The following is a 144,179-nucleotide window of genomic DNA, read 5'->3' on the forward strand; positions in this document are numbered from 1 at the left end:
TTTGACAGCATAGCCATCACATCGCTTCACTGACAGACAGCTTTTAATAATATTACATATATTCCTTTCTTCTGGACGTTGAGATTTACACTTTTCTGTTATCATTTGTGGCAGTTTGTTTAGGAGACCTTGTGTGGGTATGTATATGATTATGTAACATGTGAATATATGCATATTTCTCCTTTTAATGTTATGATTATTTAGCCATTGTAACCATATCATAAACAGTAGTTTCACAGCATCTCTGAACTGGGGGAGATGGAGTCATAACAATTAACTATGGGTATGAAAAGAGTGCCCACACAAAAGGTGGTGATTGTCCCTCAAACCCTTTTATGCCAGAAGTGTCCTACTGAGGGGGTATGATAGTATGTCTTCTTATTCTGATGTCTTTTCTGATGTTGTAAACTCAGAAGTTTACAACATCAATAATTGCTAAAGAGTTTCCTCTTGAATTACTGAAGGACATACCTCATCACAGCAAGCATTACTTTGCAAGCAATCAGCGTTTAGTCTCACAAGAAAACTATATTCCCTTTATTAATATGGTCTTAATCTTCTAGGGAAAGGAAAACCCTGGAATTACTGTTAAAGGACAATTTGCTTCCTTTCTGTTTTTATTTAAAAATTACCAAATTTAATTAAATTCTATCTTAAAAGAAGTATGCATGGGTGTGTTCATATTTTTAATTCGTTCCCCCCACACTGAAAACCTTTGAATGGCTTACCATTATATTTTAAATAAAATTCAGTCCTAGAATCTTTTTTTTTTTTTTTTGTCTTAAAACAACAATCATTTATTTATCTCACACCATTCATATGGGTCAGGAATTCAGGAGTGGCTTGGCTGGGTAGTTCTGGCTCAGGATCTCATAATGTGACAATCTCTCCATGGCTGGAGTTACCTGAAGGCTTGTCTAGGGCTATCAGATCTGCTTCTTAGATGGAAGTTGATACTCACTGTTGGCAGGTGGGCTCCGTTCTTCACTGTATGGATCTCTCCATAGGGCTGTTTGTGTGTCCTCACATGACTAAGTGATCCAATGCTAAAGCTGCAACGTCTTTTATGTTCACATCATCACTCCTGCAATATCTTATTGGAATTGGCAGTCAAAATACAATGTGGGAAGAGATATGCCTACCAGGAGGTGAGGAACATTAGGGACCATCTTGGGAGCCAACTTACTACAGTCAAGTTATGAGATCTAAAGACCTATCATGTTAACATCTGAAGATGTTGTAAATAATAAGAGAATAACCTTCATTATTATTTTTTTTTTTGAGACAGTTTCAAGCTGTTGCCCTGGGTAGAGTGCTGTGGCGTCACAGCTTACAGCAACCTCCAACTCTTGGGCTTAAGCAATTCTCTTGCCTCAGCCTCCCAAGTAGCTTGCCTGCCACAACACCCAGCTATTTGTTTTTATTGTAGTTATCATTGTTGTTTGGCGCAGTCCTAGAATCATAACATGAACTTTTTTGCCTCTAACTTGACCTACAGCCATTCCCTCCCACTCTCAACTCAACAGCCTCCCACCTCTCTGGCCTTCTTTAAGATCTTCTTTACCTCAGGAACATCCCACAACCTGTTATGTGTGCTAGAAGGTTCTAGTCCCTACTTCGCTTCACTTGGCTAACTTCTGCTCCTTTGTTCACTTTTCTTAACCACTTAAACATCATATTCTTAGAGAAGCCATGCTTGAGCCTTTATAGTCTAAATTGCTATAATATTTCATATTTCCCTTTTTATCATACTTATCATTATTTTTCTTTCACAATATTTGTCATAATTATAATTTTTTCTCTATGTGATTATTTAATGTCCCCTTCCCCACTAGGCTATAAGCTTCATAAGGCTGATACCATGCTTTTTTGGTTCACCACTGTGTTCTCAGTACATCTGAAACACAGCAGAGAAATCTCCAATAAACATCTATCGAAAAAATGAATTACAAACACTCAGCAGAATGCAATATTTAAAAATAAGAAGTAAACGAAGGCGGCGTCTGTGGCTCAAGGAGTAGGGCGCCGGTCCCATATGCCAGAGGTGGCGGGTTCAAACCCAGCCCTGCCCAAAAACCACAAAAGAAAAAAAAAATAGTAAAGTAAGTAATTGATGTAACAAGGTACTCAAAGAGGCCAGAGGACATTACATTCAAAGCACTAGATGGAAGATAAAATGCATGTACATTTAAAAAGTAAAAAGACAGATTGCTAAATCAATGATGGCCATAGAAAGTCAAAGACACATGTCTTCAGAGAAATCATATTTAATTAAGATGGCCAGAGATGATTTCAAAGAAATATTTTGGAGAGAATGGACGGTTAGATTTTATTAACTATAATCTCTTAAAAATTTATAAAAATAGGACTGAAGCCAGCTTTCCACAGAGGCTCCCATCCAGAAGGAGAGTTAAAGGACAGAAATTTAGCAAGTAACCTGGTGGATTAGAGCTGCGCCAAGGGAGAAGGTTGAAGAATGCACATCAACCCTGCTGAGGTGAGCTGCGACCGCAAGGATATAAACAAAAGGTACAAAATCCATCACTAAGTGGACAAGAGTCCCCTCCCTCATGAGAACGACTCGGAGTGCCCCACAAACAAATGAGCAGAGTTCAAAGGTCCTCCCCCTACACTCCACAGGAAAGACCCTCTAAAAACTGGACCTACCTCCTCTACTAGGGTGCCACAGTGTTCTCCTGCCAGGAATAAAACTGTATATATTCTCTACCTGCAACTCTGAGCTCCCAGCACTCCCCTCCACTTTCACTCTGAGCTCTAGAGGCCTGTGCCCCAGGAGTCCAGATTCTTGGGTGATTTCTCAAGGGGTGTGGACAGGGCCTGAACTGTAGCTGGTCAGTGCTGACTCTGGGGCATGGGAGTGAGGACAGGATGGTCGGCTTAAAGGGAACCACACCGGAGCGGTGGTGCCCCAAGGCACAGAGCAGCAGCCATCTTTTAGCAACAATAGGTCTACTCCCGGCTACTCTGAAGCCACACCCCCTGTCTCCCTGGGCAACCAGAGGAGGCCGGGCATCTACTCAGGTGGTAACCACCACAGAACAGATCTGGGACAAAAATGCAGGCCCCCTGAGACTTCAACCCAGAGTAACTTTTTCACTAGGGTCAAACAGAGACCAGCCTAAAACAAGACAGAACCACTTAGCCCCACCACACCAAACAGGTCCCCAGTTTCTCAGCCATAGCACTGTACAGGTCCTTGAAAAAGCTCCAGGGGAAAAATCAAATGGTGTAAAACAATCATGGGGTGGAATCAGAGGAAAAACTCTGGTAACATGAATAACCAGAATAGATCAACCCCCCCCAAGGAAAGACATGGCAGATGTAATTGAAGATCCCATTCATAAACAGCTGGCCAAGATGTCAGAAATCAAATTCAGAATTTGGATTGCAAACAAGATTAATAAAATGGAAGAAAATTTGGAATTAGAAATTCGAGCAGCAATTCAAAAGTCGGAATTAGAAATTCAAGGAGAAATTCAAAAGTTGTCTCAAGAATTTGACAAATTTAAAGACAAAACCACCAAAGATTTTGATGCACTGAAGAAAGAATTTGCAGCCCTCAAAGATCTAAAAATACAATAGAATCCCTCAGTAACAGAGTGGAGCAAGCAGAAGAAAGGATTTTTGACATTGAAGACAAAGCCTTTGAATGCTCCCAAACTCTCAAAGAGGAAGAGAAATGGAGAGCAAAAATGGATCATTCTCTCAGAGAGCTCTGGGATAATTCGAAGAAGGCTAATATCCGCCTCCTTGGAATCCCTGAAAGTGATGACGTGGACTTGCAAGGCACAGAGGCCCTTCTCCATGACATTATGAAACAGATTTTCCAGACATGCCAAGAGATTCTGAAATTCAGATATCAGACAGTTTCAGAACCCCAGCACGACTCAATCCCAATAAGACATCCCCCAGGCATATCATAATTAACATCACTAAAGTTAATATGAAGGAGAAAATTCTGAAAGCAGCCAGACGTAAGAAATCCATTACCTACAAAGGGAAAAATATTAGAATGATTGCAGATCTCTCTGCTGAAACTTTTCAAGCCACAAGAGGGTGGTCATCGACTTTTAATCTCCTAACGCAAAATAACTTTCAACCCTGGCTCCTGTATCCAGCTAAACTGAGTTTCATTTATGATGGAGAAATTAAATACTTTAATGACATTCATATGGTGAAGAAATTTGCCATAACCAAACCAGCTCTTCAGAATATTCTCAGACCTATCCTCCATAATGACAAGCCCAATCCTCTACCACAAAAGTAAACTCACTCAGAAACTTCTGATCAAACTCCAACTTCCACAGTGGTGAAAGGATTAAAAATGTCCACTGGACTTTCGAAAAATTCGATACCCAAAATTTTACCAGACTAATCAATATTCTCCTTTAATGCGAACAGCTTAAACTGTCCTCTAAAGAAGCACAGGTTAGTTGACTGGATACAAAAACTGAGGCCAGATATTTGCTGCATACAAGAGTCACATCTTACCTTAAAAGATAAACATAGACTCAAGGTGAAAGGATGGTCATCCATATTTCAGGCAAATGGTAATCAGAAAAAAAGCAGGTATTGCAATTCTATTTGCAGATACAATAGGCTTTAACCCAACAAAAGTAAGGAAGGATAAGAATGGTCACTTTATATTTGTTAAGGGTAATACTCAATATGATGAGATTTCAATTATTAATATTTATGCACCCAACTAGAGTGTACCTCAATTTATAAGAGAAACTCTAACAGACATGAGCAACTTGATTTCCTCCAGCTCCTTAATAGTTGGAGATTTCAACACTCCTTTGGCAGTGTTGGATAGATCCTCCAAGAAGAAGCTGAGCAAAGAAATTTTAGATTTAAACCTAACCATCAGACATTTGGATTTACCAGACATCTACAGAACATTTCATCCCCAAAAAACTGAATACACATACTTCTCATCAGCCCATGGAACATACTCCAAAATCAATCACAACTTAGGTCACAAGTCTAACCTCAGTAAATTTAAAGGAATAGAAATTATTCCTTGCATCTTCTCGGACCACCATGGAATAAAAGTTGAACTCAGTAATAAAAGGAATCTGAGAACTCATACAAAAACATGGAAGTTAAATAACCTTATCCTGAATGATAGCTGGGTCAGAGATGAGATTAAGAAAGAAATTGCCAAATTTTTGGAACAAAATGACAATGAAGACACAAATTATCAGAACCTCTGGGATTCAGCCAAGGCAGTCCTAAGAGGGAAATTTATAGCACTGCAAGCCTTCCTCAAGAGAATAGAAAGAAAGGAAGTTAAAAACTTAATGGGACATCTCATGCAACTGGAAAAGGAAGAACATTCCAACCCTTAACCCAGAGGAAAAAAAGAAATAACCAAAATTAGAGCAGAATTAAATGAAATTGAAAACAAAAGAATTACACAACAGATCAATAAATCAAAAAGTTGTTTTTTTGGAAAGGTCAATAAAATAGATAAACCTCTGGCTAACCTAACCGGGAAAAAAAGAGTAAAATCTCTAATCTCATCAGTCAGAAATGACAAAGACGAAATAACAACAGACTCCTCAGAAATTAAAACAATCCTTAATGAATATTACAAGAAACTTTATTCTCAGAAATATGAAAATCTGAAGGAAATTGACCAACACTTGGAAGCACGTCACCTTCCAAGACTTAGCCAGACTCAAGTGCAAATGTTGAACAGGCCAATATCAAGTTCTGAAATAGCATCAACCATACGAAACCTCCCTAAAAAGAAAAGCCCGCGACGAGATGGCTTCAGGTCAGAATTCTACCAAACCTTTAAAGAGGAATTAGTACCTATATTCCTCAACTTGTTCCAAAATGTAAAAGAAGAAGGAAGACTACCCAATGTTTGTTCTATGAAACAAACATCACCCTGGTCCCCAAACCAGGAAAAGACCCAACAAGAAAAGAAAATTATAGACCAATATCACTAATGAATATAGATGCAAAAATATTCAACAAGATCCAAACAAACAGAATCCAGCAAACAAATTATATACCATGACCAAGTTGGTTTTATCCCAGGGTGTCAAGGCTGGTTCAATATACGTAAATCTATAAGTATGATTTAGCACATAAACAAATTAAAAAACAAAGACCATATGATTCTCTCAATTGATGCAGAAAAAGCTTTTGATAATATCCAGCATCCGTTCATGATCAGAACACTTACGAAAATTGGTATAGAAGGGACATTTCTTAAACTGATAGAGGCCATCTTACAGGAAACCTACAGCCATATTGTATTGAATGAAGTTAAATTGAAATCATTTCCACTTAGATCAGGAACCAGACAAGGCTGCCCATTGTCTCTACTGCTCTTTAACATTGTAATGGAAGTTTTAGCCACCGCAATTAGGGAAGAAAAGGCGATCAAGGGTATCCATATAGGGTCAGAAGAGATCAAACTTTCGCTCTTTGCAGATGATATGATTGTATATCTGGAAAAGACCAGGCATTCTACTACAAAACTCTTAGAAGTGATCAAGGAATACAGCAGCGTCTCAGGTTACAAAATCAACATTCTTAAATCAGTAGCCTTTATATATACCAACAATAGTCAAGCTGAAAAAACAGTTAAGGACTCTATTCCATTCACAGTAGTGCCAAAGAAGATGAAATATTTGGGAGTTTATCTACAAAGAATGTGAAAGATCTCTATAAAGAGAACTATGAAACTCTTAAGAAATAGCTGAAAATGTTAACAAACAGAAAAACATACCATGGTCATGGCTGGGAACAATCAACATTGTTAAAATGTTCATACTACCCAAAGCAATATACAATTTTAATGCAATCCCTATTAAAACTCCACTGTCATACCTTAAAGATCTTTAAAAAATAGTACTTCCTTTTATATGGAATCAGAAAAAACCTCGAATAGCCAAGACATTACTCAGAAATAAAAACAAAGCAGGAGGAATCACGCTACCTGACCTCAGATTATACTATAAATCGAGAGTGATCAAAACAGCATGGTACTGGCACAAAAACAGAGAAGTAGATGTCTGGAACAGAATAGAGAACCAAGAGATGAACCGAGCTACTTACCGTTATTTAATCTTTGACAGGCCAATTAAAAACATTCAGTGGGGAAAAGATTCCCTATTTAACAAATGGTGCTGGGCGAACTGGCTGGCAACCTGTAGAAGACTAAAACTGGACCCACACCTTTCACCATTAACTAAGATAGACTCTCACTGGATCAAAGATTTGAACTTAAGACATGAGACTATAAAAATAGTAGGAGAAAGTGCAGGGAAAATACTTGAAGAAATCATACTGTGCAAATATTTTATGAGGAATACCCCCCCCCAGGCAATTAAAGCCACACCAAAATACACTACTGGGACCTGATAAAACTAAAAAGCTTCTGCACAGCCAAGAACACAGTAAGCAAGCAGACAGCTCTCAGAATGAGAAAAGATATTTGCAGGTTATGTCTCCAACAAAGGTTTAATAACCAGAATCCACAGAGAACTCAAACATATAAGCAAGAAAAGAACAAGTGATCCCATCACAGGCTGGCAAGGGACTTGAAGAGAAACTTCTCTGAAGAAGACAGGCACACGGCCTACAGACATATGAAAAAATGCTCATCATCTTTAATCATCAGAAAAATGCAAATCAAAACTACTTTGAGATATCATCTAACTCCTGTAAGATTAGCCCATTTCACAAAATCCCAAGACCAGAGATGTTGGCGTGGATGTGGAGAAAAGGGAACACTTCTACACTGCTGGTGGGAATGCAAATTAATACGTTCCTTTTGAAAAGATGTTTGGAGAACACTTAGAGATCTAAAAATAGATCTGCCATTCAATTCTATGATTCCTCTACTAGGCATATACCCAGAAGACCAAAAATCACATCATAACAAAGATATTTGTACCAGAATGTTTATTGCAGCCCAATTCATAATTGCTAAGTCACAGAAAAAGCCCAAGTGCCCGTTGATCCATGAATGGATTAATAAATTGTGGTCTATGTACACCATGGAATATTATGCAGCCTTAAAGAAAGATGGAGACTTTACCTCTTTCATGTTTACATGGATGGAGCTGGAACATATTCTTCTTAGTAAAGTATCTCAAGAATGGAAGAAAAAGTATCCAATGTACTCAGCCCTACTATGAAACTAATTTATGGCTTTCACAGGAAAGCTATAATCCAGTTATTACCTAAGAATAGGGGGAAGGGGGAAAGGGAGGGGAGGAAGGAGGGAGTTGGGTGGAGGGAGGGTGATTGGTACGATTACACCTGCGGTGCATCTTACAAGGGTATATGTGAAACTTAGTAAATGTAGAATGTAAATGTCTTTTTTTTTTTTTTTTTTTTTTTTTTGTAGAGACAGAGTCTCACTGTACCGCCCTCGGGTAGAGTGCTATGGCATCACAGCTCACAGCAACCTCCAACTCTTGGGCTTAAGCGATTCTCTTGCCTCAGCCTCCCGAGCAGCTGGGACTACAGGCGCCCGCCATAACGCCCGGCTATTTTTTTGTTGCAGTTTGGCCGGGGCTGGGTTTGAACCCGCCACCCTCGGCATATGGGGCCGGCGCCCTACTCACTGAGCCACAGGCGCCGCCCAGAATGTAAATGTCTTAACACAATAACTAAGAAAATGCCAGGAAGGCTATGTTAACCAGTGTGATGAAAATGTGTCAAACGGTCTATAAAACCAGTGTATAGTGCCCCATGATCGCATTAATGTACACAGCTATGATTTAATAAAACAAAAAAAATTATAAAAATAGAAGGAACTGCCCTCATTAAATTTGTGTTGTAGATTGGATTCTCTAAGGAGTAGATATTGAGATGGCATTAGAAGTGCAAAAGGTTGCTGGACAGTAGCACCTGTGAAAGGGAAAGGGAGGAAGCAGGATCTGGTGAGGAAGCCATTAGATCAGCAGTTCTCAACCTGTGGGTTGTGACCCCTTTGTAACAATGAACATACATCCTGCATATCAGATATTTACATTACAATTCATAACAGTAGCAAAATTACAGTTATGAAGTAGCAACAAAAATAATTTTATGGTTGGGGGTCACTACAACATGAGGAACTGTATTAAAGGTCCCGGCATTAGGAACGTTGAGAACCACTGCATTAGATTATCACGTAGGTCTGAACATATTTCTGTCATTCCAACATCAAGAAGGTCCTTATATTAGGTCTCATTTAGTCTGTGGCTGTGATTGTGCAAGGGGGAGAGGAATTACCTTGAAAATATTGTAACCTGAGCTTGAAAGCTGAAGTTAACCTAGAAAGAGTTAACAACCGGGGACTAACTATAGCCTGGCAGTGGGCCAGTAAGTCCTTACTTCTAGGTTTTATAGAAGGGTGTCTAAGTTGCACACCTCTGTGACTGATGTACATTGTAGGATATCAATTCACTATAAATTAAACTATCATGTAAATGAAGATTATTTTTGACAAGGTAAACAACAAACTGATGAAAGGATTTGGAAAACCAAAGGTTCACTTTTAGCTGAGTTAAATTTGAAAAACGAGCAAAGTTGAGGGATTTCCCCTATTGTGCATTAAAATATTCAATAATACAATAGTAAATAAAAAAAACATGGTACTGGTGCGGTCACAGACAAATTGTCCAAATGAAAACGAGGCCAGAACCAGAACAATGCATAAATGAAAACACAAAGATATGATGAGGCATCAAAAACCTATGGGAAGGGATAGACTGAGTATAATAGGAAAAAAATAGGTTTATACCATATACAGGGATCTATCCAAGAAATAATGAAGACAGTAGCACCTGTGAAAGGGAAAGGGAGGAAGCAGGATCTGGTGGGGAAGCCATTAGATCAGCAGTTCTCAACCTGGGGGTCGTGACTCCTTTGTAACAATGAAAATATATCCTGCATATCAGATACCCTGTTTCCCCCAAAATAAGACAGTGTCTTATTTTAAGATGTGCTCCCAAATATGCACTAGGTCTTATTTTCAGGGGACGTCTTATCTTTCCTGTAAGTAGGTCTTATTTTCGGGGAAACAGGGTATTTACATTACAATTCGTAGCAGTAGCAAAATTACAGTTATGAAGTAGCAACAAAAATAATTTTAGGATTGGGGGTCACTACAACATGAGGAACTGTATTAAATGTGATTTTATGTAGAGAGTAATAATCTATAAAAGAAATGAAAGAAAATATACTTTTGTGATATTAAGATGCAGACTTGAGTTTTTGTTTTTTGAGACAGAATCTCACTATGTCACCCTCAGTAGAGTGCGATGACATCACAGCTCACAGCAACTTCAAACTCTTAGGCTTAAGTGATTCTCTGGCCTCAGTCCAAGTAGCTGGGACTACAGGTGCCCGCCACAACACCCGTCTATTTTTGTTGTTGTTAATTGTTTAGCAGGCCCAGGGTGGGTTTGAACCCGCCAGCCCTTGTGTATGTGGCCGGTGCCCTAATTACTGAGCTATGAGCACCGAGCCCAGACTGAGTTTTTAAACAAGACCTCAACACTGAAAGCAATTAATACTGTATTCACCACCTAGGAGAAAGAGCTGAAGAATCGGAGGAGTTAAGCACACTATAGAAAATGAATACTCCTGGGATCAGGGCAGCTAAAAGATGAAGGCAACTAACAGTAATAAACTATAAAGAGATTTTGTATAGGTAGGGATCTATACCCCAGTTATCATTGAGGAACTGGCATTTGCGCAATGAGGAAAACAATTCAGGAGCAAGAAACAGCACTTACAAAGTAACAGGGCCTTGAAGGAACTGGCTGTGTTGGAATTTATTAAGAATATAGCTTAACACTGGACATTCCAAAACGTTGTTACTACATAAAGTAGTCTACAGCAGTTTAGTCTTCTGTTACTAACACTGATCGTCACATTAGCTGTTACCTTTGAAGGCACGCCAAACAAGATGAAGCCATGAGGTGACAAGGAATAAATGTCAAAGGTTAAGGAGAAGCATGCTAGGAAGTAACAATGACTACCTCTGGAGTGATAACAAGCTCTGTACCATGCATTTAGTGGTGAAAGAGATTGCTACCAGCTACAGTGGCTAGGAAAGATTTCTTTTAAGTGGTAGGGCTTCATTGGTCATTCAAAAATTATGGTATATCCTTATTATTCGCAGACTGCATTTGTGAGTCTGCCTGCTCACTAAAGTTCATTTGTAACCCTAGAATCGACACTTTGGTGCTTTTGTAATCATTTGTAGACATACAGGCAACACATTTGACTCACCTGATGCACATGCTTCCAGTTGTGAGGTTGAATACCTCTTCCTTCTTGTTGCAGCTCAAACACCGAAACAAGTATCTTTTTGATGGTCTGTTTAATACCATATTTCTTGCATTTTTAAGCTTTCTGTTGCCTCCAAGTGTAGTACTGAAGTGCTGTCTAGATCCCTAAGTACAAGAAGGATCCTCTTTTGCAATGGCAGTTTTAATGAGGGAACACACTTCTTTCAAGGAACTCTAAATAGCTCAGGATGGCTAGCGAAGACTGAAAGGCACTGAAATGAGTTTTCAGGCAAATAGGAAGGTGTTTAAGAAAAGCTTTTGGTAGAATGTTAAAGAATATGTTTTTTAACCTAAACATGATGAAGCTGATGAAGATTTTTTGAAAGTGACGTGATTAGATCCCAGTTTTAGAATTATTGCTATGAAAGGCAATGGTGATGAATACAACTGAAGATGAACTGATATGGGGGCAGTGTAGATGGCAAGGAGATTAAAAGGCTTTTGCTATTGTTAGAAAGAGTAGGGAAATCAACAGACTGACAATGGCAAAACACAATACCATGAAACAGAAAAACAAAATGTTTGTTCAAGAGTGCAGCAATGCAGATAGCATGTCAGGAGCATGGCTCACTGGTAGGCACAGCTGTTAGCATTTCTTTCTGCTTCAAGTTCAGAAGCAAGCTGTATAAAGGGGAGGGAGGGAAGTGATGAGGAGGAGCCAGGTGTCTGTGACTGAATTTTCCTGGTGTGGAATCCCACAAGTCTTGCAGTCTCCTTGGTTTGTTCTCAAGGTCTTCATTATCAGATGCCTAAAAAAATCACCTCATATTGGTCCAGCTGCTTCACTAATTAGACTTCTGCGGATTTGGTCTCATATTCTCCCCAAAGTTAACAGAGCTCCTCTCTGAGTTCCTCTGGTAAGTGCTGGGTTATCTGTTTCATAGGTTCCAGTCTTTGTTAAGATGGGCACTTTGGGTCACCATGTTTTTTTTTTTTATTATTATTGGGGATTCATTGAGGGTACAATAAGCCAGGTTACACCAATTGCAATTGTTAGGTAAAGTCCCTCTTGCAAACATGTCTTGCCCCCATAAAGTGTGACACACACCAAGGCCCCACCCCCCTCCCTCCGTCCCTCTTTCTGCTTCCCCCCCATAACTTTAATTGTCATTAATTGTCACCATGGTTTTAACTGTCATCTAGTACATGTTTTGATCTGATACACTCTCTAGCCTTTCCACATTTCCGCATGCCCAGCCAGTCTGTGGGACCCTGTTGCGCTGCCATACAAGTTATGGAAACTTTATAGCAGGGACTCTGCCCTAGGGCCCAAAGCCATCCCCACTCTATTTTCTGTCTCTAGGAATTAGCTATTCTAGATACCTCATAAAAAATGAAATCATAGTATTTGTCCTTTCCTGTCTAGCTTAATAAAAGTAGCTAAATCACTTTAATCAACATTGAGTTATTCAGTACCTAGATCGTGATTTGCATCTTACTGGGTATGATATGTTTTAAAACAAATGCCTTTGTACTTGATAATCTTTCCACTTAATGCTTAAGGACACTTCACTCTAGCAAATTATGAACTCAGTTTATACGGACAATTTAGTCTCCCACTGTCCCTAATAAATATCTTTTATTAATCTACTTATGTGTTTTTAAATTGTGAATCATTTTCATTCCTTTATAGGCTACAGGTCCTAAGATCCTTTGCAAAATTCTATCTAGTATCTAAATAGAACTCAGACGGGAATTAAACTTCTTTCATCACCCAAGAGAAAGGAATTTATTGGGGTACTCTTGTCTTTAATACTACGTAATCTGAGATAGGGCTGAATCTGCTCCATATTTAAAAAAACTAAAAAACAGCACAACTTTTCTTATCTTTACCTGGGGAAGAGTTCGATAGTTTCATAGGATTGCAAACTACTTGAGAGATGTCAAGTTTATTTCACCTTTCTTGGGGCATCCCTAATCCTCTGGAGGTCTCAGTGGGTTCGATAACACCGCACCACAGCACAAACAATATGGGACTGATGGGGCACGAAGGTAAACTAAGGAGGCAGCACAGTGCAGGCCACCTCGAGTCCACCAGCCACCCCGTGTCCGGCGTACCAGTGTGGACGCTCTCAAAGGAGCTCGCTGTACCACCGACACGCCATGGCCGTCTTCCCCACAACTAGTTGGGGCGCCTGCTGTGTCTCAAGTTAGCAGTCTTTCTCTCCTCGTAGAAAAGAAAGTCTTTATTCATTAACAGAGACAAAGCCGAAAAAGGCAGCGAGCAACGTACATACGTAAAAACCAAACTACTGCACTTAACCACCGCGCTCTCCGCGAATCTTGCGGATCTTACGTCTCTTCCCAGCAGGCTCCGGGAGTCACCGCGAGACTTCATCAATTCTCGCGAGTTTTTTGGCAGCCATCTTCTTGGGGGTGCTGGGAGCCGGGAAGACCCCCTCAATCTTTCCCATTGAGGTGCCCTTCTTTTTCGTTTTCTTTACTTTTGCTGCTTCTGTGTTTCCAACAAGCACCTAGTCCCGAGGCTGAGGGAAAGCTCGGGTGTAAGCGCGTGTCGCGCTTCCGGTCCGGGTAGATTTGCTGAAGAAGAGAGAAGGGGGAGGGCCCGAGCAAACCGTTGCTGTCTCAGTCCGGGACGGGGGCCAGGGAGGGGAAGATCCTGGCACCCCGTGGACTCGCGGCCTGCGGCGGTCCCTGTAGAGCTGTTCGCTGATCCGGGCTCGCTGGAACCTGCCACCTGCGCCTCCCACCGCGGCCCACGCGGGCGGCGCGCGGAGGAGGGGGCGGGGGCAGCGGCGGCCGTAGCGGCCGCGACCAGGGCGGGCGCAGTGTGAAGGGCCTCGGGGCCGCTGTGGATGGTTTCTAAAATGATCATTGAAAACTTCGAGGCACTCAAGTCCTGGCTCAGCAAGACTCTCGAGCCCATGTGAGTATTTGGGGGATACCTGGTTGCAGGGCTGGCAGTGGGAGCTAGGCGGGCCCGCCGATGTGTGCACTTTCCCCAAGTGTGTGCGGTGGAGGCCAAAACGGTGAGAGTCCTGGGCTCTTTTTTCCTCTTCCACCCTCGCTTCTAGGTTCAAGATAGCCCTGAGAGTCTGAAGCGAGCTTTATTTGATTGCTAAACTGTTCTTTGAATCAGTGCCTCCAGTTCTTGTTTTCCCGTTATATGTAGTCTAACCCTGCCTCCCTGCGCACACCTTTATTTTGTGAGGGCCTCAAAATCGATTTCTTTTAGTGAATCCGAGAAGATCCTCCTGCCTAAAGACTCTTTTTACCTCCCCCCCCTTTTTTAAATGAAGTGAACGTCATTTATTAGGGACTAGGGCACTTGTAATTTAAATCACTCGCGTTTCACCTGAATACAGTCCCTGAGAGAAAGGCCACGTCTCCCTTGTTCTGTCTGGCTCATTGGCACCTGTCTTAACTGATTCAAGATGTAACAGGTGCTTAAGTGCTCAGTAAAATTCCCTTTTCCCGCCTACACGTTTGTTCCCTTGGAGAGGAGGAGGAAAATTCAGTCTTCGTCCATATGGAATATTTAGCAGTTTCAAAGTGGGATGCTATAGATGGATGGGAGTGGGGGGGTGGTGGTGGTTCAGAGTGCTGAAATGTCTTAGATCGGAAAATTTAAGAAGAGTTTTAAGGAATTATTAGTACAAAATATGGCCCAAGTGCTTTATTGGAATGGGTGGATTTACATTAAACAACTTAAAATGCAATGGGGAAAATTCATGCATTTAATAAACTTATTAAGTGCCTACTATGTATTGTGGGAGGATTTGGGGTTAGAACTTTTAACTTCTAAAGATGACAAGACATAACTAACTAAGATCATTTCAGATATTAGTAGAGCTATGATCATTGTAAAAATAGGGAATCTTGTAAAAGAGTGATAGGAGTGAGGGGCTGCTTCACATCAGATGATCAAGGAAGGCCTCTTAGAGAAGGTGACATTTGAGCAACACCAAAGGAGGAGAAGAAACCATGTATATTAAAGTTAGGAAAAAGAATGTTTCTTGTAGAAGGAAGAGCAAGTGCAAAGGCCCTGTAGGAGAAATGATCATGGTGTGTTCCAGGAAGAGAAACAAGGAAGGACATTGTGGCTTGAAAGAGCTTTGGGATGGGGGAGAGAGAATGGAAAGACATGAAGTAGACAAGTAGGGAGGAGCCAAATCACCTATGGGAAGACGTTAGATGACTTAAAGCAGATAGGGACAGTTTTTTGGGGGGGGGGTGGGGAGGGCAGTTTTGATGGCAGTTTTGATTTTGTGTAACTGTTTTGTGGAGACTAAGAGAGCAAGAGTGAATGCAAGGAGTCTATTCTGAAGTAGGTATTGTAGGAAGAGATTTAGGTAGTTTGTAGTAGAGTGATGGTGAAGACAGAAAGAACCAAACATTTTGTAAGTAGATCTCATAGAACTTGCTGGATTGGATGTGGGAGATGAAGAAAAGAGAAATCAAGGACGATGCCTGTAGAAGTTAGCCTAAGGAATTGATAGGTGATGGTAGAGAAGAGGTGGGGAGAAGGGAAAGATGGTTGGTTTTGATTGTAAGTATGGAGTTTGTTATACATGTGAGATGTCAGCTAGGTAGAGAAATTTGTAGTAAAGAAAATAATATTTGAAATTTTGGAAGAATGTGTGCAGAGGAAAGAGAAGAATGCCTAGGACGGAGGTAGCAGGAAAACTGGGCTATATGTCATTAAAATGAGGAAAAAATATATAACACAGGAGAGAAGTTACTAACTTTATGGGATGCTGCGGGATGGATGAAACAAAGGCTAATAAACAGCTCTTAGATTTGGCATGGTGAAGGTGGTTCTTAGAGTACTTTCACTGGAAGTGGGGATGGTTCATATGTAAGCTCTTTTACCGTGTGTTGGGTAGTGGGCAGCATGGTACAGGTGTTGAGAACTACAGAGCAGAGTAGCTACCTTTCAATTCTGCCTCTGCCACTTAGCAACTGTATAAGTTGCTTACTGTTTCAATGGTAAAATGGGGGAAAATAATATAAATGGTATATAATTAGCATTTATTGAAATTAGGTGAACAGGAAACCTTTAAAAATGTTTTGGGTTGAAATAGCTTTTCTTTTTTTTAAGTGTTCAGTTTATAAATTCAAAAGATTAAGCATTCAGTTTCATATCACATTTACTGTTATTCCCCCCTCCCCACTAACCAAAAAAAATACTAGATCTACTTAGAATACATGCTTGTAATTTTTATTTTTTTAGTTTTAATAAATCGTATTCCCCTATTAGAGAGCCTAGTCTCATGGCTGTAGCACTATAGTTATTACTATTGTGATAAATAAGGCACTGCTAGTAGAGCCTAGGCAGCTGTAGAAATTGTGATTGGTCCTTTTCTAATGTTCATAGCTATGGTAACACTTGGAAGTTCCTGTTTCTTTAATTACATTTCAGGTGGATTCTTTTAGATGAAGATTATAAAAGCTGATCGTAATTACTGAGGACCAATGATTTCTAACCTTGGTTTTGTGAAACTAAATTTATTATCTGGAGGGGAGGATTGTTTGTTTTACTTAATACTGTAATTGAGAGAGGATCATATGAAGGACCAGGGTGAGATTTAACTTGAAACTTACATGGAACTTTTAGGTACTTGTACTGGTAAAATACTGCCTGGTTTTGGACTTACCCCTACATTTTGAATATATTCAGCAAACTTTTATTGGGTACTTGATCTACTCTGTGCTAAGCAATATGCTAGCTAGAATATTGGGGAAATAGTGGGAAACATGAAATGAAATGACTATCTTCATTTTGTTTACCATTTAGCAAGAGAGACAGCTGTTGAACAGGTCATTATAAGACTAATGAGTATTGTGAAAAAGTCCAGAAAGCTGTCAAAATACTGTGTCTAGCGGGCGCCTGTAGTCCCAGCTACTCGGAGGCTGAGGCAAGAGAATCGCTTAAGCCCAGGAGTTGGAGGTTGCTGTGAGCTGTGTGAGGCCACGGCACTCTACCGAGGGCCAAAAAGTGAAGACTCTGTCTCTACAAAAAAAAAAAATACAGTGTCTGGAGAGGTCAGGAAAGACCTGGTGTGGTAACATTTATCTCAGCGTGGAAGGATGAACAGTTGAATTGAGACCTGTGAAATCATTCTATGTTAAGAGAACAGATTGTATGAAGGTTCTAAAAATGAATCTTGGAGGAATTGAAAGAAATTGAAAAAAGAACAAGTAGAAGAATTGCAGTGAGAAGTTCTGGAGAGAGACAGATTATGTAGGACTTTGTTGACTTATGTTTCAGATTTTAGGTATTATTGAAGAGTAGTGGAAAACCAGTGAAGAGTTTTAGGGCAGAAGGGTTCTCAGATGTATTATTTTTTAAATAGCCTGATTGCATTTTCAGGGTAAAATAAAAAAATCTGTATTACACTTTACTTGATTATAAGTTCGGTATGTGTGTCAGGGTTCTTAGTTTCCTTTGTCATAAATTATTGAAAATGTAGGTATTAAAATTGTTACCTTGAAGTACTTAGGATTGATGTTTTGTTATTGCAAACATTTGCTGAGTCATACTTACTAAAATAATTGTAAACTAGATGTTGGTCTTCTAGCATTCATTTCTTTTTGGTAAATGTGAAATCCTAGGAAATATTTAAGCTCTTTTATTGTTACTGTATTTTATTTTTTTAAACAGAAAGTTTTATAGTGTATCTATTAAAACTTATTTTATGAGCATACACATCACTTAATGTGGTGATTTTATAGTTATGGACTTTTTTAATCTGAAGAGGTTCCTCAAGATCTAATCAGAAAATACAATCAAGAGGCAGGAAGATCTAATGAATTGCCCAGATTTTGTGCTTCTGCTACTATGTAGTGCTGCAGAGGTAGTATTGTGAGTGGAGAGGAAATAAGTTTTGCGTTGACATAGATCAGTATTCATGTCTTAGTTCTGCCATGTGTTGGGTGAGTGTTACAGGCCAATGAACCTCCCCTTTCAACATTGTTATGATAGGCAGAATTATACTGTTTCCATATGTAATTGAAAGATTTGAATGAGACACATACGTAAGAGCCTTACCCTTCTTTCCTTCCCTAAATACTGGTTAATTAAACACAAATAGATTACTAGTGTTGCTTCTGTTACTATTGTGACCACTGCTGCTGCTACCACTACCACCTAGTGTTTGTATTCATTGCTGTTAAACATTTTGTATTACTGTACTTCCAAGTTTTATGAGTTAAGCATAATTTTTCCATTTTGCAGGTGATGGCATTGAGCCACTGATGCATGGAGTTAAAGATACTTGCCACAGTGATTTAAACTCAAGCTTTTTGACTCTTGATTCATTTTCTCAATTTACTACTATACTATACAAGTCTTTTCTTTCCCATGACCATATACACTTTTTATGATTACATTTTCATGGTAGTAGCTACTGTTGTTGTAAAGGAACAATGCTGTAAAGAATTGTGGTTATCTGTGCTTTAAATAGTTTAAGAAAGAAGTTTCTTTGGAGTTTTTGTATGTTTTCCTCTTCCTGCACACCTGTTACTACACCTTTCTCACCAAATTAAAATTTATTTTTGTTCCTGTCTTACAGGGAGAGTTCTTTTGGGTTTTCCGAATGATCTTTTATTTCTAAACTTTTGATTCTGTTTGCCTCCCTTGATCTTTCCCTTTCCATCAGCTTTTTTCCACATAGTTAATTCCCCCCACCCCTTTTTTTTTTTTTTTAGAGACAGAGTCTTACTTTCTCCTCCTCGGTAGAGTGTTGTGGCATCACAGCTCACAGCAACCTCCAACTCTTAGGCTTAGGCGATTCTCTTGCCTCAGCCTCCCGAGGTGGTGGGACTACGGGTGCCCGCCACAACGCCTGGCTATTTTTTGTTGCAGTTTGACTGGGGCCGGGTTTGAACCCACCACCTTCCGTATATGGGGCAGGCGCCCTACTCACTGAACCACAGGCACTGCCCAATTCCCCATTTCTTTAAGGAAGAAAAACTCAGCAGCAATAGCAGCAAAAAACAAAACAAAAATTAACACAGTACATCTAGCCACTTTCTTGCTAGCTTTTCCTTTTATGGGTAAAATTTGAAATTGTAGTTAGCCTTTAAGGTGTTTTTTTTTTTTTTTTTTTTTTTTTTTTTTGAGACAGTCTCACTTTGTCACTTTCAGTAGAGTACAGTGGCATAGTTCACAGCAACCTCAACTTCTTGGGCACAAGCGATCCTCTTGCCTCAGCCTCCTATGTAGCTAGGACTACAGGTGCCCACCACATGCCCCGCTGTTTTTAGAGATGGGGGTCTCAACTCTTGCTCAGGTTGGTCTCTGAACTCCTGAGATTAGGGGATCTACCTGCCTCTGCCTCCCAGAGTGCTACGATTATAGGTGTGAGCTACCATGTCCCTGGCTCTGCCTTTAATTTTTCACACATTTGTCCCCAACCAGTTGCTTCTTACTGCTTTGTAATATAATTATAATTATTAATATAATTATATATAATATAATCCTATTCATATTCAACCAAAATTACTTACCTCGGTGATAACAATGAAATCATGTTTGTTAAATATAAAGGCTTTATATAAATTTTATATTCTTTGACCTCGTTGTATAACATCAAATGCTGATACTGCCTTTTAAATTTTCTTATTTTCCTTGACTACCATGCCTTTTTTTTCCTTCACCCATTTCTACTTCGGACATTTCATTCATTCCTACTATGGTTGGAAACTTTGTCTCCTCCAAAAATCAAGTTGAAATTTAGTTGTCATTGTAACAGTAGTAAGAGGTGATTAGGCCATAAAGGCTCTGCCCTTATTGGTGAAATTAATGCCATTGTAAAAGGGCAAGTTTGGTCTCTTTTTTCTTATTTGCCCTCCTCCCCTCTGGAGAATGTAGTGTTCAAGGTGGCATCTTGGAATGAGAATCACTAAACCTGCTCTGCCAAACCTGCTGGTGCCTTGATATCTGACATCCCAGTCTCCAGGACTGTGAGCCAATAAATTTCTGGTCATTATAAATTACTCTGTGGTATTCTGTTATAATAGCACTGATGGACTGAGATAATTCTCATGGATGGCTTCTCTTATAATCCATGCCAGAGGTTCTTAAAAGCATTTTTTGGGGAGAGATGTGTTATAGATCCTTTGAAAGTCTAAAGACTCTCTTCTCTAGGATGTTGCATGTTCATACACATGTGCCTTGAATTTCAGAGCTTTTCAACTTGAGCTTGTTAATGGACTCCAGGCTAGAACCGCTACCTCTATATACTTATTTTTCACGTAAGTGTGTTTAGACTTAACCATTCCTCAGAGTCTTAAGTTATTATTGTTAGCTGTAAATCTGTCTGGATAACTCATCTGGATTTCAAACTACATTTTTTGAAAAGGAATGTCCTGTGGATTTACTTCCATTTCATTTTTTCAAATTATCCACTGAAATTTTATTTTTGGGGGTTTTCCTCCCTCTACTACTTGTATCCCATTCACTTAATCATCAGGTTCTGACTCCTTCTTTTAATAATCCTTACTGACATTGCTTAATAGGGGGCATACCTTATCTAAACGACTGCAGTTGTTTCTTAACCAATCTCTATTTCCAGTCCTTTCTCCCTTCTTCGAATATGGATATCCAGCCTTGTTTATATCCCATTGCTTGATCAAAACCTTCACCTTACCTATATAAATCGTATGCTTTCAGAATGTTAACGATTTGCTTCAATTTATCTTTCTACTTATATCTTCCTACTTTTTATGAGTCTTATTTTCAGCTTTAATGTGTCGCTATCATGTTGTTTTTACTGTCTCTTTCCCCCCAATTTTTAAGTAGTACGTAGCATTCATTAGGTGCTTATTATGTGTTAATCATTGTGCATTCATTGTAGGTGAGCTAGATTCTTTTATCCCAGTTTTAAAGATGAGGAAATTGAGTCTTAGGAAGATTAAATATCATGTTCTAGTCATAGCTAGTGAGTGGTGCATACGAGGTCCAAAATAAGACATTTTGATTCCAGAGCCTTGTACATTATAGCGTACTGTCTTTCTCCATATCTATTATATATATTGAAAGCAACCATCAGGTGTGATTCCAATTCTTCCAGAAAGCCATCTGTGATCTATCTGGCTTATAGCAATGACCATTCCCATCATACCTCTCCCAGCACTGGCTTGCATCGTTTGACACCACTTGCATTTAATTTTGTCGTTAATTGCTACTTGTTTTGACTTTATTAGAGTATCAGGCCTTTGAAAGCAGACTCCAACTCATTTAACTTCTTTCTGTTCTGTATAGCACCTAGCACAATGTCTTATGTATTACATACCCAAGTATTAAAATATTAGTTGAGGGTAGTGCCTGTGGCTCAAAGGAGTAGGGCGCTGGCCCCATATGCTGGAGGTGGCGGGTTCAAACCCAGCCCTGGCCAAAAAGTGCAAAAAAAAAAAAAAAAAAAAAAGTTGAAATTTCTAGTTTGTGTAAATAGAAGAGGCAGTAGTTTGGGTAAAACTATAAAATCCACCCTACTTTATCCTGAAATTTATTTCAGAGAAGCAGATGTGAGCAGTTTGAAAATTGAGTAATCTTTGGGTCTATTTCTCTTTCTTTCTTTCTGTCTGTCATAGTACCTTCAGTAAATTTAGGTAATTTAGTGATTTTTTTTTTTTTTTTTTTTTTTAAGAGGACTAGTGCACATAAGGAAATACCACTCATCAGAAATCAAGCAGATGGGAGGTGGGAAGGAGAGGATGGGTAAATTCATACCTGTTGGGTACAGTGTACTTTATCTGGGTGGTGGACACACTTACAACTTTGACTTGAACTGTATGAAAGCAATGTATATAACCAAAACATTTGTATCCCTGTAATATTCTGAAATAAAAAACATTTACTTGTTAAAATATTGTTAAATTTTGGTGTGTGCAAGATTGTCACCTTCATGGGGCTGCATAAAAAAGAATTATATATATAATAATTCTAATTGGATGAATTTTATAGCTGTATAAGAGTTAAAATTTTGTAATTATTGGCTAAAATATTTTTTATTCCCTTCATCCTTTAACTTTGATGAATTGCCTCTCATTGCTGCATTTTACTGCTGCAGTTATATTTGGGCTTTCCATCAGAGTGCTCCGTAGTTAAAATGAACTTAGTGATTTCTTTCTGTATGTTTTAGCACTTCTTTATCTTTGGCATACAGTGCTTCTCAAAATTATTTTAAATGCTTACAATGAGAGACAAAGTATTACAAGCAAAATGGAAAATAAGATATCCCTATGTTAGGTATGTACATGTTTATATTCAATATAACCAACTCAGGATTGAGCTAAATGGCTGCTTAAATTCTTTTTTTCCCCTTCTGTTTCCTTTGTCCCCTCTCAGAGAAAAGAGAGTGAGAGAAATGAGCGGATGGATGGTAAACTATTCCTCCTCTTACCTTCTTTTCTGTGGAATAAATCCTTTTCACTTTTCAAGTAATGACTTTAAAATAGGTAAAAGTTTATTCTTAGGGTTATATTTAGTACCTTTGTATAAAATAACAGGAAGTTCAAGATTTGTACACAGTTGTTTCCATTCAATTTCGTATATACACAAACGTTATTTTATAGTTCATAGAGAACATGTTTTGTTAGATTTTTTTCCCCTGGTGTGTGATGTTTTATAAGTTGTGTTTCAAAATTTTATTTTCCTATTTTTATTGTTAGTGTATAGAAGTATAATTGATACTTTTATATTGACTTTGAGTTCTGAAACTTCATTAAGTATACTTTTTAGTTCTAGTAGCTATGTTATAGATTTCATAGAATTTTCTTGCACCAATCTTGTCATCTGTAAACAATGACAGTTTTATATTTGTGGTTTTTATGCCTTTGTTTCTTGTTGCACTAGCTAGAAGCCACAGTATGATGTTGAATTTGAATGATCAGAGTGCACATCCTTGTCTTGTTCTCCATCTAAGGGGAAAGAGATTTAATGTTTCTGTATTATCCAGGTTTTTGGTAAATGCTTTTACTAGATGGAGACAATTATTTTTTCTTAATATGCTGCGTATCTTTGTTATGAAAGGGTGTTGGTTTTGTTAAATTCTTTTTCTGCATCTGTTGAGATGAGCATAAGGATTTTTCTTCCTTTTTCTGTTAATGTGGTATATTACATGGTTTGATTTCCAAATGTTAAGCCAACCCTGCATTTCTGCGATAAACCCTGCTCGATCAAGATATTTTTTAAAATACATATTGCTAGCTTTGATTTGCTGATATTAAAACAAGTGGGTAAGTATTCTGTACTTTTTTTCTGAAAAACTTTAGAATTAGTATTTTTTTTTCTTGAAATGTTTGGGATTCTTCACCAGTGAAGCGATTTGGTACTAAAGTTTTTGTGGGATTTTTGATTACAAAATCAATGTCTTTAATAAGTATATAGCTGTGTAGGTACTCTGTTTCTTCATGTGTCTCTTTTGACTATTTTATTTTTTAAACTTTATTCAAATTAACCTGAGGATATGATATTTAGGTTACATTGTTCCCATTTCCAAGGTAAAGGTCCATTTATAGAAAAGCCCCTCACCCACGGGGCATATTATACACCCTCACAATGTACACATTACGTGAGCTCCCTCTTTTGACAATTTATGATTTTCTTTTTTTTTTTTTTTTTTTTGAGGTAGAGTCTCACTTTATTACCTTCAGTAGAGCGCTATGGTGTCATGCAATGTCAAACTCTTGGGTTCAAGCGAGCCTCTTGCCCCAGCCTTGGGAGTAGATGGAACTATAGGTACCACCACAATACCCACCTATTTCAGACATGATGTCTGGCTCTGGCTCTGGCTCTGGCTCTGGATCTAGCTCAGGTTGGTCTTGAACTCCTTGAGCTCAAGCAGTCCATCTGCCTTGGCTTCCCATATTACTGGCATGAGACAATTTATGATTTTCAAGGATTTTTCTCTAATTTGCCAGATTTATTGACATAAAGCTACATAATGTAGCTTTATTATTTGTATAACCGTAGGATTTATTGTGATGCTCCTTCCCACTTTTTAATCGCACCTTTTTTTTGTAATTTTGCTTTCATTTTCTTGATCAGTGTTGCTATATAACAGTTGTCAGTTTTAGTCTTTTCAAATGTCAATGTTAGCTTTTTTCTCCTGTTTTCTATTTCAATGGTTTTATTATTTTAACACATTAGTATTAATTTAGTTTTCTCCTTGTTCTTAAGGTAGTGCCTGGGTCATTGGTTTTACATCTTTGTTTCAGCCATTTTATGATACTGTTCCTTTGCTGGTGTTGCTCGTGAGAAATCTGTCATTTGAGTGTTTGTTCTTTATGTAATGTTGTCTATTTTTTCCCCTGTGACTCCTTTAAGATTCAGTTCTTTATATTTGGTAAGCAGTTTGTGATTGTGTGTGTGTATGTCTGTTGGTGTTTTATCTTTCTTGGGTTTGTCAGTTTGGATCTGTGTTTTGATGTCATGCATCATCAGTTTTGGACAATTCTTGGTCATTATGTCTTCATACTTCTTTCTGCCTCGTTCTTTCCTCTTTTTCTGTTACTTGTATGTTAGATTGTTTGATATTATCTTACGGATCTCAGAGATGATGTAAAAAATTACTTTTGTTCCTTTGCTTTCGGTTTGTATATTTTCTATTCCCTATCTTCAAGTTCATTGATTTTTTTTTTCTTTATCGTTTCCAGTCTGCTACAAAGCACAGTTTTTTACTTATGATGTCATATTTTTTATTTCTAGGTTTTTTCCTTTGAGCTCTTTTTTTTCCTTTGAGCTCTATTCTCCATCTCTTCATGCATGTTGTCCACATTTTCCAGGAAATAATTTAGCATTTTAATCATAGTTATTATAAAGTCTCTAATATCTGGATACACTTCCATTGACTGTTTCTTTTCATGTAGATCACATTTTCATACTATTTTGTGTTTGTTATTATTTGGCCTTATGCTGGACCTTTTGTATAAAAGAATAGTAGAGACCTAAGTAAATTTTATTTTCAGTTCTTGTGTCAGGCCAGTAGAGAAGCTGAGTCAGTTGCTCTGTTATTGAACTGGTAATGGGCTTTACGACATCTTCAATTTGATTTAGTTCACCATTGGTTTCAAATATTTTGAGGGAAGGTTTGGAATTTTCCTTTTGGTGTGGCCTGGCATCAGAGAACTAGTGATATGTGGATTATCTGCTTTTACCTCCAACTCCCTAGCTTTTAGAACCGTGGCCAATCTTGTTCTTGCTGGACAGCCCTGCTGGCAGGTGTTTAAGTTGCTAAAGACATCTTTGTTCTTTGATCTGCTTTCATGACTTTAGGAACTATTTTTCACCTTAGTGAAAGATACCCCATCCAGTTCTTTGTGACACTTAAAATGAATGCCTCAGAGTAGTTTTGCTCAGCCTTCTTACTCCACTCTCAGTCTTTGTTAGCAAAAAGCTAGTAAAGCATTTGCAATCTGTTACAGTTCTCCCCTGCTCCCGGAATTACTACTCAATTTTTGGTTGGTAAGTGCTGATGAGTGGTTGTAGACTTACTTTGTGGCTTATGGTCCTTGGGATTTTTTTTTTTTTTTAACTTCCCTGAGATCCAAAGTTAGGTGCACTGTTGTTGACAGAAATTATTGCCATCATTGTAGTGGTCCTTGGGATTCAAATCTGGATTGATAGCCTATATGTGACTTTTAAAAGATGTTTGGCTGGTTTTTCTTTACCCCCATCTATGGCAGATGTTTTCTTCTTGGCTTTCTGCTAGGGATGGGAATACCCTATGTTTCTTTTCTGAAGAGCTTGTCACTTCCTAGAATTTATTTAGTTAGTTCACTCAGCTCTTTGGGCTTTAAAAAGTACTGTACTTTTATAGCTTAAGCAACTTATGTTTTGTTGTTGGGCTGAGAGCAGTGGTGTCGTTTGATTTTTCCATTTTTAAGCAGAAGGAACTGCTAATGTAGTTTTAGCGTGTATTTGTTTTCTAAGTTAGATTGAGATATTTTTCTTGTTTTTAAGAGCCTTATTTTTTCTTTTGGTTGACCATACTCTTCCTAGTTTTTCTAATGCATTGTCGGTTTCTTAAAACATTGATTTTTTTAGGAGCTTTTCAGAAATTAGAGAAATTATGATAGGGGCTGAAACTTTCTCTTTTCCATACTGACATTTCTGTTTTGATTCTGCTTATTGGAATTTTTCTAGTATGTATAGCAATGTTTTGTTGTATGTACTTGAATTTATTTCATGGAGTCAATTTTAGTTTGGAGTCAGAAAAATTTACCCTATTCTGAAATGAAGACATTGATAACAATAATATAGCAATAACTATCATTAATAGTGCTTGCTTTATGCCAGCCTATTAATTGTCTTAATAACAGTCAGTTAATGAACTCTAATTAATGATAGCCATGCTACAAATCATACTGTTACTTACCACAGGAAGTCAGTGACTCAAGAGTTGAAACCAGTCACTGTATGTCTTTCAGAGTTCTCTAGTAATATTATCATGCCCTTTATGATCTTATTCCTAGTACTTAAAAGTATGAAGATGGACATAGCCTTACCGATTTATTTTTATCTGGATGCATGCAAAGTTTACACCTATACAGTTGGCTTCATGTTTTCTCCTAGTGATTTGAGATGCCACTTTAATTATATACTTAAAATTCCTATATGTATATGGGTTTATTCTAGACTTTCTAAAAATACTGTATTGATCTATGTCTACACTTAATTTTTGGTGATATCTAATTTCTGATAAGCCTAGTTCCCTGTCAGTAATGTTCATTTTAAGAATTTTGCCGGCTATTTTGCTTGACTGCCTTTACCAACATCTTAGTATTATGAAGAATTTTGAATATACAGAAAAATTAGAATTTTATACTGAGGTACCATCACTTGATTCTGCTATTGAGATTTTAGTATACTTGTAACTATCTACTTTTTATTGATTCATTTCCAAGTGAATTGCAGACATCAATGCATCTAACCCCTAAACCATGTATATCATAGTTCAATTCAGCATTTGTATAGGTTTTTAAATTTGTTTTAATTTTGGGATTTACATATAGTCAGATGCACACATCTTTAAGTGTACCATTTGATGAGTTTTGACAAATGTATTCATTTTTTAACCTAATCCTCTATCAAGATAACATTACTATGTCTTGGAAAGATTTCTCATTCCCTTTCTCATGCTCCCACCTACTGCTAGAAGGAAGCACTGTTCTAATTTTTTCTCACCATATATTAGCAGTATTTGTTCTAGAACATCATATACATAGGATTATGGAATTTATATTCTTTTGAGTAGGCATCTTTTTAACTTCTTATTTTCCTGAGATTTAGTCACATTGTTGCATGTATCTTTAGGTTTTTTTTGTTACGTAATTTTTTACTATTTAGAATCATGCTGTCTACAGTAGTTAAAATAATGCTTATATTAATTTTAATCTAGATTAGTTAAATTAACACAATTTTATGTGTTTTTAATTGAAAACAAAACATGGTTATTTTAACAAAAATTTAAACAGTATAGGAATGGAAACCAAAAACGAGTTTTCTGACCCATACCTGATTAACATGTGTAAACATACATGTTAAATATGACAAGTATCAGCTATTTTTGAAGATATATATTTTTTTTATATAGATGTATCATGTTACTCCTACAACTAATATTTCAGGTACATCCTCCCGTAAAATTTCTTTCCAGTGGCTCCATAGTATTCTGTTATGAGAATATCTTGCGATTTGTTCTAATAGTGCTTTATTTATGTTGTGACCATTTCTTTTGAGGAAAAAATATAGCTTGTTTTCCTAAATTATTAATTTTAACATAATTCACATGCATTGTTAAAGAAAACTTACCAGAAGGCTTTGAAGTGAGAAGTAAAATCCTCTTTATACTTCTCATTCTCTTGCATATTCATTATTAAAGTCATTTTTATACTTTTAAAATGGCTGAAATACAGTGTTACTGGGTGAATAGAACTATATATGGTTATAGTCTATACCACTCTGAATGCATCTGTTCTTGTTTGATCTTGGAAGCTAAGCAGGGTTGGTCTGATTAATACTTGGATAGGAGACTATAGTTTATGTATTTTGTTTTTAGTTGTCATTTAGATGGTTTTCTGTGTTTCGATTTTCTAAATAACTATTTTTTCCTGTTTTGGACTTTCAGACCGTAATGAATATCTTCCTCTATGTGTATGTGTGCTCGCTTCTCATTAGTAGGTATTATTTTCCAGGAGTCAGACAGTGCTGCTGGTGGGACTTTCTTCAAGTGTAATGTTTGAAAGCTGGGCAGGTACTTTTTTGGTTGTTTAAATTCAGTACTTCTGATAAACTTGTTTTATGATGCCATATGTCGCATTGTGATGAGTAAATCTCCTTGTTTTCTTGCTTTGGAGAGCCGTTTAAAAAGACGTTATAGGAGATAGTGAGTCAATGTAAATTCTAGTTTGCTTTTGAGTTTTGTTTGTTTGTTTTAGGCAAGCATGAAGCAGAGTTTACTGAGGAAGAGAAAGATAGGCTTGCACAGTAAGAAAACTTACAAAGCAGGATATATTCACCATAGACAGTGAAGAGGCTTCCATTGCCAGGGCAAGTAGGTCTCAACTCCTGGCTGGAGATTGGTATGGTGCATGGCCTGTTGGGAACAGGGCACACAGGAGGAGGTGAACAGCAATAAATGAGGGAGGAAGCTTCCTCTGTATTTACAGCTGCTCCCGTCACTTGTATCAACACTGGAGCTCTGTTATGGAAAAATTGTCGTAGATGAAACTGGTTCCTGGTGCCAAAAAGGTTGGAGACCACTGCTCTATAACATCTGCTGCATACATTCTTCATTTATTTATTTTCCATTTCTTATTGGCAATTTAGAAGCTGTTAGGAAAAATATTTAGTCACTTAAAAGTGAAAAACATTTGAATGATTACAAATCCAACATAAGCATTAATATACAGTTTGGATCATTTATTTGCTGTTGTAATAGTTTTAGATGCAGTAGTAGATACTTTAAGGCCTATAACTTATTACCTTTTTGGGGCCTCTGTTACAAGAAATTGTCAATGTGATCCTTTTATGTTCATTTTTTCTTAAGTACTTATTTTTTTATTTTTATTTAATTTTTTCAAGTACTAATTTTACCTTTTTATAAACTTTTTATTGTTGGGGATTCACTGAGGGTACAATAAGCCAGTTACACTGATTGCAATTGTTAGGTAAAGTCCCTCTTGCAATCATGTCTTGCCCCCATAAAGTGTGACACACACTAAAGCCCCACCCTCCTCCCTCCATCCCTCTTTCTGCTTCCCCCCCCCATAACCTTAATTGTCATTAATTGTCCTCATATCAAGATTGAGTACATAGGATTCATGCTTCTCCATTCTTGTGATGCTTTACTAAGAATAATGTCTTCCACTTCCATCCAGGTTAATACGAAGGATGTAAAGTCTCCATTTTTTTTAATGGCTGAATAGTATTCCATGGTATACATATACCACAGCTTGTGAATCCATTCCTGGGTTGGTGGGCATTTAGGCTCTTTCCACATTTTGGCGATTGTAAATTGAGCTGCAATAAACAGTCTAGTACAAGTGTCCTTATGATAAAAGGATTTTTTTCCTTCTGGGTAGATGCCCAGTAATGGGATTGCAGGATCAAATGGGAGGTCTAGCTTGAGTGCTTTGAGGTTTCTCCATACTTCCTTCCAGAAAGGTTGTACTAGTTTGCAGTCCCACCAGCACTGTAAAAGTGTTCCCTTCTCTCCACATCCACGCCAGCATCTGCAGTTTTGAGATTTTGTGATGTGGGCCATTCTCACTGGGGTTAGATGATATCTCAGGGTTGTTTTGATTTGCATTTCTCTAATATATAGAGATGATGAACATTGTTTCATGTGTTTGTTAGCCATTCGTCTGTCGTCTTTAGAGAAAGTTCTATTCATGTCTCTTGCCCATTGATATAAGGGATTGTTGGCTTTTTTCATGTGGATTACTTTGAGTTCTCTATAGATCCTGGTTATCAAGCTTTTCTCTGATTGAAAATATGCAAATATCCTTTCCCATTGTGTAGGTTGTCTCTTTGCTTTGGTTATTGTGTCCTTAGCTGTACAGAAGCTTTTCAGTTTAATGAAGTCCCATTTGTTTACTTTTGTTGTTGTTGTGATTGCCATGGCAGTCTTCTTCATGAAGTCTTCCCCCAGGCCAATATCTTCCAGTGTTTTTCCTATGCTTTCTTTGAGGATTTTTATTGTTTCATGCCTTAAATTTAAGTCCTTTATCCATCTTGAATCAATTTTTGTGAGTGGGGAAAGGTGTGGGTCCAGTTTCAGTCTTTTACATGTAGACATCCAGTTCTCCCAACACCATTTATTGAATACGGAGTCTTTCCCCCAAGGTAAGTTCTTGTTTGGTTTATCAAAGATTAGGTGGTTGTAAGATTTTAGTTTCATTTCCTGGTGTTCAATTCGATTCCAAGTGTCTATGTCTCCGTTTTTGTGCCAGTACCATGCTGTCTTGAGCACTATGGCTTTGTAGTACAGACTAAAATCTGGTACGCTGATGCCCCCAGCTTTATTTTTATTACAAAGAACTGCCTTAGCTATACGGGTTTTTCTCCGGTTCCATACAAAACGCAGAATCATTTTTTCCAAATCTTGAAAGTACGATGTAGGTACTTTGATAGGAATGGCATTGAATAGGTAGATTGCTTTGGGAAGTATAGACATTTTAACAATGTTGATTCTTCCCATCCATGAGCACGGTATGTTCTTCCATTTGTTAATATCCTCTGCTATTTCCTTTCTGAGGAGTTCATAGTTTTCTTTATAGAGGTCCTTCACCTCCTTCGTTAGGTATATTCCTAGGTATTTCATTTTCTTTGAAACTATGGTGAAGGGAGTTGTGTCCTTAATTAGCTTCTCATCTTGACTGTTATTGGTGTATACAAAGGCTACTGACTTGTGGACATTGATTTTATATCCTGAAACATTACTGTATTTTTTGATGACTTCTAGGAGTCTTGTGGTTGAGTCTTTGGGGTTCGCTAAGTATAAGATCATGTCATCAGCAAAGAGGGAGAGTTTGACCTCCTCTACTCCCATTTGGATTCCCTTTATTTCCTTGTCTTGCCTAATTGTATTGGCCAGAACTTCCAGCACTATGTTGAATAGTAAAGGTGACAGAGGACAACCTTGTCTGGTTCCAGTTCTAAGAGGAAAAGCTTTGAGTTTTACTCCATTCAGTAAAATATTGGCTGTGGGTTTGTCATACATAGCTTCAATCAGTTTTAGAAATGTGCCACCTATGCCTATACTCTTCAGTGTTCTAATTAGAAAAGGATGCTGGATTTTATCAAATGCTTTTTCTGCATCTATTGAGAGGATCATGTGATCTTTATTTTTGCCTCTGTTAATATGGTGGATAACGTTTATGGACTTGCGTATGTTAAACCAGCCTTGTATCCCTACCTTTTTATAAACTTTTATTCATAATAGCAGACAGATTGTGAAAGAGATTTCCCATTTTGAAAACTGCTTCATGTAGTGCAGTTACCAGTGTGTCAAGTTTTTTTAATGTTCTTTACATAATTGTGGTAAAGTTTGGATCCTTCTGATGATACTAAATGTCCTAAATTGGAAGAAAGTTAAATTCTGTAAGAATACCTGGGGGTTTGAGGAATCACGAATACTCACTGTGATTAGGAAAAGGCATTCGAGTCCACCTTTTGGTTTCACATTAAGAGAAGGTTTTGTTGTACTTTTCATTGGACATTTTTGGGGCTACATTATGAGATGTTGGGGAGGTGTACTTAAAATGGGAGTAAATTTATCAGATCTCTTTTTAAGAATGTTGCTATGGCACGTAAGAGGTTTGATTAGATTTTAGCATTTTGGAGACAGCACTTTTTGATTTTAATTTAAGAGTGAGTTGTGATACGAGTTATAGGAATTCCAGAAGGTGAAGAAGAATGCCCCAGAGGAATGGAAGCCATACTGGAGAATATTATAAAAGAAAATTTCCCAAACATCACTAAAGATTCTGACACACTGCTTTCAGAGGGATATCTGACCCCAGGTCGCCTCAACTCTAACCGAGCTTCTCCAAGACACATTGTGATGAACCTGTCCAAAGTCAAGACAAAAGAAAAGATTCTGCAAGCTGCCAGGAGTAAGCGCCAGTTGACCTACAGGGGCAAATCCATCAGAGTGACCGCAGACTTCTCTAATGAAACTTTCCAAGCAAGAAGACAATGGTCATCTACCTTTAATCTACTTAAACAGAACAATTTCCAGCCCAGAATTCTGTACCCTGCTAAGCTAAGCTTCAAAATTGACGGAGAAATCAAATCATTTACGGATATACAAACATTGAGGAAATTCGCCACAACAAGACCAGCTCTACAGGAAATACTTCAACCTGTTCTGCACACTGACCACCACAATGGATCAGCAGCAAAGTAAGAACTCAGAAATCAAAGGACAGAACCTAACCTCCACACTGATGCAAAAGATAAAACTAAGCAATGGACTCTCACCAAATAAGACGAATAGAATACTACCACACTTATCAATTATCTCCATAAATGTTAATGGCTTGAAATCCCCACTGAAGAGACATAGATTGGCTGACTGGATTAGAAAACACAAGCCATCCATTTGCTGTCTGCAAGAAACACACCTGGCTTCAAAAGACAAATTAAAGATCCGAGTCAACAAAAAAAAATAAAGATCCGAGTCAAGGGTTGGAAGACAATTTTTCAGGCAAATGGAATTCAGAAGAAAAGAGGAGTTTCAATCTTATTTTCAGATACATGTGGATTTAAAGCAACTAAAGTCAAAAAAGACAAAGATGGTCACTTTATATTGGTCAAGGGAAAACTACAACAAGAAGACATTTCAATTCTAAATATTTATGCACCCAATTTAAATGCTCCCAGATTCTTGAAACAGACCTTACTCAGTCTGAGCAATATGATATCTGATAATGCCATCATAACAGGGGACTTTAACACACCTCTTACAGAGCTGGACAGATCCTCTAAACAGAAATTAAACAAAGATATAAGAGATTTAAATGAGACCTTAGACCAACTATGCTTGATAGACGCATATAGAACACTCCACCACAAAGACAAAGAATATACATTCTTCTCATCACCCCATGGAACATTCTCCAAAATTGATCATATCCTGGGACACAAAACAAATATCAACAGAATCAAAAGAATTGAAATTTTACCTTGTATCTTCTCAGACCATAAGGCACTAAAGGTGCAACTCAACTCTAACAAAAATGCTCGACCCCACCCAAAGGCATGGAAATTAAACAATCTTCTGTTGAATAGCAGATGGGTGCAGGAAGAAATAAAACAGGAAATCATTAACTTCCTTGAGCATAACAACAACGAAGACACAAGCTACCAAAACCTGTGGGATACTGCAAAAGCAGTTTTGAGAGGAAAATTCATCGCTTTAGATGCCTACATTCGAAAAACAGAAAGAGAGCACATCAACAATCTCACAAGAGATCTTATGGAATTGGAAAAAGAAGAACAATCTAAGCCTAAACTCAGTAGAAGAAAAGAAATATCCAAAATCAAATCAGAGATCAATGAAATTGAAAACAAAAGAATCATTCAGAAAATTAATGAAACAAGGAGTTGATTTCTTGAAAAAATAAATAAAATAGATAAACCATTGGCCAGACTAACTAGAAATAAAAAAGTAAAATCTCTAGTAACCTCAATCTGAAACGATAAAGGGGAAATAACAACTGATCCCACAGAGATACAAGAGATCATCTCTGAATACTACCAGAAACTCTATGCCCAGAAATTTGACAATGCAAAGGAAATGGATCAATATTTGGAATCACACCCTCTCCCTAGACTCAGCCAGGAAGAAATAGACCTCCTGAACAGACCAATTTCAAGCACTGAGATCAAAGAAACAATAAAAAAGCTTCCAACTAAAAAATGCCCTGGTCCAGATGGCTTCACTCCAGAATTCTATCAAACCTTCAAGGAAGAGCTTATTCCTGTACTGCAGAAATTATTCCAAAAAACTGAGGAAGAAGGAATCTTCCCCAACACATTCTATGAAGCAAACATCACCCTGATACCAAAACCAGGAAAAGACCCAAACAAAAAGGAGAATTTCAGACCAATCTCACTCATGAATATAGATGCAAAAATTCTCAACAAAATCCTAGCCAATAGATTACAGCTTATCACCAAAAAAGTCATTCATCATGATCAAGTAGGCTTCATCCCAGGGATGCAAGGGTGGTTTAACATACGCAAGTCCATAAACGTTATCCACCATATTAACAGAGGCAAAAATAAAGATCACATGATCCTCTCAATAGATGCAGAAAAAGCATTTGATAAAATCCAGCATCCTTTTCTAATTAGAACACTGAAGAGTATAGGCATAGGTGGCACATTTCTAAAACTGATTGAAGCTATGTATGACAAACCCACAGCCAATATTTTACTGAATGGAGTAAAACTCAAAGCTTTTCCTCTTAGAACTGGAACCAGACAAGGTTGTCCTCTGTCACCTTTACTATTCAACATAGTGCTGGAAGTTCTAGCCAATACAATTAGGCAAGACAAGGAAATAAAGGGAATCCAAATGGGAGCAGAGGAGGTCAAACTCTCCCTCTTTGCTGACGACATGATCTTATACTTAGAGAACCCCAAAGACTCAACCACAAGACTCCTAGAAGTCATCAAAAAATACAGTAATGTTTCAGGATATAAAATCAATGTCCACAAGTCAGTAGCCTTTGTATACACCAATAACAGTCAAGATGAGAAGCTAATTAAGGACACAACTCCCTTCACCATAGTTTCAAAGAAAATGAAATACCTAGGAATATACCTAACGAAGGAGGTGAAGGACCTCTATAAAGAAAACTATGAACTCCTCAGAAAGGAAATAGCAGAGGATATTAACAAATGGAAGAACATACCTTGCTCATGGATGGGAAGAATCAACATTGTTAAAATGTCTATACTTCCCAAAGCAATCTACCTATTCAATGCCATTCCTATCAAAGTACCTACATCGTACTTTCAAGATTTGGAAAAAATGATTCTGCGTTTTGTATGGAATCGGAAAAAACCCCGTATAGCTAAGGCAGTTCTTAGTAACAAAAATAAAGCTGGGGGCATCAGCATACCAGATTTTAGTCTGTACTACAAAGCCATAGTGCTCAAGACAGCATGGTACTGGCACAAAAACGGAGACATAGACACTTGGAATCGAATTGAACACCAAGAAATGAAACTAACATCTTACAACCACCTAATCTTTGATAAACCAAACAAGAACTTACCTTGGGGGAAAGACTCCGTATTCAATAAATGGTGTTGGGAGAACTGGATGTCTACATGTAAAAGACTGAAACTGGACCCACACCTTTCCCCACTCACAAAAATTGATTCAAGATGGATAAAGGACTTAAACTTAAGGCATGAAACAATAAAAATCCTCAAAGAAAGCATAGGAAAAACACTGGAAGATATTGGCCTGGGGGAAGACTTCATGAAGAAGACTGCCATGGCAATCGCAACAACAACAAAAGTAAACAAATGGGACTTCATTAAACTGAAAAGCTTCTGTACAGCTGAGGAGACAATAACCAAAGCACAGAGACAACCCACACAATGGGAAAGGATATTTGCGTGTTTTCAATCAGACAAAATCTTGATAACGAGGCTCTATAGAGAACTCAAATTAATCCACATGAAAAAAGCAACAATCCCGTATATCAATGGGCAAGAGACATGAATAGAACTTTCTCTAAAGACGACAGACGAATGGCTAACAAACACATGAAAAAATGTTCATCATCTCTATATATTAGAGAAATGCAAATCAAAACAACCCTGAGATATCATCTAACCCCAGTGAGAATGGCCCACATCACAAAATCTCAAAACTGCAGATGCTGGCGTGGATGTGGAGAGAAGGGAACACTTTTACAGTGCTGGTGGGACTGCAAACTAGTACAACCTTTCTGGAAGGAAGTATGGAGAAACCTCAAAGCACTCAAGCTAGACCTCCCATTTGATCCTGCAATCCCATTACTGGGCATCTACCCAGAAGGAAAAAAATCCTTTTATCATAAGGACACTTGTACTAGACTGTTTATTGCAGCTCAATTTACAATCGCCAAAATGTGGAAAGAGCCTAAATGCCCACCAACCCAGGAATGGATTCACAAGCTGTGGTATATGTATACCATGGAATACTATTCAGCCATTAAAAAAAATGGAGACTTTACATCCTTCGTATTAACCTGGATGGAAGTGGAAGACATTATTCTTAGTAAAGCATCACAAGAATGGAGAATCATGAATCCTATGTACTCAATCTTGATATGAGGACAATTAATGACAATTAAGGTTATGGGGGGGAAGCAGAAAGAGGGATGGAGGGAGGGGCGTGGGGCCTTAGTGTGTGTCACGCTTTATGGGGGCAAGACATGATTGCAAAAGGGACTTTACCTAACAATTGCAATCAGTGTAACTGGCTTATTGTACCCTCAGTGAATCCCCAACATTAAAAAAAAGTAAATAAAAAAAAGAAAAAAAAAAAAAGAGTGAGTTGTGAAATGCCTGTGCTTGGACTTTGGCAGGTGGTGCTCCCTACCATAGTCTAGGAGGTAGGAAGAGAGATAACTGGGAAATGTGTACTAAATATATCAGGGTAGTCTAATATACATTCTGCAGAAGCCAGGGTTATGGGAAGAAAAGGCAACTAGGAAGGACTTGTCAATGTATTGGAGATTTTTTTTGACCTTTTTTGTTATGTTTTTAATACATTTTTATATATTGGGTTTGGCATAAAGTGAAAGTTCTTTTTCTGAGTATTATTTGCTATGACCCTGATGTGTATGTCCTTGTGTAATGTTGGTAATTAGTAGCTACTTCTTAATACATTGTTTGGTTTTGGGGAAAAGGCAGGCATAGTTACATAGAATTTTTGTGGGGGAAGAAAACACACCAGTAAATAATTTAACAGTGATAGAATGTATAAATCTTTAGGTTAGGAGAGAAACACACAGTGTTGCTCTTTAGTAGAATTTAGTTATTTATCACTCCAGAAGGTTCAAAATTTTTTTCGTGAGTGTTGAGAAATTTGGGATTCTTTGGTTCTTCAAAAAGGTGTAAAGGAAAAAAAATTCCTGATGATTCCAACATTACCTACTGAATTATTTTGAAGTGCTGGCAACTAAAAGTTACTGCGAATGGGAAGGGGGGAAGGGTAAAGAGATGGTAAAAGCTTAACATTTTATAATCCCAAATGACCCACTTTTTCAGATCATATGGTTCAATGTCTTTTTTTTTTTGTAAGTAAACTGAAACCTAAAGAAAACAAAGTACTAACCCAGGATTATATAATTAGTGAATAAAGTAGAAATAACACCAGATAAGAAATAGGAAAACCCCAGCCTTTTTTAGTTTTTTTCAGTGCTTTTTATAATACTAAGCCACTTAAAGGAAGGGCTACCAATTTGGCTCAGAACAAAGTGAGTTTGAAAGGGTATGTAGAAGTACTTAAAATGTAGCAATTGGATCAGTGTAACTGGCTTATTGTACCCTCAATGAATCCCCAACAATAAAAAAAAAAAAAAAAATGTAGCAATTGGGTTTTAACTAAAGTATATTCTTAAGGGTGAGTAGAGGCATTTTATAACTTTAAAATTTTATCATAGTTCATTATTTAGTAATCCCTCAACATTTATTATGGTGTTTGGCAGATTAATAAAATGCTTTTTTTATTTGTAATCTCATATTTATTTGTAATTATTTTTAGTTTGGCAGAGCAGCTGTTAAGAAACTGAAGCTTGGTTTCCTTAGAGTTGAGATTTGTGAGGTGAAAAGTGTTACCTATTAATTTATTAATGAGAATTTTCAGCATGATTTTGGTAGCAATCTTAGAAAATTTTGGTGGCAATATAAGAGAAAGATTTAGAAGTGATTTTTATGTCATGTAATCCCACACATTAGCCATACCTATAAGAAAAAATATGAGAAATGGGCTTAAGGCTCTATAAATTCAGCAAAGTTTATAGAGCAGAATGACAGAATTAGGTTTTTTATATTTCTAGTCTTAGTAATATTTCTTTCGGATAATCTTGCCCTGGCTGTAAAAGAAATATTGACTAGCTCTCTCCTTTATCGTAACTGAGGGGGATGAATTACTTGGATCTGTTCTGTAACTGGGTAGAATGTGTGTAATTGAAGATGTGGCCTCTAGATCCCATCCCTTTCTCAGAGAATGCAGTTTTTCCTCATCTATACATTGGAATTAAAAAAAAAAAAAAAAGAAAAAACCTAAATGTGGAGTTTTTCATGAGCCACCATCTTGCAGTTCCTCTTTTAACAGAGTTCTGTGGCACGGTGTAATCACAGCCGTGCTTAGTTTGTTGTTTGGTCTATACCTCTCACTGAGCATTACAAACTTTCACTTACCTTGGTTTTAGGATCTGACTGTTGGGTTCTATTTTTGGAAGTGTGAAGATAGACTTGTTTTTGAATTAGACACTTATAAAGTACTGCCTCAATCACTTAAAACTTCAGTGGTTATCAAGTGTGGTGTACAGACTCCTGGAATTTCCAGAGACCCTTTCATGGCATCTGTGAGGTCTCCATTGTTTCAGTTATGTATCTGGGTAGGGCCAGATTTTCTTTATGTACTTCAACCATAATAACAAATCACAACAGATTAAACATAAAAGCAGATAAAAGAATTGGTCTTTCTTAAGTCAGATGAAGGTATTTGCCAAAAATGTAAAACATTGCCACTCTCTCACAAATCTTTATTTTGGAAAATATAATTTTTTCATTGAAATATATGATATTTAATGTCAGATGAGGCTGTTAAACATCAATTGTGGGGAATTCTGCCCATCCCTGGTCTGCAGTGGGAATATAACCTAAGCTGGGGAAGGTGAGTCAGTTTCAGAGGCCAGTATGGATGCTGGGGGAGAGAAGAATAGGCTCCTTTTTCTGGCTTTTCTAGGTCTGAAAATAACATAAACCTGGAACTGCTTGGGGCCTTCATGGTTGCCATAAGGCCTGTGTGAATAGGAAGTGAAAGCATAGTAAAGGGAGAGGGTCCTGGTGACATCATTTGAACTTCTGGTTCCAGCTAGCTATATCTAGAGCAAGGTACACATTTGAACTTAATCATTTATTTGCACCAGTAAATTCTTCCTTAGACGACTTAAAAAAAATTAGAGTATTTATGCTAAGTTGTAATGCATTTATTGTTATTTCAGGCTAAACTAAGTTAAATTTACTGATTTAATTCTTAATATAGTAAATTTGATATAACCCAAATTTAAAATAAAAAAGCTCTTTGGAGTTGTCTCTTAATTTTTAAAGCATAGAAAGAGAAACTTTTTGGTGTAAAGTTAGAAGGAATCACAGCTATTTCTAGGGGGTAATACAGGATCAAAGAACTGCTGAATAGTTTTTAGTATTATAATTACATATATTTGATGCGTTTTTACAGTGATTAAGAAGAGTTGTGTGATGTTCAAGGATAGATCATGTTTAAATATGCTTATATTGTGGTAGGATGAACTGGGTGTATAATCTTAATGGGTAACCTTTAATGGGTAATTCTTAATGGGTAACCTTTTACTTTAATATCTATATACAAATCTATTTTTTTTGTAGTTGAATTAAATGGAGCAGTATAATAAGCAATAATTAATTTCAATTAATATTTTTGTTGGGATGAAATTGGAATTTTTAAAGGAGTAATTCTGAGTACAGAAGATAGAATCAAGACTGATGCAAATTAGGTATTTTTCTCGACTAAAATGAAAATTTAGAAGGAACAGACGTGGGTGCATATCCGTGTTCTAAAGTTACTCAGTTAACATATTTAAATTTAATTTTTAATTCCCACTACCACCTCCAGCTCTTTTTCAAGATTACTGAAAATGGAAACTTGGGTTAAATTCCATCACTTTCCTTCCACTGAATTTCTAAAGTCTCCAAGAAACTTGAGCACAACAAACTTCTTTTTGAAATATTGTAGTAGATTGTTACAACTTTCTTTACTGCTATCCCATTACTATTTTGAAAATCCTAAATTAAAAGCTAAAAGCTAAAACACCAATATGGTAAATGTGTTAGGAATAATTACAACTCTCATTTCTGGGGGTGATTTGATTCGTGTTATTTAAACTGTTAAGAAAATTCAGGATTTGGGGAGGAGATTTTTCTTGTAACATTTTATTTTCTGCATTATTTTGGTTCCTTTTATTTAGTCTGTTTACTTTCCCTTTCCCAGATATAGTTGGAAGAGAGAAAATGACCTTATTATATGGTCAGTGCTATGCTTTTGAAGGGTATGCGTGAAGCTAGAACTTTACAAATGAACTCTTTTTAAAAATAAAAGTGCTTTCTTATTAGTTGTTTTGTTAACACAGACTATTCAGTTTTAATGCCCTTAAAATCATTGATTTGAATGACTATAGTGATCTGGATATTTAATTTGCCAAAGTTCACTGTAGTAACAAATTTGAAATCCTTGAAGAGGGGTAAAATTGGAAATGCAGATGTTCATGAATGCTCAGTTTGCTCCATTTCACAGGACTGTGTTCTTCGTGTCAAGTAGGCTCCCCCTTTAGACCCTTTCTTATGTTTTTTTTTTTTTTTTTTTTTTTGTCCTGTCTGGGTTGTCTTTTTTCCGGATAGCCACAAATCATGCTTCTATTCTATTTTCATTCCTGTCTAAATTCAGATCCTTTCTTAAATGTCACTTCCTCAGAGTTCTCTCATGATCTTATCTAAGATGGTATTCCTTCATTCCCTTTTTTTTTCCGTTTCATTTCTTCTTCCCTCTCTTCTGTGTTCTTCCTTTATCCCTTTACCCTGAATTGCTTTTCTTCGGAGTATGTTATCTATAATACGTGACAATATATTGTATATATGTACATCTGTATACTATGCATATTGTCTCTCTCCCCCAACCCCCAATGTAAATTCTGTGGGGACAGGAACTTTTTTCTTTGTTTTTTTGCAGTTTTTTTGGCCAGGGCTGAGTTTGAACCCACCACCTCTGGCATATGGGGCCCTACTCCTTTGAGCCACAGGCGCCGCCCCAGGACAGGAACTTTTAAAAAGTTTTATTTTGGGGATCTCTAGATCTGTGTCTGAAATAGTAGGTGCTTATTAAATATTTTTGAACAATGTGATATTTGGGAGATAATCTTCAAACACATAATCAATGAATTTTCTTATGTATCAAACTTTATGAAGATGAAAAAGAAAGGATCCCTACCAGAAGTGAGCCAGTGATCTAGTGAGAATGGTACATATATTCTCTTTTCTTGCTCTGGCTTGCTATACTCTATCTTTGGTACCATTAGGCCCAGAGGCTATACATATGGATAACAAGTTCAGTTTTTGAATATTTTCAATAAAATTATCTTTGGTAGTGTGTATTTTACCTATAGTATAGATTTTTTTTTTAAATTACCCTTTTCTTTTTCTTTTTTCTTTTTTTTTTTTTTTTGCAGTTTTTGGCCAGGGCTGGGTTTGAATCCACCACCTCCAGCATATGGGGCTGACGTCCTACTCCTTTGAGCCACAGGAGCCACCCCTAAAATGACTCTTTTATTAAGAGGAACTCTACCTAACATATGCAAATATTATAACCTAGTTGTTCCCTCACATTAACCTGAAATAAAAAAAAAATTACTTTTATTACTAATGTTTGTAGATCAGTAATTGATGGGAATACTGTCTTATAGTTCCTGTATTTGCAAAATATCTCATGAACAAAATTAAACCTAAGAATTTTTCTAGGATTGTGAGGGATTTACTGTCTAATTCAGTGCATATCTGGCTAGGCACTGGTATCTCAGTGATTAGAGTGCTGCCCCTGTGCACTAGGGGTGGTGGGTTCAAACCTGGCCTGAGCCTTCTTTAAAAAAAAGCCAATCCAGTGTGCATTTGCTAAGTAGTTTTTAGCCTATGGTAGAAACCATTTTAATGATGAAGAATTCTCCCCCCACCCAGCAGTTATTTTGCCTTTGGGAGGTCTCTGATTATTAAAAAAGTTCATCTCTATTTTAAGCCAAGTGATTGCTTCCACTTGGTTTTAATTATTTCCCATGGAGTCAATATATTGAATAAATGTAATAAGTTTTCCTTGGCATAGCCTTTAAATTATTTGAAGACTGACCAGGTTCTCTCCAATATTTCAGTTCATTAGGCTGAGAATCCCTGAACTACCTGGTAATGCATCCATTTACTGTCTCAGTCATTTTCTAAGAATCTGTTTGAGTTTGTTTATAAATTTATGAAGGTGGCTGGCACCTGGAACTGAAAGCAGTAGCACACTCGGTTGCATAGAAGAGCAGCACTGTTTATTCCCTAGTTCTCAATTTTCTGTTTTATTGTGTCTTTATGATTTGTGTTTTTCCCCAAGTACTTGCATCTCATTTAACTTACTGTTTCCTAAAATACTTAAGTTGCCTCCCTTCTACCCTGCTTTATGGCAGTGCTATTGGTAAGTCAGGTCTCATGTTTTCCATATGTAGTTTTTACCTTGTGCTTGTTTGTATTCTCCTTGGTCCCCTGCCAGCCCCACCACACACACAGAAGAGTAACTGGGGTTGGAGCACCCTGTGTCAGAATTGTACTTTATTTCAGTTCTTTAGGGGCTAAGAAGTATTTCTAGAACATAGAATCAGTTACAATTTGGACTGGTTTGTAAGTAGACAGTCTGTCATTCTTTCAGTATTATTTCTTAATCCTTAAACATTTTAAAAACTTGATTCTTTTTTTTCTTTCTCCCTAATTAGTCCCACTTTTCTTTAACATTTCCAAGTTTCTAGCAGAATAGCAGAGGGAAAAGTATAGACCTGACAAGATAGGTGTTATGCAAATCACAAACATCAGCAGTGGTGACTGGTATAAGAAAGTACTCATGAACAGTTTTGCTTGCCATGAAGACAGTTTTTTAAGTACTACCTAAATATAATTTTCTCCCGATTAGTGAATTTGTTTTGTTTAATTGATTGCATGTCAGTTTACCATTGGTGGATAGTCACGTAATGTAGTATTGGTGCTTCTGATTGAGACAAATAGAAAAGAGAACATACGTTTTGCCTTTGTGTTCCTAGTAAATAACATTATTGTATAATCTTATATGGTTCATATTTTTTACTCAACTGTAATTTGTAAGTCCTTATGTCCTTTTGTTTTAAAAAATATTGAACTAAAAGTGGGCTGGCAAAATTATAGGAATGAAGAAAAATTGGCTCCTAAATGAAATTTAGTAGTTTTGTTATCAAATGCGAAACTATAAGCCTTGTTTCTACCTTAATTTGAAACTATAATTTGAATTATACAAAATTTTAAAAAGTAATCTAATCTGCCTTTTAGACTATTTCAAGCATTTAGAATTTCTGTATATGGTTGTTTGCTGTGTGGTTGTTGTGGCTACTGGTTTCTGGTCTAGTTCAAATTGCTTCCTATAGAAGATGTTGAACAAAGATTGTTCAGGAATTGTCTTGTTATTTTATAAGAATTATAGTGTATAGGCTCCAATACTTAGAAAAATCACAGAAGTCTTAATTCTTTCTTTTTTTTTTTTTAAGAGACAGAGTCTCACTTTATCATCCTCGGTAGAGTGCTGTGGCGTCACAGGTCATGGCAACCTCCAGCTCTTCGGCTTAGGCGATTCTCTTGCCTCAGCCTCCCGGGTAGCTGGGACTACAAGCACCTGCCACAACGCCTGCCTGTATTTTTGTTGCAGTTTGGCCAGGGCTGGGTTCGAACCCGCCACCCTCGGTACATGGGGCCCGGCGCCCTACTCACTGAGCCACAGGTGCCGCCCTCTTCCTTCAGTTTTTTAGCTGCCAACATTTTAATTAATTTTTAAAGTGTCCTATTTAAAAAATGGTGATATGAGAATGGAATAGATTTGATAGTTAACGAAATGAAAAATAAGGTGTAAGTCATTAGAAAAGCCATTATTGAAAATTCAGCACAACAAAATATTAAACTGAATTATAGCATTTGGATTCAATGTAGCCTCTGAATTTATTCACAGCAGCTACAATATAACACGGAAAATATAGTAATAGTATCATATCGTATTGATTTCCAATAAACTGAAGTGTGTTTACTTGATAGCTAGTTTGGTTGTTGTCTAGTTGGTTGTGCTTATTTAGATTATCTAACATGGATAAGTGTTGTTTCATGATCTCTCATGAGGTGTTACCAGATGGCAAGAAGTTAGTTCTGGGTGCATCATAAGACAATTTTCCCAATACTTCATGATATTTCATCAATATCTGAGGATTTTCATGTTCATTGTAATAAAACATGAAAAATTTATTTTATCAAATCATTTTGTCTATATTTTAAAAGAAAACGTTGGTTATAAGAATATTGAATTAAATTTTTGGAAAAAAAACAAAAGTCTTTAAAAAATCTCTCATGTGCAATTGAAATGGATTTTTTTTCTTGTTTGCTATTATTTACGTTCTTTGTAAATAAATGGAAATAGGTGTATGAGAAAAGTTGATTTATAATTACTGGGTAAAAAATTACCTTGAAACCTAGTGGCATATTTATGATTTCACTGGCTTCTGTGGTTTAGGAATTTGGGGGCAGGTTAGATGGGTGTTTCTGACTTGGTGTTTCTCATGTGATTTACAGTCGAAGCTGTTGGTCCAGGCCGCAGTCTTCTCAGAGTTGTCCTGGGATTATAGAATGTTCTTCCAAGCTCACCCAGCATATAGCTATTGTCAAGAGACCTCAGTTCCTTGCCATTCATTGCCTGGAGGTCACATTTCATTACCATATAGTGTTCATAAGGATGTTTGAGCAGCTGATTTCTGTAGAGGAGAGAGAGTGTATGCAAGAGTGAGCGTGCACGTGAGCACTACCAGACACAAGAGCAAGAAGGATGCCACCTATCTTTATGACTTGGTCTCACAGGTCAGATACACCATCATTTCTGTCATATTCTATTTGTTAGAAGCAAATCACTAGATTCCATTCTGAAGGGATGGGGAAGTAGGCTCTCTCTTTTTGGGATGAATGAATAATTTAAAGATGTACTTTAAAATCACAATAATGTAGACTAAGGGAGTCTTACAGCATACTTGATAAATGCTATATTAGTTCTTTAACAGAGTAGTTGTGTATATCACAGTATGTCACTTAACTGTGTAACCTTTATAAAACAACAAAACAAAATAAAAGTGGGTGAATTAGGCCTGTTATTAGACTTGTAGTCAAGTTTTTTTCATAGGGATTCTGCTGTGTAACCAAAGCTATTCACTGTCTCTGAGATGTACTTTTTGATTGACATGTTACTGCCATATTTTTATAAAACCATCTTACATGTATATATAGTAATTGAGGTGTTTTAACATGTTTGATAGAATATTGTAACTTTTAAAAACTTTAATTTTTTTCTTTCTCTCTCTCTCTCTCTTTTTTTAAAGAGAAAAGGTCTTTCTCTGCTGTTCAGACTATAGTACAGTCACACAATCATCCTTGAACTCCTGGGTTACAGGATCCTCCTCCTCTAGCCTTCCAAGTAACTAGGACTTCAGGTGTGCACCATGTGCCTGCTAATTTCTTTCTTTCTTTCTTTCTTTTTTTGTAGAGATGGGGGTCTTGCTGTGTTTCCCAGGCTGGTCTTAAACTCCTGGCCTCAGGTGACCCTCATGCCTTGGCCTTCCAAGGTGCTAGGATTATAAGTGTGAGCCACCACACTAGCTCTGCTTTTAGGTGTATAGGTTATTTTATTAATATCCTAACATTTCAGCTTTACCTAGAACATGTGGAATCTGTTTTGTGTTTTTATTAGTTAGCATTTTTAACAGTTACTACTATAAGGAGAAATAAAAATGAATGTATCATGTATACGTTTTTCCTCAAATGAACTATTTTATTCTTTTCTCTACTGGTCATTTGTAGTCTTCTGTCCCCACTGAGATTCCCTAATGCCTTTTCATAATATCTTTTTAAAAAGCTATTATTATTAAACCCTTTAGTGTCATCTAAATCTGTTGGAATGATCCTTAGAAAATCTGTTTTACTGACCCTTGTGTTATAGGTGTGAAATTAAGCCCTTGTTTTCATATTTACAAAGCTATGAAACTAAATCTAAGCTGGAGGGTTAGAGCTCATAAAAGCACAGGTAGAAATGAAAATGAAGCTGGAAAGGGAAGAGTAACTGGGGAGGTACTCTTGGACTGCAAGCAGCTCAGGATATAGGGAGATGGAGGCATTGTGGAGGACTTTTAAAAGGAATAGTACTCAGGTGGATAGGGAGTTGATGGCTGTAACGTTAGGTGTTTAAGGCAATAAGTAAATTGGAGGTCTGGTTTCAGGTTATGTCCTTGTAAGAGGCAATCTAGTGTAGTGTTAAGAGTCTGGACCAGGGAGTGTGAGATTTAGTTTTAAACCTTGGTTCTTTAACTTCCTTGCTTACATAGTCTTTGAAAGTCTACTTAGTTTTTCTCTGAGTCTCACTTTCTTCATCAGTTAAAACGAGAGCTTAATATATTATGAAAAGTTAGGATTGTATTTCACAGCACATACTCCGTGTTCAGTAAATGTTACTTTACTATTGCTATCATTACTCTTACTTTGTAAAATTATCTTTAATTAAATACATAACAATTTTAGCTTAGTTTCAAACAATAAATCTGGTGTTTTGAATTGGGTGAACATAGTTTAGACACCAGAAACTTTCCTTCCTGGGCTGGGTATGATGACTCACCTGTAATCCCAGAACATTGAGCTGCCAAGGCAGGAAGATCACCTGAGGCCAAGGGATCAAGACCATCCTGGGGTAACAGATCAAGATCCCATCTGTACAAAAACAAACAAAAAGACAACTTTCCTTTATGACATTTTGTTAAATGCAATAAGCCAGGCACAGAAAGATAAATACTACATGTTCTCACTCGTATTTGGAAGCTAAATAAGTTGATCTCATAAAAATACAGGTAGAATAGTGGTTACTAAAGGCCAGGACAGGTAGGTAGGGAGTTTGAGGATTGGAAGAGGTTGGCTGACAGATACAAAATTATGGCTTGATAGGAATAAATTCTAGCCAGGCACAGAAAGATAAATACTACATGTTCTCATTCGTATTCGGAAGGTAAATAAGTTGATCTCATAAAAATACAGGTAGAAAGGCTGAGGCAGGAGAATCGCCTAAGCCCAGGAGTTGGAGGTTGCTGTGAGCTGTGTGACGCCACGGCACTCTACCAAGGGCAATAAAGTGAAACTCTGTCTCTATAAAAAAAATAAAAAAAATACAGGTAGAATAGTGGTCACTAAAGGCCAGGACAGGTAGGTAGGGAGTTTGGGGATTGGAAGAGGTTGGCTAACAGATACAAAATTATGGCTTGATAGGAATAAATTCTAGTGTTCTTTAGCATTGTGGAGTGGCTGTAGTTAATTATTTATATTTTCAAGTGGGTAGAAGAGAGGAGTTTGAATCTTTCTAAGAGAAAGAAATGATAAATGTTTGAGTTGATAGCTATGCTAATTACCCTGACTTGATTATTACACATTGTGTACCAGTACTGTCATATCACCCTGTCCATCGTTCACTTAATTTTCACTGTCATCCCTTCATACAAGTAACAATTGTTACTAGTTGTTTATCTTTCCTCCTATGTATTTCAAACATAACACTTCTCCCCCAACACCAAGGGTACATGCTATGCAAACCTTTCTAGACCTTGCTTTTTAAATTTAATAAATTTAAAATTAAATTTAAATTTAATTTTAATTTAATAATTTTAAATTTAAAATGAAGATTTTCCTAATAAATGAAAAATTCATTACTCTTTTTGTGTCCTTTTGCTGCACATGTCATTACTTTGTGTGGATTTAATCTATTTTTCTAGTCCTCTGTACCTGGATGGACATTTATACATTTTTGATTTTACAATCAGTACGACAGTGAATAACTTCTATGTATGTCATTTTGAACATGTAAGTGTATCTGTAGAATAGGTATGTAGAAGTAGAATTGCTGAATCAGAGTGCATCTGTGAACTCGATGCAGGCGGAACATTTTTCCATTGGGCTACCAGCACACTCAGACCGGATTAAAGTATGAAAGTTGCTTGTCTCTTTAATCTTGTCAGTGGAATATATTTTTCATATTTTTGGATTTTTCCATCTCAATAAACTGGAAATGATATTTCATTGTAACTTAAGCTTGCATTTCTCTTGTGGATGAGGTTGAATTTTTACCCTTCTGTTTCCTTTTTAGTATCTGTTCATATCCTTTGTCTTTTTCTCCTCTAAAGTTGTTGATCTTGATCAATAGAAACTGTACCGATTAGAAGAATTTACCTTTTTGTGATGAATTAAACCATTTGAGCTATTTTCTCATTTTGTCAACTCTTTTCATTCTGAAGTTTCTAATTTTTTTTTATAAAATCATATTATTCTTTTGTGATATATGGATTTTTGGTCTTCATTAGCTCTCCAGGGTTGTAAAATAACTCACGTTGTCTTCTAATACTGTGATGGTTTCTTGTTATATTTATTATGGTATATGGAATAAATTATGAATTCAAGTTAGGTTTTTAAAAAGTAACTGCCATATTTGTTTCATTACTATTTGTTACATGATTCATCTTTTCTTTGTTTGTTTGTTTTTTTGAGACAGAGTCTCACTTTATCACCCTCGTGATAGAGTGCCATGGCGTCACATAGCAACCTCCAACTCCTTAGGCTATTCTCTCGCCTCAGCCTCCCAAGTAGCTGGGACTACAGGTGCCGGCCACAAGGCCCGGTTACTTTTCTTTGTTGATTTGGATGCCACCTTTATAAAATTTAAATTCCTAATGCGTAGAGTATTTGAGTCTACTTTTAGACTGTCTTTTTTGCTGTTTAATTACTATACTGTGTGGTATGCTTTTAAATAATAATGGCTTTTAAAAATACATAAAGCATATAAGGTGTACTAATGTAAGAAGAACTTACGTTTCTTTAGTACCCTACACGAGCCAGGTGCTTTATATGTTTATTAAGTCATTTAACAATCATATCTACTAATTTAGTTTACAACTGGAATTTGTAGAGTGTGAAGTTGCTTGTGGCTAAATTTCCTTCAACATCGCTTTTTTTTTTTTTTTTTTTAGCTGTGATGCGGATCCATCAGCCCTAGCAAAATATGTTCTGGCTTTGGTAAAGAAAGACAAAAGTGAAAAAGAGTTAAAGGCATTATGTATTGATCAGCTGGATGTATTTCTTCAGAAAGGTAAGATGTTTGGTATTAAAATACTACTTTATTTTAATAAGTTATTTAAAATAAGGCTTTCTACAGAGTATTGAAGGAACTCAATAAAAGGCTCCATTTATAACAAAGTCGAACAAATAATATTATTACTGGTTATATCCCTAGATTATTTAAAATGGAAGCCTCTGTTATCAACATCCTCATGCTTATTCTTAAAGCATATTTATGCTGATATTTTTTATTACTTACGTAGGCTAAAAGATTAGGAAAAGGACTAAATTCTTCTTTATTTAAAGATAATGCTGCTTAGGAAACTGCTTTGAATATTGACTAGCATATTGCTTTTCAATTTTTTGCAAGTTGCCCACATCTAGATAATGATAGACACATTTTGGCCCGGTGACCTGGGCTCCACAGAGAAGACTAGTTACTGCTGGAAGTGATTGGCCTACAAGTTCTGGCCATTCTAGTCCTTACTACCCTAAAAATTGAATGAATCAGTATTACCTTGGGAGTTGTGCCATGGCACACTGGTGGGAAGCTTATTTATATTGGTATAATTCCTAGATTTATAATAGTCAAGGAATATTTCATCATATTAGAGTTGTGATGTATGAAAGTAATAAATTAATATCTTAGCAAATGTCTTGCAATATGTCTTTCAATCTTTGATTTTATTTATAGAGACACAGATATTTGTGGAAAAACTTTTTGATGCTGTGAATACAAAGAGTTATCTACCTCCTCCTGAGCAGCCATCATCAGGAAGCCTGAAGGTAGAATTTTTTCAGCACCAAGAAAAAGATATAAAGAAAGAGGAGGTAAGGATTTGTGTTATATCTTACAGGCTATTTAAACATTAAAGGAATAATTGAACTAAGTTTTATCTTATGTATCTGTATGTTGAGAATCCTCAACACAATTCTCAGATTTGATAATTTCACTATGAGGAAGTGATAGGACTCAGCATATAATCATACTCATGGCTGTGACTTACTACAGCAAAAGGATTCAAGGCAAGGTCAGCAGGTGGAAAAGGTATATGAGGGAAAATTCAGTGCAAAACAGGTATAAGCTTCCAAAGTCCTCAGAATCACACAGGATGAACTTAATTCCCCTAGCAATGAGTTGTGACAACACATGTGAATTGGGGAAGCTCATTGGGGAATACTCAGGGTTTTTATTTGGTACTGATCATATAGGTACCCTCTACCTCTTATTCACCCAAATTCCAGATTCCTGGGAGGAAAGCCAGTATTTATCATAAACCATATATTTACAAACGGTTCAGGCTTAGTAATGAATTTCAGGGAATAGTAGGAATCTTCCAGAAATCAAGGTTCCCAGGAGCCAGCCAAAGGCTAGCCTAAAAGCAGGCCTTTCTAAGGATAGTAGTCTTCGGTCTGCTTTTAACTCTTTTCTCATGGTATCTTATAGACATGGAATCTGTGTTCTATGAAAGTAAGTCAGCAATAGATCACTGCTTCTGTCTTATGTGCCTTTAGAAGGGAATTATTTTGAAGGTAGTTAAACACAAAGACCTTCACAGAGCAATTGAACAGTCTTCTCTATTCACTCTTATCTAATGGTCATAAAATAATCCAGATTTTCTCAACTTAATGTTAAAAGATTATAATTTCAGTGAAAATAATTATTAGCAATTAAGCTATTTACATTTCTGGGCTCAGCCTTGCTTTAGGTCAAACAAATCTTGGTTAAGATTTTGGTCCTATAAGTCACTGGTTTGTGACTTTTTGGTTACTTTTCTGAGCCTCAGTTTACTCATCTGTGAAATGGAAATATCATAGTTGTTATGAGTAATAAGGAAAATAATGTAAATAAAGTATTTGGCATAGTGCATAGCATATGATAGATTCTCAGTAAATGGTGGCTGGTGTCATTGTTGAGCGATTGTTGGATGACGAGAGATGTAGTTGTGACCTTTGTTTTTTCTCCTTTTATATTCTTTTTTTTTTGCAGTTTTTGGCCGGGGCTGGGTTTGAACCCGCCACCTCCGTCATATGGGGCTGGCGCTCTACTCCTTTGAGCCACAGGTGCCACCACTCCTTTTATATTCTTTCCCCAGATCATATAAGCAATGCAGTTTAATACATATTTATAGATATATAATATTATGTGATAATTCACCGATGTTTTTTTTTTTTTTTTTTTTGAGATAGAGTCTCACTATGTTGCCCTTGGTAGAGTGCTATGGCATCACAGCTCACAGCAACCTCTAACTCTTGGGCTTAAGTGATTCTCTTACCTCAGCCTCCCAAGTAGCTGGGACCACAGGTACCCACCATAACACCTGGCTATTTTTTTTTTTTTGTAGTTGTCATTGTTGTTCGGCAGGCCCTGGGCTGGGTTCGAACCCTCCAGCTCTGGTGTATGTGGCCGGTGCCCTAGCTGCTGAACTACAGGCCCAAGCCTCCAAAGTATTTTTATATCTGTATCTGAATACATTTCCACACATGTATATGTATAGTGTATATTTTAATACACATGTTCATGTTTCACACTCAACACATACCTACATATATATAACATCCCAGTTTTATCTGCAGAGGATGACCAGAATATAATTTTATAAATGGGCATAATTCTACCTAACAGTACAGGGGTTCTGTTAGTAAGGAAGAAAGGGACAATGGATATTGTATTGGCAGTTGCTTATGCCACATGGAGATACACAGTAATTTATTTAAGCTTTGCCCACTGGCAGAAGTTTGGATTGGTTTCATATTTTTGTTACTAATTATATTTTAATTTTCAAAAAATCTGTAGTAAATCACATGCACTTGGTTTGAGAAGCAGTCTCTCCCCAAATTAAGTTAGTGGCAAAGCTTTATCCTTATATGTGTATGTATTGATACAATAGTACTTTATCACAATTGTTTTGAAATTGTGGAGGATATTTATCCCTTTTCTTTCAGAATTGTCTAAATGCCAGATGGCAGTCTGACTTTAAAATGCTATGGGTGTATTTTCTAAGATGGGCATGTACTGTGGAGGATGGTAATATGCCAACATAAATTACTCAGAAAGAGTGCATTGAGGTAACTAGAAGAGAAAGGTCATATCAGGAGGGTTGGTATTAGTACCAAATTTTTTGTCTGGATTGAGAAGAAAGCTAGAGTAGGTGGAAAGAGAGCTGGAATAGAGAAGAGAAAAGAGAAACTGTTAAAAAAGAAGGCTTTAACAAATAATTTCCTCTAGTTTGGTATGTTAATAGAGTCCATGGATTTGATTTCTCATCTATGATAATGGGAATAGTGGCGTAAACTAGAAGATGTGTACCTTATCTGTAGTGCATAAGAACATCTTTAAAAATGTCAAATCTTGAGCCCTGTTTCAGAAGCTACTGATTCAATATTCCTAAATTTGTTTAACCTCTAATCCTTTTCTTTGATTAACATTTAATGCCCTATGCAACTAGTGTTCTCAGCAGTACAATCTAGAGATTGTACCACTGATCAAGGGAATGTTTCCTAGGGTTGCTTTTTAGTAGTTATACAATGTGAATGAAGGTACCTTATACGAAACAGGAATGTGTAGAGAAACTGGAGAACTATTTCATCTTATATATTCTTTCCCATATTTTGTTTTAATAACTTGGTAGGTTCTAATGTATTCTCTTATATTCTTTGATGTGTTTGGTCCCAGACCAAATCTATAAAAGCAAAACATGAATAAATGTTTTGTAAGACATTTGAAACAAGGAATAAGCATTCCACTGTTTGTTTTAAAATGAGAGCTTCTTAAAATGTCTTCTCACCACTATTATCTAAGGTAAGCATTTCAGAATTTCTTCATCATTCACTTTAACTTTTAATATACTGTCTTTTATGGCTAAATTAAATGATTGTACTTAGTAAAGAAATTTGTTTGAATACTTTTAGAAGATAACAGTTTAAGCATTAAGGGATAACTGTTGCTAAACATGTACACATTTTCTTTTTGTATATCAGATCACTAAAGAAGAAGAGCGTGAGAAGAAGTTTTCTAGAAGGCTAAATCACAGTCCTTCCCAGTCAAGCTCCCGATACAGAGAAAATAGGTGAGTGGTTCATTAAACTATATAAAAAATGTTTATACTTTAGTTATCTTTTAGAAAAGGTTAGATTTTGGCTGTCTTTTATATAGGGACAAATAATATCTACTCTTTTATTGGTCTAGGAAAGTGTGACTAGCATCTTTTTTTTTCTTTTTTTGGTAGAGACAGTGTCTCACTGTACTGCCCTTGGGTAGAGTGCCGTGGTGTCACAGGGCTTACAGCAACCTCTAACTCTTGGGCTTATGCGATACTCTTGCCTCAGCCTCCCGAGCAGCTGGGACTACAGGCGCCTGCCACAACGCCCGGCTATTTTTTTGTTGTTGTTGCAGTTTGGCCAGGGCTGGGTTTGAACCCGCCACCCGCGGCATATGGGGCCGGCGCCCTACTCACTGAGATACAGGCGCCGCCCCTAGCATCGTTTCTACCAGGAAAATCTAGGTTGGATTTGTAGTTTTTGAGAGTAACATTTAGAATAATACTTAACATGTTGTTAATATTATTTTCATGCCTAACTTCAAATTCCAGTGTAATCTTAATGTGTAACTCTTCTTTTTCTTGATTTCTCTTTAGTGTGGTTAAATTATTTTTCCCATTTAGGCTCAAAAGCACTTAAGAATATAGTATGTGAGATACATAACCTGTGAGACTGTTAAGTACAAGACAGTATGTTTATATGTACTGTGAGACATATGTATAGATGTCTTTATGTACAGATGTCTAATTGTATAGATGCCAATGTGAATCAGATGAAAAATTAAGACTTTAGAAGAGTTTTTTCCCTCATAAAAGGTTTTTAGGGTACTTAAATCTAGTTTTAAGTTTCATATGTATGTATTCTGATGATAGGACAAAATATCATGTTACAAGAATTAAATACAGCTATTTAATTGCATTTAGAGTCTCTTGTCCCTTTATTTACCTAAAATTATTTATGTAAAAGTGATCATGTATTTCTTTAGAAGTCGTGATGAGAGGAAAAAAGATGATCGCTCTCGCAAAAGAGATTATGACCGAAACCCTCCTCGAAGAGATTCATACAGAGATCGATATAATAGAAGACGAGGACGAAGTCGCAGTTATAGCAGGAGTCGAAGTCGAAGTTGGAGTAAAGAACGGCTTCGTGATAGAGATAGAGATAGAAGCAGGACTAGAAGCAGAAGCAGGACGCGAAGCAGGGGTAAGCAATACATGATATATATGTATGTATTGTGAAGGGAGTCCATAGTTAAGGGTTTAAAAAAAAATTTAACATTTTGCCAATGTTTTCTTCATTTTTTCTATTGCAGTGTACTCTGTGGTCCAATGGAATGCTTGTTTATTTTAAAATTTTTATTATATACAAATTAAAGTCACAGTTACCACTGTACATTCATCAGGGTGGCCACGTTGAAAAAGACTAATTATATTTAGTGTTGGAAAACACTTTGGTTGAATGTTAAAATGTTAAACCTGCACCTAGCAAATGACCCAGCCATTCCACTCTTAGTATTTACCTAAAAGAAATGAAAGATATGTCCACACAAAGACTTGTACACAGATGTTCATAGCAGATTTATATGTAATAGCCAAAAACTAAACATACATTTGTCCATCAGTAGGTTAATGGTTAAACACATTGTGGTATATCCATACCATATGATGGATAAAAAGGGAAAAGTATTGATACATGCAACAAAATATGCAAATCTCAAAATAATTATGCTAAGTGAGAGAAGCAAAAGTACATGCGCATATATATATACATATATACACACACACATACATATATAAAACTTTATAAAATGCATGCTAATCTATCATGACAGCAAATCAGTGGTTGCTTGAGATGTGGAGTAAAGGAGGTATGGATTTCAGATTAGAAAGGTGCATGAGGATACCTTTGGGGGTGATGAGCATATGTATCATTTTGATTGTGGTGTTGGTTTCACAGATGTATATGTTGGTCAAAACTCATTAATTCATACAGTTTAAGTGTGTTCAGTTTATTTTATATAAGTGATACCTTAAAGCTATTAGAAGAGTTAAAAAAAAATCTCTTGATTGATTTCAGATATATACACACACCGTGTATTTCCAAAAGCATGTCACGTCCAACATGTATAATTTTTCTTTCAGTGTATTATTGAAAGGAAAATAACTAAAACACTTTTGAGTGAGACACCTTTTACTGAAACCTAGATTTTTGCTGCTTTTAATACTTTTTATGGCCTTTGTATAAGTATTGAATTCTGTTACATGTTTTTCCTTACTGTGATCTAGGTATGATAGACGCTTTTGCACATTGCTTCACTTAACTAACCTCTTTAATACCTTTTCTCTTTCTTTGGGAACAAATATAGCCTACCTAGTTTATTTGTTAGTGTTTATTATGAATATCTTTTTCTTCCTCTTTGCTCATTCATTTTTATCTTAATAATGTTTACCGTAAAAAGCCATAGTAAAGTCTTTAGATGGGTAATGACAAAATGTTCGTCACAGAAACTCCCCACCCCCATAGTTTGTTGCATGCTTTGTTTGATGGGCTGAAGTTATGCATACTAAGATTGTGATGAAGAAAAAAATTTTCTTTTTTTCAATAAAACTCTAAGGATAAACTTATTAAATAGAACAATTTTATGTATCGTTTTATAATTTAGGACATAGTGAAAAGAAATAGCTTTTCTGGGAACATTATGTATTAATTGAATAGTTTTTAAAAGGGGTGTTGTGTATTAAACCTTTTTCAGTATTTATCAAAAATATTCCTATTTCTAAGATCTGGTACCTGGTGTTTTTTATAGAGTTTAGTTTTATAAGTCATTTATCTTTTGTTGCAGAAAGGGATCTGGTGAAACCTAAATATGACCTGGATAGAGCAGATCCATTAGAAAATAATTATACTCCAGTGTCTTCAGTGCCTAATATTTCATCTGGCCACTATCCTGTACCTACTTTGAGCAGCACTATTACAGTAATTGCTCCTACTCATCATGGTAATAACACTACTGAAAGTTGGTCTGAGTTTCATGAAGACCAGGTGGACCATAACTCTTACGTGAGACCACCAATGCCAAAGAAACGGTGTAGAGACTATGATGGTAAGTCTTTCAACTACTTCATAAAGTATTGGGTTAATATTCCCAGTGCCTAAATTCTATAGGTATAGGTTATACACCTTATTTACTCAAAGACTTAACCTCTGATTTTGGAAATAGTAGGAAATTAGTGTTACTTCATAAATTCCTCAGTATTATTGAAACATTCATTAGTAACACCATTGTTTATTATCAATTTATAACATTGATAATATTAATATTTAGTGTTAAAATTAGTATTTAGTAAGTCTTAATACAGTATATTGTTATAATTTACCAAATAAGAGTAAATACCTATTGAGTGATTAGGGAATCTGATAGTGAAATTCTTGACAAAACTCATTTCTTTAGACTGAATGATTGTTGAAATCTAAATCAGACCTAGAAATGTAGTATCACCTATGTAAGAATTTTGTAGAAAGAATTGAAGGCTTTCAAGGATTTACTGTAAAAATTTTGTAATTAGTGTTAAAGCCATAGTTGCAAGAATCCTTAAAGTGTAAGATTTAAATTAAGAATAATGTTTCTAATAACAAAAATATGACAAATTATATATAAGTTTTATATTACCCTGTTACACATATTTTAATGTAGTGATTTTTTTCTTTCTTTTTTATTAGAAATAAAAACCTTGTAAAGGACGAACGAACATAAATACGTTCAGAATGTATTTCAGAACGAACATAAATACATTCAAAACCTTTTATTGTGATTTTTTTTTCTTTAAAGTGTATAGGTTATCTGTATAATCACTTGTAAGAATTTGTATTACTATAAATAAGCAGGTAGATCTTATGAAGTGGTTAATTGTACTTTGCCCGATATTAAAAATATTTATATTTTTATTTATTTCTGTTTCTATTTTTCTTGAGACTCTCTTGAGTCTTCCTCTGTCACCCTGGGTAGTGCCATAATGTCATAGCTCACAGCAACCTTAAACTCTTGGATTCAAGCGATCTTCTTGCCTCTGCATCCCAAAAGGGTCTACAGGCGTCCACCACAATGCCCAGCTTTTTAGTAGAGACGGGGTCTCACACTTGCTCAGGCTGTTCTTGAACTCCTGAGCTCAGTCCACCTTCCTTGTCCTCCTACAGGGTAGGATTACAGGCATTAACCACCTTGCCCTGCCAAAAATATTTATATTTTAAAATATTGTTCTTTTGCTAACTTAGAGAAAAATTTATATTTCCAGTGCTTTTCACATATTTTTTTCTTTCTTTTTTTTTCTCATAGAAAAAGGTTTTTGTATGAGAGGAGACATGTGTCCCTTTGATCATGGAAGTGACCCAGTAGTTGTAGAAGATGTGAATCTTCCTGGTATGCTACCCTTCCCAGCGCAGCCTCCTGTTGTTGAAGGACCACCACCTCCTGGACTCCCTCCACCTCCACCAATTCTCACACCCCCACCTGTAAATCTTAGACCGCCAGTGCCACCTCCAGGTCCATTGCCACCCAGTCTCCCACCTGTCACAGGTAAGTAAACATGTTTGTTTGTTTGAAGTTATTATCTAACAATTCATAGTCTTTTTTTATAAAGTTTATATTTTGATGCTTAAATTAAAAGCATTTAAAGAAATCCCATAGATGCCCAGAAGACACTAAGAGCAGTATGCTCCTGTTTGGATTTACCTCCCCTTTTCAGCCTATGTCAGACTAGTTACTTTGGTTCATAGTGGCCTTGTAAATTCATGGATGGCACAGATCAGCCCTAGTTCCTGCAGTCCTTTATAGCTGAAGGCAAAACTGTTTTGGAATGTATTAAGGATAGTTTATCCTAGAAAACTAACTGTAAGAACTTGGTGTTTGTAGATAATATAGTTTGATAAATGAGAGTATTATATTTGGATGTACAATAACTTATTTTATTTGTTTACTTTCAGATGATATTTCTTATTCTTTGGTTTTGACAGGACCACCACCTCCACTTCCTCCTTTGCAGCCATCTGGCATGGATGCTCCTCCAAACTCTGCAACCAGTTCTGTTCCTACTGTAGTAACAACTGGCATTCATCACCAGCCTCCTCCTCCTGCTCCACCCTCTCTTTTTACTGCAGGTGCAGTTTTGGCCCTTTCTCTATTCATAATGTATTCTTCTACAGTTAAAATGTCTGGAGATGAATTGCTCTCTCAAGACTATTTTTTCTTCAAATTATATAGAATCAATGTGGGCATGATTAATACACATTAAATAAGCCTTCCATTAAGACTTAAAAAAAAACCCTGTATATTTTCTATAACTTTTTAAAATAAAACTAAGTTTTCTTTTTAATACGTATAAAACATTTATTATATAATGATAACATTATAGTTTACTTTTTCTGTTATTAATATTAAAAATTGCCAAGTAGAGTTTTATAATTGTTTTTTAATTGCAGTTTTTGTATTACCAGATACATATGACACAGATGGCTACAATCCTGAAGCCCCAAGCATAACAAACACTTCCAGACCTATGTACAGACACAGAGTGCATGCACAAAGGCCTAACTTGATAGGACTGACATCAGGGGATATGGATTTGCCACCCAGAGGTACTATGATTAATCTTCCTATAATTTTCATAATATCAAGAGAGAGAAAACATTTATGAGAAAACTGTTGGTCCTGTTTTTATTTATTGGATTAGATAAGGGATGGTGGTCTTGTTTATTTTCTGAATCCTTTTTGATCTTCAGTGACAGAAAAGGTAATGTGTGGTTTCATATTTGTGGTATTGTGGAATAGGGTGACATTTTCTAGTATTGAAGAGGGAAAGGAGTTTCACAAAAGTATTTATTTTCTCAGGTAGTTTTTTTGTGTGTATAGTATTATGTATCATCTGTAGTCTTAATTGGAAATTCTTGAGAGTAATGTTTTAGTTCTTAAAGATAAATTTACTGCTAATTTGGGTAATGAAATTACCTGTACAAACTAGTGTTTGGTATGTATTTTATTTTTGTTTACTTTTGGCATGTTGACATTTAACATTGCTGGGTATAATATTTTTAAACAAAGGAAATTTTATGTTAGGCAGTGACTCCATCTTTTAAAATTTTCTTAGAGGAGACAGACTTTTGGATGAAATAGCTAAAAAGTAAAGAGTTTAGACAGATAAAGTCACAAGGCCAAACAACACAGGTGGTATAATAGCGCTATAAACTGGTAAGTTTTAGAGGAGGTAGAGAGTTGATTTTAATTTGAAAGATACATAGCATTTCCTACAGCCTACCCTTCCCTGTATCTATTATAACTTTAGATACAGGGAAGCAAAGAATTGTCAGACATTATAGAAAATATTGCCTGGCTGAAAAAAAATGTTATTTCCTAACTACCTCAGTTAACTTTTAAATCCCATTTTCTTCCAGTCTTCCTTTGCTGCTCCACCTAATTAGAATAATAAAATCATGCCTCATTAGTTGCGAATTAAAGTCCAATTTATTTAAATAAGCAGCCGTGCCCAATGTGGTTAAGTAAACTTGTGATTACTTATATTACTTTGTGGTTTTTAAAAATTTTTATTGAAAGGTATCAGATTCTGAGCATCTTCCTTGAATGTTTGAAGAACTTTTTGTGATGAAGTATAAGGAATATTTTGATTTAAATTTGCATGTCCTTTGAGATTATAGGACATCTGGTGTGAATGTCCTCTTCACCCATCTTTTAAATTCTCCTTGAATTTAAGTTGTCATTAACAATAACAACAACAAAATTTAAGGGATGTACTTACAGACTACTTGTAATTGAAAAATAGTCACTCAAGATTATAGGTGTTTGTTTTGATTACCCATTTCCTGAATCACTCTCCCACTTAGCTGGTTCACATAAAACCTCTTTCCTTCTTTGGGGCAGTATTTAGCACTTACTTTCTTTTATCATACCAATATTTGTTGCTGTTACTGGGAACCCTCAGTTCAAGTCATCTCTTTCTTTTGCTTCCACTATAAATCGATATTGACCCATTTCAATGCCAGGTCAATTTCTGATTGTGATTGAGGGAAGGAAGAGGAATCAAACCTCTTACATGTAGCGAAGTCTTAACATGTAGAAGTTAGAGTTATGGTAATTTGAGCTTTTCTTACATATAGTTACAAATTACAGAAAGTGGTCCTATTGGCCATATTGTCTAGCATACCTCCTTAAAAATTTTGAATGCCTTCTCTCATGAATCATTCATTACTGTACATAGTGATCATTTTAGTACTGTTCTTTAGTTACATCATATACTATTTTTATGAGCTGGCTTAGGAATATTCTCCATAACTAAGTGTTTTTATGTATCAAACAGCTGATTTAACAGCCCATTTACTTTTTTTTGAGACTGAGTTCCATTCTGTTGTCCTGCTAGAGTGCAGTGGTATCATCATACTTCACTGCAGCCTCAAACTTCGGGACTCAAGTGATTCTTCGGCCCCTAGCAAGAAAGTGTAGAATAGCTGGAACTACAAGCTTGTGTCACCCATCACACCTGGCTAATTTTTCTATTTTGTTTTTGTTTTTTTTTTTTTTTAGAGACTGGGTCTTGCTTTTACTTAGGTTGGTTTCTAACCCCAGATTTCAAGTGATTGTCCTTCTTCAACCTCCCACAGTGCTGAAATTACAGGCTTGAGCCACTATTCCCAACCTTTAACCCATTTCAATTGAAGATAGCTTACAGTACTTTTATTTCCTTGTCTTTTTTTCAGTTCTTTCCCTCTTCCCTCCATATGTTCTCCACTGTTCTCTATTTGGGTTTCAAATTTATAGTCTTGGATTGTGACCAATATATAAAAGCTTATAATATTAATTACTATACATTTCTGATATCCTGTAGATGGCCTTAATTTAAATTTGTCAAAGATTATTATGTGATACTTTTAAGTGTAATACTTTAAATCTTAATGGGGCTTATCCTTATTAAACATTTAAAAAATTTTAGGCCCCTTTAATATGTTGGAATTACTAATATAAAAGTGACCTAGAAGCCCTGACAATCATTTTTTCCAGAGTTTTAAGGAGGTAAAGAACTTGATAGATGATCACATGGCTGGATATAGGCAGGAGAATTAATCATTCAAGAAAAACAATTCTGGTGCTTTTAAAGCAGAAAAACAAAAAGGATATAGAAGGGAAACACATTACCTATTAACTATTAGCAACATTTGCCAATTATATACCAAGAAGAATTGCTTTTGTTAATACTTAACCTTTTTAAAAATAAATAACTAATGAAAGGGAATCTAAATGAGAGAGAATACAGATGAGTTGGCGCAAACCGCTTTTCCATTACTAGAGGGAAAATCACATTATTGCCTCTCAGTGAGTTTTCAGGCACAGAACATACTAATGTGAAAAACAAAAATGATAATGGATAACTCACAGATTATTCAAAAGGGCCAGTGAACCAGGTTTGGGAGACAGGTATGGAACCAAAAATCCTATTGTAGAACTGGGCCTATGAAGATACTACTAGGCAAAGAAACTATAGATTATTCTGTGAACATTATCAATGCTACATACAGGATGTTTTCACCCTATGTGCTTAGGGTGAGAATCTGCCAAAGAAAGAGGATAGTACAGCACATGTAAGCTATGGTACATTTGAGAAACTCAAAGGACCTTGTGACTAAAACAGCAAATAAGGGCTGTAAAGGGAGGGAAGAGGCCCATTAAAGGCATTTGAAGAGTTCTGAAATAGAGGTGGATAGTAGCTAGACTAGGGTAAATAACAGAGAGAAGTGAAAAGATTTAAGTTTAGTAGAAGGAATTAACAAACTTTAACTTGCTAAATTGTGGAACTTAGGATGGAAGTAATGGAGAGGGTGAAATGAGTCAAAGATTTCTATCTTGGATAATTGGACAGATAATAATAATACCTTTCTTTGAGAAGAACAGATTTGATAGGAAGATAAACGCATTTTGGGAAGTGTTTAATTTGTTGTGCCTGTAGGTCACTTGAGTAGAGAGATATTCAATGGGAGATAGAATATGGAAGTCTGAGGTTCATGAGGTTTTCTTTTTTGTAAATGGAGTAGTAATTTGAATTGTAACGTTTAAATGTTGATGGAAGTGCTGCCAGTGTTGTGGGAAAGGTAGAAAATGGAGGAAAGAAGCTGGGCTCTGGGGCATTGGTTTTGAGTCTCTTGTGTATATGATACATGCAGAGTCAAGAATCACATATAGTTGAGGTGATTGGGGAAATGATGATTTCATTAGTAGAAATGTTGTAGAAAGATAAAAAGTAGATTTAATATGAAGATAATTGATTGTTAATCATGCTGAGTTCTGAAACACACACATAGGATTTCCAGAACAAGATGGCCAGATAAAACCAAGAAGTTAAATTTAGGACTAGTGCTCAGAGCAAAGTCCTTGTAGGGTCTAGAGATTAATATGACCTTCTGCATGGAGATCATAGTTCTAGCTATGAGAGAAATTGTGCTGAAACAAATTCTAAATTCTTTTGGTTACTTGTATGTGTTTAGAAATATGCAAGAATAGGATTTTATACAATCAATTTGTTTTCCTGCAAAAAGGGAATTTTAAAATTATATTTTTCTGTGTGGTAAATTAAGATTTACATGTTTTAAACTTTGGACTTATTTGGGAATAACAGGTTAAATGTATTATGTTCATAAAATGCCATCTAAGTGAATGTAAAATGCTGAAAGGAGATCTTGACAGCTCTTTTGCACACTGCATTTCAGTCTTGAATATTTTCCATTTTAAATCAAATATGTTTACATTTTGTTATTTAAATAAGCAGCTAACTTCAATCACATCACTAAGTTATCAGTTCTCAGGGGTCATAGTGTTAAACTTTGAATCTTCTAGATTGTGCATTTGATTTCAGATCTAATGTAAAGCCTCAAGAGGATTTGTTATTTATTTATGGGAAGGGTTATGGCAGATGGGAACAGTGCTGCGGTTTTACTCTCTAAAAAGTGGCTTACAGAATCACATTTTAATTTGGTGTGTGAGAATTATTGATTCTTCACATTAGGGTGTGAGGAATAAAATATTGAAATAAGTTAATTCTCTTAGATTCTTATATTTGAATGTATATTAGTCTTCCTTTGTCTGTGAGTGATGCATTCCAAGACCCCTAATGAATGCCTAAAATGGATAGTACCAAATCTTAAAAATACTATACTTTTCCTGTACATACTTACTTTTGATAAAGTTCAATTTATAAATTAGGAGCAGTAAGAGATTAACAACAATATCTAATAAAACATTTAAAACAATGTACTGTAACAAAGTTTATGTGAAGAGAGTTCCTTTTTCTCTCTCAAAATATCTTATACTGTACTCACCCTTCTTCATATGATGATGTGAGATGATAAAACTGCCTGTGAGATGAAATGAAGTAATAGAGCAGAATGGCTTGTGTTTTTATCATGCCACTCACAATAACATGTAATTTAAAATTTATTGTTTATTTCTGCAATTTTCCATTTAAAATTTTGGACTGTGATTAACTGTGGGTGACCGAAACAGTGAAAAGCAAAACCATGGATAAGGAGAATTATTGTACATTTATTTCTATTTCCTCTAAAAGATAACTATTTGGACAAAAAGCTAGAACTTTTCAATACAAATTTAAGGAAGTAGTTACTTTAAACAGAAATTAACCTGCTTTATTTCATTTTCTTTTGTTTTAAAACAGAAAAGCCTCCTAATAAAAGCAGTATGAGGATAGTAGTGGATTCAGAATCAAGGAAAAGAACCATTGGTTCAGGGGAGCCTGGAATTCCTACAAAGAAGACTTGGTTTGATAAGTAAGCTGGCAGAATTGAGGAATTTAATTGTGCCTTGATTTGGGGGATCATTGCTGTATTATTATGGCAATATAGTATTTTTTTCCATAAAACAATTCTCTTTTGTAGGTAATTTTCAACTAAAGTGTAAGTTATTTTCTAAAAATTTGAAAGTAAGTTGTCTAATACTAGAAAGGCATTTTATTATAGAAATGATCTGATAGTTGAGGATCATTTTTCTTTCTATTTCCCCCTTCTCCAAAAGAAAAAAAAACTGTCCTTCATCTTGATTTGTCATTGGGTACTAGCTGTATAGAGGATAGTCAGGGGCCTCACATCATTAGGAAAAGGAGATGTGGATTAGGTCTGGCAAGAGACTTTTTTTGCCAGAAAAAGTCCTATTAGAAGCTAGAAAAGGCTTTTGGGGACCTTGCGTAGGTCAGATAGGCATTGAGTTGTCAAGGAAAGTCTTTGGAGAAAGGAGTAAGGAATCAAAATGGAGAGGGATGTGTGATTCATTTATAAATTTGTGTGTATCAGCAGAGATTAGGATTGTACTTTTAGAGCTTAAACATCTGTTTAATAATGAATAGCTTCTAATTCAGCGGTTCTCATTGCGGCATTAGGAAGGTTGAGAACCACTGTTAATTCTTTGTGATTAATTCTGTGATTTTAAGGCACAGAGTATAATCGCTCTGGGTCACAGTTTTGTCCTTTTTTCAAGTGTCAAATATATGACCTACAGTTCCTACACATTCTCTCTCTTTTTTTTTTTTTTTTTCTTTGCAGTTTTTGGCCAGGGCTGGGTTTGAACCCACCACCTCCGGCATATGGGGCCAGTGCCCTACTCCTTTGAGCCACAGGCGCTGCACTACACATTTTTTTTTAAGGCTCAAAAGAGGTTGAGACAGTCACAGAAAATACAATTTAAAATCAAATATAAAATATTATATTGTCATAACAATATAGCAAAATATAAGATGCATTTCAGTAAACTAGCTATTACAGAAAAGGAATAAAGGTTATATTTGCTAATTGACTAAAAGAGGGTTATAGAATCTTTCCTTCTAAGAATGTTAAATAGGAACAAATCAGAAGTGGAAAGTAACAAAGTGACAGATGCTAACACTACTAATTTGGAAAATCTTTTTTTGGAAAAAAAAATTGAAATTCCTTTATGAATCAGTATATTCAGTTTTGGGGAAAAAAATTGAACTTATTTGGCATCCATTGTGCATGTGTAAAATTTCTTTTGTGGTTTTATACTTACCAGGAATTATAAATGTATTGATGAACTTGAATTTTGTTTGCAGACCAAATTTTAATAGAACAAACAGCCCAGGCTTTCAGAAAAAGGTTCAATTTGGAAACGAAAATACCAAACTTGAACTTAGAAAAGTTCCTCCAGAATTAAATAATATCAGCAAGCTTAATGAACATTTTAGTCGGTTTGGAACCTTAGTTAACTTACAGGTAAGAATCATACAATTGTCTGTTGTTTATTGTGTCTGCATAATTGTTTAGGGAGCATAATGTGATAAAACTGCATTTATAAAGGAATATTATGGAAAATTTGTTAATATTCTAAATTTGGAAAATAGGACATGAAATAGAATTTTACCTTTTAGAAAAAATGTGATTTTTGAGTTTTTTACATTCAAAAGTCAGGAATTTTGATTGATCGTATCATTATCAACTTTCTACATAATAGAAACTGTCATAAAATTACAGTGGAGTTAAAATAATCACACTTATAAAATCTAACCTTATCAGTTTCTGAAAATCATTTCACCTCAATACTTCATACTTTTGCCACTTCTGTGATGGGATATGTTTAACAGACTTTGGGGGCTCAAATAACCATGTAATCTGTAATTAATTTAAACATACTCTTTACCACTTTTGAACATACTTAAAGATAAGTGACAGAGCAATTTGTATTTGACTTCACCTAAAATTAAACCGTGGCTTGGATGTAGATGACGTGTGGTTTTTTAATATTGAGTTTATATTATGTGTTACGTTGAAAGTCTTACCACCTTATTATATGTAGTGATCTTTGAACTAGAATAATTTATGTTTAATAATCCAATTAAAAATAAGTAAATTTTCAGAGGATACAGCTCATCATAAGTTCAACATTTGGAAAATTTTGTTTTATTGCCATTAAAAAGTTCTGTTATGAAAATAATAGAGGGAAAAAACTCTGTTTTCTTAGGGGCAGAGCAATAGAGATATATAGTGTTTTGTTTATTTTTAGGCCGAACCCAGTCTAGAGTGCAGTGGTATCATTAGAGCTTACTGCAACCTCAAACTCCTGAGCTGTTGATCTTCCCACTTCAGCCTCCCAAATGGGGGACTGTAGGCATATGCCACTACACCAGGCTAATTTTTGTTTCTTTATTTTGTTAGAGATACTAAAATAAACAAAGTAGCCTTGCTACTGCCCAGGCTGGTCTTGTTGAAGACCAGCTATTGCCTAGGCTGGTCTTGAACTCCTGCTTGCAAGTGATCTTCCTGTCTCAACCTTCCAAAGTGCTGGGATTACAGGCATGAGCCACCATGCCTGGCAACATATATAGAATTTCAAGGAAACTCTTTGTGTTCTTTATATTCTCTTACCCATGTATAACTACATTATTGTTAATAATTTACCATGTGATATTCTAGTTTGTTGTAAATTTCTGTATCCATACACAAACTTCAAATTTAAAGATATCTATGTGCCCATAGATCTTGTAGTTATTTACTTCATCTTGAGTATCTTTTTATGGTAATTTGATTTGATTTATCATATTTACATCTATATATAAAAAAGTTTTCAGGGCATTCCTATACAGTTACTAGACTGGTAATATTAATTTAAAACATCCCTCAAAGCTGAGGAGCAAAACAGCTTTGTTCTGTTTGGATTTACTCAATTACTGGTGAGGTCAATACTTTCTCTTTATTACTGCTTTTGCTGTATCTGCATACTGCCTGCATTATTGTTTATAACGTGTGTTTTTCGAAAGCAGTTCAACCCTTTAGCTTCTTTCTAATTAAACATTGGTGGAATTAATGTTTTTAAACTCTAACAAATGTATGATTATTAAAATACTACCTAAAATGATTCTTGTAATTAATATTTATTGACAACTTTCAACTGTATATTCTCTGTTGTACATGAATCATTATTTAATTCTTAAAATATCACTATGGAGTGTATTTTATTATTATTTATACTGTAGAACAGACACAGAAAGGTTAAATAACTTGTTCATGCTCGTGTAAGAACAGCAGCCAAAACTTGAGGCAGTCAGTTTTAACTTAGACTGTGCCCTTAATCTCCATTCTTTGTTGCTGCATGTCTCCTGTGGTTTATATACATATACAACACTTTGAAAAATGCTGCTGTTATTGAAAGAAAACATTTGAAATGAAAAGCTTTGGGTTTATTACTTGTTAGTGTGTGGGTATATAAAATCTTTGAAATAACAACAGATGCCACAGAGATACAAGAGATTATCTCTGACAACTACAAGAAACTCTATGCCCAGAAAGTTGACAATATGAAGGAAATGGATCAATATTTGGAATCACCCTCTCCCTAGACTTAGCCAGGAACAAATAGATTTCCTGAACATACCAATTTCAAGCATTGAGATCAAAGAAACAATAAAAAGTCTCCCCATGAAAAAATGCCCTGGTCCAGATTGCTTCACACCAGAATTCGGTCAAACCTTCAAGGACGAGCTTATTCCCATGCTACAAAAATTATTCCAAAAAACTGAGGAGAAAGGGATCTTTCCCAACACATTCTACAAAGCAAACACCACTCTGATAGTAAAACCAGGAAAAGACCCAACTACAAAGGAGAACTACAGACCAATTTCACTAATGGATATAGATGCAAATATTCTCAACAAAATCCTAGCCAATAGATTACAGTTTCTCATCAAAAATGTCATACACCATGATCAAGTAGGTTTCCTCTCAGGGATGCAAGGCTGGTTTAACATGAAAGTCCATAACTGTAATCCACCATATCAACAGAAGCAAAAAAAAAGACCATATGATCCTCTCAATAGATGCAGAAAAACATTTTATAAAATCCAGCATCCTTTTCTGATTAGAACACTAAAGATATAGGCATACGTGGCACAATTCTTAAACTGATTGAAGCCATCTATGACAAACCAACAGGTAATATTTTACTAAATGGAGTAAAACTGAAAACTTTTCCACTTAGAACTGGAACAAGACAAGGTTGTCCTCTATTGCCACTACTATTCAACATAGTGCTGGAAGTTCTAGCCAATACAATCAGGCAAGACATGGAAATAAAGGGCATCCACATGGAAGCACCGGAAGTGAAACTCTCTCTCTTTAGCAGTAATATGGCTTATACTTAAGAAAACCCCAAAGACTCCTGGAAGTGATAAAAAAATACAGCAATGTTCACAAATCACTAGCCTTTGTATATGCCAGTAACAACCAAGATGAGAAGCTAATTAAGGACACAATCCCCTTCACAGTAGTTTGAAAGAAAATGAAATACCTAGGAATATACCTACCCAAAGAGGTGAAGGACCTCTACAAAGAAATTATGAAACCCTAAGAAAAGAAATAGCAGAAGACATTAATGGAAGAACATACCATGCTCATGGCTGGGAAGAATCAACATTCTTAATATGTCTATACTTCCCAAAGCAATCTACAGATTCAATGCCATCCCTATTAAAATACCAACATTGTGCTTTCAAGACTTGGAAAAAATAATTCTTCGTTTTATATGGAACCAGAAAAAAACCTGGATAGCTAAGGTGGTAATAAAAACAAAGCCAGGGGCACCAGACAGATTTTAGGCTGTACTACAAAGCCATAGTGATCAAAACAGCATGATATTGGCACAAAAACAGAGACAAAGACATGGAACAGAATAAAAAATCAGGAGATGAAGCTAACATCTTACAGCCATCTAATCTTTGATAAACCAAACAAGAACATACAATGGGGGAAAGAATCCCAATTCAATAAATGGTGCTGGGAGAACTGGATTATCTACGTGTAAAAGACTGAAACCGGACCCACATCTTTCTCCACTCACAAAAATTGATTCAAGATGGATAAAAGACCTAAATTTAAGGCATGAAATGATAAAAAATCCTTAAGGAAAGCATGAGAAAAACACTTGACAATATCAGCCTGGGGAAAGACTTTCTGAAGAAGACTCCCAATGGCAATTGCAGCAACAACAACAGATAAACAAATGGGACTTAATTAGACTGAAAAGCTTCTGTACAGTTAAGGAGGCAACAAGCAGAGCAAATAGGTAACCTTCATAATGGGAAAGGATATTTGCATATTTTGAATCAGACAAAAGCTTGATAACTAGGGTCTTAGAGAACTCAACATGAAAAAAGTCAACAATCCCTTATATCAATAGGCAAGAAAGATGAACAGAACCTTCTCTAAAGAAGACAAATGGCTAACAAACATGAAAAATGCTTATCATCCCTAATTATTAGAGAAATGCAAATCAAAACCACCCTGAGATATCAAACCCCAGTGAAAATGGCCCATATCACAAAATCTCCAAACTGCAGATGCTAGTGTGGATGTGGAGAGAAGGGAACACTTTTCTACTGCTGCTAACTATTACAACCCTTTTGGAAGGAAGTACAGTGAACCCTCAAAGAACTCAAACTAGACCTCCCATTTGATCCTGCAATCCCATTATTGGGCATCTACCCAGAAGAAAATAAATCCTTTTACCATAAGGACACTTGTACTGGACTGTTTATTGCAGCTCAATTTACAATCGCCAAATATGGAAACAGCATAAATGCCTACCAACCCAGGAATGGATTAACAAGCTGTAGTACATGTATACCATGGAATAATATTAAGCCATTAAAAAAGATGGTGACTTCACATCTTTTGTATTAACCTGGATAGAGGTAGAACACATTGTTCTTAGTAAAGCATCACAAGAATGGAAAAGCAAGAATCCTGTGTACTCAATTCTGATATGATGACAATTAATGACCTAGTACATGGTAGGGGTATGAGGGTAGGGGAGAGTAGAGGGAGGAGGTTGGAGGGTCACAGTGTGTGACATCTTTTGGGTGTGGGGCACAATTATAAGGGACTTTACCTAACAAATGTAATCAATGTAACCTGGTTCAAAAAAAAAAAAAAATCTGTTAGGACTTTAAAAAAAATTTTACTTGGAAGTTTTTTGGTACAGTTCACATTTTGGAAAAAGAAAAAAATTTCTTGAAATTTTACCTTTTTCATGTATCAATGTGGTTATGTGATAGATGCTATTATGTAGGTCTTTTATTTTTATTCTCTCATGGTTTTGGAAATAGTGTTGTGGGGATTATAAATTTGAGATACTATATGGATGGATTTTTCTATAATTTTAATTAACTGTTACCCCTTGCAAAGTAGATTACTGCCTCCTCCAGACTATGTGGACCTTGGCCATGTCACACATTGACATATAAGAGTTATTTCTCATAGTAGTATTAAAATGAAGGGTAACAAATATTTTCAATGCCTGAATATAACGTTTATGCAATCAACATTCTCTAGTGCTGTATGTGAGGAGGCCCTTTTTATACTATGAACAATTATCAGTTACTATTTCTCCTGGACTGAAAGTAAGCTTGTAATAATCTAGATATGAAGAAGTGTATGCATACAATCTTACTTAGAAGGAACAATATTTTGCTTCTTGATGAATTTTCCTGTCTAAAGCAACAGATTCCTCTGTAAATTCACTATTCTTAATATTTTAAATCTTAGGTTGCCTATAATGGTGATCCCGAAGGTGCCCTTATCCAATTTGCAACATATGAAGAAGCGAAGAAAGCAATATCAAGTACAGAAGCAGTATTAAACAATCGCTTTATTAAGGTTTATTGGCACAGAGAAGGAAACACCCAGCAGTTACAAACTACTTCCCCAAAGGTAAAAGAGAAATTTGTATAAAATTAAGTACTTTTCTTAGCTCTTAGCATAGTGTTTAAGAGCCAGGGGTATTAGAATCAGGCAGTCTTGAGTTTGGATACTATTGGTAGCTACTGTTGACTATTATTGACTTGAGGAGCTTACTAAATCTTTCTAACCTGCTCTCTCGTTTATTTATGAAGTTAATCCCTAGTTTAGAGAATTATAAGGAATAGGATGTATAAAGCATTTATAGTAGTTGTAGGCAGATAGGAGGCTGTCAGTAGATGGTAGTTATGTATTTCAGGAGATTAGACTCTTGGTTCATCTTATAAATTCTTTGTTCCCATCTCTCTTACTACTTTTCCTTTCTTTGCCTTGCCTACTGAGAATTGATCAGTGTGTAATTTTAGATTAGTTGCCTGTGTAAATCTATTAAGTTGATTGTTAAAAGATAGTGAAGGGTGGATTTTAGTTTTTCCCATACTTTATAAATTTTTTTATCCAAAGAAAACTTGTCTATGCATGTGTGGAAGAAATTGGAAGGCAGTTAGCTTTTGATTATGAGATGCAGTTTTAAAACTTTCTGTGCATGGACAATTGGATAACAAAATAACAAATGTTATTTTCCATACTCCGGAGCTAATCAGCTTGTTTGAATTTTTTTCTTGTTCTGAGGTAATGCAGCCTTTAGTCCAGCAACCCATTCTGCCTGTTGTGAAGCAGTCGGTCAAGGAGCGCTTGGGTCCAGTACCATCAGGTACTGTTGAACCTGCAGAAGCCCAGAGTGCCACTTCAGACCTTCCTCAGGTAAAGGGAAGGTCTTAATATTATGCCTGTCACATAATAGTTTTTCAGCAAATTAATTTTTGTGAGTGATTTGATTAAATATAGTTAATTGTATGTATTTTACACAGAAATGTGGTAATCTTTACATATTTGAACCTCATCTATAAGTTTTTTTTAACCATTACCATAACTTTTTTCATACTCTGCTTTTCTCATAGTAGTATTTGAATCTTAAATTCTTCTCTTTCATTAATAGTTATTAATGAGAACAATTTCTTTTTCACCTTGTGGAGGTGGTATATTTCAGCAAAACTACCTGAAGTGTGAAGTTCAGTATACTAAATCTTATTTTTTCCATCATCTTTTACTTAGAGTTCTATTCCAGAGACAATTGTGTAGTAGACTAAACTAAAAGGTTTTGGGAAGCAAAGACTTAAACCATCAGCTTTAGCGTGCTTAATACTATACTGTTTCAAGTACTTAAAGAGCTCTCTCAGAACTCTTGAGTCACTTGTTCATGATTCTAAAATTTTCTTCTCCATATGTCCTTTCCTTCCCACATTCTTCCACACTTAAGTGGCAGTCTCTTGTTCCTACACTCTCAATCTCTGAAATTTAGCTTTTCTTTGTATCCCTATGTTTCAGCATTTGATATGTAAAATAAAGTTAGACTGTAGTATATTACTTACCTAATGGATCCCACCTTATTAAAATAGTTTTCCTAGATAATTCCTGAATAGTAAGGTGTTGCAATTCTATAAGAACACAAAGAATGTAAATTGGTAAATAATTAGTTATTAAAAATCATTAATCCTATAACATTCCCAATCATCACCAAACATAGCGTATTTGGGCATAAAAGAAATGCACTTTAGGAACGAATGGCAATGATTGATAAGCTCACACAGAGGGCGTATATTTTAAGTACTGTACTCAAATCTAATATTCAGAATGTTCAGACTTTTCCACTTACTAGTATAGTATTCTAAGAATTTATGGTTCTGTGTGGAAGTGACTTTCACAACCACCTGACTTCTTATTTTATGTCATACTTTTTCATGATTAATATCACCTACTATTTGTTTTTCCACACTTTTTTTCTGTTTTTCTTTCTTGAAAAAAATGCCCAAGTTTTTATGATTAACATCGGTATACTCATAGATTTGCTATATATTGGTAGAATCAGAATGTTCAGAATCCCATCAGACTTATATATCTTTGGGGAAACACTGAATATGTCCATTTTAATTTTTTTAGAATGTAACTAAGTTATCTGTGAAGGACAGGTTGGGTTTTGTATCAAAGCCATCTGTTTCAGCAACTGAAAAGGTAAGAAGAATAGCATGATGTGTTTGTCTTGGCTTCGTAAATGTTTTCAGGTGGCATTTTAATTTTTAATTTTTTCATAGTTCCGAACTCTTGCTTCTTAATAAGTATCTATATCACCTGTTTCTACCTTTTTGCTTTCCATTTGCTGAAAAAGAAAATATATTTGCCTATCTTGTTTTACTTTTTGCATTAGCATTTTAATACTTGCCTCTCACTATATTTCCTTGTGCTCCATTGTTTGTTTTTTTTTTTTTTCTTTTTATTAATACTTTATTTTCCTTAGAGATACTGTGCTTTTTAATTTGACAATTCTGGTACCCTAATAGAAAGGGCCAGGAATTAGGAATTTTATCTTAATGTGAGCCCTGGCTTTTCACTTACTAACTGCATGACACTGGGCAGTGTTCTTAACTTTTCTAAATCTTTTTACTTACTGGTAAAATGGTGACAGTAATCTTTGCCTTGCTCATTGGGATTTGTGAGGATTAAATAAGATCATTTGTTTAAAACTATTGTGTAAACTGCAAAGATGGTGTGTTTAATAAACAGATACTGATGTAGCCTACAATACATTTAGTCATGTCTTTTTTTTTTTTTTTTTTAATGAGGGGGGTAAATGTTGGTTAAATTAAACCTTTTCTGGATCTGTCTTATAGTTCTGTGTAGATGTATTATTTTTTTCTATTTAGGTATGAGTGAATGCCCTGACCTTTAGTCTTATTTTGAGGTATGTGAAATCACAGAATGTTAGAATTAGATAATCTTTCTCATTTCTTTATATTTATGTTAAAGCCAAGACCCAAATAGTTTATGATTTAATCTATATACTGTGAGTTCCTGAGCCAGAACTATTATCTGGGTCTCATATTTCTACTCCATGGCCTTTTCCATTCCAAAGATTACAAAGGAAATTGATTTCATAAATAAATGAAGCATTCAGTGAGATAGCTGACCTATCATCTTCACTTGTTCTTCAGAATGTTGTTTTCCTTATTTAGTGTGTTAACCTTTGGCAATTATTGAAATTTGAATCTGTATCTCATTTATGTATTAGACTTTTATCTCGGATATCTGACCATTACTTCAGGCATACCATGCCTAAAATGAGTTCATTATTTCCCATGCAAATTAATTTCTCCTATCTCCTAGATCAGGAAGTGATAACACCATTTTCCAAGCTGTACGTCTAAAAGCCTTACAGTCATTTGCTTGTGTTTATAGTAGACTTCTGCCACCTTCAGTTCCCTGGCCTTTGAGTATGGTGTCTTAGCTGGCATCCTGGTATTTTCCTTCTTTAGTTTATACTGTCGCTATCCTACTCTCAGACTTAAGTTAATGTTAATTCATTACAGAAACTTGTCAACTTCTCAGCTAAATTATTTTGCTTGATTCACAGCTCATTGATAACCATAGTAATTCTGGTTCTGTTACTTTTGCTATAGTCTTTTTTTTTTTCTATCATATGAAGTAATTTTTTACTTATCGTCCCTTGCCCTTTCTTGCCTTTTTTTTTTCTTTTTTAATTTTTTTAGTTGTGATTTTCTTGTGGTTGCATTTACCCCTTCCTAACTAAATTTTAGTTAGTCTTTAAAGGTTGAAAAATCTTTCTAATGTCTCCCATGAAACCTCCAAATTTTCCATTTGATCCCTTTCTTTTTCTGAATTGTGTTGCTTAGGCTGTGCTACTAAATTTGGCAATACCAAATATTTATTTTGACTAGGTCTGTCTTCCTTAATAATAAGTAATTCAGGAACAAAAAAGCTTACTGTATTTGGGGTAATGGGTATCTAATTACTCAGATTTGGTCATTGCACGATGTATATATGAATTAAAACATATAACCCACAAATTTATATAATTATAATGTGTCAATTAAAAACAAAACTTAAAAAAACACTAAGTTCTGCTATACTTGGTATACTTAGCAATTCTGACGACATCTAAAATAACTGCCAGTGTTTAGGATCTGTTTATGTCAAAATTTGGACTATTGAGATTGAACTCTATATGCATAGCTTTTACCAAATTTTTATAGTGTATTTTGCTATTACTGCTTTTTGAAAGTATTTTGTGTAGCTTTAGAATAAAATGGATACAAATTTGTAATTGGTACTATAACTTTTCTGATATGTAACCACTGTGTATATCAATAAATACTATATTAATAATAACCACTAACTGAATTTGTGAAAAATCATTAATGGTAGCATGCTGTTTATGGGAAAGAATTATAAATACTGTTAAGAATCTCTTATGAAAAATATTTATTAGGATGTAACTTTTAGTCATCTTTAGTGAACCTGTAACATTTTTCTTTATTGTTTCTGTTCTCCTATCCCTTAGGGGTTTGGGGCATTGATTTAGAGAAGTCTCAGAAAGAGTAGAAGAATGTTTCCCATTATCCAATATTATTTAAAAGATTCTTCTTTAAATTGAAGACAGGGAGGGGAAGGCCCAAAGCTAGTATTGATATCTACAATGTCCTTGGTCATTTTTAAACCAAATAAACACACAAATGTAATGGTTTATACTCTCTCTGTAAGTTAAAACCAATAAACCCTTGCTAAAGTCCTTCTAAATTATAAGAAGGTAAACTGTATAATCAATTGAATATGTAATGTCCTTTATCAGTTTTAGATATCAACCTTACGATACAGTATGGTTTTTCAATAGGTTCTTTTTTTTTTTTTTTTCCAATCTAAAAACATACTTGGTCCCTTTACATGATGATATGTTAACACCTATATGGAACTTTTAAAAGGGAAATTATGGAGTATAATTAAAAGACATTGCATGTCATATAGAGTATTGATTCAACAGCTGCCATTGTATTTATTGCTGATCAAGTCTTATACTCTTTTTCCTAAACTGTAAGAGACAGTTGTTCTTAACCCTTTGATGTTTTAAAATTTAGATTTGTTGTGTAATTTCATTACTTTAGATAGGAAGATTAGGAGCCTGAGCAACATAGTGAGACTCTGTCTCTAGAATAAATAGAATAATTAGACAAGGTATGGTGGCACTTGTCTATATTCCCTGCTACTTGGGAGACAGAGGCTAGAGGATAGCTTGAGCCCAGGAGTTGGATGTTGTAGTGAGCTATCATGACCCCATTGCATTCTAGCCCAGAGATTAATGGGCTTAGAGAGAATAAAAGGAAGGATAGATCAGTGGATTAAAAAATGTATACTTAGTATTCTTGGAAGAAAAAAAACTGTGAATTTCTAAAAATATTTTGTATATTTAAACTAAAATCCTAATCTAACTAGAATTCTCAAATTAGCTGGGGTGACATAGAATGTACATCTCTGTGCTACTTTAAGTGACTATCATAAATGAACATTTGTATTTTCTGAACAGATGATTATTTACTGAATATAAAAATTGATCATACGGTAATTACATTAATAAGCATCCACATAACACCCTCAGATACTCTTTTTATTGCACTGAAGCAAGGTATTTCTGCTTTTAAAAACCTGTTTGAAGTACTTATTTTGAGTATGGGTTTTAAGCATCATACCTGTGTTTCTTTGGTATTCAGTTCCAACTTGAGCTTATTAAAAATGATACTTGGGTACTTATTTATGATAACTTTTTGTAGTAATTTTTACAGAATACCTTTTTCCTTCCATTCTTATCCATGAAAAATGCTGTGTTTTTTCCTTTCTTTTATAAGTACTTATATATGGTAATATTTTACATAGGAAGTACAATAAGGTGATGTTAACATATTGTAACTTCTGTCTTTTTAGGGAAAGCAAGAGGTATTAGTGATACACATTTTAACAACATAATACATGAACTCATTTTGAACTCATTTTCTGAGTTCACCATACCTTTGATACCACAACCTGGCAAGATACTACAAGACAGGAAAATTATACACTAGTGTCTCTCATCAATGTAGACACAAATAGCCTACACAAAATACTAGCAGATGTCCAGTGATTTATTAAATACATCGTGTCCAGGTAGGATTTATTCCATAAATTCAAGGTTAATTTAAAATCAGTTTAATTGGCCATGTAAACAGAATAAGGGAGGGAAAAAAACCCCGAATGATAATCTTGGTAGAGAAAGCATTTGATACAGTTTGTTACTTAGATACATTAAAAACTCTGCAAAGGAAGAATAGAGAGAACTTCCTCAGTTTGACAAAAGGATATCTGTAAAATTCCTTTTAGCTAACATTATATTCAATGGTGAAATATTGACTGCTCTTCTCCTTAGATTAGGAACAAGACAAGGTTCCATTCTCATCACCCTTTCTCAGTCTTGTACTGGAGGGTCAGATCTGTACACTAAGGAAAAAAGTTGAAAAAAACCATAAAAAGAAGAAATAAAACTGTTCACTTGCAAATGACATGGGTGGTATACAAAGTCCAAAAGATTCATAAACACTTCAGATTTTTAAATGAATGCAATAAGGTGTCTAGAAGTAAAATAAATATGTAAAAATTACAGTACCTACAGAAACACATTTGAAAAATATAGAGGGTTGTTTTGAAAGGCCACTCTCTTTGCTTTATCTGTATTTTTAGGAATCATAATATCTTTTCTTCTGGGCTTATCACTTACCTTCACCGGTTTCATTTTTAAAAGATTTTCTCTTTTGAAAATACATATATCCCTTGTTATCCAGATTCTTAACCATCTAAACCCTGGAACCAAGTAGATTCAAATAGGGAACAGTATTTGTAATTATATATTCATTGCTTTTAAGACATTTTTTCCATTTTAACACCTCTGAAATTGGGTTGTATCTGGTAATCATTGGTGTTTATGGTTATAATCGGCAGCCTTTTTTTCTTTAGTAGGGGTATATAAAATAATAGTGTGTCTCATAGTCATTGAGTCTTAGTCTCAGTGAATTATATTAGTAAATGTTCTGTTTTTATAGAAGGAAGTCCCTGGATAAAACAAGGAAATGGGAATGTTTCTAGGAATAAAAGAGCCTTCTCGTTCTTGTCAGATGCTTTAATGCGCTTTGAACCAGCACTGCTTAGTCTGATACCACATGTTAAGGATGCTTTGAAAAAGGATTATTTTCTGCACGCTGAAGTTGGAGAAATGCTGGATGAAATAAATTATATGGGTTTCTTTACTTCTGCTTTTATTGTGATAAATATGCATTTGAAATTGGAAAGTATGTTTATGATATTTATTGTTTCAAATAAAATTATTGTTTTATTTGAGTATAGAAATATTTTTTTGGTCACAACTTTTCGACTTGTTATGGTACCCTCATAAGGAAAACAGTATGTGAAACATTAAGTTAGACTGTTTTCAGCTGATTATCTTGTGTCTCCCCTTAATCATCTCACCTTTGTATAATAATAAAATTTGGCATTTTTGTGGTGTGGTAAGTTAGGATGAAAGAAATTTATCTCAAGAATTACAGAGAATGGTTGATGAAATCTGTGTTTTACTCCCCATTTTAATACATGCAACCATTTCACTATTTGTTAGAGATACCTGAGATTAGTTTTCATCATTGAAGAAAATTATTGATCAGATTTCAACACACATCAAATATTGTTGAGAACTTTTATTTTTAAATATCAGATGTACTATATGAATTAGTTACAATTACAGTATTTTAGGTTTTTATTTTATTTAGAGGCAAAGACATTTTTGATTATTTAGAATAGTGATGAGTTGTTTAAGCTTTATGATGGTCCCTAATCTGATCTCATGATGAAAGATTAGAAAGTGGTCTTCACATTGCTGCTTGACTGTTACCCAAATGTTAACGCTTTAGTAGTTGAATAGTAGAGTCATTTTTTACCTTTTTAGGTCATAAACTCCTTTTAAGACTTTCAAAGGAATGTTTTTTTTTTTTTTTTGCCCTTTGGGAAATCATACATGGTTTCATACTTAGTTTTTATAGCATTCGTAGATCTCCCTGCAGGGATCATGAAGCTTCGTTCTAAGAACCAGTAACCAACCACCCCATGAAAGTTGTAACTATTTTGCTTTTGAAGGATAAAAAAGGCAGACTATAAATATGTAGTATTTAAAATTGGCCTTTGTATAGAAGAGGTTATCCACACTAACCTATAATTATTTCCATTTAGTTTAGTGCACAAATTATTTTTAAATATTTACCATGTGCCTTGGCACCGTTCTAGGCCCTGAAGATACAGCAATGAACCAAGCAAAATGAAAAAATAAATCCTTGCCCTGATGGAATGAAGTTTTGGGTTCCTAAGGATCCATCAAATTTAACTTCCTTATTTTCTACATGAGGCCTAAAATGGTGCTTGATCTTACCTATGGTTTCAAAATTAGTTGGTAGCAAGACTTAGGTACTGGAAAAAGCACAAAGACATGGTCCCTGTTACAGGGCCCTTACAGGATAGATAAGGAAGAAAGACATGTTAATTAACTTATCATCAGGGATTAGAGCCTGTAGCTCAGTGGTTAAGACACTGGCTATGTACACTGGGGCTGGTGGGCGGGTTTGAACCTGGCTCAGCCCTGCTAAACGAATGACAGCTACAACAAAAAAATAGCTGGGTGTTGTGGCGGGTGCCTGTAGTCCCAGCTATTTGGGAGGCTGAAGCAAGAGAATCATTTAAGCCCAAGAGTTTGAGGTTGCTGTGAGCTATGATTTTACAGCACTCCATTAAGGGCAACATGAGACTGTCTCAAAAAAATACGTATCATAAGGTCATGTTAATTAAATAGCTAACACTAGCTAAAAATACCTATCAGAATTTACCTAATAGCTGAAGGAAGAAAAGTTAACATAGGGACTTGATTAGAAGAAAAATGTTTAGAGATCTTGACATCTTGACTGTGTTATGTTGAAACTGAGTTGGGCTTATGGGAGTAAGGTCACTTCAGGCAGAGGAGCATTGCTAGCAAAGGAATAGAGAATGAGTGCAATAAGGTATATTTCAGAATTGCAAATGATCTGTAAAATTGTTTGAGGGACACCATCCATTTTTGTCCTGTGCCATGCTCTTGTGTTTGTTTTTGGTTTAATCATTAGGAATAATATTAAATATATTCAACAAACTAATATTTTCTAAATGATACAGTAATGGTAATTTTTTTTCTTGCTTTGGCATTTTTGCATGTTTGTCTTTGTATCTTTTTCCCATAGGTATTTGGTGTTAATTTAAATTTTTTCATTTTAGAGCATATTCCTCATTTATATCCTACTTTCCAAACCACGAAATATGATTTAGTTATTTTAAGTATATAATAAATTTAGTTTGATGTGCTTTGAAGTTGTAGTGTGACAGTAGTGCTTTGAAGTTAAGTTTTATAGAAAGTAGAATTTAGGAAATCGTGCATTGTTAATGTATTTTTTAAGAAATTGAATTTGTGTTGGTAGGTGTTGTCTACATCCACTGGCCTAACAAAAACAGTGTATAATCCAGCTGCCTTGAAAGCTGCACAAAAAACCTTACTTGTTTCCACTTCTGCAGTTGATAATAATGAAGCACAGAAAAAAAAACAGGTAAGTACAGTTAGTACAGTGCATAAAATGTACATGTGGGAAATCTTTGTATATGTGGTTTTTCAGCACTTATTACAAAATAAGAATTAAAAGACTAAAAGGTATTTATTGTCTGTCACTAAACTTTTATTTTCCACAGTGTATCAGTAAATATTAATGTTTTCTTTGAACAAAGGTTCCCATGATCTTTGAAACTTTTATACATATTTAAGTTTTACGTAGGAAGACTTCACAAACAATTTTTGTTGCCAAGCTTCTGCCATTATAACCATTTTCCCCTCTTGCATAATATTGTTTATCCTCAGTAATACTCTAAGGATATTTTTAATCCCTGACTCTAGGAGGCACTGAAACTCCAGCAGGATGTACGGAAAAGGAAACAAGAAATCTTAGAAAAGCACATTGAAACACAGAAGGTAAAATGTTAAAGTTAGGTTTAGCAAAATATGTTTACAAATGTTATAATTTTGAGTGAATTTAATTTTACACTAAATAGTCTTGAGAAGATTTTCTATAATTGTTAATGGTAAAACTGACATATTAATGGTAATGGTACCTTAAACAGTGTATATAGTTTAAATGGACTTACGGTCATCAGCATGAAATGAAAATAAGGTAATATTCACTCAGTTATATTGCTCCATAGTAATTTGTTCAGCAGATAATGAAATGGAACCTTCTCAATATGTACCTTATTGACTTGGGATCCTCTAGTCCAGCAGTTCTCAACCTGAGTCTCGAACGACCCTTTCATAGGGGTTGCCTAAGACCATCCTGCATAGCAGATATTTATATCACAATTCATAACAGTAGCAAAATTACAGTTATGAAGTAGCAACGAAAATAAAGTTGGGGGGTCACCACAACATGAGGAATTGTATTAAAGAGTCGCCGCATTAGAAAGTTTGAGATCCACTGCTCTAGTCAGTCCTATGTTGTCCAGTATAGCAGTCAGTAGCCACATCAGACTACTGAGTATTTGGAATGTGCTGTAAGTGTAAAGTATACTCTAGACTTACAAAGAAACAAAACATCACAAGAATTTTTGTTGGAATGTAACATTTTGGGTATATTGGATTAAATGAATTGTATTTTTAAGTTAATTTTGTTTCTTTTTTTCTCTTTTTGACTATTACAAAGTTAGAAATTACTTATGTGGCTTACATTATTTCTTTTGGACAGTGTTTGGTCCAGTTTATCACATTTAATCAGTCTCAGTTCTTGACTAAGAGAAATCATAGTGCTTTGTGCCAAAAACTAAAGCTGTCTTGACTCAGAACCAGAAAATCCAGAATAATTGTGTAGCTTTTTCTACTTCATATTACTTTGCTTATCATCAAGTTTCCAATTTATGTTGGGGATATCATAATGTAGGCTAGCCAGTTATTGGTCCCCATGACAAAGTAATTAAACATTCAATTTTTCTAATATCTTACTGTATGAAAGGAACCATAAAATTTCTCTGGTTCTTTTTGGGCTACAGACTACCTATACAATGGGAATACTTAGAGGAAGTAATATCAACAAATAGATTAGAAAATAAAATTATGGATATTATTTCAAATTGATAATTTTTCAGTAATAGAACTGAATTTCTTCTAGTTATATGCTTTGAATTTATTTTCTAAGAGACCCAGATAATAATGTAGTTCTTCACAAAGTAAACATCAGAGTTAAGACTTTAATTGTTAAATAGTTAGCATCACCAAAACTACTATTCTACTGTTTTTACTTAGTGGCTGCTAGCCTTGTCGTGAATGCATAAACTTAAAGTAGTATTTATGACATTTTTATACTTACTTTGCTGTGTTTGTTGTGTTAATGATGGTAGGGGTAAATATCTTAATATTTTTCTCTTTTTAAAAATGTGTAGATGTTAATTTCAAAACTGGAGAAAAATAAATCAATGAAGTCTGAAGATAAAGCAGAAATAATGAAAACTTTAGAGATTTTGACAAAAAATATTACTAAGTTGAAAGATGAGGTCAAAGCTGCTTCTCCTGGACGCTGTCTTCCAAAAAGTATAAAAACCAAGACTCAGGTATTTTCATTTATATTGTTATTACTATTTATTAAAAAATGTTAAACACTACAATTTTAAGATTAGTGTTTCTTTCAGGCAATATCTTTTGTTCAAAATGTGACCACTGTATGTACTATTCTCCAAGTGCCATTACTGAATAAGTAAATACAAGTAAACTCTTACTTTTTTTAATCTTGTGGAGTTATAGTGGGAAGTGGGTACTTAGGAAAATAGTTGTGAATAATTTTGAAAAGATAGCTTGAGGACAGAATAATAGAAGTACTTGAATCCTTGACTGAGGAATTTAAACATTATATTAAGTAGTTGGTGCTATAAAACGTTAATGACAAATAATGTTCTGACAACACTGTACAGAATGGATGAAATAGGGAGCATTTAGGTAGATTAACCTATTTGATATACACAAGTGAGCAAGATAATTTGAGATAATATTAAGTGATTAAAGAAGAAACTACAGAATTATACAATACTTGGTGTGTGTATATATAAAATCATGATTCATATTGATATTTTTAATTTTACATCATATGGTTCTTTTCTTTATATTTTATCTCCTATTCTCATGGTGACAACTTGGTTGTCATCAGTATACTACTGATACAACAATATATTCCTTGTCACAATTCTATAATACATTTAAAATTGTTTCAAAATTGATAACAATACTATTCTGATAACTAACTAAATATGAAATTCAGAGTTTATTTGCATTCTTGATAACCTTAATATATTCCACCTAAAGATATAAAGTAAGAACTATAGTCAAGACTGAACTTTTATTCCTTTTGTGTAGTTATCAATTAAGTTTGTTTGTGTCCAGTTTATGATCCCCTCCCCTGGCCCCAGTTCTTGCTGATTTGATTTTACTTTTTGAATTAGTACAACAATTAACATAGTTCAAAAGCAAAACTATATGAAAGAGGTCTATATAGAAGATCTCTTCTCCTTTGATTCCCTGATACACTCTATTCATACCTACTCCCACAGGTGATCAATGTCATTAGTTTCTATTTTATTCTAATATTTCTCTTTATAGATATAAGCTGTATGTATGTATATATATGTGTATGCCCTCATGCATTTGTATGTATATATTTCCTGCATAAAAGCCTACCATATACTGTTCATTAACACCTTGTTTTTTTTGTTGTTGTTGTTGTTGCTCTTCTTTTCAGTTATTTCTTGAAATTACTCCATGTCAAGCTATAGAAATCTCCTCCTAGCTGCTATATGGAAAATCAGCTATAGAGAAATTAGTGAAAGTAGCAAGTTAGGAAGCTTTTGCAGTATTATGGAGATGTGGCATATTAAGGCTTGGACTGAAGTGGTAGTACTGGAGAATGAAAATAAATGAATGGATTAAAATGAGAATAAGAGTTTTATATGAATGCAGTATATTATTGTCACATGAAATATTAATACCTATATTTTAGATGCAGAAAGAACTGCTTGATACAGAACTGGATTTATATAAGAAGATGCAGGCTGGAGAAGAAGTCACTGAACTTAGAAGAAAGTATACAGAATTACAGCTGGAAGTATGTTTTATTATAACTACATTATACTTAAAAGGAACAGACGTAATTACAGTGGTTATTTTGAAAATATATTCCCTTGATTATAGTCAAGGATTGTTGGTAATCCCTTGCATATGTATTGGGATGTTGATATAGGGAAAAGAGAGGAAGTTACCACATTTTTCAGAGCTCTAAAAGAAGATCTTATTTAACAAGGAGTGGCAGTAATTCTACCTGTACACCCAAGTCTCTCCATTTCTAGTGAATTCTTTTCCTTTTCTGTTTTCAGTCTATCTTTCCTGGGACAGTAAACTATTAAAGTCCTTTCAGGCATTCTGATGGAGATATCCATTCATATAAATTGACTTACTGTAAGAATGAGACTTCTAGTGGTAGAACTATGTTGAGAACAATATTGCAAGATATGCTTACTTGAGTTTTGCCTGTAGATGGTGCTATGGATATTTATAAAAGAGAAAATGAACTACTTGCTTATAATTTAGTTACATGGTTACTTAAGTAAGAAATAAACTCCATCTGAAATTGACCCTATCATATGATATGAGAATTTTTAATATTTGGCAAAAAGATGTTTAAAAATTGGAATAAATTTTTGAAGTACAGGGATATTCATGTGATTAATATAATTGGTACCTATCTATGTCATTATTGATATAATTTAAATTTTTTGTATTTTAGATTATTTTACTTAATCTGAGAATGCTTTTATCAGAATTTGTTAGCAACTTGATTATTTTTTTTAACACAGTAGAAATCTATGCCGAACACTGCCATTCAGGTATTGAGAAAGCTTAACATTTAGCAGCTACTGGACTTGCTCTTAGGCCCTATCTTGTCTGAAAATCACAGGAGGCCGTAGGGTGTTATCCTAAAAATTTGTATACATTTGCATTCTCTGAAAACTTCTGGTTGCATGTGTGTCTTGCCCAAGTTTTGGAGGTTGGGGAAAGGCTTTAAAAAAGACAGATTTCTTTTATATTAATACAAAAAGTGTGTTTTCTCCATTTTGGAGATTTTATGCCAGTGTTGGTAGGACTTTTAAAATAATATTTTTAAAATTCTTACCCATAATTTTAATAATAAAGTATCACTAACATTCATTTAGTTTATGTTCAGCATTTTTATTATGATAATAGCTAAAAATGGAATGGCATTTTCTATTTTTCTTTTATGATGGTTTAAATTAGTTTGCAATTAATATTAGTATATGTAATAATGCAGTATTTCCCCAGAATTTGTTCATTTACCATGGTAATTTTATTAGTTGTTAGTAATTAGTGAAAAGTTTCTCAGGCCAAATAATATAACCTTGAAAAGGTTGTATTAAACATGCATTTTTACTGTAGGGGTTCTTAGAGGCTTTTAATTTATGAATCTGTAAAAATACATATTAAGGTCAGGTATAGTGGCTCACACCTGTAATCTTAGCATTCTGGGAGGCCCCAGGAGGGAGGATCCATTGAGTTCAGGGGTTTGATACTAACCTTAGTGAGAGTGAGACCTTGTTTCTAATAAAAATAGGAAAAAATTAGCCAGGCATTGTGGTGGGCACCAGAAATCTCCACTACTTGGGAGGCTGAGATAGGAGGATAACTTTAGTCCAGAAGTTTGAGGTTCCTGTGAGCTAGCCTGATGGAACTCTAGTCAGGGCAACAGAATGAGACTCTGTCTCCAAAATAAATAAAAATGAAAAATAAAAATACATATTAAGTATTCAGTATTGCTCAAATTTATTTGCCCATGGATCCCCTCTCTCCTTTTCAAGGAGCATTTTATAGCATTAATATTCCTCAGAGCATACTTTTATATATGCTACTCTATATAAATGTTAATCCATGACCTTAAACTTATTATTTGGATTTTTAATTATTTTTTGTTTTTGTTGACAAATCAAAAATTATGTATATATGGTATACATCATGATGTTTCGATACACGTATATGCTGTGAAATGATTATATCAAGTTAACATATCCATCACCTCACATACTATACTATGTATAATTTTTTGATGAAAATAAAAATTAAAAATTTATTTTTCTAGCAATTTTCAAGTACACGATGCAATATAAATTATAGTTACCAGGTTGTATATTCATAGATCTTCAGAACTTATTATCTAAAACTTAGTACCCTTTGACTAACATCTCCCCATTCTCCTTTTTTCATATCCCTTGATAATCACCATTTCTTCTACTCTTTGTTTTATGAATTTGATTGTTTTAGATCCACATGCAAGTGAGATGATCATACAGTATCGTCTTTCTTTGCCTGGCTCATTTTATGTGACATTATTGTTTGAATTTTAGATGATTTTCTATCTAATGTTAAGATTAACTGAGATGAAGAAACTGAGATACTAGTAGAGATCAGGCAGTTGTGTTGGCTTGACATTGCCACCTGAATGTCTTACATTCTGATGCTCAACATAGAAGAGCTTATCTCGTTCCTGTACCCCATCTTTGCAGTTACCAAAGTCAGAGATCTAGAAGTCTTAATTGAGTCCTCTTTTTCTTTCAGTGTCCACATCCAGGTAATTACCAAGTTTTATATGTATTACTCCTTAATGTACTTAAGTCTGTTTACTTCTATCTTCATTGCTACTAGTGTAGTCCATTCTTTGATCTTCAGGACCTAGGACTGCTGCAGTGGCATACCGACTAGTTTTCCAGCTTGTTTTCTTCTTCCTTCTGCTCCGTTCTTAAAACTCTAGCCAGAATACCATTTTTGACACCATTTTTACTGCTTATAATCTTTTAATTGATTTTCATGTTTCTTGGTATAAAAATCTAAATCTGTAACATGATCATTTAAGTTATGCATGATCCAAACTCTTTCCAGCCTCAGGTCTCCATTCAACTACATTGGATTTTATTAATTCTTTGAAAAACCACATACCTTTCAGCTGTGGTCCCTTTGTTTATGCTGTAATATATGCCTCATTTTTGCTTTTTCATCCTTTGTTTCTTTTGATTCATTGAAAAAAATTTAAGATCTATCAGGGACTGTTGTAGGTACTTGGAGAGAAAGCAGAGAATAAAGTGGGGTGGGAGACTCTTCTCTCCTACCACCTCCAATCAAAAACAGCTTTAAGGAACATGTATTTAGTGGACTTTTTACTATAGATCTTTTAAATTTTGCTCAGATATTTAAAGCATTTCCCTACTTTTTGGGTCACTTCTTACTAGTAAAAGTAAATAGCTTAGTTGTTTAATATCTCTTTATCCCTCTGGTATACTCTGGATTCAGGTTTCATGTGGGTAAGGACTTGCACATAGAAAGTGCTCATTACATGGTTGTGGAATGAAAGAATGGTCCCTGTTCATACAGGGTAATGTGGTTGATTACACGTTGGTTCTATAATAGTTATAAGTGATCAAAATGATGAGTTTAAGGTAACTACCTACCGAAGTCAATAGGCAAACAAATGGAGACATTACATTTGGAAATCATGACTAGAAAAATATATTGTGTACTTGGGTATTATGTATCTATGTATTAAGCTGACTTTTGAAGTAACTTTCAACACTGTATATTATTTGGAAATCAAGAAGTACTGGTCTTTGTTTTGATATATCCTAATGTTTTAGAGACTAAACTTAGAAATTACTGTTTAGTAATTTCAAAACCTTAATGTTATTTTCTTATTTAATTTCACAAGCTACCTTAATTTGCTTTCACTTTAAAAATTAAAACCCCAGTTTAAATTATATCCTTTTGTAGGACATTTGAATATGATGTCAACTTTACAGATGAAAGTTTTACTCATCTATAAACACTTGAGTACAGTAACTCAAGTATAGTAACATTTGAGTTGTGTTGGTAACTACAACAAGGTTTAATTTGTATGTCTTAATTTCTTCTAGGCTGCTAAACGAGGGATTCTTTCATCTGGTCGCGGCAGAGGAATTCATTCAAGAGGTCGGGGTGCAGCTCATGGCCGAGGCAGGGGTCGAGGCCGAGGGCGAGGTGTGCCTGGTCATGCTGTGGTGGATCACCGTCCCAGGGCATTGGAGATTTCTGCATTTACTGAGAGTGATAGAGAAGATCTTCTTCCACATTTTGCGGTACTTTACTCCCCAGCAATACAAATACTGATAATCATTGTTGGGGATAATATAATTTAAGAGGAAATAATGAAAAAAGATGTGAGTGATTTCAGCCTGTTAATATGAGCAAGGGGTTGGACTAATTTATGATCTCTTGTTAATTTAAAAAACGAACTATAGGAGTTTTTTTGTTTAATTCTCTGGAAGAAATGTTATTATTCTTATACTTAATAAGCTTTTCAGATACGGTGAAATGAATAATTTAAACTTTATTGTTTCAGAGAGAGGAAATTCAGTAGTAGAATTTGATATTTACTTTTAAGGAAAATTTAACTTTTTTTTTTTTTTTTGTAAAATATGAATGCCTTTAATGTGTAAAGGGATCTTACAAATAAATGTAAAAGGATAAATAGCCCCAGAAAAATTTAACTTGTTATATGGGCTATCCAGAGTTTTTATTTTTTTTAATTAAAATGGGTTTTTATTTGTTTTTTTTTTTTTTTTTTTTTTTTTTTTGGCCAGGGCTGGGTTTGAACCCGTCACCTCCGGCATATGGGACCGGTGCCCTACTCCTTGAGCCACAGGCGCCGCCCGGGTTTTATTTGTTAATACTGCTTTCTTGATCTAGCTGTCCCAGAATTGAAACAAGACAAAATTTCGATATATAATCTTGAAGTTGCCTTTGTCAGTACCAGGGTACAATTAAAGGGGGTCTATCTGATATATTGACCTATGAGAAAGAAGAATGGGATTCTAGTTCCTGCTAAAACCTTTGTTTAACTTAGACTTATTGGGATTCATTAGGCTCATGTGCTGAACAGAGAAGATTATACCTGATGAATAACTCTTTCAGATTAAATGTTCTGATTATTCTGATCAGAATGTTCTGATATTCTTAGATTATTCTGAGGTTAGTTACTAAGCATCACTTTTACCCTCAGAATTATAATTATTGTTGTGTAGACATGAAATAAATAGCTTCTTCAAGGCTTTTACATATCTTGTCTTAACACAAACCAGTTAAACTAAACTATAAACATAATTTACAATCAAGTTCAATTTGTTAAATACTATAAATACTTTAATAACTTAGGGAAGTATCTTTCACACTGGCTTATGGTAGACAAAGGATAGTAGAGGAAACGTTCATGGATAGTAAAGCTGGAGCATAGATCCTGAAAGATAAGGTAGGAAGAAAGGTAAGCTTATGGACAGGTACACAAATGATAGAACCTTTTGAAAATTCAGATTTATGTGTTTAATAGTTATATTCCAAGCTTGCAGCAGTTACAAATACTTTCAGGATATCAAGTATTAAAAGAAATGATTTATGTTTAAGTAACTAAAATGATTAATATTTAAGAATGGGAAATCTGGAATGTCCTATTTTTTATGGGATCAAAGAATTGAAGGAGCTTGGAGGTAATCTTGCCCCCACTCTTCCGTGCTATGTATCCCACTTCTGCATCTTCCGTAATGGAAAGGAGATCTAGATAATTCAGTTGTATTGTGTATATTTATACAGTTTATCAGGAAAATGACAGTGTGCTAAAATAGTTCGAACAAATCAGTTGAGTTATGTATTTTGGTGAGACTCAAATGGTTTTGGTTTGAGAAATACTTAGATTCTCTAAGTGGAAATTTATAAAATGCATTTGAAGATTCAGTTTCCACTCAAAAGTTATTAACAGGAGTGGTAATTCACATTTAAAAATTATTAAAGTTTAGCTTTTCTATCTCAATCTGTGATTTGAACACATGTCAGACATAAGACAGAAAAACCTACAATATTAAAAGGCCATTTTTAACTAATACAAATTGTGATTAACAAAAAGCTATCTTTAATTTATCCACTGGGATCAATAGTAATAGTAATAAAACTTATAGAGCACTTATTTTGTGGCAGGTATGCCTTCTGAGTGCCTTATAATAACTCATTAGGCTATGAGTTATTTGGATAACCTTATCAGGTAGGTACATTTATTATGCCCATTTTAGAAAATAGGAAAATAAAGCATGAAGAGATTAAGTAACTTGTCCTAGTTAATACAGCTAATAACTGACAGAGCTGAGTGGCTCTCCAGTTCATTCTCTTTACTGTGCTCTACAGAATTTTTCTCTGTAGGATGTGTATTTAATGAAATTGTTATAATTTTATTTGGGGACAGAAACTAAAATGTTTATGATATATAAAGGAGTATAAATTTATGTGATAAAGGTTTCTGTTTGTAGAAAAATATATCTAAACATGGAGGGATAATTCAACAAACCAAAAACGGGCATAATGTAATGTGTTTAGTTTATAAATGTCCTAAAAGAGTTTATGGTATAGTGAAGTATATAGTAAGTGAAAGCATGGTTAGAGTTTTAAACTTTTAAATTAAAAGATCTAAATTCTGTTCAGGTAGTTAACTTAATTACTTTAGAAAAATTACTTAAATTTTCTGAATATTTTCCCCATTTATTGGGAATGATACCAAAAATCACAGAATGTTCTGAAGATTCAACATATTACTTAAGAAAGAATTTTTCCTGGCATTGGATTGTGTAAAAGAAAGGTCAGTAAAGAAGTTCAGGCTTTGGCCATTGTTTCTTTCATTTAAAGAGCAATTCAGTTAAGAGTAAGTATCACTAATTCTAGAAAGTGTACACTGATAAATAAGATCGGAAGATAAAAACCACACTTTAATCTCATAATTATCGAGTACTAAACTGAATTATTCACCATTCTTTTCTGTTAACCATTTTAAATTGTTATGTATTCTAGATTATATTTAATAGTAATGGTTTTAATACCATTAGGATTTTTGGAAGTAGTTGTAATGATTTTAATACCATTAGGATTTTTTTGATGTTTCAAAATATTTATTTGGAGGAAATACTTTTTTTCTTAATTTAAAGCAATATGGTGAAATAGAAGATTGTCAGATTGATGATTCTTCACTTCACGCAGTAATTACATTCAAGACAAGAGCAGAAGCTGAAGTAGTAAGTATTAAAAATAATTTATCAAAATTTAAATGATTTATAAATTTCGCTTTTAAGTTTAATATAACTGAACTTTTTAATTGACTAAATATACTTTGACACAGGTAAAATGTTTAAAGTGAAATTTATGTCCACAAAGAATTTCCTAATGTGGGTAGGCAATTCTATATATAATGTGATATAATAAGAATTTACATATATAATTGTTCACCAAGTTTAGTATCAAATGGCATTGTCTTGAGACACTAGAAATTACTTCTTTTTCACAAGAGGTAGGGCCACCCCATTACCCATTCTTTTTTTTCAACTGGCCCAGAACTAAGTCTGCTTTGGCAGAATGAGTAGTGAGGGATAAGGTAGGAGTGGAGAGTGTGATTCTGATGTCTACCCATCTTATCTGTTCCTGGCATAAACTGCCCAGAATTTAAAGCTCTCATTAATTTGTATGTATAAATGATGCATTGAAAAAAGTAGATATTTGATCAAGTTTGCTCTCAAAGGTTAATTACAAGTTTAGAATAAACTTTGTTTCAGTGACAATTTCCAATGTTAGATAGGTAGAGTACCAATGTTAGATAGTCCAATGTTAGATAAGTAGAGTACCATCTTTCTTGTATTCTGTTTATTTTCTGGAAACTGTTGATACAAAACAATGGTAGGTGTTACTATACAAATGGTTAAAATATTACCAAATTTGTGGATTTAATAAGGACTTTAAAAATGGAGGTATTACTTCCTTGCTTAATTATAGGGTGAGGGGAGAAGAAAAAAATCAAACTTCTTGCTTCAGAAATAATTTTTGGAAGTGTTGCTGTTGCTAAGACATGTTCACATAAACCTTTTTTTCCCCTTGAGTCTTGCTTTTTGTACCTTAGATCTGTATTTTTATACAATGTATATATTTTCCAAAATGAATAGCAATCAGTTAAAAAGACTAGGGATTAATGTATAAGAAAAAGTTTAACACTGAATTATCTAAAGGTTGAGTAAGTGACAGTAACTAAGGTCAAGTTGTGTCTAACGAGACTTACCTATTCAAGGTAAGTATGGTGGGATTAACTTAATAAGCTGAAATTGATACCACTACTATGACAAACATTTGAAATTAAGTTATCAAAATTATTGAACCATAAGCATTTCCTGAAGCCAAAAAGCTTCTTAGAAAATTAACTTGACGCTTCTATTATATAAACAGGATAGTATATAAGCAGGATATAGACTAGAGTATTGGTTTTTAAATTTCTAGATTTCAGGGAAAGGTAAAGTATAGGAATTTAAAAATTAGCTTGACATAAGGGGTGCCAGTTTTTTTATTTTGCTAGGGAAAAATGCTTAAAAAATACAAAACAAAAATATTGCAACATACTATCACCATAATTGTATAAAATGAAGGCAATTTTAACATTGAAAATGTAAGAGCACATAAAGTTCAGGTAAAGGATAGGCATTTCCAAGAAAAGAAAATTGTCAGCCCTTGCCAATATTTATTTCCAGATTTTACATTGTTCTTATTTTCTGGACCTTTGTCTTAGATGATTGAATGAATTTCTTCTTTTTTTTATAATCAATAGCTGCATAGTATTTCAAGGTGAAAGTATAGGAATAAGGCAATTGAGACATTCAGATATATATATAACTGTGAAGCAAGAAAATTTTTCCAGGGAAAAGATTGATGCATTTTAAAGACTAAAAAATAAACAGAATACTTTTAGCTTAAGGTTAAAGTTGTTGTAGTTTGACTCCATCTTATTAGTTAGATGATTCCTATTACTTTATTTTCTGTTTTTCTGTTTATGACTGTACCAGTGTATTAAAGTTGAACAAATACCCAGATAGGACAGAAAAAAGTTGCCTCCTCTTATGACATATTCAAGTATTTGGGGTCCCCTCCCCCCACTCTGAATTCATTCTGCACCTTAGTAGGAGAATAGGATCTTGTTTCGAAGTAGGGATGATTTTAAAAGAATCAGTCCCAAACATGAAACCTAGTCCCAGACTCAAAGAAGTATAGCTTTTATATCAAAAGAAAATAGAATTTTGTTATACTGACATTTCTGACACCCATCTCTCAGCTGTAAGAATTTATGAGGCGGCGCCTGTGGCTCAAGGAGTAGGGCGCCGGTCCCATATGCCGGAGGTGGCGGGTTCAAACCCAGCCCCGGCCAAAAAAAAAAACACACACACACAAAAAAGAAATTTATGAGGATTTACTCGTTTTAGAGTCTGCAGGGTAATTAGAATAATGGCTGAGACAGAGTGAACCCTCTTAAGTTACCTATTATTTATAATACTGTTGTGCTTTTTCGTTTTCCAAAATGAGGAATGATTGGTAAGTCACTGAAACAGATTAGAGACAAGATAGAGTAAATGATTTGAAAACTTAAGCTTTCTTTAAACTTGAAGTGAGAAGTACAGAATTGGATTTGTAGAGAACAGTGCAACATCAATAGTTAGAAGTTGTTGGTGCTGACTGAATAAATGGTAAATTTATAGCATAGACAATATGCATAGTGGATTTAGTTAAAAGAATTCAAATTGTGTGCACAGCAGTTTTTTGGTAATGTGTTTTTATTGATTTACATGATTGTTATTAAGTTGTGCATATGAGCACTATGCTATGAGAATTAACTTTAGGTCTGAAGCTAGTGAGAAAGTGGCCATTTGCCTTGAACTCTTTTGAGTTAAAGGATTGAAAGTCTTTTCCCATAAATTCTGAAGGTTAAATTTTATATATTTTTAATCTTTATGTTCATTAATGTAACTCATGCCTAAACATTGTATACACAGGTAGGTAGCTAAAGATAAAATACATACTTGTTAGTTCTTGACTCTATGGTTTTAATCTCATAAGTCTTAATGTGTCTATCTTTAATATTCCACATTTAAAACTCATACCAGCATGGTGGGTGAAAAGGTTATATGCATTAAAGTTTTGATAAATATTTCTGAAATTGCCCTCCTTGGGAAGTTATACTCATTTGCCCACCAAAGGTGTGTGAGAGGTGAGAGTACCTTTTCCCTACACTGTTGCCATAATATGTACTCTAAGTAGTGGTTTTACCAATTTTCTTATTAAAAAATCTACGAGTATATAGTTTGTCCTCAATCTTGCACAGTGATATATTAAACAGTTTTATCTTCCAATTCATTTCAGTTTTGATTCACTTTTTATCATTATAGTTGAGTCACTTTCATGTTTAAACGCTATTTATTTCTATTTCTGTCAACTGTTAATATCACTTATTGTCATTTACCCATAATTTTGCTGAGTTGTCTAGTGATTTTTTTTTCTTACTGAATTGGAGGAGTTTTTGTATATTTGGAAATTAGCTCCTAAGTTACATTTTTGAGAGTTTTCATTTTTGCTATATTTTGCACAATATAGCAAATATTATTCAATTGTATCTTTTTTGGTAGTTCGAAAGGCTTTCACCAATTTGAGATGATAAACATTTTCTTTTGTTGTTTCTTTTATTTTTATGGCTTCCTTTTCTTCCCTTTTTTACTTTTAGCTTTTACATTGACTTTGAAAAAAAACTCTGTTTGGTATATTGAGCGAAATAGAGTGCCAGCTGATGGTTTCTTTGGGAAAGTCTACTTTTTCTAACCTTATTTGAAATAATCGTAGTGTGTACATATCTCATGTGTTGATTTGGGTGTATTCACATCTCTTGTCTTCCATTGATAAGTTTTTTCTTCATGTGCGTCTTTCTCACTTTTTTAATAAAACTAGCTTTATAATATATTTTAATAGTTTGTCAGGGGTTGTTGGATTCCCTCTCCTACCCAGTTATTATACATTTTTAGAACCTTTCTGGTATGTTTTATAAGGTGTTTTTTTCTTTTTTTAAATACAAACCTGAGAATAAACTTCTTACTTGGTTTCAAAAAGAATAATTTATGGAAGAAGGAACAATTTAATACTACTACATCTTTCTTTAGAACATTGTCTTTCAAATCATCAAGGCTTTTTTTGTTGTTGTTTTTTTTATCTTATAAGAGCATTTTATGGTTTTCTCTACATAGACAATATATACTGCTTGTTAAGATTTTTTTTCTATAGACAGTGTTTATTGCTTGTAAATTTCCCATTAATTTCTTAATATTGCTATTTTAAATGAGATTTTTCCTCTCACATTTTCTGCTGCTGATATATAGGAAGACTACCCATATGTTAAATATATAACAGCCATCTTACCATATATTTCTTTTTTCTTTTTTTTTTATTGTTAAAGCATAGCTGTGTACATTAATGCAATCGTGGGGCACCATACACTGGTTTTATAGACCGTTTGACACATTTTCATCACACTGTTTAACATAGCCTTCCTGGCATTTTCTTAGTTATTGTGTTAAGACATTTATATTCTACATTTACTAAGTTTCACATGTACCCTTGTAAGATGCACCGCAGGTGTAGTTCCACCAACCACCCTCCCTCCGCCTATCCTCCCCCTTCCCCCTATTCTTAGGTTGTAACTGGGTTATAGCTTTCATGTGAAAGCCATAAATTAGTTTCATAGTAGGGCTGAGTACATTGGATACTTTTTCTTCCATTCTTGAGATATTTTACTAAGAAGAATATGTTCCAGCTCCATCCATGTAAACATGAAAGAGGTAAAGTCTCCATCTTTCTTTAAGCCTGCATAATATTCCATGGTGTATATATACCACAATTTATTAATCCATTCGTGGATCGATGGGCACTTGGGCTTTTTCCGTGACTTAGCAATTATGAATTGGGCTGTAATAAACATTCTGGTACAAATATCTTTGTTATGATGTGATTTTTGGTCTTCTGCATATATACCTAGTAGAGGAATTATAGGATTGAATGGCAGATCTATTTTTAGATCTCTAAGTGATCTCCAAACATCTTTCCAAAAGGAATGTATTAATTTGTATTCCCACCAGCAGTGTAGAAGTGTTCCCTTTTCTCCACATCCAGGCCAACATCTCTGGTCTTGGGATTTTGTGATATGGGCTAATCTTACTGGAGTTAGATGATAACTCAAAGTAGTTTTGATTTGCATTTCTCTGATGATTAAAGATGATGAGCATATTTTCATATGTCTGTAGGCCGTGCGCCTGTCTTCTTCAGAGTAGTTTCTCTTCAAGTCCCTTGCGCAGCCTGCAATGGGATCACTTGTTTTTTTCTTGCTTATATGTTTCAGTTCTCTGGATTCTGGTTATTAAACCTTTGTCGGAGCCATAACCTGCAAATATCTTCTCCCATTCTGAGGGCTGTTTGCTTGCTTTACTTGCTGTGTTCTTGGCTGTGCAGAAGCTTTTTAGTTTGATCAGGTCCCAGTAGTGTATTTTCGAAGCTGCTTCAATTGCCCAGGGTGGGGGTCTTCCTCATAAAATACACGCCTAGACTGATTTCTTCAAGGGTCTTCCCTGCACTCTCTTCTAGTATTTTTATAGTTTCATGTCTTAAGTTTAAACCTTTAATCCAGTGAGAGTCTATCTTAGTTAATGGTGAAAGGTGTGGGTCCAGTTTCAGTCTTCTGCAGGTCGCCAGCCAGTTCACCCAGCACCGTTTGTTAAATAGGGAATCTTTTCCCCACTGAATGTTTTTAATTGGCCTGTCAAAGATCAAATAACGGTAAGTAGCTGGGTTCATCTCTTGGTTCTCTATTCTGTTCCAGACATCTACTTCTCCGTTTTTGTGCCAGTACCATGTTGTTTTGATCACTATCGATTTATAGTATAGTCTGAGGTCAGGTAGCGTGATTCCTCCTGCTTTGTTTTTATTTCTGAGTAATGTCTTGGCTAGTTGAGGTTTTTTCTGATTCCATATAAAATGAAGTATTGTTTTTTCAAGATCTTTAAAGTATGACAGTGGAGTTTTAATAGGGATTGCATTAAAATTGTATATTGCTTTGGGTAGTATGGACATTTTAACAATGTTGATTTTTCCCAGCCATGACCATGGTATGTTTTTCCATTTGTTAACATTTTCAGCTATTTCTTAAGAGTTTCATAGTTCTCTTTATAGAGATCTTTCACATTCTTTGTAGATAAACTCCCAAATATTTCATCTTCTTTGGCACTACTGTGACTGGAATAGAGTCCTTAACTGTTTTTTCAGCTTGAGTATTGTTGGTATATATAAAGGCTACCGATTTAGGAATGTTGATTTTGTAACCTAAGACGCTGCTGTATTCCTTGATCACTTCTAAGAGTTTTGTAGTAGAATCTCTGGTGTTTTCCAGATATACAATCATATCATCTGCAAAGAGCGAAAGTTTGATCTCTTCTGACCCTATATGGATACCCTTGATCGCCTTTTCTTCCCTAATTGCGGTGGCTAAAACTTCCATTACAATGTTAAAGAGCAGTGGAGACAATGGGCAGCCTTGTCTGGTTCCTGATCTAAGTGGAAATGATTTCAATTTAACTCCATTCAATACGATATTGGCTGTGGGTTTGCTGTAAGATGGCCTCTATCAGTTTAAGAAATGTCCCTTCTATACCAATTTTCGTAAGTTTTCTGATCATGAATGGATGCTGTATATTATCAAAAGCTTTTTCTGCATCAATTGAGAGAATCGTATGGTCTTGGTTTTTTAATTTGTTTATGTGCTGAGTTATACTTATAGATTTACATATATTGAACCAGTGTTAAGACCCTGGGATAAAACCGACTTGGTCATGATGTATAATTTGTTTGATATGTTGCTGGATTCTATTTGTTAGGATCTTGTTGAATATTTTTGCATCTATATTCATTAGTGATATTGGTCTATAATTTTCTTTTCTTGTTGGGTCTTTTCCTGGTTTGGGATCAGGGTGATGTTTGCTTCATAGAATGTGTTGGATAGTCTTCCTTCTTTTTCTACATTTTGGAACAGGTTGAGTAATATAGGTAGTAATTCCTCTTTAAAGGTTTGGTAGAATTCTGACGTGAAGCCATCTGGTCCCGGGCTTTTCTTTTTAGGGTGATTTTGTGTGGTTGATGCTATTTCAGAACTTGATATTGGCCTGTTTAACATTTCCACTTGATTCTGGCTAAGTCTTGGAAGGTGACGTGCTTCCAAGGAATGGTCAATTTCCTTCAGATTTTCATATTTCTGAGAATAAAGTTTCTTGTAATATTCATTAAGGATTTTTTGAATTTCTGAGGAGTCTGTTGTTATTTCATCTTTGTCGTTTCTGATTGATGAGATTAGAGATTTTACTGTTTTTTTTTTCCTGGTTAGGTTAGCCAAAGGTTTATCTATTTTATCGACCTTATCAAAAAACCAACTTTTCGATTTATTGATCTGTTGTATAATTCTTTTGTTTTCAATTTCATTTAATTCTGCTCTAATTTAGGTTATTTCTTTTTCTTCTACTGGGTTTGGGGTTGGAATGTTCTTCCTTTTCCAGTTGCTTGACATGTCCCATTAAGTTGTTAACTTCCTCTCTTTTCATTCTCTCTTTTCTTTTTATTATTTATTTATTTATTTTTATTGTTAGATCATAGGTATGTACGTTAGTGCAATCAAGGGGTACAATGTGCTGGTTTCATATACAATTTGAAATATTCTTTTTATTTTATTTTATTTTATTTTTTTATTGTTGGGGATTCATTGAGGGTACAATAAGTCAGGTTACACTGATTGCAATTGTTAGGTAAAGTCCCTCTTGCAATCATGTCTTGCCCCCATAAAGTGTGACACACACCAAGGCCCCACCCCCCTCCCTCCATCCCTCTTTCTGCTTTTCCTCCCCCTATAACCTTAATTGTCATTTATTGTCCTCATGTCAAAATTGAGTACATAGGATTCATGCTTCTCCATTCTTGTGATGCTTTACTAAGAATAATGTCTTCCACTTCCATCCAGGTTAACACGAAGGATGTAAAGTCTTCATTTTTTGCTTGCAGTGCTATAAATTTCCTTCTTAGGACTGCCTTTGCGGTATTCCAGAGGTTCTGATAATTCGTTTCTTCATTGGTGTGTTGTTCCAAAAATTTGGCAATTCCCTTCTTGATCTCATCTCTGACCCAGCTATCATTCAGCATAAGGTTATTTAACTTCCATGTTTTTGTATGAGTATACAGATTCCTGTGTTACTGAGTTCAACTTTTATTCCATGGTGGTCCGAAAAGATGCAAGGAATAATTTCTATTCCTTTAAATTTACTGAGGTTAGACTTGTGACCTAAGATGTGATCGATTTTGGAGTATGTTCCATGGGCTGATGGGAAGTATGTGTATTCAGTTATGTTGGGATGAAATGTTCTGTAGATGTCTGCTAAATCCAAATGTTGGATGGTTAGGTTTAAATCTAAAATTTCTTTGGTCAGTTTCTTTTCTTTTTTTTTAATAAAAAGTCTTTTTTATTTATTTATTTTTTAATTTATTTATTTTATTGTTAAATCATAGCTGTTTACATTAGTGCAATCAAGGGGTACAAAGTGCGGGTTTCATATACAATCTGAAATATTCTCATCAAACTGTTCAACGTAGCCTTCATGGCATTTTCTTAGTTACTGTATGTAGGCATTTGTATTCTGCATTTAGTAAGTTTCGCCTGTACCCATTCTAAGATGCACCGTAGATGTGGCCCCACCCATTACCCTTCCTCCACCAAAACCTCCCCACTCCCTTCCCCTTCCTTGGCCCTTTCCCCATAGTCTTGCCTATAGTTGGGTTATAGCCTTCATGTGAAAGCTATAATTTAGCTTCATAGTAGAGCTGAGTACATTGGATACTTTTTCTTCCACTCCTGAGTGGTCAGCTTCTTATTGGAGGATCTATCCAACACTGCCAAAGGAGTGTTGAAATCTCCGACTATTATGGAGCTAGAGGAAATCAAGTTGCTCGTGTCTGTTAGAGTTTCTTTTATAAATTGAGGTCCATTCTGGTTGGGTACATAAATATTAATAATTGAAGTCTCATCATATTGAGTATTACCCTTAACACATATGAAGTGACCATTCTTATCCTTCCTTACTTTTGTTGGTTTAAAACCTATTGTGTCTGCAAATAGAATTGCAACACCTGCTTTTTTCTGATTACCATTTGCCTGAAATATGGACCACCATCCTTTTACCCTGAGTCTATATTTGTCTTTTAAGGTAAGATGTGACTCTTGTATGCAGCAAATATCTGGCCTGAGTTTTTGTATCCAGTCAGCTAACCTGTGCCTTTTTAGAGGACAGTTTAAGCCGTTCACATTAATGGAGAATATTGATAAGTCTGGTAAAATTTCAGGTATTGAGTTTTTCAAAAGTCCAGTGGATATTTTTAATCCTTTCCCCACTGTAGAAGTTGGAGTTTGATCAAAAGTTTCTGAGTGAGTTTACTTTTGTGGTAGAGGATGGAGCTGGTCATTATGGAGGATAGGTCTGAGAATATCCTGAAGAGCTGGTTTGGTTATGGCAAATTTCTTCAACATATGAATGTCATTAAAGTATTTAATTTCTCCATCATAAATTAACTCAGTTTTAGCTGGATACAGGAGCCGGGGTTGAAAGTTATTTTGCTTTAGGAGATTAAAAGTCAATGACCACCCTCTTGTGGCTTGAAAAGTTTCAGCAGAGAGATCTGCAATCATTCTAATATTTTTCCCTTTGTAGGTAATGGATTTCTTACGTCTGGCTGCTTTCAGAATTTTCTCCTTCATATTAACTTTAGTGAAGTTAATTATGATATGCCTAGGGGATGTCTTATTCGGATTGAGTCATGCTGGGGTTCTGAAACTGTCTGCTGTCTGAATTTCAAAATCTCTTGGTATGTCTGGAAAATTCTCTTTCATAATTTCATGGAGAAGTGCCTCTGTGCCTAGCGAGGCCACTTCATCGCTTTTCGGGATTCCAATGAGGCGGATATTAGCCTTCTTCAAATTATCACAGAGCTCTCTGAGAGAATGATCCGTTTTTGCTCTCCATTTCTCTTCCTCTTTGAGACTTTGGGAGTGTTCAAAACCTTTGTCTTCAATGTCAAAAATCCTTTCTTCTGCTTGCGCCACTCTTTTTCTGAGGGATTCTACTGTATTTTTCAGATCTTTGAGGGCTGCAAGTTCTTGCTTCAGTGTTTCAAAATCTTTGGTGGTTTTGTCTTTAAATTCGTTAAATTCTTGAGACAACTTTTGAATTTCTCCTCAAATTTCTAATTCCGACTTTTGAATTGTCCCTCAAATTTCTAATTGCCAATTTTCCTCCAATCTATTAATCTTTTTTTCAATCCAAATTCTGAATTCAATTTCTGACACCTTGACCAGCTGTTTACGAATGGGATCTTCAGTTACATCTGCCGTATCTTTCCTTGGGGGGGTTGATCTATTCTGGTTATTCATGTTACCAGAGTTTTTCCACTGATTCCACCCCATGATAGTTTTACACCATTTGATTTTTCCCCTGGAGCTTTGTCGAGGACCCATACAGTGCTGTGGCCTAAGAAACTGGGGACCTGTTTGGTGTGGTGGGGCTAAGTGGTTCTGTTCTGTTTTCAGCTGGTCTCTGTTCGACACTAGTGAAACAGTATCTCTGGGTTGAAGTCTCAGCTGTGGAGAAATACCAGCAATTAAGTCACCCCGCACCCTACAGGCAACAATTGGAAAAGGAAAATCAAACCTTCCTACAACCACACACCCAAGGCAGCACTTGAATAGTCCTCGGACCAGCCATCTTACCATATTATCTTCTGAAAGTATAAATTCTGTTTGTTCTCTTACGTTTTCGGGGTATTCATTTGGTTATATTGGTAAATAATAATAGTTTTACTTTCATCTGTCAAAGTTTTATATTTACTACTCTCTCTTATTTTATTGTTTAAAATAGTGGTAATAGTGTCTTGCTCATGAAATGGGTGAAAATGCTTCCAGGATTTTTAGTATTATGTATGATGCTGACTTTTTTGGTTAAGAAAGAATACAAAGGATTTTTGTTTTTGGGCGGCGCCTGTGGCTCAGCGGGTAGGGTGCCGGCCCCACATGCCGAGGGTGGTGGGTTCAAACCCGGCCCCGGCCAAACTGCAACAAAAAAATAGCCAGGCGTTGTGGCGGGCGCCTGTAATCCCAGCTACTTGGGAGGCTGAGGCAAGAGAATCGCCTAAGCCTAGGAGTTGGAGGTTGCTGTGAGCTGTGTGACGCCACGGCACTCTACCAAGGTTGATAAAGTGAGACTCTGTCTCTACAAAAAAAAAAAAAAAAAGTTGTAGTTGTCTTTGATTAGAAATACTTTTTGTTTTGTTGTTTTATACTTTTTTTTGTTATTTGTAGAATGACGAGGGCATTTTTTCTTTCGTCTGTTTATATTGCTTCCTAATATTGAACTGTTTACTCCTAGTATAAATATTATTATATTGTATTTTTCTTTGATGAGTCCTTGAAATCTGCTCTTCATTTTTAACCTTTAAAGTTGATTTTTTCAAGTGCAGTAGATTTTGTGAGGGATATTTTTTATCAGTGATCAATTTCTTTGTACTCGTAGATAATTTAAGTAGCGTTAGAGATGTGTCTGAAAATTTTAATAGAATTCATCTGTGAAATTATTAGCATGTAATTATTTTTAAAATATATCTTGTAAAAAGATATGTGTTTTAAGTGATGATTTTTATGTTTTTTTCTGGCTTTAGTTGGGTGCTTTGGTAGTTGTTGTTTGAAAACCTGTCTTTTAGTCTAGATTGTCAACTGTGTTTGCACTGAGATGAACCAACATCTGAGGCTATATCCCCCTCCTTTGCTTTCTTATTTGGTGGATTTTTACATTTCCCTCCGGTTATACCTTTATGATCTCTGTCACTTTGCTCAGTAGGCATCCTATAGAGAACATTTAAATATGATGTTCTTTACCATTTTGTAAATGCTTATATAGAGTTCATTTTTTTAATAAAATTTTAAAGTACATCCATAACTCGTACAGCACTGCCACAGTATATTGTTAATAAATTACTTGTACTATTAAAAAGCAGTATGAAGAAGATGATAGAGTTCAGAAATAGGCCACAGTATATACAGTCATGAATGATAAGGGAAATATGTTCTGAGAAATGCTTTGTTAGGTAATTTCATCATGTTATGAACATCATAAAGTATTGACATGCGTAAATAGTACAGCCTACTATATGTCTAGGATGTGCAGTATACACTAGCTTACAAACCAGTGCAGTAAGTTACTGTACTCAATAACCATAGGCAGTTGTAACACTATGGCAAGAAATGTGTATATCTAAACAGAAATCGTACAGTAAAAATGTGGTATAAAAGATGAAAAATGGCACATTGGTATGGGGCATCATTAGAGCTTGTAAGATTAGAAGGTGCTCTGGGTGAGTCAGTCAGTGAGTGGTAAGTAAATGTAAAGAAGGCTTAGGAGATTACTGTACTTTCTATTGTAGACTTAATAAATACTGTACATGTAGACTACTTGAATTCATAAAAATGTTTCCTTTTTTTGGTAATAAATTAACCTTAGCTTACTATAACTTTATAAACTTTAAATTTTTTTAAACTCGTTGACTCTTTTGTAATAACACTTAGCTTAAAATACAAACACATTACACAGCTATATAAAACTATTTTTTTTGTTTTAAATATTATTTATGGTTGTCCTAGTGCTGTAACAGCAGAGTTGAGTAGCTGAGACAGAGAACACATTCTGTAAAGCTCAAGATGTTTACAATTTGGCTTTTTTAAAAAAACTATCCTTCCTTAAAGATAGGATTTTTTCTATTTCTTTCTCTCTTTTTTTTTTTGTACTTTCTGAACTTTTAACTTAAAAAGTAAAAACAAACACAGTAACGTAGATTATCAATATCACTGTCTCTACCTCTCAATGTTGTCCCACTGGAAGGTCCTAAGGGGCAATAACACATATGTCATCTATGATAACAATGCCTTCTTTTGGAATACCTCCTATAGGACCTGCCTGAAAGCTATTTTGTAGTTAACTTTTTTCTTTATAAATAGAAGTGTACTCTAAAATAATGATAAAAAGTATGGTAATAGTAAATGCATAAACCAGTGACATAGTCTTTTAAGTATTATGTACTGTGTATAATTATATGTGCCATACTTTTATAGCCCCACAGTAGGTTTGTTTACACCAGTATCACCACACCTACGAGTAATGTGTTGTGCTACAACCTTACGGTGGCAATGCAATGGGAGTTTTTCAGCTTCACTGTTATCTTATGGGACCATAGTCGTATGTGGAGTACCTCCTGTTTGAAATGTTGTGTGATGTGTGACTTGATGAGGATTTTAGTGGATCGCAAAGGAGATGTTTTAAATTGGGGATAAAACAGGTTATTCAGTAAGTGAATGGTATTGGGACAACTGAGTAGCTATTTGGTAAAAAGAAGATACTATATCTGTATTCTGATATATCTCAATTCAAATTGTATAAAAATGGATTTTTTTAAAGACAAAGCTAGTAAAAAGCTAGGAGATTTCTGAAAATAATGTGGAGAGGGCTTTTAAAGGCATTTCACAATATGTTCATAGCAAAAACAAAAGATTACAGCCCCTTTCTCTTCAACAAAAAAAATTATAAAACCAAAATCCAGTTGGGGAAAACATTTTTCTGTAAGTATAACAAAACTTTAATTAGAAAAATGCAGGCATGCCAGATCTTAAAAAAAAAAGCAGGAAACATTTTATTCCTATAAAAATTAACACAAGGTGTACAAATATATATGGTTGTTCATGTCTGTAGAAGTTGGTTTAATTATGCTAAAAATACATATGTAGCCATTAAAGTAAATTGATTAGTATGGATACTGAAAGGCATCTATGAAAAAAGTTGGGTCAATAATGTAAGTAGGAATTACAAACCAGTAAAAAATGTTCCCATATACACATAACGCATATACTAAAAGGGTATGTATATTTATTAAAAAGTATGAAGAGAACGCCAGACTCTTTATAAAATAGTGGTTATTTGTTAGGAACACAACAATCAAGGATCGTACTTTTTTACATTGTGACTTGAAATTTTGAACTTTAAAAAAAGGTGTTGCAAAAAAATGGTTTGAATTTTAAAGATTTTATGTTGCAGATTATCTGAAATGTTAATTTCTTGAACTTTTTTGTTAATTATAAGAACATGGTTTTTATTGAAGTGAAAGTAATTAAAGAATATAAATAATGTTTCTTCTTAGAAATTTTTAGTTCTGTTAAATGAATTTACATCTTCAAAAAGTAAAAACTCAAATTATACTGCCTAATAATCAAAAGTTTCTAGGGGAGCAAAGTTAATAAAAAGTTCAAAACTTATCTTGCAAATAATTTTAAAGTTGAAACTCTAGGAAGTTGTAGACCCACCTTATAAATTTGAGGAAGTGTGTGTTGAATTTAGAAGTGTGTAAAGTTAGTGCATTGGAAATTTTGGTAAAGAACTTACAGTAGAAAATGCAGAACATTTTTTGCTTCTTAGGTAAGTTTTTTTTTTTAGCTCAATGAGTTTTGAGTTTTATGAGTAGTTATTTTTAGTTTTAGGAGTAGTAATTTTTCATGAAATCACTGGAGTTTCTTTTTTTTTTTTTTTTTTTTATTTTATTGTTTGGGATTCATTGAGGGTAGAATATGCCAGGTTACATTGATTGCATTTGTTAGGTAAAGTCCCTCTTGCAATCATGTCTTGCCCCCAGAAGGTGTGGCACGCACCAAGGTGGAGTTTCTTTTTTTTCTTTTTTTTTTTTTTTCTTTGTGGTTTTTGGCCGGGGCTGGGTTTGAACCCGCCACCTCTGGCACATGGGACCGGCGTCCTACTCCTTGAGCCACAGGTGCCGCCCAAGGTGGAGTTTCTTATAGTAATATTTTATGTATTAAAATTTTTATGTAATGGTTATAGTTTTAAAAAATTGCAAGTTGTTCCTGAACTTAAATAAGTACTTTATTTTTTTGAGACAGAGTTCTCACATTGTCACCGGGTAGAGTGCCATGGTGCCATAGCTCACAGCAACCTCAAACTCCCGTGCTCAGTGGATCATCTTGTCTCAGCCTCCCAAGTAGTCAGGACTAAAGGTGTCTGTCACAATGCCCAGCTAGTTTTTTCGCACATGGAGTCTCTCTCTTACTCAGGCTGATCTCAGAACTCCTGAGCTCTGCTTGCCTTGGCCTCCCAGAATCCTAGGATTACAGGTGTGAGCTACCGCACCTAGCCTATAAATGAGTACTTTAAAAAAAAAAAAAAAATGCTAGGTGTATGACAGTGTAATCAAGCCATGGACTAAAACCTCTGAGCTGCATTTTAATAGGTATGAAATCTTTTAAATTTATATATACAGATTTATAATTTATACCTGGGAACTTTAGAATCACACAATTCTTGTTCAAATGTCATTGAACATGTAATTGTTTCTACATTTCATATTATGCTTTTGTTTGAGATAGCTCTATAAACCTTTTGTGACTGTGTTATTTTGATATGTTGCTAACATTGATTTATGTTAGTTCATTCATGTTACTTTAACTTGCAGTGTTTCTAAACCAGCCACTTAACATAGCAAGTACTTAGACTGAAACTAATTTTATCATATTCAGTTATAAAAGGTTTGTAAGAAAGACTATTTTCTAATAGAAAAGTTCAATAATTTTTTTCCTTTTATTAAGATACCTAGATATTTTATTATACCAAATATTTTATGATAGCTGCGATCATTTGTTGTAATTTAAAAATAATGTGATACTTTACATATACAAAATTGTTCTTACATTTATTAAAGGTTTCTACTTAATAGTTACTGTATATACTATTTGTAAATTCTAATAATTAAAATGCAATAAAATACATTTTAGCATATTAATGCTAATTTAGGCATTAATTCAGAAGGAATAGCCAGGTTAAGTGCCTTGGGATTATTGTCTTAAATAGCAGTTATCACTGTAATATAAAGATGCAGTAGATATTGGCCAGTAGTGAAACAGTTCTACTCAATTATGAGAAATTGTTTTTATTTTCTTTTTAAAGGAATTTCTAATCACTAGTCTTGAGGGTAGAGTGAATAAACATATAAAGTAAGTTGTAAATTATGATAATAAATAATGAATAGTGACCACAAAGAAGTTGGATGGATAGGTGTCTTCAGTTGTATTTAGCTATTTTAACTTAAATATTAGGGACTATTATGTTTATTTTTTCAGAAATTATTAATGTTTTATATTCCAATATTCTTAATTGTTTTAGGCTGCAGTTCATGGAGCTCGTTTCAAAGGGCAGGATCTAAAACTGGCATGGAATAAACCAGTATCTAATATTTCAGCTGTTGAAACAGAAGAAGTTGAACCTGATGAAGAGGAAGTATGTTTTTTTTCCCACTTGTTTTTGCCCTTGATCATTCATAGTTTTTATATAAAGTGCTATTTTTATGGCTGTGACTTTAACATAAAACTTTCATTCCTAAGCTATATTCCAGGCAGGGGATATCAGATAAATGCAGATAACTTTACATTTTCCAGGTTAATGAGAACTGTGGATTGCTAATCCAGAGAAAATATATGAAAATCATATATATAATCAATTTTCATTTACTCTTAGAAGACAATAATTATTGTTTAGATTTTTATTCACAGGAAACCTTGTAATATTTTAAGTTTTAGGGTATCATACTCAATGTTTATTAATAATTTCAACTTTCCTGTATTTTAAGATATTTTAGTTCATTAGAATGAGTGCCTGCTATGTGATAGATATTGTGATAGATGCAAACATGAATAAGACACGGTCCCCATCATCAAGGAGCTTATAATTTGGAAAGGAGGGTGGTGGCAGACACATAAGAAACTAATTGTAATAAAAGCCAGACTGATGATGCTGAATAAAGACTTGAACAACATGCTGTGGGAACCCAGAGGGAGAAGTGATTGTTTCTGTCCAGAAGAATTATAGAGGAAGTATTGACAGTGGAGCTGGGCCCTAAGTGAAAAAACAGCTTTTCAAAACCTAGAGCCGAGTTTTGGGATATAGTTGAGAGATTTTAGGTAGACAGATAAGCTTCAGGATAGATGTGGAAGAAAGAGTGTACTTTTTTTGGTTCACAACAGCCAAGTTAGGCCAATGAGTAAGAGGTGTGGGCATATAGAACAACAAAGTGGGAGAGCCCTTTGAAACCAAATACTTAAAAGTAAGCAACTCTGTTTCATGTAGGAAAAGGTTGAAGAAGTTAAGAAATAAAGGTAAGGAAGAGAAACTAAATAATTCCTTGTTTTACTCTTGTTTGGTCTTCATAATGGCACTTCATTTTGTTTAAAGAGCATTTCAGGGATGTTATACATATCCATAGTCAAATGCAAGAATAAAATGTATATTTTGAAACTCATATACATGATTTGTCATTTTATATTTTAGATTATACCTTTGTCCTTCCATGAGTTTGAATTGAATGGGGAGAAAAGCAGGAGAGCTCCTGGTATTAGGTATTTTGAAAAGTTTGAAATAGCAGTCTGAGCAGTTTTTATGAAGGGAGTGGGGAACAGAAAGGAATGCTATAAAATAAAATGTTTATTACATAAATACAGAAGAAAAGCAATACAAATCTTAGTAGAATTTCGTACAAGTTACTAGTTGATTTGGTATTCAGGGTTAGACAGGGTAAATCAGAAAACATACTGATTTTTTTTTAAGTATTAAGCAATATTTTGAAGGCACAGAGGGCTAGTTGTCTTCTAAGATGGCATAATTTGATAAAAAGGCAGGAGAAATGGCATGCACAGAGGCTTACTTAATTTGGCATTTCTTTCGTGCCTGTTTCATGCAAGCAATAGAATAGATACTCTAGAGAAACCACTGAATGGATAAAGGTTGCTTTTCTTTTGTTTCTTGAATGTTCTAGCTATAGAAATACCTTTTGTATTCGACTCTGTTGAGAGAGATCAGTATTTAAAAGTGTCACCTTTTTTTTCTTTTCTTTTTTTTTTGGGTAAATTCCTAAATACATTTTAACCTAAAGTTTCAGGAAGAGTCTTTGGTGGATGACTCATTACTTCAAGATGATGATGAAGAAGAAGAGGACAATGAATCTCGTTCTTGGAGAAGATGATTTGACTGATCATTGATCTGCATATGCTAGAACTCTACCTGTGTTTCATTAGTATTATCTAATGTACTTTTACATATTTGTAAAAACAATTTTTGGTAAAATGTGATGAAGATGGATTTCACAAATAGACGAAAGAGAAGAAAACTACCTTCCGATCCTGTATTTTGAAAGATTGATGTTTGCATTTTATTTCAGTAAACAATTGCTAAAGACATCACACTAGAAACATATGCAATGTTTTTATTACATACTTCTACGGAACATTACAAAATTCCTTGGGTTCTTTGTAATTTAATGAATAGGTCTAAAATCTTACGACCAATACTTGTTATAACTTAGAGGATTTTGTTTTATTCCAAATAAGGAATGAATTTGCATTTAAAATCTTAATGAATGTTTTAAAAAAATGAATAGATAATATAGTACTCTAACTAAAGTCTCCAAGTCATGTATTCATAATATTACATAGTAGTATGCTTAGGCTTTACTATGTATTAGCCTTTTGTTGGACTGTGTATGTACTTTACCATATGGGGTTTAAAGATAATGGTGTATGACTGCTTTACCTGAGTCCTTATGCATCCAGATGTCAAAAATAAAGTGGAATGGTCTCTTAAAAAAAAAAAAATGAAAAGAAAAAAAAAAAGAGCAATGACAAAAAAAAAAAAGCCAAGACAATGTTCCTTGATTAAAAAAAAAAAAAAAGAAAAAAAGAAAAGAAAAAAATGAAATAGACCATTCCTGATGGTGATCTACCCTTCCCCCCAGTTATCACAAAAGGAGCTATAATCACTAACTTATTCATAATAATAATGGTTACTGGTACCTTTACAATAATGTACAATCCAATGTTTAAAATTTATACCACTTTAGTTTGGTTTGATCCTATAAATTTTCAACAGATGTCTTAAAATCTAAAAGCAGGCTGATTAGTTTGGAACCAGACTTCAAGTAGAGATAACATTTGGTGAATAAGAAAGCATCACATTACATTTTGGATGTATGAAAGAAAACTTGACCATTTGAAGATGTATGAATAAAGAAATGTACTATAGATACTACTTTAGGAAAACACTGTTTGGTAAGTGTTCCAGTCTGATATTTTAAGTGTGCATTTCCTATACTTGTATAAAAATATTTGACATTTGCAACAATATTGTGATTTTTAAGTGGATTTCTCTGGCAAGTGAACATGATCATTGAAAATTGATAACAGCAGTTTCCAGGAAATAAATGCATTTTTTTGTAGAATGAGGGGGGTGGAAGATTACATATTTATCTTTTAAAACTCATCATTTTGGTTGCAGGTGTTTCTGCTTCTCTTGAGATAGTGGTAATATTAAAAATCACATTTTAAAATAACTTTTTTCCACATTGGGGTCCGTCCTCACATTCAAAAACTGTAATTTCCCCACCTCCGTAGTCTTCTGCCAGTGGAGTACTTGTGGATGCTGTTCTTTTTCTTCCTTTCTCCCTCCTCTTCAACACTTGGGATTACAGTTATACATATGTTCTTGATGGTAACGCTATTTAATAGGAATGTTTTGGCCTGCAATTGGTGTACGTGTTTATATTTAAAATCTCAAAATTAGGTTTCAGTTTTCAAAATAGTGACTTTACTCAAAAACCTCTACAGTATTCTTAGATCTATGATATATTTTTATGTAGTCTCTTGTATGTTGACTATGTGCTGTTCTAATTCATTAGGTAAGTTTGTTTTCTTTTCTTTTTAGTAGTCGTGAAAGATGCCAAATTGGCAGAGGCTCACCTTTCTTCTCTTTACACCAAACAGGTATTAAAAGAAAGTAAATCTTTCAAAGGCCAGTTAAATCTCCATGCTGATTTTTGGCTTTATAATTTGATTAGAAAAATTTTGACTGATATTTCAAAATTATTATAAAATACCCTTAGAATATAACTGAAATTACATACTCTGCTTATTTCAGTCCATAAATATCTAATCAGTTTTCCTAGCCTAAAATTCTCTATTAACCTAGAATTTTAAATATTTTAAGCCATGTTGCTTTGAATGGATTCAGAAGACAAATATATTTCGATTTCATCCCAAAAAATGAGGGTTAAATAATTCCAACATTCATTAGGTTTATAAATTATTCTATTATTAGCATTAATATGGTTTTAATATTACTATTAATTTGCTATTGAATGTTTTATTTATAAATAATACTAGTACTATACATGTACTTTCTTATATTCTCATTTAAGACTCATGATCTCCTTTGCAGTATTTATTAATTCCCATTTTACAGATAAGGAAACTTAGGCTAACAAAGATGGAGTAATTGCCCGAAGTCATAGCTAGTAAATAAAGGTTTAGATTTAAATGTAGACATTTTAGTGCCAATATTTTTTAAACTCAACATTATTGCCTCCTTCCTAATGATCAAACATGAGGTGGTGTTTACAGTAAACCTGGTACTTCTTGCCTCAAAGATATTGCACAAAATCAGTAGATTCAGTTATTAGCCAATTCATACTTTTACCTTCCCTTTTAATACAGCACTTTGTTCATATCTCTGTTACAGTACTTATGTTGTAATATTTTATCTATCTGGTTTATATGTCTGTCTTCCCCACTAGATTATAAGCTCCTCTAGGAAGGGGACCATGTCTTATTCATCTTTTTATCTCTCGTGCTTATAAAACTTGGCTTGTAGTGGGCACTCAGATCTGTTTGTTGGATGAATTAATGAACAAATGCATATTTAAATCTCCAATAATGGAGTGAAAATTACCTCCCTTGTTAATTCTTATTAATTTTCCGAAATCTCTCTTAAAGGTCTCCTCAGTCATTGGGACCATTTTGCTAACAATTGATACAGTTAAGTTTCACCAGAGGGGTTACAAGTACTGATGGAGGTATATATACATGTAGTCTTACTAGAATTTCCACAAGAATCAGTAAGATATTAATATTTTGGAGTATTAAAGCAGTCTGTTTCAGGGGTGAAATAGCCTTCGGTTTCTATCAGTATGTATCATTAGGTACCCATCTAGTCCATCCTGCTAACTTTTTACATCCAAAGGTGACCTAGTGTAGAGTACTGGACAAGAGTTAAGAGATTTAACTTTTGGTCCCAGCTCTACAACAAACTTTGTGGCCTTAGACAAGTCTCTTTACTTTATCCAGGGTTGTTTCCTTGTCTGTAAAATGAAAGGGGTTGGACTAGATGATCTCTAAGGTCCTTCTTATATATGTAGTTTCCCATGCTATTAGTTTTGGTCTAAAACAATTTAATATATCTAAATGGTTTATCTCTTGTTGCTGCTGTTGTTTCTATCATATCAAAGGAAACAACTTGGATATGGTTATGATAATTTATATAAATTAATGTCTTTTGCTATAGTTTTGTATATAGTATTACCAAATGCTTGCATTTGTCAGTACAAATTTCATGCAATCTGTAGAAACTAGCTTCTATATTCACTAGCACTTCCCCTTCCAAATATAACTCTTTGTTTGCTTCTAAAGTCTTGAGTTTAAAAGTATGAATATTTGCCTGTAATGCAGATACAGTTGTCTCACCAACATGGATTTAAATCCTCCTTTCCATTTCAGTTTACTATTTTTTTTTTAAACAATGTGCTACCTAAAACTGGAAACACATTTTAAATTCTGCTTTAGTACAGATCTAGATTGTGCAGGCTGAAATGGGTGTGGGAAAAGGATTGAAGGCATTGTAGGTAGCTATTACTTACAGGGAAAAACTGAGGGTCATGATACATTATTGACTGAAAGATTGATTAGGATTACCGCAAGGGATGATTGAGTTGTTATTTTATGTATTTCACTCAGTATTTTATGTCTCTACTTAAACAGTTGTTTTAAATGTTATTCGGTAATTGTAACATAAATTTTACATTTAACCAATACCCAAGTGCTTAATGAAAACCTGGTACAGAAATGAGAGAGTATTCCATAGTTGTTTTTTTTTTATTGTAATATGATTAAATGTACAACCAGTAGTTTGTTATAAAGATGGGACTTCACTGTCGTAGCTGATTATGTGTAGAAAGTGTGGCTGAGCTTAATTGAAGGAAATAATCTTCTTTGCTAGAACTGTTGTTTGGGGACTGTATTTCCAGTCTTACTTGGAACACTAACCATTGGCTACAAGGGTTCAAAAAGAATGCAAACAGTTGCTCGTTTGGTATGTTGAAATATCAATGGCTACTTTTAAAGTGAACTTTTATGTTTTCTTTCTCTTTCCCTTACACATAATGTAGACTAATTATAGAAAACTAAATTAGTCCTTCTAGAATTTATATGAATATTTGTAAGCTCCCTTTACAAAAATCTGTTAGCTTTTTAAAACAAAAATGTCCTGCTTGAAATTCTGGCTTACTAAAGTTAGTTCACATTTTAGTCTTTCTCTCAGGGCATTTCTTGTTGTGGAAATGCTCTAAGAGAAATTTAATGTAGAATTAAATCACTAGTGTACAATATTTATAAAGCAGAAAGAAAAAATTTCTTTTCCTAGATCTCAGGAACTATCTTGTTCTTGTTAATTTCTTAAATTGAGTAGTTATTCTAAGATATGTATACAGGCTTTTAGAGAAGAGTAGTTTGTTGGTTGGTTTTTTTTTTTTTTTTCCTGGTCATGGTGTGTACCTATCAGATGACATAAGAGGATCTTTCTAATAGCTACTACAAGTCATAGGAAACAAAGAAATCTGTCTGAACAAGACTGCCATTCTTAGTAATTTCTACTGGAAATATCATAGGTGCTTAGAAAAACTCCTAATTTTCTAATAAATTTCTTTTGGTTTATTAGTATTATATGCTCATTAATGTAATTAAAAACATTTTTTATTTTATTTTTTTTGTGTGTCAAATTTTTATACTATTCTTAAATCCCACCCTCCCTTCCTGTTTTTTTATTTCATTCATCTTCTCATCATCCAAAGTTAAGCTTCCTTATTGTATATCAGGCAATGTCTCATTTGATGTGTTCCTTTTTTATTTTTTGTGCTTAGTATAGCATTCTACTTCATATAGTGTGATAAAAGAATGAAATGATGATTATATGGGAGCCAAAGGAAACTAGATAGACCTTGCAGTTACTTTGAAGTCTTCAAGAAACTAAGAAAATTGCTTTTGCTTTTATTTCATTTGCAGTGACTTGGAATTTGTTCATGATTTCTTGAAATTTCTTTGCCTTACCCACCCCTCTATGAAAAATTACTATCTGACCAATTACTAGATTTCCTAACTTAAATTTAGACCCTAGCCATGTTGTATGCTGTGATCTTTTGCAGCTTACTGTTTAAAGGAAAGCATAATGCAAAGAGATTTTGCAAAAATCATTTTAGCCAAAGCTGACCCTTTGTCTCATTTGTCTGCAACTTTGTTTTTTTTTCTCAAATAGACTTTTTTAATGTTTGGAGAACTTGGAGGTCAATTTATGGTGTGATTCAAGATTTAGTCTTCTTTGTTATTTTCAGAGTTTTTTTTCATGTTAATAGTTTTTTTTTAATGCTTAATAGATTTTTTTAATGTTTAGAAAACTTGGAGGTCAAGTTATGGTGTGACTCAAGATTTAGACTTATTTGCTATTTTCAAAGTTTTTTTTTTTTTTTTTTTTAATAGTTTTCTCTTTTTCCGGCAGAGAGAGATCATCATTGCCTGAATTTAGTTTTGTGACTACAAGAGCAAGACCTGTTCCTGTCTGGAGACGACTGTTATTATAATATCATCCTATCATTTTATGTTTGCCCTTTATCAATTTGAACAGATGTTTACATGTATTATAATTAGCATTTTATCTTTACAGTTCTCAGAAAAGAGTACGTCTGAGTCCAGAGTGTATTTGAATATGTGCTCTGTCTGACCTTATTCTTAAATGTTTTCTCTCCTTTATTTATAGCCATTTATTTTTTAAACACCTTACAAAGGAACAAGGACTTTTTTGGCTTCCCAACAATGAGACACTTTCAGTCTTAGCCAAATTGAGAATTGTGTCTAGGAAATCTATAAAGCCATGATACTGTGTTCATTAGCATAAACAATTTAGAATGAAGAAAATGAATTAAAAAGTTAAACATGAGTTTGGTTTTAATTTTTCTGAGTTTTAATATATATTTATGGGAATAGGATAGCCACTGAAAATAATTTTATTAAACAACTGACAAAATACTTTTTTAAACACTGTAATAGCTTACCTATTCTGAATATACTTAACTGATGTCAGTGTTGTTGCCAAGGCCCACTTACCCAGAGTTTTTAAAAAAAAAAAAAAAAATTAACTCTTCAAAACCAAGGAAAAAAATTTTCTCTTTTCAAGTAGTAAGTGGTGATTTATGGATTATAAATATTAAAAATATCTATTAAATGTCTAATTTATGCAAATTTTCCATTTTTTCACTTACAACAAGACATCAAAGACAATCTTTAAAACAAAGGGAAATAGTGTTGTATGACTAACATTGCTAAAGATTAGTTTTATTAGAAAGTGTATGTCCAAATTGTTTATAAGCAATGTCCTATAATTACTTATAAAAGATATAATTAAACATCATCTTAAATATTCACCCACAACCTACATTTTATAATGGGCACCACAAAAGAAGTTTTTACTTAATTTCTGAATATTTCTTCATAGATTCTCAGGAGGCATTTGAAAAGTCAGAATTTATTCTTGGTAACAATTCTTTATGAGAAAAGTTCAAATTACACTAATTCGATTCACTCTTTTATGTCAATCCAGCCATACTCATTATTTCACCTTTTTGTGCAAAGCTGAATATTCTGCAAACCTTTTTTCCTCATGAGTTATGCAATGCATCTGTCTTCATGAAAAATAAAATGTTAGTAAATCAGTCATAATACAAATTATCCATGGTGATCCACATTGGTTGGACATGATTGTTAATGCTCGGCTTGATTAAAGGAGGAGTGCACATTTTGGAATGTGTTCTAATATAATTAGTGACCTAGTGATTGGTAAGGCATTTTTAAAATTAGGTTTTGTTTTGGTTCGTATTTGCTAACTAGCTGCAGGGAGTTAGCAAATTAGTTAGATTAGTATTAGTTTGGCATTTTTTATTTTCAACAAAGGGTTCTCTCCCCCCACAATAATGGTTTAGCTGCTAAGTTAGAACCCAAAGGAGACTGAAGAAACATACTTGCTGTTAACAGTGTTGATTGGTTAACAGATATGGACCATGTACCACTACCCTCCAACTTTGTTATCCTTTTTTTCCCTTTACTTTTAAATTAAAAACAGCAAAGATGCCATTGGGAATCAAAAGTCAAGATTATTTGATTCTCATTAAGATCACTGAGCTTTTTGAAAATTGCTGTGAGATCCAATCAGTTACATATTTAAATCCCCATATGTTGATTAATTAAAGATTTTCATTTTATTTTCTCGAATAGGATTCTCATGGAGCTATGTATAGATAATTGTACAGAATCACTTTTGTGTAATTGAATGAAGCAGTTTACCTCTGCATGATTGCATTATGGAAGCCTTTTATATATCTTTATATTTTTCAATATACTTAGATTTTACACTATTAGCTGCTTTAGTCATGCTATATTTGTTTTTTTTAAATAGAGTTTATAAATATGCTCAAAATACAGATCAACTGAATATTTTTGATCTTGTTTACAAGATAAATAATACTTTAAAGTGATTTAAAGGCCCCTCAAGTGTCTTAGGAAAAAGTCATTGGTGCTACAAAACCTTTCACTATCAGTTTTGAACCTATTGTTTAGGCTTTGCTGGGCTTCAATCTATGATTGTTTATGATTTTTTCTCATCTAGCAACATAATTATAAAAGTGGTCTGTACTGAGTCATATAGAGTCCAGCCCATTAGAAACATCTCATAATTTAAGGATATGATGCTGAGTGACCATATACTTATTTGTGCCCAGATTCCCAAAAAGAAAAGTATTTATTTTGATAAGAGGAAGGTGATTAATTTGGCTAGAATCAAAAAATACATTCAGCCTGGCTGTTTCCCACATTTCAAATGGAAAACTTCTAGTCCTAGAATATTATGTAATCCCCACTCTGCTTTAAATTCCTATCTGTCTTTTACTCTGTGGGAGGCAGAATAATTCTTACATATTTACAAAGTATTTGGTGAATTGTAAAGAGATATATTATTGCATTGTACAAGTTTTTGTGTTGATAAATTTCTGTCCCCAAGATTTTCTTCCAGCACCTTAGTGAATGTTCATAAGATACAATTTTTAAGTATCATCAAAACATTCATAGATGTTTACTTTTGATTTTCAGAAGGCTGAACCTGTTTTGGGTGTGATATTACTTCAGAACATACCGTCTGGCACAAGATTTCCTTTAATAAGTTTATTTTAACTCATTTTCTGTGGACTGTTGAATTGAAAAACACCAAAGGAGTCTCTTCATATCTGGAGACTGGATTGTTCCAGTTTTTAATACCTGTGCCCATAAGTATCCCATTTCACGAATGTGTGTTGGCATGGGGAAAAAAAACTTCCCTGCTCTTTGCGTGGAGCGAAAGCAATTGGTTAAGCTGTAGCAGCTTTTTTGTTTATTTTTAAAAGTGATAATAAAACGTGAACTGAAAAAGGTAAAACTTGAACTAGAAACCTACTCTTGTATGCTTAGAATGTTTATAGTATTACATGTTTATGTGGGGTTGTTAGCATTTTTATTATTTATAGTTGAATTATGTTTTGTTTGTTTGAATATCCATATTGTTTATTATTTTTGTATTTTGAAAAATTTTAAAATAAAATAGTCTTACTAAAAACAGTTGTTAATGTTTTAAAATTGTTCTAAATCTTGCATTAGTAATGTTAATGTGGACTAGAAAAAAATTTGTATCCATCGGACATTACATAATTGAAAATTCTGAAAATACCTATTCAGGAAAGTGACTCCACATCTCTTCTCCTCCCAACCAACCCTAAAATCTTTCTTTTAAGTTGTCTTAAGTCACCTTTGCTACCAATGTGTTACTGGCCTAATGATAAATCCTTTCAAATATACACAGTTCTTCCTCATATTTCTCCTTATTTCTGCCCCTTTTCCTGCTGGAACTTTTTTCTTCATTCCATTTGACAGCCAAAGAGTCCTTTTTATTATGAGTGATGATTATAAAAATATGATTTTCATGTCAAAGAATGCTGCAGGTTCTTAAGTGAAATTATACATAAAGTGTTTATGTAGTATAATGGCAAGCCCCCCAGGCCACTAAATGTTTTCAGAATTTCCCTCCTTAACTTTCATAGTTTTCATCTGAACCTTTTTTTCCTCCTGATCTTATTTAGCCTGCTTTTCTGGCATTCAGTATATTCATTTCATATATAATTTTATGGAATGATGAATATTGTAATATTTGTGGTTGACTTTTCACTGCAGATTCTTGCCTGTCAGATGTATCTTCTATCACCTCTAATGTGGTTTAGGTAAGCTTGATAGTAACCTTTTACGTGTGACACTGCTGCTACAAGAAATATATTTTCAAAGTGTATAGGTTGATAAAAATCTAGTTAAAGAGATCTGATTGTGGCTTGGCACCTGTAGCTAAAGCACCAGCAACATACACTGGAGCTGGCATGTTTGGATCCAGTCCTGGCCCGCCAAACAACAATGCCAACTACAACCAAAAAATAGCTGGGCGTTGTGGCGGGCGCCTGTAATCCCACCTACTTGGGAGGCTGAGGCAAGAGAATCGCTTCAGCCTGAGAGTTTGAAGTTGCTGTGAGCTGTGGTGCTACAACACTCTACCCAGGGTGACAGCTTGAGACCAAAAAAAAAAAATCTGGTTGTAAAATATAGTAGAGAACTTTGGTTGATAATGGTAACGCTCAGTAAGGTTATTTTTCAAAGTATATGTATGGCCAGTTCCTATGGAATATTTACAGATGGAGCACGTTGTCAGCCTTTACTTAACTTTAAAAGTATTTCTGCACAAAGTATGAATGAATTTGTCCTTTAATATTTTTCTTAAAATCGCATCTAATATATCCCACTTTGGAGAAGCTAAAAAAAAAAGAGGGATAGTATAATAGAATGTCTTTATCAATATATGGTGCCTAGACATTTTAAAATACAAGATTGTATAATTGGTACTTTCATAGACTTTTCCCCCTTATGATAAATTTTTATCTACACCATTTAAAATACCCCTATCATTTATAGATGAATCATAATTTAATGAATCAATCCTTATTTTTGGACTCTTGGGACCTTTCCATTTTTAACTGTAAGATAAACAGTGCTGTGAACATTTTGTATCTTTATTTTTTCCTGATATATTCTCAGAACTAAATGGTCAAGCTATACTAATTTCTAAATTGTGTGACATACTGTGAATTTTGTCTTTTACAAAGCAGGTAATGCCTATAAATACCTAAGTACTTACACAATTTAGCTTTGAGAACTGCATAAGTTAATTTTTTTTTGCACATAAGTTAGAAGTTACTGAATTCTATGTAATGAACCATATGATGCTTGCTGATGCTCTGATGCTGTAGTGACATTGTTTAATTGCCAGGATTTTGTATATCATAGATTTTTTTTTCTAGAAACAATTTATAGTTTATAAATTTTCAAGAATTTTTATAGCCTCATAACCAATCTCTATTGAAAATATGACAGATAATTTTTTTTTTTTTTTTTGAGACAGTCTCAGTTTGTCGCACCTGGTAGCTCCCAGCAACCTCAAGATTCCTGGGCTCAAGCTATTCTCTTGCCTCAGCCTGCCTGGTAGATGGGATTACAGGCGCCCAGCTATTTTTAGAGGCAGGGTCTCACTCTAGCTCAGGCTGGTTTCAAACTCGTGGGCTCAGGTGATCAGCCCGCCTCGGCCTCCAAGAGTGCTGGGATTACAGGCATGAACCACCACACCTGGCCCTATAATCTTTATTTTTTATTAAATAATATAAGTGGCAGAATCTGGATTGGAATTTTGGTTTTTAATAATGTATTCACTATGAGAATAAACAGCCCCAATAAACAAAGAGCCTCATAGCAACCAAGGAGTTACTTTATCTTAATTTCAATGCTTCAAACTGCTTTTCTCCAGAAAAATATAATTTGTATTTGCTCCATGAAGTTCATACTGATACACATAAAGCAATTGGACTATGAAAGAAGAAAATCAGATAATAGGAAGATAGTGGTTTTATTTTTTTTTCTATCATAAATCAAAAAGGCCATTTTTGAAATAGAACAAAATTACTTGCAAATTATGGATTTTCCTTAGCTATCCATGTGATGGTCATTTTTTTTTTTTTTTTTTTTTTGTAGAGACAGAGTCTCACTGTACCACCCTCGGGTAGAGTGCCATGGTGTCACACGGCTCACAGCAACCTCTTAACTCTTGGGCTTACGCGATTCTCTTGCCTCAGCCTCCCGAGCAGCTGGGACTACAGGCGCCCGCCACAACGCCCGGCTATTTTTTGGTTGCAGTTTGGCCGGGGCTGGGCTTGGACCCGCCACCCTCGGCATATTGGGACTGGCGCCCTACTCACTGAGCAACATGCGCCGCCCAGATGGTCATTTTTTTATTTAAATGGGTAGGGACACATTTGGGGCAGCTAATATAAAAAGTTGTATGACATAAGTCAAGAGTTTACAATGTTACGGCAGAATTTTCTTAAGTTCTCAGCTTTTGTTTTACTTTACATGTGTTAATACTGAAGTTCCTTTTTGCATTTTTAAAACAACTTTAATGTTAAAATGTTTTTATTTATCCCAGAGATCTCAGTCAAATTTTTCTGGGTGTCTGGAAATTCAGGTGAATATTCATAATGTGAAAGACTTTACGAAACCAGTTTTAACTAAGAGTAATATATTTGACTCAGACTTCATGAATTTCCTGTAATTTTTTTTTTTTTAAGACGTGTTAGGGAAGAAGTCTTAGAAATTGTGCCTTTGTAGTTTTGGAATTAGAAATGGTTAGCTGTCAAATGTATTCTATTAGGTTATGTGCCAATTTTACATTTTATGTTTTTTTTTAATTAAAAAAAATTAAGGAGCAATAGGAGGATCTCTGGCACTTAATGGTTACATGTGAGGTACTATCAATAAAAACCAGCTCTGATCAAAATATTCTTTGCATACTTATCTGAGTATAAATTATGACAGACATTTTATAATATTAAAATGAATGAAAACTAGATATACTAAAAATCTTACAGAATCTTAACCATTTTTGGTTATCTTGTAGGAGTAGGGCTTTTTCGTTGTGTCAAGATCTCCAATGAGGGCGGCGCCTGTGGCTCAGTCGGTAAGGCGCCGGCCCCAAATACCGAGGGTGGTGGGTTCAAACCCGGCCCCGGCTTAACTGCAACCAAAAAATAACCGGGCGTTGTGGCGGGCGCCTGTAGTCACAGCTACTCGGGAGGCTGAGGCAAGAGAATTGCTGAAGCCCAGGAGTTGGAGGTTGCTGTGAGCTGTGTGATGCCATGGCACTCTACCGAGGGCTATAAAGTGAGACTCTGTCTCTATTAAAAAAAAAAAAAAATCTCCAATGAAGCAAAAGAGAGATTTCCCAATGTAGAAGTGCTCTCAAAAGATGCCTTCCCATCTAAGGTGCCAAGGATGGGTTATAGGTTTAATTTGGTACTTGTAAAAGTTCTATTTTAGATTAGGAACTGCCTAGAAGCAAGTTGTATGGTTTTTTTCACCAACTGATAAAATTTATTAACCATCAAAAGACATTCAATAGAAAAAGGTGCATCCAAGAGCACATCTGCTCAGGGCCCCTCTTGTGTTCTTCATAGGGAATTCCTCAGGGTAGAGGTGATCAGCAACCTGAATGGTTCCCAGGGTCCCTGTTTTTCTTTTCTGTCCCAGTAGCATATCATAGTTATCACATAAAGACATAATCATATCCTCAGAACTAGTCAGGGTTCAATGTGTCCTATGGTTTTCCTGTGCTAACATAACTTAACCTGTGACTAGTCTTGCTCACTTGGACCTAGGAACTTTCCCAGTATGTGCACATAGGTCTTCCCTGTGCAATTCTACCTGGGGTCTACCACAGCAGCCCTCTAAATTCTATGGCCAGAACAAGGGAAGGTTTCCTACCTGAGATTCAATCAAAGCATCTGGTCTTGTATCAGGATTCTATATTAGGTTTCATTTGAAGAGCTCCAGGATTTTTTTAAACAGTGGAAGCATGTTATGTACAATATTTGTGTCCCTGAATTTTGTTATATTGAACTCTGTCTCTAACATACCCCTAATCGGATTCTCATTCCATTTTCTTTTTTCAAAATGTGAGGGATGTATGTAGTCTTACAAACACTAAGGAAATAGAATATTTAATTTAAAAGCTACCCCTAAAAAGAAACCCCCATACTCATATTTCTTCACTGGAGAATTTTACCAGATATTTGAAGAATTAATGCCATTTTAATGCCATTTCTACATATTCTCTTCAAGAAAATAGGAAGGATGGAATACTTAATATATACTTTAAATAATTTTTAAATTGTTAAAGCTACCATTATCCTAATACTAAAACTGGAGGCAGTACAGCAAAGAAAACTATAGACCAGTAACTTTCAGGAATATAGATATGAAAATTCTTAGCAAAATACTAACAAGCAGAATTTAGGAATAATTTTGAAAGACCAAGTGGGGTTTCTTTAGAGTATACACAGGCTAAAGAAAAAAAATCACACACCAAAGAAGAAACGCTTAACAAAATCCAAAATAAAACCTTTCAAAAATAGGAATTAGAGGATAACTGCTTCAACTTGATAAAGAGCACCTACCAAAAGGATAAAGCTTGAAGATGACAAACAAAATACAAGAAACCTAAGGAACGTGAGATCTCACACTGGAAAGAAACCAAGAGTGTCAAGAGTATGAAGAGAACCCTTAAATGGATTACATATGTAAAGAATGTGTAGAAATCTTTTGTTATCACCATGCATTTAGAAACCACCAAAGAGGGCAGCGCCTGTGGCTCAAAGGAGTAGGGCACTGGCCCCATATGCTGGAGGTGGAGGGTTCAAACCCAGCCCCAGCCAAAAACTGCAAAAAAAAAAAAAAAAAAAGAAACCACCAAAGAATTCACTCTGGAGATAAACCCTATTAATGTAGAGTGTGGAAAACCTTCATATATTACCAATCTTTCAAAGACATGAAAAGACTCATACTGGACAGAAACCCTGTGAATGTTAAGCAATATGCTAAGGCCTTCAGTTGTCCTTCATACTTTGAAAGCCATGAAAGTACTCATACTAGAGAAAAATTACATAAAAGTAAAGACTGTAGTAAAAATGTTCCCCTTTCTCAGTCATTTTAGGAGGCAAAAAATAATTCACACTGGGAAGAAACTCTATCAATGTATACAGTGTGGTAAAGCCTATCCGTCTTTCAGCAATGTTTGAGTACATGTAAGAACTCACACCAGAGAGAAACTCTATCAATGCAAACAATATGGTAAATTCTTCATTTCTTCTGGTCACTTTCAACTGCATGAAATAACTCATACTGGAGAGAAACCTTATCAACATAAACAGTGTGGGAACACCTTCAGTTTCCTTATTTCCTTTAAGGTGCATGAATGAACACAAACTGGAGAGAAACCTCGTGAATGCAAACAACATGGTAAAGCCTTTAGTTCTCCAAGTTCTTTTCAAACCATGAAAGAACTTTCTCTGGAGAGAAACCCTATGAAGACAACAATGTGGTATGAAGCCTTCAGTTGTTTAAGTTCTCTTCCGTTACATGAAAGAACCTATACTGGAGAGAAACCCTATCAATGTAAACAATGTGGGAAAGCCTTCATTTCTTCCAGCCACTTTGAATTCCATGAAAGAACTTACCCTGGAGAGAAGACTTATGAATGTAAACAGTGTGGGAAAGACTTCTGTTCTTCCAATTTCAATTGCGTGAAAGACGCATACTAGAAGGAAACCCTATGTATGTAAACAATGAGGTCATGCTGTCAGCTCATCAAGTTCTATCTATGTGCATGCAGGAACTCACACTCTAGAGAAGCCCTATGGATGTAAGAGTGTGGCAAAGCTTTCAGTCATTTCAGTTCCTTTAAGCTTCATGAAAAAGTGCATTAGACAAGCTTTATGAGTGTCAGCAATTTGGTAAAGTCTTCAGTTGTTCAAATTCCTTTTGAAAACATGAAAGAACTCTCACTGGAGAGAAAACTTACAAATGTAACAATGAGGTAAGACATTCAAAGGCATTCTGTTTTTTTAGTCAGTTTCTGTTTCAAGAAAGGACTCATACTGGGAGAAACCCTAAGAATGCAAACAACACTGTTGAGCATTGTGCCATTTCCTTCTGAATGCACCAAAGAGCCCATAATAGACAAAAACTATTTGAATTTAACCATTGTTTTAAAGCCTTCAGTTCCAGTTTCTTTTGAACACACAAAAAACTCACACTGGCAAAAGTGATGTGCATTTAAGACTTCCACTGTCAAGAATTATAGCCTTTTACATTTCAAAATTACTTAGGGACACACTTAAAGACTGATCTAAAATCAGTTCCTTCCAGGATAAAATGCCCACCTGCAATTCTTAGTGGACATGTGCTCTATATGGTATTAGTTTGAAACGAGTTTTTCAGCCCCAGATAGAACAACTCACTAGGGTCAAAAATCCAATGAGTAGTTTAGGATGGGATGAGTGGTAGCTCCAACACTGTAAATGGTTGGAGATTAAAATACAGCTAGACTTTTCTTGTGTGTGACATGTGACATTACTGTTAAGTAAATTAGGGTCACAGTCCCATGATTGGCCTTGCAGCCTATGGCAAGGCCTCTGACCCTGAACATCATATGTTCCCTTTTGAGTGTAGCCTATTCTGGGCACCCCTCTTGCTCTGGACAGCTCTGGTAGTTTAACTTGAAATTTTCTGCTCATGCCTCTGTCCTTGTGTTCAAAATGAGCTGTTGGGATACATGAGTATCTGACCCCAGGTCCTGAATAAGGTTCTTAGATTCAAGTTTCCCTGGCAGGGACAGATTCTGAGGATTGCTGATAGGTGGCAATAGCCATGTGACCACCTTAGGCTGAGGCAGGACTATTGCTTGAAGCCCAGAGTTTGAGACCAGCCTAGACAAAAAATAGTTAACACTTATATATATCAGTTCCTATGTACACTATTGCAAGCCTTTCATAAATGATAACTCATTAATCTTCAACAAAAAAAGAAATTACCATTTATTGAATATTTACATCAGGCCTTGTACTAGGAAATGATATAAAAACAGTAACAAAAAGTCTCAAACTTATATAAGTGAAAGTAAAACAATAGTACCCCTATTGTGCAGGTGTGAAAAGAGAGACCCCAAACAATTTGGCCTAAATTATATCCGTGGCAGAGGGAGAGGTAGGAATCAAACCCAGGTATCTTACCCAGTACCCAACATTTTTTCCACAACCTTAACCAGTGCTCCTTACTTCCCTTAATCCCTGTATCCCCAAGAGCCTGGCCAACCAAGACTCACATCCTCAGGCAAGTCACAACCATTACAAGTAATTGGCTCAAAGTTACTGTCATGTTTAACTTTTTTTTATGTAAGAAGAGGGTAGGTTATGCATCAGCTGATATTCCAGCAAGTGTAGATGAGAAAGCAGTAGTATTCAAGAGAAATGTAAGAACTATGGTCACACACTACTTTTCAGGGTGTTTGTTTTTTCCTTATAGTTTTTACAAACAAAGAAATAAACAGAAACAAAAAATATATAACTAATGTCCTACTTAAGAGTGAATGAATGAAAAAACAGGGATGTCTGTTTTCACCATTGTTAATTCAACATAGTCCTAGAAATTCTAGCTAATGCGATAATGCAAGAAAAGAAAAAAAATACAGATTGGAAAGGAAGAATTAAAATTTCCTATTTGTGGATAACATTGTTTACATACAAAATAAGCAACCTCAGTAAGGTTAATAGATTAAAAAATAAACATACAGAAATCAATTGTATTTCTATGTATAAGCTTTGAACACAGATACAGATAAAAAATACAAAGCCAATTAAAATCAGAAAAAAGGGATATATTTGGATGTAAATCTTGCCATGTGTTAAGACCTATATGCCAAAAACTACAAAATGTTGATGAGAGAAATGAAAGACCTACATAAATGGAGAGACGTCCTTGTCTGGTTCCAGTTCTAAGTGATTAAGTTTTCAGTTTTATTCCATTCAGTATGATGTTTGCTGTAGGTTTATTGTAGATGGCTTCAATCTGTTTAAGAAATGTGCAACATATACCTACTTTCTTAAGTGTTCTTCTTAGAAAAGGATGCTTAATTTTGTCAACTTCTTTTTCTGCATCTATTGAGAGGATCATATGGTTTTTGTTTTTGCTTCTGTTGATATGGTGAATTACATTTATGGATTTGCGTATGTTAAACCAGCCTTGCATCCTTTGGATGAAGCCTAGTCGATCATGATGTATAATTATTTTTAATGTGTAGCTCCAATCTATTAGCTAAGATTTTATTGAGTGTTTTTGCATCGATATTCATTAGGGAAATTGGTCTGTAGTTCTCTTTTTTATTTAGATCTTTTACTGCTTTTGGAATCAAGGTGATGTTTGCTTCATAGAATGAAGCAAAACATCATTGGGGAAGGTTCCTTCCTTCTCAGTGTTTTGGAATGGGATCTGCAGTATAGGTACAAGCTCATCTTTGAAGGTGTGATAGAATTAAGGTGTGAAGTCATCTAGTCATGGGCTTTCTTTTTTTATTGGGAACTTTTTTATTGCTTCTTCAATCTCAGTGCTTGACATTGGTCTGTTCAGGAAATCTATTTCTTCCTGATTAAATCTAGGGAAATGGTGTGATTCTAGGTATTGGTTCATTTCCTCCACAATGTCAAATTTCTGGGCATAGAGTTTATGGTAGTAATCAGAAATAATCTCTTGTATATTTTCATTTCTGTTTGAAGTTATTAAAGATTTTACTTTTTTACTTCTAGTTAATTGGGCCAATGATTTATCAAAATTATTTATCTTTTCAAAGAAGCATCCTTTTATTCCATTAATTTTCTGAATGATTCCTTTGTTTCCAATTTCATTTATTTCTGATTTAATTTTTGTTATTTCTTTTCTTCTGCTAGGTTTGGGGTTGGGTTGCTCTTCCTTTTCCATTTCTTTAAGATGATGCTTTTGATTTTGTTGAGGTTTGATTTGTATCCTAGGATATGATCTATTTTGGAGAACATTCCATGGGCTGACAAAAGGAATATATATTCCTTAGCTTTGAGATGGTATGTTCTGTATATGTCTATTAAGTACAGTTGTTGTAGAGTCACGTTTAAATCTCTAGTATCTTCATTTAGTTTCTTGTTAGAGGATCTGTCAAGCTCTGTAAGAGGAGTGTTAAAGTCCCCTGCTATTATGGTGTTATAGGATATTATATTGCTCACACCAATTAGATCTATTTCATAAATCTGGGAGCATTTAATTTGGGTGTATAAATTTTTAGAATTGAGATGTCCTCTTGTTGTATTGTTCCCTTGACCAATATGAAGTGTCCTTATTTTTCATTTTTGACTTTAGTTGTTTTAAATAAACTTGTATCTGAAAATAAGACTGTGACCCTTCTTTTCTTCTAATTTCCATTTGCCTGAAATATTGTTTTCCATCCCTTCATTCTGAGTCTTGCTTTGTCCTTCGAGGCTAGGTGTGCTTCCTATAGCCAGCATTTGATTGGCTTGTGCTTTTTTATCCAATTGGCCAGTGTGTATCTCTTCATTGGGGAATTCAATCTATTAACTTTAATTGAGAGAACTGATAAGTGTGTTGGAGTTCTATTCATCTTATTTTGTGAAAGTCCATTGCTTAGTTTTATTTATTTATTTTTGAGACAAAGTCTCACTTTGTTGCCCTCAGGATAGTGCCATGGCATCACTGCTCACAGCAACTCTTGAGCTCAAGTGATTCTCTTGCCTCAGCCTGTCGAATAGCTGGGACTATAGGCACCCACCACAATACCCAGTTATTTTTTAGAGACAGGGTCTCACTTTGGCTCATGCTGGTCTTGAACCTGTAAGCTTAGGCAATCCTCCCACCTCAGCCTCCCAGACTGCTAGGATTACAGGCATGAGTCACTGCCTCCAGCCCTGTCCTTTGCATCATGTGGAAGAAAGGTTTTCCCTTTAGTTTCTAGGTGTTCCTCTTTCAGCTTGCACCGTAACTAGACAAATTGATGAAATAGCAGAGGACATTAAGGCACAATTGTTAGAGAGAATGAGTCAATATGATTGATGAGTCTATCGACCACATGGCAAAAATGCTAGTCTTTGTGCAATTTATTTTTCAGGAGGATGTGCATGAGGAGATGTTTTGTGTACTTTTGTTGCCAATACCACAGCTATAGAACCATACAAGTCTTCAAATGATTTACATGTCAGGAAAACTGAATTGGCCATTTTGTGTCCGTATGTGCACAGACAGAGTGGCTGCCATGACCAGGTGGTTTTCTGGTTTTGTTATTTGCTCAAGGAGGTCTCTTCTGAATGTGATTCTACACACTATGTCATCCATAATGGAATGCAGGCTAGCCAAAAAATGCCACCTAAATTAAACAATGTTTTTCAGGATGTGATTAAAATTATCAACTACATTAAAGTACATGCCCTTAAGTTAGGTTTGTTTGTATAGCTCTATGAGGAGATGGATGCAGAGCACACACATCTTTCCTTCTTTCCACACAGAAGAGAGAAGTCATTCTAGAGTTACATTGCTGACCTAAGTTTTTGAATTATGCTAGCTGCTCCAGAGATTTGTTTTAGAAAAAGTCACCACTGGCAGCACATTTCAGTGACAGAGTGGTTCACAAAACTTGCTTACTTGTGTGACATAGTCAACCTGTTCAGTGAACTCAAGCTGTCATTTCAGGGTAGAATGACAACTGTGTTCAAGTTAGCAGATAAAGTGGCTGCACTCAAAGCCAAACTGGACTTATGGGGGCAATGATTCAACATTGGTATTTTTAACGTGTTTCAAACATTACCAGAGATTTTTGAAAGAGACCGAGCCAGGTACTTCTTTCTCCCAGCTAATGCGTGATCAGCTATCTCAGCTTTTAAAAGAGTTTGAATATTAATGCCCAACCACAAAAGGGCCCTAAAATGAGAAGAAATGGATCTGCACCCAGTTTCTTAATAAGCCAGGTGAATCGACTTTGTCCCTGCTAGACGAGAATCAACTGCTTGAAATTGCAACTGACGGTGCACACATACTTAAAAGTATGTTTCAGACAAGTTCCAATCTTCACATGTTCTAGATTAAAATCAAGGTGTAATATCCTGAGATTGACACAAAAGCACTGAAAAGTCTTTTTACATTTCTAACATTCTGCAGTGACAGCAACCAAAACAAGATTCTGGAGTAGACTGGGCATAAGCACACACTTTAGGTGTCACTCTCTCCCATCTCCCCAGATGTGACCATCTAGTTGCAGGAAAACAGGCTCAGGGGTCCCATTGATTCTGCATTATGGTGAGTTGTACAATCATTTCATTACATACTACAATGTAAAAATAATAGAAGTAAAGTGCACAATAAATGTAATGCACTTGAATTATGCTGAAAGTAACCCCCAAATCCATGAAAAAATTGTCTTCCATGAAACTGGTCCCTGATGCCAAAATGATTGGAGACCACTGCCCTAAACTATCTAGTTTCAACTACTCCACTCACATTCTTCTATACTACACTGATCAAGACTACAATCATAGTGTTCTCTGTAAGAACACTGCTTTTGCTAGATTCACCTAGCCCCATAATGCCCCCTTCTCTACCTGCACTACACCTTCAGGCACGAAAGCTGTTCCATTATCTAAGGAGATCAGTAATCTATCCAGAACTCTGTTAATTTTTGTTCTTCAGATTCACTGTGTCACATATGCTCAGATCCTGTCTTTTGAACACAAGCCCTTGTATTTCCTACCTGAAGTTTTGAAACTAGTGGGCAAAACAAACATCTTTGCCATTCTCTTCATTACTCTCATTTACTGCCCCATCCACTCTCTTTCCTAGTATCGTATTTACTTTTTAAAAAGTCCCTCTGAATATCAATTCATGCAAATAAGTACTCAGAGGAGTAGCAAGGACCATGCAGTTATTAGAACATAAAAGTTTTCATTTTTTTCTGAACTTTTTATCAATATATCATAGTTGTGTACATTTGGGAGGTATGAGTGATATTTGGATGAATGTATACAATGTGTAATGTTCAAATCATGATAATTGTTATATCTATCACCTTAAATATTTATTTGTGTTAAGAGCATTATAATTCTTCTAGCTACTCTGAAATATACAATAAATTATTAACTATAATTTCCTTACTGTACTAACAAAGACTAGAAATTATTCTTTCCATTAAACTGCATATTTATGATCATTAACCAACTTCTCTTTATTCCCTGCTCTCCTCCTTCCTTCTCAGGCTTTGTTAACTATCATTTTACTCTCTCCCTGTGTGAGAGCCCCTTTTGAACTCTCACATATGAGTGAGAACATGCAATATTTGTCTTTCTGTGCTCAGCGTATTTCACTTAACACTCTTTGTTCAGCTTCATCCATGTTACTACAAATGACATAATTTCATTCTCTTTTATGGCTGAATAATATTCCATTGTGTATATGCACCACATTTTCCTTATCCATTTATCCATTGATGGACAATTAGATTGATTCCTTGTCTTAGGTATGTGACTAGTGCTGCAATAAACAGAGGAGTGCAGGTATTTCTTTAATATACTGATTTCCTATCTCTTGGAGATATACCCAGTAGTCAGATTGCTGGATCATATGGCACTTCTACTTTTGAGAAACTGACATACTATTTTCCAAAATGGCTATCCTACTGTACATTCCCACTAACAGTGTATGAGAGCTCCCCTTTCTCCACATCCTCACCAACATTTGTTTTTTTCTATCTTTTACATATATATATATATATATTTCTATCTTTTTATAATAGCCATTCTATCTAGGGTGAGATGGCAATTCCACGGTAGTTTTTGATTTGCATTTCCCTGATGATTAGTTATATTGAGCATTTTGTCATATAATTGACCTTTTGTATGTCTTCTTTGAGAAATGACTATTCAAGATTTGAGCTTTATAACCAGGGTTAAAAAGAACCCTGAGAATTCTATCACCATTTTTAAGCATAGAAATCGCATATTCTGGTATTTAACAACTTGTGGAAACTGATGTGAAGAAGGCTAAGATTTTCTGAAATTATTTGATCAGCTATACAACAACAGAGAACAATTCAATAACTTCTTAGAAAATTAAGCTATGCTTTCCTAGCATATTAAGAGTTAATTATCAATATTAAAATTCTATAATCAAAAGACATTAGTACATATCTGCTCAGTGCCTGGACTGTGATTATCATTATTGGTCAGACTTCACAAACATATAGGATCAGAGTCTCTGCTATGTAAAAGAATAATAAATATGGACAAATAATAATAAAAAATGAGACTAGTAAGATTGTAGACATATTTACAAAGGTTCATGAGAGCAAAAAGGAGTAGTTCAGAGGAAGCTCCAAACTTCAACAACAGAAATCAGATTCTGGCATATAAGTCACAGTTAAATATATAGCCACTTTTTATTTGCATCAAAGTAGTCTGATCATTTTGACTAGTTTTGAAGAAAGTAGGAGAAGCTGGAATAAGAGTCTAAAAAGAAACAAAGTTCAGAGCATCGTTAGAATTTTGAACTACACTATGAGGTATTGGGGAACCACTGAAAGGCTTGACAGTTTGAAAGAAAGAAAAGAACAAAATAGAAGGAGGAGATGGATGAGGGTTAGGAAGTGTGAAATGATTTATTTGTAGTTTTCGAAGATTTGTTTTGCATTTTGAGGAGAATGAATTGGAGACAGGGAGCATGTTGGACATGACAAAGTCAGCTGGGAGACTTCAGGTCTCTGGACTGGGCAACAGAGTTGCTAAATTGATGGTCATGTGATAAAGTCAGATAGGACACCTGGGGTTGAAAATAGGTTTGTAGGACAAAAGAAATAAGTTGCATTCATTTCTGACAGTTTCAGCTACATGACCTTGTGGGTTATCAAAGTGGAAATATTCTATAGACATGTGTCTGCTATCTGAAGCAGAGGAGAGGAATTTAGGCTGTATATAAAGGTCTGGGAACAAACATATATGAAAGAGATTCCAGTGAATACATCCAGTATGCAGAGAAGAAAGGCTAAGGATGGAACCTGGTGGACACCCAATCCTTATAAGGACTGGTGGAGGAAGTATACATGGGGTAGATGAAGAATTGCTAGAAGAAGAGAAGAAATCAGTGAGGGATGTCACAAAACTCAAGAAAGGAGAGAGAGGAGAGATCCCGGGCTGTCGAGATACCCGAGACAAAGCCGCGTCTGGGGGACCGGCTGGGGGGTGGGCCCGGGGCTTTGTGGAGCACCAGCCCTTCATGAGCGGGGGACCTGTGGACCTGTGTGCCACCTCCTCACAACAGGTCCGCTGCCTCCTGGCCAGCTTGCTCTCCACTCACCTTCCCTGCACCCACTACTGCCAGGCTGCCTCCTCTTGGCCCAGGTTGTGGTCTGTCCATCTGTTTTGATGAGATTTGCATCCAAAATGATGCCGACGACTTCTGATTGAGGCACTGCCCAGACCTCTATGCGACAACCACGATAGGCTCCCACCCGGACCTGCATAAGAGCTATGCTGTGACCATGACTGGCGCCCGCCAGGACCTCTGTAAGAGCTGCCATGACCCCTGACCCGCGACCCACACCTGCTGGGCCTCCGCAAGCCCTGACCAGGAACTGTGGGAGCCTTGCAACCCTGCATCCTCCCTCCTGTACCCTCCCTGCCTCCACAAAGGCCCGCCTTTCTGGCCAGGGACTCTGATAGCCATGTGCCCTCCTGAGCCCTCCCTGCCTCTACGTGGAGCTCTTCTCCTGGCCAGAAAATGCTGGAGTTTTGGGCTCTCTGTGCCAAAGTCACTGGGCGCCAGGCACTCCCAGAACAATGTGCACCACCCCCTGCTTTGTTGCTGGATCTGGGGGTGTCACACTCCAGCGTTGCTTCCACAACTAGTACTTCCTGGCTGGGATAGCCCCAGAGGAACTACACAGGGTCACTCCCTACAAAGATCTAGCAACAATAGAGTGATCCCGCTGGGGTCTAATCTTGGAGAGACACCTCCCCAACTCTGAGGATGGCCAGAGGCAACGTAAAAAACAATCATGAGGTGTAATCAACAGAAAAACTCTGGCAGTATCAATAATCAGAGTAGATCAACTCCCCCAAAGATCAATGGGGCAGACACAGCACAAGATCCCATGCACAAACAAATAGCTGAGATGTCAGAAATCGAATTCAGAATCTGGATAGCAAATAAGATCAAATTAGAATTCCAAGCAGTAACCCAAAAGATATCTCAAAGACAAATGACCAAAGATTTTGACACATTGAGACAAGAAGTTGCATCCCTCAAAGAATTGAAAAACAGTAGAATCCCTCAGTAACAGAATGGAGCAAGCAGAAGAAAGGATTTCTGACACTGATGACAAAGTTTTCGATTCTCCCAAACTCTCAAAGAGGAAGAGAAATGGAGGGCAAAAACAGATCACTCTCTCTGAGAGCTCTGGGATAATTTGAAGAAAACCAATATTCGTCTTATAGGGATCCCCAAAAGGGACGAAGTGGCTTCATGAGGCATAGAGTCTCTTCTCCATGAGATTATGAAGGAAAACTTTCCAGACATGTGAAGAGATTCTGAAATACAGATAGCAGACAGTTTCAAAACTCCAGCACGACTTAACCCAAATAAGACATCCCCAGACACATCATAATCAATTTCACTAAAGTTAATATGAAGGAGAAAATTCTGAAAGCAGCCAGATGAAAGAAAACCATCACCTACAAGGGGAAGAATATTAGAATAACTGCAGATCTCTCTGCTGAAAACTTTCAAGCTAGAAGAGATGGTCACTGACTTTTTATCTCCAAAAACAAAATAACTTTCAACCCAGGATCCTGTACCCAGCTAAACTGAGTTTCATTTATGATGCAGAAATTAAATACTTTAAGGACATTCACATGTTGAAGAAATTTGCCATAACTAAACCAGCTCTCCAGGATATTCTCAGACCTATACTCCATAAAGACCAGCATAATCCTCCACCACAAAAGTAAACCCAACCAGAAACTTTTGATCAAATTCCAACTTCCACAGTCGCAAATGGATTAAAAATGTCCACCAGACTCTCGAAAGGCTTATCAATATTCTCAATTAGAGGCGGAGCAAGATGGCAGCCGAGTAACAGCTTCCTTGCATCTGGGCACCGTGAGTCTGGGGAGATAGGACTCCAGGCATCTCTGGCTGGTGGGATCTGCCTATCATCACCCCTGAGAGGATACAGGGAGTCAGCGAGAGACTTCTGGACCCCAAGAGGAGGACTAAAACAGTGGAAAACCGGCAAGTGGTCGCGTGTGTTCAATCCGTCTAAACCCGCCTGCAACTGTAAGTTCAGTAGCAGCAAGACTGCAAACCAGAAAGGCCTTACCTGTGAACTGTTTTGGTGTCTTTGGACTTGGCACTCAGTTGAACTGCCTTGGGGAGAGCCTGAGCGGGAGTGCGGAGAACTTTGGCCTTTGTCTAGGGCCCCAGTCTGAGCCGCTGAGCCAGACGGAGTTAATAGTGTTTGGCTCTGGGTCACAGGCAGCCATTGTGAGCGATCTGCCCCGGCAAGCTCTGCCCTCAGGGTCGCAGAGCTAGAATTGGGTGGGAGATGGTAACCCAGCCACCAAGTAGCCTAAGGGCGGGGTCTGAGCCGCCTTGCAGTCCTAATCCTCGGGGGCAGAGGGAGACCAGTTTTGGCACACAGGGTAAGTGGATAGCCACTTCAGCAGTGATTCCAGCGACAAGCACTACCCTGGGAAAGCTTCTGCTCAGCAAGTGAACAAGTTCAAAGTGCCTTTTAAGTGGGCCGAAGAGAGATTTAGGGTGTCTACCTGCTGGGGTTTGAGAAACTAGCAGCCTCCAGTCATATCAAAACTGTGATTAACATCTCATACCCCAGAAGACCACGTATTGCCCAGACAATACTCAATAACATATACATACTGCTTTGTTTTTGGTTGTGTTTTTTTTTTTTTTTTTGGTTTGGTTGTTTTTTTTGTTTATTTTGATATTGTTGATGTTGTTTTGTTTTTTAAGTTCAACCATTTCCATACAGATCCTTTTTCTTTCTCAATTTTTCTAGTTTAATTATAATTTCCCATTGCTACCTATTTCAATAATTAGAACTTAATTTTTGTTAGTGTTCCTACTGCTATTATTTGGTTTTCCATCCAATTTTATCCCGAAAAGTTTTCTGTTTGCTTGTTTTGGTTTGATTTATAGCATTTTTGTCTTTCCTCTCTACTTGGTGGAGGTGCGGTACTGTGTCTGATCAGGTTAGCAAAGAACTGCTGACCTCAAGGGAACCACCCAACTGGGCACCCCCAGAAGGTGTTTTTTTTTTTTTAAAGGTTGTATCAAAGTACCCTACTGTACACCTATATTGCTCTGTCTCCCTCTTTCTGTGCCTCTCTTCTTTTTGTCAATATTCCTTTTACACACCCCCTCTCCTTTCTCTATTTTTCTTTTTTTTTTTCTTAACACTTGGTCCTCCTTTCTTTCATCCCTTTTTTGCTCTTCAACCTTCTCACACTTCTGGTCCTGTAACCCTTAGTCCACAGGCACAAGAACTTAAAGAGCAAGAGGAAGTGAAAGGAAAATTAGGGCAAGGAAACAGATAAAAGAAATCACTCATGAGGAAGAATCAGCAGAAAACTCCAGGCAACATGAAGAACCAGTCCAGAACAACCCCGCCAAGGGACCATGAGGTAGCTACTGCAGAGGATTCCACCTATACAGAAATGTTAGGAATGACAGAAAGGGAATTTAGAAAACACATGTTGAAAACAATGAAAGAAATGATGGAAGCAAGGAAGGAAACTGCTAATAAAGTGGAAAATAAAAAAAAGGAAATTCAAAAACAGAATCAAATAAGAGATGAACGCTATGAAGAATATAAAAAGGATATAGCAGAGCTGAAGGAACTGAAACAGACAATTAGTGAACTTAAAGATGCAATGGAAAGTATCAGCAACAGGTTACACCATGCAGAAGAAAGAATTTCAGAGGTAGAAGACAAAGTTCTTGAAATAACTCAGATAGTAAAAGAGGCAGAAAAGAAGAGAGAGAAAGCAGAACGTTCACTGTCAGAATTATGGGACTTTATGAAGCGTTCCAACATACGAGTTATAGGAATTCCAGAAGGGGAAGAAGAATGCCCCAGAGGAATGGAAGCCATACTTGAGAATATTATAAAAGAAAATGTTCCAAATATCACCAAAGATTCTGACACACTGCTTTCAGAGGGCTATCGGACCCCAGGTCGCCTCAACTCTAACCGAGCTTCTCCAAGACACATTGTGATGAACCTGTCCAAAGTCAAGACAAAAGAAAAGATTCTGCAAGCTGTCAGGAGTAAGCGCCAGTTGACCTACAGGGGCAAATCCATCAGAGTGACCGCAGACTTCTCTAATGAAACTTTCCAAGCAAGAAGACAATGGTCATCTACCTTTAATCTACTTAAACAGAAGAATTTCCAGCCCAGAATTCTGTACCCTGCTAAGCTAAACTTCAAAATTGACAGAGAAATCAAATCATTTACAGATATACAAACATTGAGGAAATTTGCCACAACAAGACCAGCTCTACAGGAAATACTTCAACCTGTTCTGCACACTGACCACCACAATGGATCAGCAGCAAAGTAAGAACTCAGAAATTAAAGGACAGAACCTAACCTCCACACTGATGCAAAAGATAAAACTAAGCAATGGACTCTCACAAAATAAGACGAATAGAATACTACCACACTTATCAATTATCTCAATAAATGTTAATGGCTTGAATTCCCCACTGAAGAGACAGATTGGCTGACTGGATCAAAAAACATAAGCCATCCATTTGCTGTCTGCAAGAAACACACATGGCTTCAAAAGACAAATTAAGGCTCCGAGTCAAGGGTTGGAAAACAATTTTTCAGGCAAATGGAATTCAGAAGAAAAGAGGAGTTGCAATCTTATTTTCAGATACATGTGGATTTAAAGCAACTAAAGTCCAAAAAGACAAAGATGGTCACTTTATATTGGTCAAGGGAAAAATACAACAAGAAGACATTTCAATTCTAAATATTTATGCACCCAATTTAAATGCTCCCAGATTCTTGAAGCACACCTTACTCAGTCTGAGCAATATGATATCTGATAATACCATAATAACAGGGGACCTTAACACTCCTCTTGCAGAGCTGGACAGATCCTCTAAACAGAAATTAAACAAGGATATAAGAGATTTAAATGAGACCCTAGAATAACTGTGCTTGATAGACGCATATAGAACACTCCATCCCAAAGATAAAGAATATACATTCTTCTCATCACCCCATGGAACATTCTCAAAAAATTGATCATATCCTGGGACACAAAACAAAGATCAACAGAATCAAAAGAATTGAAATTCTACCTTGTATCTTCTCAGACCATAAGGCACTAAAGGTGGAACTCAACTCTAAAAAAATGCTCAACCCCACCCAAAGGCATGGAAACTAAACAATCTTCTGTTGAATAACAGATGGGTGCAGGAAGAAATAAAACAGGAAATCATTAACTTCCTTGAGCATAACAACAATGAAGACACAAGCTACCAAAACCTGTGGGATACTGCAAAAGCAGTTTTGAGAGGAAAATTCATCGCTTTAGATGCCTACATTCGAAAAACAGAAAGAGAGCACATCAACAATCTCACAAGAGATCTTATGGAATTGGAAAAAGAAGAACAATCTAAGCCTAAACTCAGTAGAAGAAAAGAAATATCCAAAATCAAATCAGAGATCAATGAAATTGAAAACAAAAGAATCATTCAGAAAATAAATGAAACAAGGAGTTGGTTTTTTGAAAAAATAAATAAAATAGATAAACCATTGGCCAGACTAACGAGGAATAGAAAAGTAAAATCTCTAGTAACCTCAATCTGAAATGATAAAGGGGAAATAACAACTGATCCCACAGAGACACAAGAGATCATCTCTGAATACTACCAGAAACTCTATGCCCAGAAATTTGACAATGTGAAAGAAATGGATCAATATTTGGAATCACGCCCTCTCCCTAGAATCAGCCAGGAAGAGATAGAGCTCCTGAACAGACCAATTTCAAGCACTGAGATCAAAGAAACAATAAGAAAGTTTCCAACCAAAAAATGCCCTGGTCCAGATGGCTTCACTCCAGAATTCTATCAAACCTTCAAGGAAGAGCTTATTCCTGTACTGCAGAAATTATTCCAAAAAATTGAGGAAGACGGAATCTTCCCCAACACATTCTCTGAAGCAAACATCACCCTGATACCAAAACCAGGAAAAGACCCAAACAAAAAGGAGAATTTCAGACCAATCTCACTCATGAACATAGACGCAAAAATTCTCAACAAAATCCTAGCCAATAGATTACAGCTTATCACCAAAAAAGTCATTCATCATGATCAAGTAGGCTTCATCCCACGGATGCAAGGCTGGTTTAACATACGCAAGTCTATAAACGATATCCACCATATTAACAGAGGCAAAAATAAAGATCACATGATCCTCTCAATAGATGCAGAAAAAGCATTTGATAAAATCCAGCATCCTTTTCTAATTAGAACACTGAAGAGTATAGGCATAGGTGGCACATTTCTAAAACTGATTGAAGCTATCTATGACAAACCCACAGCCAATATTTTACTGAATGTAGTAAAACTGAAAGCTTTTCCTCTTAGAACTGGAACCAGACAAGGTTGTCCTCTGTCACCTTTACTATTCAACGTAGTGCTGGAAGTTCTAGCCAATACAATTAGGCAAGACAAGGAAATAAAGGGAATCCAAATGGGAACAGAGGAGGTCAAACTCTCCCTCTTTGCTGACGACAAGATCTTATACTTAGAGAACCCCAAAGACTCAACCACAAGACTCCTAGAAGTCATCAAAAAATACAGTAATGTTTCAGGATATAAAATCAATGTCCACAAGTCAGTAGCCTTTGTGTACACCAATAACAGTCAAGATGAGAAGCTAATTAAGGACACAACTCCCTTCACCATAGTTTCAAAGAAAATGAAATACCTAGGAATATACCTAACGAAGGAGGTGAAGGACCTCTATAAAGAAAACTATGAAATCCTCAGAAAGGAAATAGCAGAGGATATTAACAAATGGAAGAACATACCATGCTCATGGATGGGAAGAATCAACATTGTTAAAATGTCTATACTTCCCAAAGCAATCTACCTATTCTATGCCATTCCCATCAAAACACCAACATCGTACTTTCAAGGTTTGGAAAAAATGTTTCTGCATTTTGTATGGAACCGGAAAAAACCCTGTATAGCTAAGGCAGTTCTCTGTAACAAAAATAAAGCTGGGGGCATCAGCATACCAGATTTGAGTCTGTACTACAAAGCCATAGTGCTCAAGACAGCATGGTACTGGCACAAAAACAGAGACATAGACACTTGGAATCGAATTGAAAACCAAGAAATGAAACTAACATTTTACAACCACCTAATCTTTGATAAACCAAACAAGAACATACCTTGGGGGAAAGACTCCCTATTCAATAAATGGTGTTGGGAGAACTGGATGTCTACATGTAAAAGACTGAAACTGGGCCCACACCTTTCCCCAATCACAAAAATTGATTCAAGATGGATAAAGGACTTAAATTTAAGGCATGAAACAATAAAAATCCTCCAAGAAAGCATAGGAAAAACACTGGAAGATATTGGCCTGGGGAAAGACTTCATGAAGAAGACTGCCATGGCAATTGCAACAACAACAAAAATAAAGAAATGGGACTTCATTAAACTGAAAAGGTTCTGTACAGCTAAGGAGACAATAACAAAAGCAAAGAGACAACCTACACAATGGGAAAGGATATTTGCATATTTTCAATCAGACAAAAGCTTGATAACTAGGATCTATAGAGAACTCAAATTAATCCACATGAAGAAAGCCAACAATCCCATATATCAATGGGCAAGAGACATGAATAGAACTTTCTCTAAAGACGACAGACGAATAGTTAACAAACACATGAAAAAATGTTCATCATCTCTATATATTAGAGAAATGCAAATCAAAACAACCCTGAGATATCATCTAACCCCAGTGAGAATGGCCCACATCACAAAATCTCAAAACTGCAGATGCTGGCGTGGATGTGGAGAGAAGGGAACACTTTTACACTGCTGGTGGGACTGCAAACTAGTACAACCTTTGTGGAAGGAAATATGGAGAAACCTCAAAGCACTCAAGCTAGACCTCCCATTTGATCCTGCAATCACATTACTGGGCATCTACCCAGAAGGAAAAAAATCCTTTTATCATAAGGACACTTGTACTAGACTGTTTATTGCAGCTCAATTTACAATCACCAAAATGTGGAAACAGACTAAATGCCCACCAACACAGGAATGGATTAACAAGCTGTGGTATATGTACACCATGGAATACTATTCAGCCATTAAAAAAATGGAGACTTTACATCCTTCCTATTAACCTGGATGGACGTGGAAGACATTATTCTTAGTAAAGCATCACAAGAATGGAGAAGCATGAATTCTATGTACTCAATTTTGATATGAGGACAATTTATGATAATTATGGTTATGGGGGGGAAGCAGAAAGAGGGAAGGAGGGAGGGCGGTGGGCCTTGGTGTGTGTCACACTTTATGGGGGCAAGACATGATTGCAAGAGAGACTTTACCTAACAATTGCAATCAGTGTAACCTGGCTTATTGTACCCTCAATGAATCCCCAACAATAAAAAAAAAAAAAAGAAAGAAAAAAAAATTCTCAATTAATGTGAATGATTTAAATTGTCCTCTAAAGAGGCACAGGTTGGCTGACTGGATAAAAAAACTCAAGCCAGGTATCGGCAGCATACAAAAATCTCACCTTATGTTAAAAGACAAATATAGACTCAAGGTGAAGGTATGGTCTTCTATACTCCAGGCAAATGGAAAGCAGAAAGCAACAGGCATTGCAATCCTATTTGCAGATGCAATAGGCTCTAAACCAACCAAAATAAGGAAGGATAGGATGGTCACTTCATATTTGTTAAAGGTAATACTCAAGATGATGAGATTTCAATTATTAATATTTATGCACCCAACCAGAATGCACCTCAATTTATAAGAGAAACTCTAACAGACATGAGCAACTTGATTTCCTCCAGTTCCATAGTAGTTGGAGATTTTAACAGCCCTTTAGCAGTGCTGAATAGATCCTCCAAAAAGAAGCAAAGTAAAGAAATCTTAGATTTAAACTTAACGATTCAACATCTACACTTAACAGACATCTACAGAAGATTCATCCCAACAAAACTGAATACACATTCTTCTCATCAGCCCACAAAACATACTCCAAAATTGACCACATCCTAGGCCACAAATCTAAACTCAGCAAATTTAAAAAAATAGAAATTATTCCTTGCATCTTCTCAGACCATCATAGAATAAAAGTTGAACTCAATAACAATAGGAATTTCCATATCCATATAAAAACATGGAAGATAAACAACCTTATGCTGAAGGATAAATGGGTTATAGATGAGATTAAGAAAGAAATCACCAAATTTTTGGAACAAAACAACAATGAAGACACTAATTATCAGAACCTTGGATACTGCAAAGGCACTCCTAACAGGGAAATTTATAGCACTGCAAGCCTTGCTCAAGAAAACGGAAAGAGACGAGGTTAACAACTTAATGGGACATCTCAAGTAACTGGAGAAGGAAGAACATTCCAACTCCAAACCCAGCAGAAAAAAAGAAATAACCAAAATCAGAGCAGAATTAAATGACATTGAAAACAAAAGAATTATACAACAGATCAATAAATCCAAAAGTTGGTTTTCTGAAAAGATCAATAAAATAGATAAACCTTTGGCCATCCTAACCAGGAAGAAAAGAGTAAAATCTCTAATCTCACCAATCAGAAATGCTAATGATGAAATAACAACAGACCCCTCAGAAATTAAAAAAATTCTTAATGAATACTACAAGAAACTCTACTCTGAGAAATATGAAAATCTGAAAGAAACCGACCAATACCTGCAAGTACGCCACCTACCAAGACTTAGCCAGAATGAAGTGGAAATGTTGAGCAGGCCTATATCAAGTTCTGAAATAGCATCAACTATACAAAATCTCCCTAAAAAGAAAAGCCCAGGGCCAGGTGGCTTTACATCAGAATTCTACCAAACCTTTAAATAAGAACTAGTACCTATATTACTAAACCTCTTTCAAAATATAGAAAAAGAAGGAATATTACCCAATACATTCTATGAAGCAAACATCACCTTGATCCCCAAACTAGGGAAAGACCCAACAAGAAAAGAAAATTATAGACCAATATCACTAATGAGTATTGATGCAAAAATACTCAGTAAGATCCTAATGAACAGAATCCAACAACACATCAAAAAAATTATACACCATGACCAAGTGGGATTGGGTCTCAAGTCTGGTTCAATATACGTAAATCTATAAATGTAATTAAGCACATAAACAAACTGAAAAATAAAGACCATATGATTCTCTCAATTGACACAGAAAAAGCTTTTGATAATATCCAGCATCCCTTCATGATCAGAACACTTAAGAAAATTGGTATAGAAGGGACATTTCTTAAACTAATGGAGGCCGTCTACAGCAAACCCATAGCCAATATTGTACTGAATAGAGTTAAATTGAAATCATTTCCACTTAGATCAGGAACCAGGCAAGGTTGCCCGTTGTCTCTATTGCTCTTTAACATTGTAATGGAAGTTTTAGCCCTAAGAGTAGCCCACCTAACAAAATCCCAAAACCAGAGATGTTGGCGTGGATGTGGAGAAAAGGGCACACTTCTACACTGCTGGTGGGAATGCACACTAATACGTTCCTTCTGGAAAGATGTTTGGAGAATACTTAGGGACCTAAAAATAGACCTGCCATTAGATCCTATAATTCCTTTACTAGGTTTATACCCAGAAGACCAAAAATCACAATTTAACAAGGACATCTGTACCAGAATGTTTATTGCAGCCCAATTCACAATTGCTAAGTCATGGAAGAAGCCCAAGTGCCCATTGACCCACGAATGGAGCAGAAAATTGTGGTACATGTGTACCATGGAATATTATGTGTTAAAGAAGAGATGGAGACTTTACCTCTTTCATGTTTACATGGATGGAGCTGGAATATATTCTTCTTAGCAAAGTATCTCAGGAATGAAATAAAAAGTATCCAATGTACTCAGCCCTACTATGAAGCTAATTTATAGATTTCACATGAAGGCTATAACCCAACTATAGCACAAGAATATGGGGAAAGGGCCAGGGAAGGGGAAGGGAAGGTAGAGGTTACGGTGGACGGAGGGTAATGGGTGGGGCCACACCTATGGTGCATCTTAGAATGGGTACAGGCTAAACTTACTAAAGGCAGAGTACAAATGTCTACATATAATAACTAAGAAAATGCCATGAAGGCTACGTTGAACAGTTTGATGAGAATATTTCAGATTGTATATGAAACCAGCACATTGTACTCCTTGATTGCACTAATGTACACAGCTATAATTTAACAATAAAA

At 35.2% G+C, this 144,179-nt stretch overlaps 1 protein-coding gene and 1 pseudogene across 17 annotated transcripts; one reads left to right on the plus strand and one right to left on the minus strand.

The window, feature by feature from the left end:
• The first annotated feature begins 13,069 nt into the window (after positions 1–13,069).
• Positions 13,070–118,265, plus strand: RBM26 (RNA binding motif protein 26). 17 transcript variants are annotated; one of them, XM_053563390.1, is made up of 22 exons: positions 13,073–14,220; positions 49,428–49,546; positions 50,210–50,346; positions 53,497–53,585; positions 54,542–54,759; positions 56,399–56,659; positions 57,890–58,129; positions 58,537–58,710; positions 59,032–59,187; positions 64,281–64,392; positions 65,685–65,844; positions 71,167–71,331; positions 71,989–72,120; positions 73,357–73,428; positions 80,778–80,903; positions 81,245–81,319; positions 82,777–82,944; positions 84,381–84,485; positions 88,351–88,551; positions 91,435–91,521; positions 107,644–107,757; positions 115,126–118,265. In XM_053563390.1, the coding sequence occupies exons 1-22, from the start codon at positions 14,150–14,152 to the stop codon at positions 115,144–115,146; spliced, it is 3,003 nt and encodes a 1,000-aa protein (XP_053419365.1). In that variant the 5' UTR covers positions 13,073–14,149; the 3' UTR covers positions 115,147–118,265. The 17 variants fall into 17 exon arrangements, with proteins under 17 accessions (XP_053419353.1, XP_053419358.1, XP_053419352.1 ...); XM_053563385.1 differs by lacking the exon at positions 115,126–118,265 and adding an exon at positions 109,406–110,849 and having other exon boundaries at positions 71,998–72,120; XM_053563387.1 differs by lacking the exon at positions 115,126–118,265 and adding an exon at positions 109,406–110,849 and having other exon boundaries at positions 58,567–58,710; positions 71,998–72,120.
• On the minus strand, positions 25,837–25,895 carry LOC128567102 (uncharacterized; annotated as a pseudogene).
• Positions 118,266–144,179: the final 25,914 nt, after the last annotated feature.

The sequence above is a fragment of the Nycticebus coucang genome, chromosome 15, assembly GCF_027406575.1.
Source record: "Nycticebus coucang isolate mNycCou1 chromosome 15, mNycCou1.pri, whole genome shotgun sequence".
In the NCBI taxonomy this organism is placed as follows: Eukaryota; Metazoa; Chordata; class Mammalia; order Primates; family Lorisidae; genus Nycticebus; species Nycticebus coucang.

Excerpts from the sequence above, each read along its gene's own strand:
- RBM26 (XM_053563377.1), top strand. The coding sequence starts at position 14,150 with ATGGTTTCTAAAATGATCATTGAAAACTTCGAGGCACTCAAGTCCTGG. Across the intron at positions 14,221-49,427 it reads AGCAAGACTCTCGAGCCCAT|CTGTGATGCGGATCCATCAG; the intron begins GTGAGTATTTGG and ends TTTTTTTTTTAG. Across the intron at positions 58,130-58,536 it reads CAGTCTCCCACCTGTCACAG|ATGATATTTCTTATTCTTTG; the intron begins GTAAGTAAACAT and ends GTTTACTTTCAG.